At 35.9% G+C, this 144179-nt stretch overlaps 1 pseudogene; it reads left to right on the forward strand.

Moving 5' to 3' along the window:
* The first annotated feature begins 18857 nt into the window (after positions 1-18857).
* On the forward strand, positions 18858-77660 carry LOC125106930 (nucleosome assembly protein 1-like 1; annotated as a pseudogene).
* The last annotated feature ends 66519 nt before the right edge of the window (positions 77661-144179 follow it).

Consider the following 144179-nt stretch of genomic DNA (forward strand, 5'->3'; position numbering starts at 1 on the left):
CGTGTGATCTCTGTCTGTCAAATAAATAAATAAAATCTTAAAAAAAAAAAATAAGCTGGAAACATACAATCGCCAGCACCCCAGACATTTGCTCATGCTTTTTTTCCAGTGAACTCATCTGCCAGAGACATTAATTATTCAGACTTATTTTACCCCTTCATGAGTTTAATGGAAAGGGTACCATACAGTCTAACTGTTTTGTATCTTCCTTCTTTATTTTTACATGTATCAGTAGTTTGTTCTTTTCATTGCATTTTGTTATATAAATTCTATTTATCTTTTTTTACTGTAGACAGGCACTTGAATTGTTTTCAGGTTTTTGGATATTACGAATAAGGTTGCTCTGAATATTCTTGTATATATCTTTTGGTGGACATACAGACTCATTTCCTTGAAGACCAATTATTGGGTTATAGGCTAGATATTTGTTTAGGTTTAGTAAATATTGCATATAGTATTTAGTAAATATTGCATATAGTATTCTGGGGTGTAACTGTTTGCATGCCCAATAATTCTTGTTAAGATATATCCTTAAGAGGGGCGCCTGGGTGGCTCAGTGGGTTAAGCCGCTGCCTTCGGCTCAGGTCATGATCTCGGAGTCCTGGGATCGAGTCCCGCATCCGGCTCTCTGCTCAGCGGGGAGCCTGCTTCCTCCTGTCTCTCTGCCTGCCTCTCTGCCTGCTTGTGATCTCTCTCTATCAAATAAATAAATAAAATCTTTAAAAAAAAAAAAAGATATATCCTTAAGAGAACTTAAGAGAACTTGTTTTTATTTTGATGGTATTGATTCTTATGGTACACAGTTGTATCAAAATCTGTTTTTAATTTATATTTCCTGTTTAAGAGCATTGAATACATATTAATATGCTTATTGGCAACTTGGATAGCTTCTTTTGTGTGTTGCCTCTTAGAGTATATTGATATTTTAAAAATTGTGTTGTTTATATTTTTCATAATTTAAAGGTTTTATTGTGTTTATCAGTGGTTTGTTCATTTTTACACCTGAATAATATTCCACTGCACTAGTACATCAGACTTTATTCAATGATATATTTAACCATTGAATAAATAACAAATAAAATTCAACACTAACTTTATTTTTTTATTTCTATCTGTGGTTATTTCTCCATCTCACATCTAGTACAGTACATTCATGTTTTCTCCTTTTTATTCTTCACTTGATCTTAGCCAAAAGGCCGAGAAGCGATTCTCCTTTTTATTCTTGATATATAACTAATAATCTTTGTTTCCTTAATTTTAATAATTGATCCTTGAAATATATTTTAATTCTATTTGACTGTTTACTGATTTAGTGTTTTCTATTCCTATCTCAAACTTCTTTTTCCTTGAGTTTATTTTATTTCTAATTTTATAGTTTATTCATTCATTTATTTACTCACTCGTTACCATCTCCTCTTGACAGCTATATACTAGGCCCTTTTTTGGAAGCTGGAAATACAGCTTTGAACAAATAGACAAAACTCTATTTTTATGGAGTTCACATATTATTATTGAAAATATTTAAAAATTTACAAAATAAAATATTAAAAGTATTAAAAAATATTTTTAAGTAGAATGCTTATGGAATTTTTAAATAGGTTTGAAAAATATTGACAATATCAATTTTCCTCTGAACCCTGAACTAACACTCTAAAGTATCTGATACACAGTGTTGTTATTTATGATGCAGATATTTTTTGGATATGTTACAAATTTAATTTACATTTTTGTGTATTACCTTAGAAAAATGGAGGAGAGTTACCATGTTGTTTAATTTTCAGGAGATATGAGATTTTGTTTATGTACTTGCTCTTAGTACCTGTATGTTTAGCACAATAATCAGAACTTGTCTACACTTTTCCCACACCATGAAATTTAAATTTATTTGTGTTAAATTTTTAGAAATATTCTTTTGGCACATAAAATAGACATTCTTTATATTCAAGGAAATGTATATTATATGTCTCTATTAGGTTCTCAGGAATAATTGTATTTCTGTAGTCATTAATTACATTTTTTTTTGCTATTGTACCTAACTTTGCCCAAAAATATGTTCCAATTATTTATTCTTCATGTAGTGTAATGCCATTTTCCATGAAAATATCTGTGGTACATTGATCCTTCAAAAAATATTCAATTTAATTTTATTATTTAATGTGGTACTTTATTTATAAAATGTCTCTCTTGAATCCTTAACGTTTTAAGTCTTCAATTAAAATTTACTTAATGTTGAAGAGGAGGAGTCAAGATGGCGGAGAAGTAGCAGCTGAGACTACTTCAGGTAGCGGGAGATCAGCTAAATAGCTTATCTAAAGATTGCAAACACCTATAAATCCAACGGGAGATTGAAGAGAAGAAGAACAGCAATTCCAGAAACAGAAAATCAACCACTTTCTGCAAGGTAGGACTGGCGGAGAAGTGAATCCAAAGCGACGGGAAGATAGACCGCGGGGGGAGGGGCCGGCTCCCAGCGAGCGGCGGAGCAACGGAGCACAAAAGCAGGACTTTTAAAAGCCTGTTCCACTGAGGGACATTGCTCCAGAGGCTTAACTGGGGTGAAGCCCGGGTGGGGTCAGCGTGGCCTCAGGTCCCACAGGGTCACAGAAGGATCGGGGGTGTCTGAGTGTCGCAGAGCTTACCGGTATTAGAACGGGGAAGCCGGCTACAGAGACAGAGCCGAGGAGTGAGCTCTAAACTCGGGGTTACCTTGAACCGGTCGCAGGCTCGGTCAGCTCGGAGTGCGGCCGGAGGCCAGGGTGACGGGAGTCATTGGGCGCTGTTCTCTGAGGGCGCACTGAGGAGTGGGGCCCCGGGCTCTCGGCTCCTCCGGGCCGGAGACTGGGAGGCCGCCATCTTCACTCACGTCCTCCGGAACTCTACAGAAAGTGCTCAGGGAACAAAAGCTCCCGAAAGCAAACCCAGCAAACCCGAGCGGATTACTCAGCACGGCCCCAGGTATGGGTGGTGCAACTCCGCCTGGGGCAAAGACGCTTGAGAATCACTACAACAGGCCCCTCCCCCAGAAGATCAACGGGAAACCCAGCCAGGACCAAGTTCACCTACCAAGGAGCGCAGTTTCAATACCAAGGAGAGCGGCGGAATTCCAGAGGAGAAGAAAGCAAAGCACGGAACTCATGGCTTTCTCCCCATGATTCTTTAGCCTTGCAGTTAATTTAATTTTTTTTTCTCTTTTTCAATTTTTTTTCTCTTCTTCTGCTAAATTTTTTTAACTTTTACCGTTTTCTTTTTTAACGTTTTTTAAATAGTTTATCTAATATATATATATATATTTTTTTCCTTTTTATATTTTTTATCGGCTTTCTTTTTTTTAATAGTTTCTTTTTTTTTTTTTTCTTTCTGAGCCCCTTTTTATCCCCTTTCTCCCCCCCTCACGATTTGGGATCTCTTCTGATTTGGCTAAAGCATATTTTCCTGGGGTTGTTGCCACCCTTTTAGTATTTTACTTGCTCCTTCATATACTCTTATCTGGACAAAATGACAAGGCGGAAAAATTCACAACAAAAAAAAGAACAAGAAGCAGTACCAAAGGCTAGGGACCTAATCAATACAGACATTGGTAATATGTCAGATCTAGAGTTCAGAATGACGATTCTCAAGGTTCTAGCCGGGCTTGAAAAAGGCATGGAAGATATTAAAGCAACCCTCTCGGGAGATATAAAAGCCCTTTCTGGAGAAATAAAAGAACTAAAATCTAACCAAGTTGAAATCAAAAAAGCTATTAATGAGGTGCAATAAAAAATGGAGGCTCTCACTGCTAGGATAAATGAGGCAGAAGAAAGAATTAGCGATATAGAAGACCAAATGACAGAGAATAAAGAAGCTGAGCAAAAGAGGGACAAACAGCTACTGGACCACGAGGGGAGAATTCGAGAGATAAGTGACACCATAAGACGAAACAACATTAGAATAATTGGGATTCCAGAAGAAGAGGAAACAGAGAGGGGAGCAGAAGGTATGTTGGAGAGAATTATTGGAGAGAATTTTCCCAATATGGCAAAGGGAACAAGCATCAAAATTCAGGAGGTTCAGAGAACCCCCCTCAAAATCAATAAGAATAAGTCCACACCCCGTCACCTAATAGTAAAATTTACAAGTCTTAGTGACAAAGAAAAGATCCTAAAAGCAGCCCGGGAAAAGAAGTCTGTAACGTACAATGGTAAAAATATTAGATTGGCAGCAGACTTATCCACAGAGACCTGGCAGGCCAGAAAGAGCTGGCATGATATATTCAGAGTACTAAATGAGAAAAACATGCAGCCAAGAATACTATATCCAGCTAGGCTATCATTGAAAATAGACGGAGAGATTAAAAGCTTCCAGGACAAACAAAAACTGAAAGAATTTGCAAACACCAAACCAGCTCTACAGGAAATATTGAAAGGGGTCCTCTAAGCAAAGAGAGACCCTAAAAGTAGTAGATCAGAAAGAAACAGAGACAATATACAATAACAGTCACCTTACAGGCAATACAATGGCACTAAATTCATATCTCTCAATACTTACCCTGAATGCCCCAATCAAAAGACACAGGGTATCAGAATGGATAAAAAAACAAAACCCATCTATATGTTGCCTACAAGAAACTCATCTTAAACCCGAAGACACCTCTAGGTTTAAAGTGAGGGGGTGGAAAAGAATTTACCATGCTAATGGACATCAGAAGAAAGCAGGAGTGGCAATCCTTATAGCAGATCAATTAGATTTTAAGCCAAAGACTATAATAAGAGATGAGGAAGGACACTATATCATACTCAAAGGAACTGTCCAACAAGAAGATCTAACAATTTTAAATATCTATGCCCCTAACGTGGGAGCAGCCAACTATATAAACCAATTAATAACAAAATCAAAGAAACACATCGACAAGAATACAATAATAGTAGGGGATTTTAACACTCCCCTCACTGAAATGGACAGATCATCCAAGCAAAAGATCAACAAGGAAATCAAGGCCTTAAATGACACACTGGACCAGATGGACATCACAGATATATTCAGAACATTTCATCCCAAAGCAACAGAATACACATTCTTCTCTAGTGCACATGGAACATTCTCCAGAATAGATCACATTCTCGGTCCTAAATCAGGTCTCAACCGGTATCAAAAGATTGGGATCATTCCCTGCATATTTTCAGACCACAATGCTCTGAAGCTAGAACTCAATAACAAGAGGAAATTGGGAAAGAACCCAAATACATGGAGACTAAACAGCATCTTTCTAAAGAATGAATAGGTCAACCAGGAAATTAAAGAAGAATTGAAAAAATTTATGGAAACAAATGATAATGAAAACACAACGGTTCAGAATCTGTGGGACACAACAAAGGCAGTCCTGAGAGGAAAATATATAGCGGTACAAGCCTTTCTCAAGAAACAAGAAAGGTCTCAGGTACACAACCTAAGCCTACACTTAAAGAGCTGGAGAAAGAACAAGAAAGAAACCCTAAACCCAGCAGGAGAGGAGAAATCATAAAGATCAGAGCAGAAATCAATGAAATAGAAACCAAAAAAACAATGGAACAAATCAACGAAACTAGGAGCTGGTTCTTTGAAAGAATTAATAAGATTGATAAACCCCTGGCCAGACTTATCAAAAAGAAAAGAGAGAGGACCCAAGTAAATAAAATCATGAATGAAAGAGGAGAGATCACAACGAACACCAAAGAAATACAGACAATTATAAGAAAATACTATGAGCAACTCTACGCCAACAAATTTGACAATCTGGAAGAAATGGATGCATTCCTAGAGACATATAAACTACCACAACTGAACCAGGAAGAAATAGAAAGCCTGAACAGACCCATAACCAGTAAGGAGATTGAAACAGTCATCAAAAATCTCCAAACAAACAAAAGCCCAGGGCCAGACGGCTTCCCGGGGGAATTCTACCAAACATTTAAAGAAGAACTAATTCCTATTCTCCTGAAACTGTTCCAAAAAATAGAAATAGAAGGAAAACTTCCAAACTCATTTTATGAGGCCAGCATCACCTTGATCCCAAAACCAGACAAGGATCCCATCAAAAAAGAGAACTACAGACCAATATCCTTGATGAACACAGATGCAAAAATTCTCGCCAAAATACTAGCCAATAGGATTCAACAGTACATTAAAAGGATTATTCACCACGACCAAGTGGGATTTATTCCAGGGCTGCAAGGTTGGTTCAACATCCGCAAATCAATCAATGTGATACAACACATTAATAAAAGAAAGAACAAGAACCATATGATATTCTCCATAGATGCTGAAAAAGCATTTGACAAAGTACAGCATCCCTTCCTGATGAAAACTCTTCAAAGTATAGGGATAGACGGCACATACCTCAATATTATCAAAGCCATCTATGAAAAACCCACCACAAATATCATTCTCAATGGAGAAAAACTGAAAGCTTTTCCGCTAAGGTCAGGAACACGGCAGGGATGTCCGTTATCACCACTGTTATTCAACATAGTACTAGAAGTCCTAGCCTCAGCAATCAGAAAACAAAAGGAAATTAAAAGCATCCAAATCGGCAAAGAAGAAGTCAAACTATCACTCTTCGCAGATGATATGATACTATATGTGGAAAACCCAAAAGACTCCACTCCAAAACTGCTAGAACTTGTACAGGAATTCAGTAAAGTGTCAGGATATAAAATCAATGCACAGAAATCAGTTGCATTTCTCTACACCAACAACAAGACAGAAGAAAGTGAAATTAAGGAGTCCATCCCATTTACAATTGCACCCAAAACTATAAGATACCTGGGAATAAACCTAACCAAAGAGGCTAAGAATCTATACACAGAAAACTATAAAGTACTCATGAAAGAAATTGAGGAAGACACAAAGAAATGGAAAAATGTTCCATGCTCCTGGATTGGAAGAATAAATATTGTGAAAATGTCTATGCTACCTAAAGCAATCTACACATTTAATGCAATTCCTATCAAAGTACCATCCATTTTTTTCAAAGAAATGGAACAAATAATCCTAAAATTTATATGGAACCAGAAAAGACCTCGAATAGCCAAAGGAATATTGAAAAAGAAAGCCAAAGTTGGTGGCATCACAATTCCGGACTTCAAGCTCTATTACAAAGCTGTCATCATCAAGACAGCGAGGTACTGGCACAAAAACAGACACATAGATCAATGGAACAGAATAGAGAGCCCAGAAATAGACCCTCAACTCTATGGTCAACTCATCTTCGACAAAGCAGGAAAGAATGTCCAATGGGAAAAAGACAGCCTCTTCAATAAATGGTGTTGGGAAAATTGGACAGCCACATGCAGAAAATTGAAATTGGACTGTTTCCTTACACCACACACGAAAATAGACTCAAAATGGATGAAGGATCTCAATGTGAGAAAGGAATCCATCAAAATCCTTGAGGAGAACACAGGCAGCAACCTCTTCGACCTCAGCCGCAGCAATATCTTCCTAGGAACATCACCAAAGGCAAGGGAAGCAAGGGCAAAAATGAACTATTGGGATTTTATCAAGATCAAAAGCTTTTGCACAGCAAAGGAAACAGTGAACAAAACCAAAAGACAACTGACAGAATGGGAGAAGATATTTGCAAATGACATATCAGATAAAGGGCTAGTGTCCAAAATCTATAAAGAACTTAGCAAACTCAACACCCAAAGAACAAATAATCCAATCAAGAAATGGGCAGAGGACATGAACAGACATTTCTGCAAAGAAGACATCCAGATGGCCAACAGACACATGAAAAAGTGCTCCATATCACTCGGCATCAGGGAAATACAAATCAAAACCACCATGAGATATCACCTCACACCAGTCAGAATGGCTAAAATGAACAAGTCAGGAAATGACAGATGCTGGCGAGGATGCAGAGAAAAGGGAACCCTCCTACACTGTTGGTGGGAATGCAAGCTGGTGCAACCACTCTGGAAAACAGCATGGAGGTTCCTCAAAATGTTGAAAATAGAACTACCCTAGGACCCAGCAATTGCACTGCTGGGTATTTACCCTAAAGATACAAACGTAGTGATCCAAAGGGGCACGTGCACCCGAATGTTTATAGCAGCAATGTCTACAATAGCCAAACTATGGAAAGAACCTAGATGTTCATCAACAGATGAATGGATAAAGAAGATGTGGTATATATACACAATGGAATACTATGCAGCCATCAAAAGAAATGAAATCTTGCCATTTGTGACGACGTGGATGGAACTAGAGGGTATCATGCTTAGCGAAATAAGTCAATCGGAGAAAGACAACTATCATATGATCTCCCTGATATGAGGGAAAGGAGATGCAACATGGGGGATTAAGGGGGTAGGAGAAGAATAAATGTAACAAGATGGGATTGGGAGGGAGACAAACCATAAGTGACTCTTAATCTCACAAAACAAACTGAGGGTTGATGGGGGGAGGGGTTTTGGGAGGGGGGGTGGGGTTATGGATATTGGGGAGGGTATGTGCTATGGTGAGTGCTGTGAAGTGTGTAAACCTGGCGTTTCACAGACCTGTACCCCTGGGGATAAAAATATATGTTTATAAAAAATAAAATTTAATGAGAAAAAAATTTACTTAATGTTAATCATGGGATTCATGAAAACTAATTATTTATTTATACCTGATATTTTTAATATTTTTAACTTATTCATTTTTTTCTTGCCTATTTATTTTCAACCTGAGTCACTTGTTTGACACACATATTCTAATTATGCATTCTTAAAACATTTGTTTAAATTTAATCAAGATACTTTAACAGGGTAAATTTATTAACATTTATTCAACTGACGATCATATCTTAATGCTATATTTTTGTGTTATATTTGTATTTTAAGTGTTTTTTTGTTTTAATGTTTCTTTCACTGTATGGTTTATGGTATTTTTATGTCATTCTGTGTGTTTGTGATTTCTTTCAGGAATAATTAGTTGTTTCTATAATCTACTTTTAGTCCTATGGGTTCTTCCAATACCACTTTATTTAATTAGCTTGCAACTTGGCTTTTTTTTTTTTTTAGATTTAAACAAAATTTATTGTCCACCTGTAGTCCATTCTGAGATAAGAAAAAACATCATTCATAAACTTCTTACAAGCTCTTATCTTCATACTCTACATTGCAATTTTTGTTACCTATATTTTAAGTTTTACAATATCAAGAGTTATGGATACTCTGCTCAGTCACCATTTTCTAGTTAATTTTAGTCTTACATTTCAATAGACTCTATATTCATCACCAGTCCTTTACAATAACTTCTTCATTCATCTGTTTGTCAGTACAATTCCATCACTGGGTGGTTTTTCAAGAAGTCATGCATGTTCCAGATTACTTACATTTTTCTCATATTTGAAAAATGTAAGTCATTTAGGTCATGACCCCAAGGTATTGGAATCAAGTCTTTCATAGGGCTCCCTGCTCAGTGGGAAACCTGCTTCTCCCTCTCCCTCTGCTGTCCCTGCCGCTTGTGCTCTCTTGCTCACTCTCTCTCTCCTGCCCAAATAAATAAATAAATAAATAAAATCTTCAAAAAGAAAGAAAATAATTGTGTTATCACTTGAGCCATATCTTTGCAGGAAACTGTATGGAGTAAAGATTGGAGAGATGTATCTTAGAAGTAGGCACATTGGAATCAGTTCATAAACCACTTCTTAAACTTTATGCTGCATATATTGCACAGACTATATGTCTTTACTTATGATGACAAGGAAGCTGCTGGATTACAAGGGAGATCTTTTCTTTCATTGTCTTCTATGAGGTGATCTATCACCTGTCTACCTTTGTTCAGTGAAATAAGTAGGTGCAGTGCTTCCTGCAAAGGTGTCATTTTATGGCTCTCCTTAGTCTACCTTGCCTGGACTCTGTGCTGCTTTAGTTTCAAGCCATGAGTCACATTTGTGGCCTTCCACATGTGTCACCAACTTGTGAGAACCCTGAAGGCAGCTTGATTATCTTCTAGGGCATGTTGCTTTCATGCCCTCTCAATATTTGCTCTGAATTTTATTTCTTATATTGAGTACTGAAAGTGTAGATGTTTTCTATACTTTATCAAAAATTGAGTTGTCTATTTGTGGATCATTCTTTTTGTAGTTTTCAGTTGGTTTCAAGAGGAAGAGGGGTAGAAATGGCTTTCATTTGCCATTTTTATCTGAAAGTCTCCAGATTGTTTCTTAGCTGAGTCATACAACAAAAAGATAGTTGCTTGGGAACAATTTAATCACACACTTTATATAAACTAGTAACTGAATTTTCTTTGGAGTTTAGTTAAACATTATAATTAATTGAAAGTACAACATACCAATTTCAGGTTAGTGTTGATAACTTGTGCCTTTTCATACAGGGTAAGTTGTGTTCAGCCTAAGAAAACAAGGTCTGTTTCTCAGTTCAGCTGTCTTGATTCATTTTCAAATCCACTCGTGGCTGCAGTCAAGGAGCAGCTGAAGAATACTATCTTTGACAATCATCCATAGATAAAAGAGCCTTTGTGGAAGCTCAGGTTTCCAGTGGAGTAGTTCCAGCATGCTGCTGGGGCAAGAAAACATGAGTTTGGGTGTTTTGGGGAGGTTGAGAGGAACAGTTTGGCTCTGCCTGTATAACCCCACTTCCAAGGTAGCACAGTTCAGTGACAAGAGAGATCTCAGCTCCTGATTTCTCTCCTGGGGGAAAGTGAGAACATGTGAGTGAGTGCCCAGTTTCCCCACCTCTGTGGAATGTTGCCAAAGAGGCCTATTTCTTTATCACCCCATCCACAGTACTGAGTCATGAGCTGCATGACTGGAGGGTATGAAGGTGTTGGGAGAATGGCATACTGAACTCTTGGTAGGCAAAAAAAAAAAAAAAAAGGGATGTGGATCCTACTAACTCTCAAAGATTCCATCATGAAATCCAAAAGTGAGCCACTAGGGATGCCTCACCCACAGATTCCTCTAACTTTCCCAAGGACATCCCCAGCACAACCACCTCACTTGCCCACACTCCCATCCTACAACCAGTTCTCTGTGCATAATACTGATGATGACAAGAACAACTTCGACAGATATCTAGTGAATATTGCAGAAAGCTGTGTAGAATTTGCAAGCCAGGGATAAGCCACAGACTTGAGCTTCTGCTCCATCCTTGGGAAAGCTAAGAGAGGCTTTCAGCACCCAGTCTGGTGCATTACAGGATTAAGACAAAGCATATAAGTTAAAGAATTCTGCCTCAAAAGAAGAAGAGAGAGCAAGAAGCATGGAGTAGATGTGTCCCTAGACAATCGAAGAAAGCCTCAGACTCCTTAAAAGGGGTGACAGAAGGTGTTTCTCTCCAGACATAAGTTAGTAAAGACTACAGGAGGTGACTGCTACTTTAAAAGCAGACAGCAATGCACTACTTCAAGGAGCAAGAAAAAAATCAAGAAAATATGACACCACTAACGGATCTCAATAATCTTCCATTAACCAATCCCAAAGACATGGATGGAGATATCTGTTTGTTCATTTAACACATTTACATTCATTTTTTAATGGATAAAATAAAGTAATAATTTTATTTTTATTGTATATTTACTTATCCTTGTAACACTGGAATAAGTCTACAGGATATATTTATCCTTGTTATATTTAAGGATAAAGAATTTAAAATAGCTGTTTTAAGGAAGCTCAAAGAACAGGAAAACATCTAAAGGTAATTCAACAAAATCAGAAAAACAACACATAAATAAAATGAGAAGATTACCCAGGAGATATATCATAAAAAAGAACCAAAATAAGTTGTGGAGCTAAAGGATACACTGAATGAAATGAAAAATGCAATGGGGGACACCAATAACAGATTAAATGAAGCAGAAGAAAGAATCTGTGATATAGAAAGCAGGAGCTTTGAAATTAGTAAGAGGACTAGAAAGATAAAAGAATGAAAAATGGTGAAGAAAACCAATGAAAACAAGAAAATAAATAATATGTAAAGTATTGGAGTTCCAAAAAAGAGGGAAAGGGGGCAGAAAGCTTATTGTAAAAAATAATGGTTGAGAACATCCCAAATCTGGGAGAGATTTAGATATCCAAGTTCATGGAGCTCACAGTTCACAAAACAAACTCAACTTAGAGAGATCTTCTCTAAGATACATTATGGCAAAACTGTCAAAAGTCAAAGGAAAGGAGAGAATATTAAAAGTAACAAAAGAAAAGAAGCATGTAACTTACAGGGGAATTTCACAAGGCTATCAGAGGATTTTTCAGCAGCAACCTTATAGGTAGGAGAGTGGCAAGATATATTCAAAATGTTGGTCAGAAAAAAAAAAAAAAAAAAAACCCTGCCAACCAAGAGTACTCTATCTGGCAAAACTGTCCCTCAGAAATGAAGGAGATATAAAGACTTTTCCAGACAAACAAAAGCTGAAGATAGTCATCTCCATTTAACCTATCTTACAAGAAATGTTGAAAGAATTCTTTAGGCTAAAATGAAAGGAAGGTAATTAGTAACACAAAAACATAGGAAAATATACAACACAATGGTAAAGCTAAGCAAATGGCCATATTCAGAATACTCTAATATACTGTAATATGATGGTGTGTTAACCACTTAACTCTACCATAAAAGTGAAGAACAAAAGTATTAAAAATAACTTTAGCTACAATAATTTGTTAATGAACAGAGAATATTAAAAAAAAGGTAAATTGTGACATTAAAAACTAAATTGGGGGAGTAAAAGGGTAGAGTTTATCTCTACAATCAAAGTTATCAGCACAAAGTAGACCATTATATCTATAAGATTACATATCTGTAAGATATGTATGCCTCATGGTAACTACAAAGCAAAAGTATAATTAGATAATAAAAGATAAAGAGAAGGGAATCAAAGTACACAACTATGATAAATTATTAGTTCATAAAGGAAGGCAGCAAAAGACAGAAAAAAGAAAAGGGAATTATAAAATAACCAGAAAACAATAAGATGACATTAGTAAACCCAAATTTAGTAGAAGGAAGGAAGTAACAAAGATAGGAGCAGAAATAAATAAAATAAAGACCATGAAAGCAATAGAAAAGATCAATGAATGAAAAGCTGCTTTTTGAAAAGATAAAATTGACAAGACTTTAGCTAAACTAAGAAAAAAGAGAAGACTCAAATAAAATCAGAAACAAAAGAGGAGACATTAAAACTGATATAAGAAATACAAAGGATTATAAGAGTACTATGAATAATTATGTGCCAAAAATTAAATAAACTATAGGAACTGGGTAAATTTCTAGAAACTTACAACCTACTAAGACAGAATCACAAAGAAATAGAAAATTTGAACAGACCAATAAGGAGGAAGGAGATTGAATAAGTAATAAGAATCTCCCAACAAAGAATGGCCCAGGACAGATGGTTTCCCTGGTGAAGTCCATCAAACATTTAAAGAAGAATTAATGCTGATCCTTCTCTAACTCTTCCAAAAAATTGAAGAGAAGGGAGCATTCTACATTATACTTACAGCAAAGCCAGATAAGGAAACTAAAAAAAGAATACTATACACTAACATTCCTACTGAATATAGATGCAAAATTTTTCAATGAAATATTAACAAAATGAATTAAGTTGAATATTAAAAGGATCATACACCATGATCAAATGGGATTCATCTCTGGGATGCAATGTTGGTTTAACATATGCAAATTAATAAAGGTGATACACCACATTATGAAAGATAAAAATCACATGATCATCCCAAGAAATGCAGTAAAAGCATCTATATGACAAAATAGATTTCCATGATAAAACTTCTCAACAAGTTGGGTTAAAAGAAATGTACCTAAAACATAATAAAGGCTATATGTAACAAGCCCACAGCTAACACAACACTCAGTAATGAAAGTTTGAAAGCTATTCCTCTAAGATCAGGAAAAAGACAAGAATACGCATTCTCATCATTCCTATACAGTACAGTAGTCATAGTCAGAAGCAGCAGCAAGAGAAGAAGGAAAAGGAAGAGGAAGAGGGGGAAAAGAAGATGGAGTAGAAAAAGGAAAAGAAAGAGGAAAACCAGGAAGAAGAAGGAGAAGGAGGGATGAGGAGAAGAAAAAAGAGGAGGAGGTAGAGGTATGGGGAGGAAGGACAAAGAGAAAAGAAGAAAAGGCATCTACATCAGAAGGAAGAAGTAAATTTGTCTTCATTTGTAGATAACACTGTCTTATATATAGAAAATCCTAAAGACTCTTCCAAAAAACTGTTAGAACTATTTGGCAAATTCAGTAGAGCTGCAGGAAATAAAATCAGCATAAAGAAATCAATTGCTGGGCGCCTGGGTGGCTCAGTGGGTTAGGCCGCTGCCTTCGGCTCAGGTCATGATCTCGGGGTCCTGGGATCGAGTCCCGAATCGGGCTCTCTGCTCAGCGGGGAGCCTGCTTCCCTTCCTCTCTCTCTCTGCCTGCCTCTCTGCCTGCTTGTGATCTCTCTCTGTCAAATAAATAAATAAAACTTTAAAAAAAATATCAATTGCTTTTCTATGCACTAACAACAAAATATCCGAAAAAGAAATAAAGAAAACAATCTCATTCACAGTAGCCAAAAACAACAACAACAATAACAAGTACTACTTGGGAATAAATTTAAGCAAGAAGGTGAAAGACCTGTACACTGAAAACTATCAGACTTTGATGAAAGAAATTAAAGATACAAAGGGAAAGATATTCTGTGTTCATGGATTAGAAAAATTAATATTGTGAAAATGTCCATACTACCCAAAGCTATCTATTGGTTCAATGTAATCCCTATCAAAATTCAAATGGCATTTCTCATAGGAATAGAAAAAACAATCCTAAAATCTGTATGGGACCACAAAGACCCTGAATAGCCTAAACAATCCTGAGAAAGAACAAATCTGGTAGCATCTCATTTCCTAATTTCAAACTATACTACAAAGCTATAGTAATCAAAACAGTTTAAAATGCTATAAAGCACATAGATCAATAGAACAGAACTGAGACCCCAGAAATAAACCCTTGAACACATGGTCAGCTAGTATTTGACAAGGGAGCCAAGAATACTCTGGGGGAAAGACAGCCTCTTCATTAAGTGCTGACAGAAAACTAAATAACCACATGCAGAAGAATTAAATTGGATTCCTATTTTACAACACTCATAAAAATGAACTTGAAATGGGTTAAAAACTCAAAGGTAGAACCTGAAACCATAAAGCTCCTAGAAGAAAATATATGAATAAATCTCCTTGATATTGGTCATAGCAATGATTTTTTGGTTATGACACCAAAAAGACAAGCAACAAAAGCAAAACTGAATAAATGGAACCACATAAAACTAAAAAGCTTCTTCACAGCAAAAGAAACAATTGACAAACTGAACAGATAACAACTAATGGAATGGGTGAAAATATATGCAAATCATACAGCTGATAAGGAGTTAATATCCCAAACAAATAAGGAACTCATCCAATCAATAGTAAACAAACAATCTAATTTTAAAATGGGCAGAGGAACTGAACAGACGTTTCCCCAAAGAATATATACAAATGGCTAATAGGTCCATGAAAGGATACCCAACAACATTAATGAGGGAAATGCAAATTAAAACCATAGTAAGATACCACCTTAAACACGTTAGAATGGCTAGTATCAAAATGACAAGAGATAACAAGTGATGGTGAGGATGTGGAGAAAAGAGAACCCTTGTGCACTACTGGTAGGAATGTAAATTGGGGCAGTTATGTGAAACAGTACATAGGTTCCTTAAGAAATTAAAGACAGAACTACTATATGACCCAGCAATCCCACTTTTGGGTATATATCCAAAGGAAATGAAATCAGATCCTCAAAGAGATATCTGTACTGCCATGTATGTTATAATATTCATAATAGCCAAGATATCAAAACAATTGAAAAGTCTATCTGTAGATGAATGGATAATGAAGATACAATACATTTATACATATGATGGAATATTATTTAGCCATGAGAAAAAGGCATTCTTGCCATTTGTCATAATATGGATGGGTCTTGAGGGCATTATGCAAAGTGAAATAAGCCAGAGAGAGAAAGAAATACCGTATGATATCACTTATATGTGGAATCTAAAAAAACCAAACTCATAGAAACAGAGATCAGAATGGTGGCTGGAAGGGGCTGGGGGAGCAGAGTAAATAGGGAGATATAAGTCAAAGGATACAAACTTTCAATTATAAAATGAATAAATTCTGGGGATTAACATAGAGCATGGGGATTATGGTTAATAACACTTTGTATGCACTTGAATGTTGTTAGAGAGTAAATCTTAAATGTTCCCACCACAAAAAAGAAATGGTTATTATGGGAAGTGATAGAACAGTTAACTAATCCTACAGTGGTCATCATTTCACAATTTATAAATGTATCAAATCCTGACAACACATACCTTAAATTTACAAAATGTTACATGACAATTATATTAAAATAAGCTGGAACAAAATAAATGTTAGTTCAAATTATTTTGGGGGGCGCCTGGGTGGCTCAGTGGGTTAAGCCTCTGCCTTCTGCTTGGGTCATGGTCTCAGGGTCCTGGGATTGAGCCCCATATCAGGCTCTCTGCTCGGCGGGGAGCCTGCTTTCCCTCTCTCTCTGTCTGTCTCTCTGCCTACTTGTGATCTCTCTTTAAAAAAAAAAAAATTATTTTTGAACATTACATAGGAAATAAAGCACATTTGTGGACCAGAAAATTGGCCTGAGGGTTCCCATGTCTCCCTCTGATACAGTCATAGCTATTTTTGGCAAGTTTGTCTCCCCTTCTGGAATATATTTTTTCTTCACATTTCATCATCTCTTTTGTAAATGCTCTCTCTCTGGCTGTTCATATGGCTTCCTATGATAAATAACTTTTGCCCCTAAGCATTCAGAGATATCACACTATACACATTCTAAGAGCTGTTTTGTGGTTACTGCTCTTTGCTGAACTCATTATGCATGTATTCAGATGTTAGAGGACTCTCTCTGCTATTCCAGTAAAAACTGTATCCAAGTGAGAAGATTTCATCCTTCCCCACTCAGGTCATGAGGTACAAAGCTAGGTATTCCTACCAGGTAACACTGTCATTTTGCTTGAGACCTGACTAGTTTCTGTGAAATGCAACACTATGCAGATCATAGCACCAGGGGGACAGCAGGAATATTCTATCACTAATTCTTAGAGTTTCAGCTACAACTTCCTTTAAAAAAACAAAACAAAACTAAACTAAATGGTCTGAGCTCCAAATATATTTAAAATGGTTTTAAAATATCTAATGTTTGCAATATATGTTAAAATATATGTCACTTTCATTGTTAATTATTTATGTATTAGAAATGTCTTAATATGAGTTAGATTTCCATTTATCCTGCACAATCCTGGTTTTTACATGCTTTTCAACTTCATGAATTTTTTTTTAAATAACATATGCTACTGAGAAAAATATAAGCCATTTAAATTGGAAATCCAGTCAATTATTCATAGAGTTATATTTCAATTTGTGCTTACACAAATCTTCTGAACAACAACAACAACAAAATGACTATACCAAATGCTGACAAAGATATGGAATAACAGGAGTACTCATTCATTGCTGGTGGGAATGCAAAATAGTACAGCCACTTTGGAAGACAGTCTGGCAGTTTCTTACCAAGCTAAACATAGTCTTACTGTACAATTCAGCATTCACATTCCTAGGCATTTACCCAGTTGAACTGAAAACTTACATTCACACAAAAATCTGCACAAATGTTTATAAGATCTTAATTCATAATCACCCCAAACTGGAAGTAATCAAGATATCCTTCAGTAGATGAGTGAATAAACTGGTACAATCATACAATGTAACATTATTCTGTGATTAAAAAGAAATGAGAGTATAGTGTAATGGAACTATTATATATAATAGTGTAATGGCAAATATGTGACACTAGGCATTTGTCAAAACCCATAGAACTGTAAAACGCAGAGTGGACCTTGAAGTAAACTATGACTTTGCTTCATAATGTATCAGTTTTCATCCATTAACTGTGACAAATGTACCACACTAAAGGTATAATAATAGAAAAAAAAACTGTGTGTGAGCAAGAGGGAGTATGTGAGAATTCTCTGTACTGTCTGCTCAATTTTACTAGACATCTAAAACTGTTCTAAAAATTAAGTGGAAAAATACCTTGTTTCAAATTTGTCTCTCTTATAGTGCTTCTGATTTCAGGTAAATCTTATCACCTATTCAACTGGACAAGGTAGAAAATTAAGCTTATTCTTGACACCTGTCCCTCATGTTTTGATGCACTTCGCTTCCTAAATATCTTGTAAATCCACCTTCTTCTCTCCATGCCCAACTCCTGTGATATAATAACAACTTGTGGCCATGCTAGGATGCTAGGATAATTGAAATCAAGAGCCTCTACCTACATCTACCTTGCAGCTTCTATCCGCTCTTTTACATAATGCCTATGGAGTAATCTTTTCAAAATGCAAACCATGCCATTCTCTCCACTCAAAATCATTTAATGATGCTCCAGTTAACTGGGTGAATGCAAATATTACAGACAACTGTGCATCCACTGGCACCTACCTACAGCCCAGCCTCACCTCTTACTATACTATCTTGATTTTCAATTAGCCATATTGATTCTCTTGCAGGCTTGCACTCTTTATTCTACCTCCCAGTATAGGAATATTACATATGTTGTTGACTCCAATATGACTTCTTTTTTTCTGTCGGCTATTCCCCTTATTTCAGGTTTTTATTTAAATTCTAGTTTGTTGCTTTTTTTAGAGCCATCTGCTCATGACACCACCTCTTGCTCCTCCCCCCGCCGCCACCACCACCGTCATCCTGAGTCACTGCCTGCACAGCTCTGGCATCCTGGCTTCCCGTGCTAGCCACCAATATTTGGAGTTCTTACAATATGGCAGACATTGACAACAAAGAACAGTATGAATTTGATCAAGATTTGGATGATGTTGAAGAAGTAGCAGAAGAAGCTGGTAAAGAAACAGTAATCAAAGCATGTTCTCTACCTGTTCAGATGACACAAAATCCTCAGATTCTTCCAGCCCTTCAAGAGAGACTTGATATCAGGGTGCCTGAATGGCTCCGTGGGTTAAAGCCTCTGCCTTCCGCTCAGGTCATGATCCCAGGGTCCTGCGATCAAGCCCGGCATCAGGCTCTCTGCTGGCGGGGAGCCTGCTTCCCCCTCTCTCTCTGCCTGCCTCTCTGCCTACTGTGATCTCTGTCTGTCAAATAAATAAATAAAATATTAAAAAAAAAAGAGAGAGAGAGAGAGACTTGATATCTGGTAGAAAAATCAAGATACATTGAAAGTTTGCCTAGGGCAGTAAAAGGACGAGAAGCAAGTTAAATGTGCACAGATAGAAACCAAATTCTATGAGGAAGCTTGCAATCTTGAGAGAAAGTATGCTGTTCTCCATCAGCCTCTATTTGATAAGCAACTTGAGATCATTAAGGCAATTTATGAACCTACGGAAGAAGAATGTGAATGAAAAACAGATGAGGAGGATGAAATTTCAGGGGAACTAAAAGAAAAAGACAAGATTGAAAATGAGAAAAAGGATGAAGAAAAAGAAGACCCCAAGGGAATTCATGAATTCTGGTACACTGTTTTTAGAATGTTTACTTGTGGGGTGTCTGGGAGGCTCAATGTGTTAAGCACTGGGCTCTTGTTCTTGGCTCAGGTCATGGATCACAGGGTGATGGAGTCCTGCATGGGGCTTGCACTCAATGCAGAGTCTGCTTGTCCCTCTCCCTCTGCTCCTCCTCGCACACATAATCTCTCTCTAGGTCTCTCTCTCTCTCTCATAAATAAATAAATAAAATCTTAAAAAAAATAAAGAAGAATGTTGACTTGCTTAGTGATATGTTTCAGGAACAAGACAAATCTATTCCGAAGCACTTGAGAGTTTTTAAAGCGAAGTTCTCAGATACTGGCCAGTTCATGAATTTTGTCCTAGAATTTCCCCTTGAATCCACTAAATATTTCACAAATGAAACGTTGACAAAGACAAACAGGATGAGGTCAGAACCAGATGATTCTTACCCCTTTTCTTTTGATGGACCAGAAATTATGGGTTGTACAAGGTGTCAGACTGGAAAAAAGGAAAGAAAGTCACTTTGAAAACCATAAAGAAGAGTCAAGATGGCGGAGAAGTAGCAGGCTGAGACTACTTCAGGTAACGGGAGATCGGCCAAATAGCTTATCTAAAGATTGCAAATACCTACAAATCCAACGGGAGATTGAAGAGAAGAAGAACAGCAATTCTAGAAACAGAAAATCAACCACTATCAGAAAGGTAGGACTGGCGGAGAAGTGAATCCAAAGCGACGGGAAGATAGACCGCGGGGGGAGGGGCCGGCTCCCGGCAAGCGGCGGAGCAACGGAGCACAAAAGCAGGACTTTTAAAAGTCTGTTCCGCTGAGGGACATCGCTCCAGAGGCTTAACTGGGGTGAAGCCCAGGCGGGGTAAGCGCGGCCTCAGGTCCCACAGGGTCACAGAAGGATCGGGGGTGTCTGAGTGTCGCAGAGTTTACCGGTATTAGAACGGGGAAGCCGGCTACAGAGACAGAGCCGAGGAGTGAGCTCTAAACTCGGGGTTACCTTGAACCGGTCGCAGGCTCGGTCAGCTCGGAGCACGGCCGGAGGCCAGGATGATGGGAGTAATTGGGTGCTGTTCTCTGAGGGCGCACTGAGGAGTGGGGCCCCGGGCTCTCGGCTCCTCCGGGCCGGAGACTGGGAGGCCGCCATCTTCATTCCCGTCCTCCAGAACTCTACAGAAAGCGCTCAGGGAACAAAAGCTCCCAAAAGCAAACCCAGCAAAACCGAGCAGATTACTCAGCACGGCCCCCGGTAAGGGCGGTGCAACTCCACCTGGGGCAAAGACGCTTGCGAATCACTACAACAGGCCCCTCCCCCAGAAGATCAACGAGAAACACAGCCAGGACCAAGTTCACCTACCAAGGAGTGCAGTTTCAATACCAAAGAGAGCGGCGGAATTCCAGAGGAGAAGAAAGCAAAGCACGGAACTCATGGCTTTCTCCCCATGATTCTTTAGCCTTGCAGTTAATTTAATTTTTTTTTCTCTTTTTCAATTTTTTTTCTCTTCTTCTGCTAAATTTTTTTAACTTTTACCGTTTTCTTTTTTAACGTTTTTTAAATAGTTTATCTAATATATATATATTTTTTTTTCCTTTTTATATTTTTTCTTTATTGGCTTTCTTTTTTTAATAGTTTCTTTTTTTTTTTTTCTTTCTGAGCCCCTTTTTATCCCCTTTCTCCCCCCTCACGATTTGGGATCTCTTCTGATTTGGCTAAAGCATATTTTCCTGGGGTTGTTGCCACCCTTTTAGTATTTTACTTGCTCCTTCATATACTCTTATCTGGACAAAATGACAAGGCGGAAAAATTCACACCAAAAAAAAAGAACAAGAAGCAGTACCAAAGGCTAGGGACCTAATCAATACAGACATTGGTAATATGTCAGATCTAGAGTTCAGAATGACAATTCTCAAGGTTCTAGCCGGGCTTGAAAAAGGCATGGAAGATATTAAAGCAACCCTCTCGGGAGATATAAAAGCCCTTTCTGGAGAAATAAAAGAACTAAAATCTAACCAAGTTGAAATCAAAAAAGCTATTAATGAGGTGCAATAAAAAATGGAGGCTCTCACTGCTAGGATAAATGAGGCAGAAGAAAGAATTAGCGATATAGAAGACCAAATGACAGAGAATAAAGAAGCTGAGCAAAAGAGGGACAAACAGCTACTGGACCACGAGGGGAGAATTCGAGAGATAAGTGACACCATAAGACGAAACAACATTAGAATAATTGGGATTCCAGAAGAAGAGGAAACAGAGAGGGGAGCAGAAGGTATGTTGGAGAGAATTATTGGAGAGAATTTTCCCAATATGGCAAAGGGAACAAGCATCAAAATTCAGGAGGTTCAGAGAACCCCCCTCAAAATCAATAAGAATAAGTCCACACCCCGTCACCTAATAGTAAAATTTACAAGTCTTAGTGACAAAGAAAAGATCCTAAAAGCAGCCCGGGAAAAGAAGTCTGTAACGTACAATGGTAAAAATATTAGATTGGCAGCAGACTTATCCACAGAGACCTGGCAGGCCAGAAAGAGCTGGCATGATATATTCAGAGTACTAAATGAGAAAAACATGCAGCCAAGAATACTATATCCAGCTAGGCTATCATTGAAAATAGACGGAGAGATTAAAAGCTTCCAGGACAAACAAAAACTGAAAGAATTTGCAAACACCAAACCAGCTCTACAGGAAATATTGAAAGGGGTCCTCTAAGCAAAGAGAGACCCTAAAAGTAGTAGATCAGAAAGAAACAGAGACAATATACAATAACAGTCACCTTACAGGCAATACAATGGCACTAAATTCATATCTCTCAATACTTACCCTGAATGCCCCAATCAAAAGACACAGGGTATCAGAATGGATAAAAAAACAAAACCCATCTATATGTTGCCTACAAGAAACTCATCTTAAACCCGAAGACACCTCTAGGTTTAAAGTGAGGGGGTGGAAAAGAATTTACCATGCTAATGGACATCAGAAGAAAGCAGGAGTGGCAATCCTTATAGCAGATCAATTAGATTTTAAGCCAAAGACTATAATAAGAGATGAGGAAGGACACTATATCATACTCAAAGGAACTGTCCAACAAGAAGATCTAACAATTTTAAATATCTATGCCCCTAACGTGGGAGCAGCCAACTATATAAACCAATTAATAACAAAATCAAAGAAACACATCGACAAGAATACAATAATAGTAGGGGATTTTAACACTCCCCTCACTGAAATGGACAGATCATCCAAGCAAAAGATCAACAAGGAAATCAAGGCCTTAAATGACACACTGGACCAGATGGACATCACAGATATATTCAGAACATTTCATCCCAAAGCAACAGAATACACATTCTTCTCTAGTGCACATGGAACATTCTCCAGAATAGATCACATTCTCGGTCCTAAATCAGGTCTCAACCGGTATCAAAAGATTGGGATCATTCCCTGCATATTTTCAGACCACAATGCTCTGAAGCTAGAACTCAATAACAAGAGGAAATTGGGAAAGAACCCAAATACATGGAGACTAAACAGCATCTTTCTAAAGAATGAATGGGTCAACCAGGAAATTAAAGAAGAATTGAAAAAATTTATGGAAACAAATGATAATGAAAACACAACGGTTCAGAATCTGTGGGACACAACAAAGGCAGTCCTGAGAGGAAAATATATAGCGGTACAAGCCTCTCTCAAGAAACAAGAAAGGTCTCAGGTAAACAACCTAAACCTACACCTAAAGGAGCTGGAGAAAGAACAAGAAAGAAACCCTAAACCCAGCAGGAGAGGACAAATCATAAAGATCAGAGCAGAAATCAATGAAATAGAAACAAAAAAAAAAAACAATGGAACAAATCAACGAAACTAGGAGCTGGTTCTTTGAAAGAATTAATAAGATTGATAAACCCCTGGCCAGACTTATCAAAAGAAAAGAGAAAGGACCCAAATAAATAAAATCATGAATGAAAGAGGAGAGATCACAACGAACACCAAAGAAATACAGACAATTATAAGAACATACTATGAGCAACTCTACGCCAACAAATTTGACAATCTGGAAGAAATGGATGCATTCCTAGAGACATATAAACTACCACAACTGAACCAGGAAGAAATAGAAAGCCTGAACAGACCCATAACCAGTAAGGAGATTGAAACAGTCATCAAAAATCTCCAAACAGGGGCGCCTGGGTGGCTCAGTGGGTTAAGCCGCTGCCTTCGGCTCAGGTCATGATCCCAGGTCCTGGGTTCGGGCCCCGCATCGGGCTTTCTGCTCGGCAGAGAGCCTGCTTCCTCCTCTCTCTCTGCCTGCCTCTCTGCCTGCTTGTGATTTCTCTCTGTCAAATAAATAGATAAAATCTTAAAAAAAAAAAAAAAAAAAAAAATCTCCAAACAAACAAAAGCCCAGGGCCAGATGGCTTCCCGGGGGAATTCTACCAAACAGGTAAAGACAGGTAAAGAATGTAGGGCCTAGATAGAACTAGGAGGGGGGGTGATCATCATGTGATACAGAGAAGTAGCATACAAAGTGACAACACATGACTAGTCCCCAGATAAGACCCCTTTCTCTCAAAACTACTAAAAGAAGGTGAACAGTATGGGAGTGGTCAAGTCTGGCTAATGCAAGTTAAAGTCTTCAATAATTTTTGTTGAAAATAAATACCTTTCTTTTTCTCATTCTCAGCTAATCATCTTTCTCTTTAGTTTACTCAGAAAACAGAAGCAAGAGTGCCTGGGTGGCTCAGTGGGTTAGGTCTCTGCCTTTGGCTTGGGTCATGATCTCAGGGTCCTGGGATCAGCCCCACATCAGACTCTCTGCTCAGCAGGGAGCCTGCTTCCCCTCTCTCTCTGCCTGCCTCTCTGCCTACTTGTGATCTCTGTCAAATAAATAAATAACATCTTAAAAAGAAAAAAAAAAAGGAAAGAAAGAAAACAGAAGCACAATTTTGTGGGTTTTGAGAGGTATAAAGTCTTTAATGATTGAGGTCAGTGGGTAACAAAGGAAATTATAGGTGGGGTGGATTTGAAATAGTTAGAAATAAAGGCTAAGCAGTCCTGTAATTATGTGTAGAGAGTTGTTTGAGCACTCTTGCTGCCTGATGCCGCCTCCCTGTTGCCATTATTGTATGATGCAAATCTACACCTATTTATTTACTGTTTTCAAAGTATGCAATAAGCCCTTCTAGCAGCATGGCATTTTTTAAAAACAGGTAAATTCTTAGTAACAAATTAAACACTGAATTTTTGTGCATCAAGAAGGTTAATGATAAGTGTGTAAATTACATTAAATGGTTATCTTTACTATTCACCTGGAGGGCCATAGTTAATCACTGACCATATTAAAGAACAGAACACAAAATTCAGCTAATGTAGCAAGTGTATCTACTTCAAACTCTATTTTTACATTAAACAGATACTTAATATGATAATTTAAATACATGCAATGTCTAAAGTTGTGTTTAGGGGCACCTGGGTGGCTCAGTGGGTTAAAGCCTCTGCCTTTGGCTCAGGTCATGGTCCCAGGGTCCTGGGATCGAGTTCCACAACAGGCTCTCTGCTCTGCGGGGAGCCTGCTTCCTCCTCTCTCTCTGCCTCTCTGCCTACTTGTGATCTCTGTCAAATAAATAAATAAAATATTATTTTTTTAAAAAGTTATGCTTATGTACTGCTCTTTGAAGTAAGGCTTTTTTTTCCAAACAAATGAACAAGACTAATTCTATTCTAAGTTTTTTTAGTGCATGAAAGAAATGAAGTGATAGCTATTACTGTGTTGGTGCTATTCGTAGATTTTTCTCAAGTAGTTAAATGGTATCAGTTTTACAAATGTTTCGAATAATAAATTCATTAAGCTATAAAAAACAGTTGGATTTATCTCATATGGTTTGGAAGCCCATTCTGTCAAAGCTGAAATAGCTAACATTAACATTATTATAAATGTATATATCCAGTTAGAAAAAAAAATGACCCTGAAAATATTTTAGTTTCTGAAGGAACTAAATAAAAGAGGGTGCTCAAACTGTGAAAAACGCATGCAAACACGCATGCATACATGCATACACACACAATAACACTCCATACAAATACAGTAAGATTAAAGAATTTATAAGCAAATATTGATCATTGAGCTCCTTCCACAAATGACTTAAAAACTAGTCTAGAAATAAAATAGCAAGTAATTAAAGAAAAATGTACAGAAGCTTATAATATGTGGTAGAAAAACAGCAGGAATCTTATTAAAAGAATAGACCAGGGAATTGAACTAAGAATGGGATTTACAGATATTGAAAACTATTGATTTATTTTTTACTTCCCCTAAAGAATTCTTGACAGAGCATGTCTATATAACCAAAAACAGGTACTATCTATTTAGTTGAATGTCTATATATAACAATTTATCTTCTGTCTGTATCTACTTAACGAGCTGACATGACGGCATCAGCTATCAAAAGAGCCCAGAGTTTAAAGTACTTTTTTTGGTACAACTCCTAACTCTTGGAATGACTTGACTAGAATAACTAAAATAATATTTGTCTCAAAATGTAGCCTTGGGGCAGCTGGGTGGCTCAGAGGGTTAAGCCTCTGCCTTCAGCTCGGGTCATGATCTCAGGGTCCTGGGATGGAGCCCCGTGTCAGGCTCTCTGCTCAGTGGGGAGCCTTCTTCCCGCCCTCTCCCTGCCAGCCTCTCTGCCTACTTGTGATCTTTGTCTGTCAAATAAACAAATAAAATCTTTAAAAAAAAGTGTAGCCTTAATGCTCTGAGCCTTTCCTAAATTACTACTAAAGTAGCACTGAAAGACAATATTATGTGATATAAAATATCCTGTACACATAATTAAATTTGGGGAGGACTACTAAAAATACAGTAAAGAATTTCTAGTAAGTTGCTCTGAATGGAATGTTTTTTTAATTGTTCTATATCATATTTATACATATATGTAATTAAATATTCCCTTTAAAAGCTAAATCAGAAATGAAGTGTGATTTACAGTGAAAACCCGCATGAGTCCAAATGGGTGAGGTTATTTTGTGTTAACACAAATCCTCAAATTTCAGAAGTCTAACACAACAGAAGTTCATTTTTTGCTCCTATTACCTGTCTAAATCAGGAGAGTGGGGGGAGCCTGTGTACATACTCTTTTAATTACTCGGGCTGATAAAAATTTTTCCTTGACTCATGTATCCTGTAAGGGGGAAAACTGGCAAATCATCCACTGACTCAAAGATGTCAAAGCTAAAACTTTTACCATTTTCAGTCTTTTTTTTTTTTTTTTTTGGCCAGAACAAGTCAAATAGGACTATCTAAATTCAGAGGAGTAAAGGGGTGTCTGGCTGGCTCAGTCATATAATAGAGTATGCAACTCTTGATTTCCTGGGGTCATGAGTTTGAGTCCCATGTTGGCCACAGAGATTCCTTAAAAAAATAAAAAATAAAAAATAATCTAAAAAAAAAAAAGGAGTAGAAAGCACAATCACATCACATATTCATAAAGGAGAACAAATAAATGGTGGTGATAATTCAACTTTCTAACCACTAAATATTCACTTCACTTCCCTTTACCTGTGAAATACATTCACAAACTTCCCAAGAAAGAAAATCAAAATTCCATTTAGTTACAGCATCAAGCTCAAAGTTCAGGATCTCTGTGTAATATATATAATAGTCTTTATATTAGGTCTCATTATGTCTCCTATTGCTCATTTATGAAATACAAGGGCAAGTTATATATGTACCCCCAAACTCAATATACACTAGCATATTAGGGATGAGATAATGCAATAAACACCTGTTTTCAGAAAAGGAAAGATGACTGCTGTGGATGACCTCGTGAAATCAGCTGGGCAGAGAGCCAGCATGTTCTCTAGTTAAGCCTCTCTTCTGTGAGTGGGTCCTCTACTCCATGGACTCTGCTCTTTGTGGGGTTCTTTCTTTCCCTTATGGTGCGTGGCTACATCTCTAATGAGCATTGGAGAAAGTGCCGTCTTTAAGATCCTAGAGAATGATGGACCTCAAAGAAATGCACTCACTTTCAGTGATAGATATCATTCCTAAATCTGAGAAACTTCCCCAAATCTTCCTTAAGATCTTCTTTAAAAACTCAATGACCTCCATATCTGTTTGCCTCCAGTGAGTTCTGGTACTAATTATTCTCCTTGGATTTCTTACCTCCCACTCCCTCTTTTTATTTTAACTTAAATGTGAATATTTTAATAAAATTTAAACCTTAAATCTCTTTTTATTGAGCCACTTTGTCCAGTTAAAATACTTTACTAGAAGGGTGCCTGGGTGGCTCAATGGGTTAAAGCCTCTGCCTTCAGCTCAGGTCATGATCCCAGGGTTCTGGAATCAAGCCCTGCATCAGGCTCTCTGCTCAGCAGGGAGCCTACTTCCTCCTCTCTCTCTCTCTCTCTCTCTCTCTGCCTGTCTCTCTGCCTACTTGTGATCTCTGTCTGTCGAATAAATAAATAAAATCTTTTTAAAAAAATACTTTACTAGATGTCACACCCTTAGATGGCTCTTTACCACGAGACTTTTTATTTTTATTTTTTTTAAGATTTTATTTATTTATTTGACAGAGATATCACAAGTAGGCAGAGTGGCAGCCAGAGAGAGAGGGAGAAGGAAGCAGGCTCCCTGCCAAGCAGAGAGCCCAATGCAGGACTCGATCCCAGGACCCTGAGATCATGACCTGAGCCGAAGTCAGAGGCTTAACCCACTGAGCCACACAGGCACCCTCCCACTACAAGATTTTTTAAAAAAAATTTTTATGTTCAGTTAGCCACTATATAGTACATCATTAGTTATTGATCTGGTGTTCAATGATTCATTAGTTGCGTATAACACCCAGTGCTCATCACGTGTGAGACATTTTAATACTTTCAGAGATTTTAACAATGACTGTGACAGCCATACTACTCCAATTGTCTTTGATGTGAAATAAATCATCCCTAAATCAGTGGTGTAAAACAAAAACTATTTGATTATAATCATGGGTTCTATGGGTCAGGAAGTTGGAAAAGGCACAGCAGGGAAGACCATTTTCTAAAGTCTCTGGGGCCTCAGCTGGAACAACTGGAGCTGAAGGATGGATGCACTTACAAGATAACTTCCCTATGTAGATGGCTGATGATAGAAAGTAGAATGGTGGCTGCCAAGGGCTGGTAGGAGGGGAAAAATGGAAAGTTACTGTTTCACGGAAACAGTTTCCATTTGAAAGGATGACAAAGTTCTGGGGATGGATGGCAGGCTGGTTGCACACAGTATGAATATATATAATGCCATAGAACTACACACTTAAAAACAGTTTAGGTGAACTTCATTTTATGTATATTTTAACACATTTAAAAAAAAAAAAAGGCTAGTGCTTGGGCTAAGATGACTGAAAAGCTGGCTCAGGTGGAAATGTTTACTGGAGCACTAACACCCAACCTATGTGGCTTGGGCTTCTCGTACTATGTTGGCTGTGATCTGCAGGGGCCATTCCAAACAGGAGCCTCCAGACAGTGAGAGTTCTGACCTGGTCTTGCAAGTCATTGAGCATACCTTCTGACACAATGTATTGGTTAAAATGATCACAAACTCATGCAAATTGAAGAGGTTGGGTAGTAGCCCCTACCTTTCAACAGGAAGAGTGTCAAGGAATTTGAGACTATGTTTTAAGAGTGCTGCCCTCATGACAAAGCTCAGTTTAAATTAGCCTTTGTCATTAAAGGCCTTCTCTATGTCATTTTCTACTTAGATTTGTGAAGGAGTTCTGTATTCTAGAACTGCAATTCACCAAATTTCTGAAAGTCGCTTTTCTTCTTTGCTTGCAATCCAGTCATTCTTCTTATCCTTTTTAAAAAAAGATTTTACTTAAAATATTTTTGTTTACTTACTTATTAGAGGGGAGAGAGAGAGAAACAGAGAGAGGGAGCCAGCAAGAGAGAACATGAGCAGGGGTGGAGGAAGTGGGATGGGTGCAGGGAGAGGGAGAAGCCAGCTCCCAGTTGAGCAGGGAGTCCCATGTGGGGCTCCATCCCAGGACCCAGGATCATAAGACCTGGGCTGAAGGCAGACGCTTAACTGACTGAACCACTCAGTCACCCCCATTCTTTTTATCCTAAGCTACTATCTCCCATAGTCCCTTGCCCAAATTCTACCAACTAAAACACAATACCAACATTTCCTTTTTTTTTTTTTTTTAAGATTTTATTTGTTTATTTGACAGAGATCACAAGTAGGTAGAGGCAGGCAGATAGAGAGAGGGAGGGAAGCAGGCTCCCCGCCGAGCAGAGAGCCTGACGTGGGGCTCGATCCCAGGACCCTGGGATCATGACCTGAGCCGAAGGCAGAGGCTTTAACCCACTGAGCCACCCAGGTGCCCCCAACATTTCTTTTTCCAACATCTTCTCATAGGAGTTATCCTTCCCAAACAAATAATTGTGAGAATTTTGTTAAATATGTTGCCACTACATAATAGATTGTAATGTTTTTTCTAGACTACCAATATCCGTTTCCTCAATGCTCTTTCCACCCACTTATTAAGGCGACTTCCCATATGTTAAGCCACTTTGTATATTACGATAGTTATTATGTGTTATAGAAAATAACTTTAAAAATTCAGTAAATTAGCTTACATGAAATTTTATTTCCTATACACATGTCCTGTCCAACTCAGGTCCTCAGGGAAGCTCTGCTAATGTTAAGTCACTCAGGAGCTAGGTTGATGGAGAACTCATTTCAATACATGTGGTGAATCAAGAACTGACATTTAAAGCTTCTGCCTAAAAGAGATCTATCCCTCACTTCTGCTCATATTCAATTGGCTAAAGCAATTAATTTAGGCACACCTACCTTCACAGAGCAAAGATGTTCAATGTTACTATGTGTCCCATAAAGAGGAGAACTGAAACATTTATGGAATAGCACTAATGACTACTGAAGTGTTCTAAATGATAAGGTCTACAATATCTAATTTGGTAATTTGTATTTTGATGTCCTGTTCAGTAGATTCAATGGCACTGTAGTACTGGAAATAATTACAATTTTTATTCAAATGTAATACACTTATGTAGATTTTCTTAACTGGGGATATATAATTTTAAAAAGAAAGTTAGGAAATAAATATTAGAATTCCTAACAAACAAACAAACAAACAAACAAAAAAAGCATTTCTTGCAAATAGGATTCTTAAATGCCAGAAATTTTTTCAAAGAAATTTATGTTTTTATCTTTAGTATTTATTAGAGAATGGGATGATTATGCACATTTAGTTTTCTGAAATAGTTTGCATGTAACATTACGACTAAACTGGCATAGTTGACTGCTTAACCCTCTGGGAAACTGCTGGTTGGACAGTAAATTGGTACAGTCTTTCTTGAAACTAATTTGCCAATATTTATCAGTAGACTTAAAATATTTATTTTGCGGAACACCCGGGTGGCTCAGTTGGTTTAGCGGCTGCTTTTGGCTCAGGTCATGATCTCAGGGTCCTGGGATCGAGTCCCACATCGGGCTCCTTGCTCAGCAGGGAGCCTGCTTCTCCCTCTGCCTCTGCCTGCCACTCTATCTGCCTGTGCTCACTCTCGCGCTCTCTCTCTCTGACAAATAAATAAATAAAATCTTTAAAAATATATATATATTTATTTTGCTTGATCTAGTTATTTCACTTAAATCTATATGAAAGAAATTATCAGAGGTAAAATCATAATTTTGAAGATTTCTTATATTTTTATGCTTGTGTGCATATATATATATACCTCATATAAGTATGTGATATAATTTTGTATATATATGAATATTCTACAGATACTCATGTGAAGAGAAAATACATAAAAATATCACTAGTACTTATATGTGTGTTTTAGATTCATGTTAACTTTTGGGTGTTTTTTTATATTTTTGATGCTATAAATTTTCTACTATTTCTCTTTTATTTCTTTTACTTATTATTTCTTTTATAATTTCTTTTATAATTAATTTCTAATATAAATTTATGATTTATATAATTACAATTTTATAACCTACAATAATTTCTTTTATAATTTTATAATTTAGAAAATCAATCCCTAGGGCCTCTGAGATGGCTCAGTTGGTTAAATGTCTGCCTTCAGCTCAGATCATGATCCCAGTCCTGGGAATCAAACCATGTCAGTCTCCCCTGCTCAGTGGGGAGCCTGCTTCTCCCTCTCCTCCAGGCTTGTGCTCTCTCTCACTATCTATGTCACTATCTAACTCTGTCTCTCTCTCTCAAATAAATAAATAAGATCTTTAAAAGAATTGATCCCTAGTTAAATTAGTAGTATTCTATTGAACTATCCCTTTGAACCCATTATCTTTAATTGGTCTTTCCATATTTTTTAGCACTAAGTATGCAAATAAACTATTTGCCATTGTATCATCTGTCCAGGATGCAGGAAAAATAAAAATATTTATTATTATATAATATCTTTTATCAGGATTATGTGTCATCATATTTATTAGAAACAAGAAAAAGATAAATTGACTAACATTATTTTTGTTTGTTGCAGGAAAAACCCTAGATAAAAACAATGGAGTCTAGGGCAACTTGATTTAAGAGGTTCCCCCCTGCCCCCATTAATGAAAATTCTGGGTTTTTAGGCTTTAGCTTCAGTCTGTATAAAGTCCCATTTTAACACTTTTTCATGATTTTTCATTTTTATGAAAGCTATCTTCTAATAGAATTGGTTAGGAAATATTCATTGTTTTGTCAGATTTTAGTCACCTGGTATTAAAAGTTGCTGTTATATAATTACAAGGCAGGGGGGGAATGGTGGTTCTGTTTTAACCAATGAGTGACAAAACAAAAGAGAAAAATCAGCATCCAGGCCTCTTTTAATTTCAACAAAGTACCACAAGGATATTATTTTCCCGTTAATAAATAATTCTATTTTTTGAAGTCTGTAAAAGCTGAGATTGACATATATATTTTTGCATAAGAACAGTAAGTTATAAAACTTAGAAATTAGTAAAAATTACATTAATTTTTATCAGAATTGCTCTCTGCATGACGTGTTGCTTTTTACACAAAGAACCTTTAAATCAGTTACAATTATTCACATTAAGTGGACAAAGGATAGCCCTTTTGCCATTTTGTCCTTTTTGGAAAAATACATTACAGTAAATAATACATTTTAGCATGCACACAATAAAGAAAAACAGGAAAAGTTTGGAATATCTATCCCTTCATACGGCAGATAGCCATTACCCACAAAATAATTCTATTTTGTCCAGCATCAAATACGATTTGAGAGTAATAACATAATTGTATAATCATGATATAAAACTATTAGTATGTTACTTCTCTGAAAGCATCATTGCTTATTTAATTTCTTTCTCCGGCTTTTACTTTTAAAAAATTTTATGTCCCTAATTGAAACGTAAATCTAGAAGCAGCTGTCAGCAATTTCTTTAATAGGTAAATTTATTTTTGGCATCTGCCACCTGAACTCTGGGTTCTATCACACCATCTCCTTCAGCCTGTCTTCCCCTCCACTTCTCACCCCCACTCTCTGTTGATACCTTTGCCTTTACCATAAATTACCAGTGATATCATTTTTCCCTTTTAATCCTTTCATAAAACCTGTTCTTTAAACATGAGCCCCTGCAATATAGATTTCTGGCTGTAGCCAGATATGAGAATGACTGGAGTGACAAAATCAAATACTTACAGAGGCCAAAGCAGGGAAGTAAATTGGGGGGTGGGGGGAGGCCATACGGAACCTGATAGAATAATAAAGAATGAAGTAGAAAATTAGCTAACTTCACAACCAAGGAACGTTTAATACCATCTTTTCCAAATCAGGAAATAAAAAGTTGGAACAGGATAAAAATTGGATAATGGTGAAATTCTTAAAAATGCCCAGATAGAGCTTGATTAACTGGTGTTATGATGTAAGAAACTTACTTTACAATTCCACTGTGGCCTAGAGGCAGCAGTTGCCCAAATTAAGAATTCACACTCTGGGGGTGATCTGCTCTCCAGTAATCTAAAAGGCCAACTCGGAAGGCAGCTCTCACAGGTGTTTCCACTATCTTGATCTTCCATCAACACCTGAAGCTACACTTATTAACATAACAAAAGTTAGAATGCTTACGCATTGCTTTATCCACCAGCCTTAGAAAGGAACTTTGATTGGCAAAATTGCTGTGCTTTTATTTAACTAGATTAGTGTACCCATTGCTGATTAAGAGGCTCCAACTCCAATAAGTGGCTACCAGAATATTATTACCAGACCATTGTCATATTTGCCCAGATAAACCTTTCATGCAAGGCTTTCCAATAATCCAGAAATGGTGGAAAACTTGGTCGTCACTCAGTTTACTGCAATTGTTGTTTGAAACTGTTTGTTTCTGGCTACCTAATAAATACTTACTGTGTGTTCCAGTGTATTCTGAGGCTTGTTCTCATTAGAAGGTAGTAGTGACAGTGTAAGGGAGAATAAAAAGGAAGAGGAAAGAGGAGGGAGAAAAGGAGAAGGAGAAGAGGTGGGAAAAGGGAAAAAAGAGTCCTCAACAGTTATATATTTCCTAACTGAATTGGGCTGGTTCACAAAAACTAGTTTGCAAAAGTAAAAGCGAAATAAGCATGAATTTAAGCAGCCCCCATGGACATGGCAGAATGTTCAATACAAACAAAAGACTCAATAAACTTGTCACATTTTTTATGACAAGTTATCGTTTTGTAGCAATGCTCCTAAAGTTAGGGGCTTACTCTAGGCACAGAAACTGAAAGACAGGATGTTATCTTCCTTGAGGATTACATTTCAAAGACGATAGCTCCAGGAAAGACATTCCTGATCTTAAAGTTAGCAAGATGTTTATTCAGCTTTTTAAAAAGATCGTGTATATATATTTAAAAGAAAATAGAGAAAGAACTTACAAGTTTTCTAAAATAAATACTCTTAGAGAAGGGTGGGGGAGAGAAGTCTCTTCCCTTATTTTGAACAAGGAGAATTAAGCCCCTTATTTTTATTTGTATATACATCTCAACAATTCTCAAGCACACTAACATTTGAGACACTGATTTAAGCCACTGTTTAAATATTTTATTTCTGAGAATAAATTTTGAGTTCATGGGGTAATCTCTGTGTTTATATAGGTAGCTAGTAAAAAGATGATTTTCAAAACAGATAAAACCAGGACTCTCATAGAAATACAAAAATGCACACATATTAAAAATTTTACCCTAATTCTTAATCATGAGGGAACCAGACAGATGTTATATTTAGTTTATAGATAAGAAATATATAAAAACTGTTCACCCCCCCCAAGAAGGGCACACAATTGAACCTCTATAGAGCAGAACATAATTTGCATGTCTATAGACAATTATCTGTCATTGCAATCAGTTACTGTTTAGTCTATTAGGGCTTCTTTAACAAGTATACCAAAAACTGGGTAGCTTCTAAACAATGGAAATTTATTTTTCATGGTACTGGAGTCCAGGAAATCCAATATCGAGGCACCAGCTTCCTAGATCACCATTTTTTCTTTGTAACTTCACATCATGGAAAAGGCAAAGACTTTTTCAGGCTGCTTTTGTAAGGACACTAATTCCATTCATGAGGACTCTGCCCTCACCACCTAATCACCTCTTAAAGTTCCCACCTCATAATACCATAACCTTGGGGGTTAGATTTCAACACATGAATTTGGGGGCAGGGGACACAGGTCAGGATACCACACACACACCTTCAGAATATGGCAGTCACCTGCAATGTACAGCCTTACAAAATAGATCAAAGGCAATGAAGGAGTTGATGATTCAGGTAATCTGGAAGGGTATCCTCCAGAGGTACGTAATTGAAGTATGTATTTTTTTTCCTACAAGATGAGTGATCTCAATTTGAAATATATAATTGATTTGAGGCACGATATCTTAATTTGTAAGGTATTAGATAATTTGATTATTGGTATGCAGTATTGCAGTATTTAAAACAAGCTGATTTATTCCATGTATATATTTGATTTATTAGATTTGGAATAATTGCTCTGACAGCTCTAATGTACACATCTTACAACTCTCAGAGCTGGAATTATAACTGAATCCCTTTCCACATTACCATTCAGGGCCTCCAAATCATGCATAAGAATTAGAATGGTACTGTCTTGTCAGTTTACACAGAGGTAACCTGGAGGATGACCACAAATTAGATAGAGAGCTGCCAGTAGTCCAGACATGTAGAATAGTGTTTCTCAGTCTTTATTCTCCTACAATTTATATCATTTTGCTGTCATAAATACTACTTGTACTATTATTTATGTAGAATTATGTCATATTTATGTATTATTTATGAAGTTTAATTTAATATTAAAGTTACTAATTTACGGAGGCCAAGAAAAACAAGGCTGTACCCACCTCGAGTCTAGCCCTGACATAAGTACAGCCATCTTGACAAAGAAAAGCCGGCACCTTGCACCCCCTCTCCACCCGCTCCCCTCCCCTCGGTAGTATGTGTGACATTCCTCACCCATCCCTGGCTGCCCTAAAAGAAATACAAATAGTTAACTTGCAGAGATCACAATCCTGCAAGACAGGAGTCTCCCTTGGTTTACAAATGTCCCAGTGATTTACAACAAAGAAACTATCTTATCAATAGCCCAATTTCCAGAGGCAAATAACTCAGTTCCTCAAGCCCTAATTTCACCCACCCCTCCATAAAACTGAAGGAGGTTGAGGCGGAAGGAAATGGAAATAAAGTTAAATTTCTTCTAAACCTAAATCTCACTAAGAAGAATGCTTGATAGGAGGAATGTGACATTCCACCAGGAAACTCCCAATTGTCTTCATGTTAGTGTTTCATTAGAGGAAAAAACAGCCTTGGCTTGATAATAACCAGGCCTCCAATATCCTGACAGTCTTCTTTACCCTGATAGCCCTTCTGAATATCCCCTTTGTCCTCACCCACCCCGAGTCCACCCCTACTCTGCCTTTAAAAACTCTGACTGTAATCTGGTTCAGGGTCCAAGTCCCTACTCCGCTGTGTCAGGTATACTTGGGCCCAAGCTTAAGCTTGTCAAATAAACCCTCGTGTGATTGCATTGGTGTTGGCTCCTTGGTGGACTCTCAGATGCAAAAACTTTGGTGTAACAATTTTTTTTTAAAATCTTAAGTTATGATGTCTTTAAAACTGTGGACTCAATATACTTATTTTTTTCTAAAATTATCTTTTAAATATATACTCCTTAGAAATATAAGTGATTATCAATGGATTGCCTGCCATTACCTTTTATATAACTGCATGTGTACATAATACATTCTGAGAAACAGAGAGGGAGAGGGAAGGTCTTCTATGGTGGGTAAAAATACATTAAAAAAAGCACAGAGTTTTCATATAATTGTCAGGTTCAGGGTCATTACTTTTTCAGTTCCATTTTCAAACTGAGGATCCAATGCAAGAAGGTTATAGCTCTAATGACCCCTGAAATTGAACAACCAACATGTAAAAACATTATCAAAATGAATTAACTTATCTGAATGCACTTTATAAATTACGAAATATAAACAAAGTAATTTAGAACACTGAAAAGTTTCAGAACTTCACAGCAAGTCCTGCCATGGCTATGGGATAAGCAAAGATTTCTACAAATTTATAAATTAAGGAAGAATATATAATTTTTTAAAGTTTAGATGACGTGCAAAAATAAGTCCTAAAATTTAATGCATGCTTTGAATTAATGTCAAAGGTCTTTACTTTTTTAATATAAACTTGGTATTTACAAACATAATCCATTAAATATCATAGCCCTTTTCAAAAATGCATGAGTGTTGGGCCATCTCTCAGTTCCTCACTTGGGATAAGGCTGCCAATCACCAGGTCTGTGTGTCTGTGATGTCCCATTACCATATTGTAGTCACAGGCCCAGAATTACTCCTCTGCATCCATGGAATAAGTCTGGAAAGTTCATTCATAATTCAGGGCTGGCATTTTTCTCAAGAATGAATTTGAAGAAGACGTGTAAGGTTGTCTCATATGGTCTCTAATTGTTGAGATTCTTCACCTAAGTGATCTGCTTTGTATAAGATACTATAAGTTTAGGGTTTTGTTGTTTTAAGTTTCAAGGATCAAATGTTGTGCCAACTACCTAAGATTAAAAATATTAATGTATCTGGATATTCTCCCAATTATAATCTTGAGACAAAGGTGAGTATTAAAATTATGCCTTCACTCATCCATTTTATGCAACCTGGTGGACCTTGAATTGATAAGGACAAAACAGACTGACATAACAGTGAGACAAAGAGAACATTTTCTAAAGTAGGTAGTACTAAAATAAGTAGTATTATGACTATATGAAGTTTATGACAAGTGAAACAACTATAAATGTTGGAAAAGTTGAGCATCTATTTTCAAATTCAGTTTTGTATTACTGCCAAAAACTTTAGATTCCTTTACTTTCTGGATTTGGACTCCTGGCTCTTTCTTAGTTTGCTTCCATCTTTCTCTCCTGGGAAAACTGGCTTTGCTTTATTGACTTTCCTCCTGTGATAGTTCCCGTTACTGAATCCTCATTCTATCACTTACCTAGAATTCAGTTTCCAGAAAATGCTTAGTCTCCAGAGACAGAACAAGTTGACAGTTTGTTGTCTCCTACTAAAATGCACTTTGTGTCATTTCATTTAGGTATGACTTGCCCCTTAACTCCATAAATATTATATAACCAAATATATGATTCAAAATCAAAAGTGAAACTCCTGCTAAAATTCCTTCAGTTTCTACTCCAAGCTATTTCCATACTTGGAGAATTGCTTTACTTGCATATTTAAAAAACAGGAAAAGATAACAAGGAAAACTTTTACTTAGCCAAAGCAATTTTTTCACTGTACAGACAGTCATTATATATATGTTTATGAGCTGTTCCATTATACAGCATATCATTTTATCATTTTTTGCTACACAATTACTTTTGGGGGTTTATAAATGAGGCAAATTTTAAAGTATAATTGGCATTTATAATAACCCAATGCAATTCAAACAATCTCTTTAATTCATTTATTTGTATTATTATTTTCATGCTATTCCATATTAAGTTTAAATACAGTGAATTCAACAAACTGCTCAGTAGACATGTATACTTATGACATTAGTGGGTGTCATATCACTTTGTATCAGGAAAGTATTTATTCATTATTCAGATGCTTAAGGCTAGAATCAAATGCTTTCCATGCAAATAATATCAACATTAAACTTCAGGAAAAAATCTAAAATTTAATAGTATAAGTTGTTTAAATAAGAGTCAATGAGGGGGCACCTAGGTAGCTCAGTTAGTTAAGTGTCTGCCTTTGGCTCAGCATTGGTTTTAAAGTTGATAGACTGAAATCTTAGAGAATTCATAGTTTATTTAAAGAAAGTAATGATATTTTATTCCTGGCATGAATTGGTACCATATGCAGTCTATAATAACTCACATTATTAGGACCAAAATGCTGCCTCTTCTCTAGGGCAAAATATTTACCTACTTGTTAAAACACTTAAAAAAAAAATGAAAAACCTGCTGCTCTAATATTGGAAAAAATTAGAAAATAAGGAAAGTTTAGAAAAGTAGTCTGTGAGTTAGAATATTTTTAAATTAAAATCTTTACTCAAAAGATCCTAAATGTTTTACCCATACTCAAAAATCAAAAGTTACTTGAGAAACCATATAATTTATTATTAAAAAGAAGATTTCTAAAATATCACTCTTTCTACTCATGACTGGGGCTGCATTCACAAGGACATTTGAATTGAGATGCATAGAACAGTTAGCTATAAATATTTTTGGCCAATGAGTCACATCGCAGAGGCAGAAAAGTGTCCCACTTATATTTTTCCTTTGCTTATTGTTGTAAGAAAGAAAACTATCTTCCCTAGACTGGCTCATTTTGAATGACTGAGTCAACTTTTGGAGTCAGGCAGGTGTAAGCCTTCTTCTTTAACCATAAATAAAAAATAGTAAGATAATGAAAATCAAAATAGATAATACAGTTAAGAGAGCCAATATGAAGAAATAACAATAATAATTAAACTACTGAGGTAAGTTACCTCTATACCTACTTTGTTGAGAGTTTTTTTTAATGAATGGAAGTTGTACTTTATCAAATCCTTTTTCCACATCTATTGAAACAATCATGTGGTTTTTATCCTTTCTTTTATTAATGTTGTGTACCACATTCATTGATTTTGCAAATATTAAACCACCCATGAACCCAGGAATAAATCCCACTGGATTGTGGTGAATGATTTTTTTTAATGTATTGTTGAATTCAATTTGCTAATATTCTATTGAGAATTTTTTTGCATCCATATTCATCAAGATATTGGCCTATAGTTCTCCTTTTAAGTAGAGTCTTTATCTGGTTTTGGTATCAGGGTAATGCTGTCTCTAGAATAAATTTGGAAGTTTTCCTTCTTTTTCTCTTATTTGGAGTTAGTTTGAGAAGAATAGGTATTAACTCTTTAAATGTTTGGTAGAATTTGCCTGTGAAGCCATCTGGCCCTGGACATTTGTTTGTTGGGAGTTTTTGATTACTGATTCAATTTATTTGCTGGTTATCAGTCTGTTCAAATTTTTATTTCTTCCTGATTCAGTTTTGGTAGTTTATATGTTTGTAGGAATTTATCCATTTCTTCCAGGTGGTGCAATTTGTTGGCATATAGTTTTTCATAATATTCTCTTGCAATTGTTTGTATTTCTGTGGTGTTGGTTGTTACTTCTTCTCTTTCATTCATGATTCTTTTTATTTGGATCTTTTTTCTTTTGGTAAGTCTGGCAAGAGGTTTATCAATTTTATTAAATCTTTCAAAGAACTAGTTCCTGGTTTCACTGATCTGTTCTATTGTTTTTTTCATTTCTATATCATTTATTTCTGCTCTTATCTTTATTATTTCCTTCCTTTTGCTGGCTTTAGGCATTGTTTGTTGTCCTTTTTCTAGCACCATTTGTTATAAGGGTAGGTTCTTTATTAGAGATTTTTCTTGACTTTTTTTTTTTTTTAATTTATTTATTTGACAGAGAGAGAGATCACAAGTAGGCAGAGAGGCAGGCAGAGAGAGGAAGGGAAGCAGGCTCCCTGTTGAGCAGAGAGCCCGACGCAGGGCTTGATCCCAGAACCCTGGGATCATGACCTGAGCTGAAGGCAGAGGCTTTAATCCACTGAGCCACCCAGGTGCCCCAAGATTTTTCTTGACTCTTAAGTTGGGCCTGTATTACTATATACTTCCCTCTTAAGACCACTTTTGCTGCACCCAAAGATTTTGGACCACTTTGTTTTCATTTTCATTTGTTTCTGTGTATTTTTTAAAACTTCTTCTTTGATTTCCTGGTTGACCCATTCATTGTTTAGTAGCATGTTGTTTAAACCCCATGTATTTGTGTCTTTCCAAATTTTTTCTTGTGGTTAACTTCTAGTTTCTTTCTTTTTCTTTTTTCCTTTTTTTTTTTTTAAGATTTTATTTACTTATTTGAGAGAGAGAAAAAGCACAGAGGGAGAGTACGAGGGAGAAAGAGACTCCCTGATGAGCAGAGAGCCTGATGTGGGGCTCTATCCCAGGATCCTGAGATCGTGACCTGAGCCAAAGGTAGATGCCTGACCAAATGATCCATCCAGGGGCCCTGGCTTCTTGTTTCACAGCATGGTCAGAACAAGTACACGGCATGATTTCAATCTTTTTGTATTTGTTAAGGACTGTTTTATGCCTAATACGTGATCTCTTTTGGAGAATGTCCCATGTACAATTGAAAAGAATGTGTATTCTGCTTTTTAAGGAGTGAATGTTCTGAATATGTCTGTTAAGTCAATATAGTCTAGTGCGTCATTCAAAGCCATCATTTCTTTGTTTATTTTCTGTTTAGATGATTTGTTCATTGATGTAAATGGGATGTTAAAGCCCCCTACTATTATTGTCTTATTATGAATGGGTTCCTTTATGCCTGCTGTTAATCATTTTATATATTTGGGTGCTACCATGTTGGGTGTATATATATTTACCATTGTTATATTTCTTGTTGGATTGTCCCTTTTATGTTTATAAAAGGCCATATATGAAAAACCTGTAGGTAATACCATCCTCAGTGGGGAAAAACTGAGCTTTCCCCCTATGGTCAGGAACAAGAAGGGGATGTCCACTCTCACTGCTATTATTTAACATAGTACTGGAAGTCCTAGCCACAGCAGTCAGACCACACATAGAAATAAAGGCATCCAAATCAGCAAGGAAGAAGTAAAATTTTCATTATTTGCAGATGACATAATACTTCATATAGAAAACCCAAAAACTTCACCAAGAAACAGCTAGAAATGATAAATAAATTTAGTAAAGTTGCAGGATACAAAATCAACATACAGAAATTTATTGCATTTCATACACCAATAATGAAGCAACAGAAAGAGAAATTAAGGAATCAACCACATTTATAATTGTAGCAAACACAATAAAATACCTCCAAATAAACCTAACCAAAGAGGTGAGGGGCTTGTACTCTAAGGAAGATGTGGTCCATATACACTATGGAGTATTATGCCTCCATCAGAAAGGATGAATACCCAACTTTTGTAGCAACATGGATGAGACTGGAAGAGATTATGCTGAGTGAAATAAGTCAAGCAGAGAGAGTCAATTATCATGTGGTTTCACTTATTTGTGGAGCATAACAAATAGCATGGAGGACAAGGGGAGTTAGAGAGGAGAAGGGAGTTGGGGGAAATTGGAAGGGGAGGTGAACCATGAGAGACTATGGACTCTGAAAAACAATCTGAGGAGTTTGAAGGGACGGAGGGTGGGAGGTTGGGGGAACCAGGTGGTGGGTATTAGAGAGGGCACGGATTGCATGGAGCACTGGGTGTGGTGCAAAAACAAGGAATACTGTTATGCTGAAAAAAAAAATAAAAAATAAAAAAAATAAAAAGAATGCTAAAGAAAAAAAAACTACAAAACACAGATGAAACAAATTGAAGATGACACAAAGAAATGAAAGACATTCCATGCTCATGGATAAGAAGAACAAATATTGTTAAAATGTCTATGCTACCCAAAGCATCTACACATTCAAAGCAACCCTTATCAAAATACCAACAGCATTTTTCACAGAGCTAGAACAAACAACGTTAAAATTTGTATGAAACTGCAAGAGACCCTAAATAGCCAAAACAACCTTGAAAAAGAAAAGCATAGCTGGAACCATTAAAATTCCAGATCTCAAATTATATTACAATGCTGTAGTGATCAAGACAGTCTGGTATTGGCACAAAAATAGGCACATAGTCCAATAGAACAGAATAAAAAACCTAAAAATGAACTCCCTGACTGTATGGTCAATGAATTATTGACAAAGAAGTTAAAAATATCCAATAGAAAAAAAGACAGTCTCTTCAACAAATGGTGGGAAAATTGGACAACCACATGCAAAAGAATGAAACTGGATGACTTTCTTATACCTCATACACAAATAAATCCAAAATGGTTTAAAGACCTAAATGTAAGACCTGAAACCATAAAAATTCTAGAGAAAAGAGACAGTAACCTCTTTGACAATAGCCATAACAACATTTGTCTAGTTATGTCTCCTGAAGCAAGGCAAAAATAAACTCCTGGGATTTCAAAGGGATACATGCACCCCAAACTTTATAGCAGCATTATTTACAATATCCAAATTATAGAAACAGTTCAAGTGTCTATCAGCTGATGAATGAATAAAGAAGAGGTGAAATTAGATAGATGATAGATAGATAGATAGATAGATAGATATAATGTAGCATTACTCAGCCACAAAAAGGAATGAAATCTTGCCATTTGCAGTGACTTGGATGGAACTAGACAGTATTATCTGAGTGAAATAAGTCAGAGAAAGACAAATGTCATATGATTTCAATCATATTTGGGATTTAAGAAACAAGACAAAGGAGCAAAGAGAAAAAAAAAAAAAAAAGAGGGAGAGGCAAACCAAAAAACAGACTCTAAACTCTAGAGAACAAACTGATAGGGGATGGGTTAAATAGGTGATGGGGATATAGGAGTCCATTTGTTGTGATGAGTACAGGGTGATGTGTGGAAGTTTTGAATCACTATATTGTACACCTGAAATTAATATTATACCATTATGTTACCTAATTGGATCTTAAATAAATACTTCAAAAAAAACACTATATGCTATCATTGACTCCTTAAAAAGAGGTGAAAACAGAAGAGAAATAAGAGGGGGAAAAGGAGAGAAGTTTAAATAATACTTAATTCACTTACTTAAAATTCAAGAAAACATTCCACTAACAAATCAAGGGTAGGCAATAATGAGGAGAGGAGAGGAAAATGCAAAATGCAAACAAAACCCATATAGACTAAAACCTTGATTTTAATAATTACAAGTGAAGTATATAAAAAATTGATCTATTTGGCAGGAAATTGACTAAAGGAGAACACAAGCTTATGTAATTTTATAAAACTTATAAATGCTTGTGTAATTTACAGAAAAGAAATAAAGAAAAAAAAAGTAAAAGAACCATGAAACATAGTCATAAGAGAATCTATTTACAATCGGAGTTGAAAGACAGAGAGAGTGTGTGTGTGTATAAATGAAGAATAAAAATAGGGGCACCTGGGTGGCTCAGTAGGTTAAGCCTCTGCCTTTGGGTCAGGTCATGATCTCAAGGTCCTGAGATCAATCCCTGCGTAGGGCTGTCTCTCAGCGGGGAGCCTGCTTCCCCCCTCTCTCTCTCTGCATGCTTGTAATCTCTCTCTCCGTGTCAAATAAATAAATCTAAAAAAAAAAAGAATAAAAATAAATTCACTGAGACAGTTATTCAAGAAATATAATATTTCATTCAAATACATGTTAGACACAGGAAATAAAATAGGGATAAAAAAAATTCCATGGCCACTGTCTTCATTTAGCTTAATGACTACTGACAGAAAAAGACACTGATTTAATAATTGTTCAAAAGAAGCTGCAAGCGCATATGAAGTCAGTGCCATGGAAGATTTCTACATGCTAACACTAGCATGTCATGGGGGGACTCACCTATACGGAGGGCAGGGAGGAAGCTGCATTGCTATCTGAATGGTCTTCATGAGCAGAATTTTCTAGATGAGTAGTGGAGGATCGAGTGGGTGGAGAGTAACTGTCACACACAGAGGAAAAGGCAGAAGCAATACCTGAACTAAGGAAAGGACTGAGTTGCAAATATGGAAGGTTCAATGAGAACAAGAGATAATTCATGAAAATAAGTTAATACCCAGACAAATGCCTGAATATCAAAGCAGATGAAGATGGGTTACCAACATCCAGGCTTCCAAAGCAGTTCATATTTAAAAAAAAAAAAAAATCAGTATTTTGCTAGCCTCAGACATCTCCACACCTCCATATTGTTAAATGATAGTGTAATATTTATAAATATTTGTGGGAGAGCACACTATAATCCAGTCTCTCGTTTACATCACCCCTAATCCTATCCTGTGTTTCTTCAACAAAAGTAACCACACTCCTGGATCACCTATTCTAAATTTTCTCTTGGGTTTCTTTGTGTTTTACTTACTATATAAGTATGAACTTCTAATGAATACATTTTTAGTTTTCTTCTTGTTTTTGGTCTTTATTATAAAAAATAGTACTGTGGCTGCCCGTGGACGCCGCCGAGTAAGCATCGTTAAAGTCTCCCCTCCCACTGCCGTCATGTCTAAGTCAGAGTCTCCCAAAGAGCCTGAACAGCTGCGGAAGCTCTTCATCGGAGGTCTGAGCTTTGAAACAACCGATGAGAGTCTGAGGAGCCATTTTGAGCAATGGGGAACACTTACGGACTGTGTGGTAATGAGAGACCCAAACACCAAGCGCTCCAGAGGCTTTGGGTTTGTCACATATGCCACTGTGGAGGAGGTGGATGCAGCCATGAATGCAAGGCCACACAAGGTGGATGGAAGAGTTGTGGAACCAAAGAGGGCTGTCTCAAGAGAAGATTCTCAAAGACCTGGTGCCCACTTAACTGTGAAAAAGATTTTTGTTGGTGGCATTAAAGAAGACACTGAAGAACATCATCTAAGAGATTATTTCGAACAGTATCGGAAAATCGAAGTGATTGAGATCATGACTGACCGAGGCAATGGCAAAAAGAGGGGTTTTGCTTTTGTAATATTTGATGACCATGATTCTGTAGACAAGATTGTCATTCAAAAATACCATACTGTGAATGGCCACAACTGTGAAGTAAGGAAAGCGCTCTCTAAGCAAGAGATGGCTAGTGCTTCATCCAGCCAAAGAGGTCGAAGTGGTTCTGGAAACTTTGGTGGTGGTCGTGGAGGTGGTTTTGGTGGGAATGACAACTTTGGTCGCAGAGGAAACTTCAGTGGTCGAGATGGCTTTGGTGGCAGTCGAGGTGGTGGTGGATATGGTGGCAGTGGGGATGGCTATAAAGGATTTGGTAATGATGGAAGCAACTTTGGAGGTGGCGGAAGCTATAATGATTTTGGCAATTACAACAATCAATCCTCAAATTTTGGACCCATGAAAGGAGGCAATTTTGGAGGCAGAAGCTCTGGCCCTTATGGTGGTGGAGGCCAATACTTCACCAAACCATGAAACCAAGGTGGCTATGGTGGTTCCAGCAGCAGCAGCAGCTACGGCAGTGGCAGAAGGTTTTAATTACTGCCAGGAAACAAAGCTTAGCAGGAGAGGAGAGCCAGAGAAGTGACAGGGAAGCTACAGGTTACAACAGATTTGTGAACTCAGCCAAGCACAGTGGTGGCAGGGCCTAGCTGCTACAAAGAAGACATGTTTTAGACAATACTCATGTGTATGGGCAAAAAAACTCGAGGACTGTATTTATGACTAATTGTATAACAGGTTATTTTCGTTTCTGTTCTGTGGAAAGTGTAAAGCATTCCAACAAAGGGTTTTAATGTAGATTTTTTTTTTTTGCACCCATGCTGTTGATTGATTGCTAAATGTAATAGTCTGATCATGACGCTGAATAAATGTGTCTTTAAAAAAAAAAAAATAGTACTGTGCCATGTAGGTTTTTTTGCAACTTTTATTCAAAATTCATTTCTAATATTCACCTGTGTTCACATGTGTAGCTGCAATTTATACATTTCTAATGATACCAAGTAGTCTATTATGTAATAGTTCACAAGATATTTATATCTTTTCCTGACAATATGTATCTTGGCTGTTTCCAGCTTGGAGTTACAAGCAAAGCTGCTATAAATATTCTTGTACATGTATTCCAGGGCACAGTGTAAGAACTTCATAATATCACAGCTGATGCTGAGCAAATGTTACTTATTCCATCCAGTGTTTTCACTAAAAGATGAAGATGTTTTTGCTGAAATTGAAATAACATCATTACCTGATCTTCCTGGGTGTTTGCTTGTGTTAGAGCTTTTAGAACACGTTGTCTTGCATTATGGTTCTTAACATTTGTGTAATTTCTCCTACAATATTGCAAGCGACTTGTTAGCATGCATTTTCATTCTTTTATTCCCACAGTGCAGCATCTTGCATATCACACCATAATGTTCAAAATTTCTTGAAATAAATTGAACATTTAACACTGCACTAAATATATCAAGATTAATCATTTTTAGCTGAAAAATGTTTACTTTCCTACCAGAGGCAGAAGAGATGGCTATGTTGCTTTTTAATTTTTTTTCGCTGGCTTTTTAATGTAGCTTTAAACTCTAAGTCCCTTTGCCTGAGAAATCCATTTCAGAGGACTCTTTTGCTACCCTCAGCATCACTGCTAGTATAAATCTGTCTAATTGACACGCTTTGCTTTAGAGTTGAGGGGGAAATATAGCTTAGGATCGTGTTTTTAACACACATATTTAATATAGTGAATGATTTTTAATGCACTTATTTTTAGTCTGATTGTCCTCTTTGCCCTTTTCTTGGGCATCAAGAAGCTTTCTTCTTCTAATTTCTCATTAAAATGTAAACCTACACTCTGGCCTAAGAGGAAATATGTCTAGTTCCTGACTTTCTACATAAATTTAAGAGGTTTTAATGTGTATTTGCATGTTTATGAGGGCCAAGAAAAAAAAATCCAATAGATGGCTGATATTTTCAGGGAAAATTCTTGGATAGATTTATGATCCTTCTCTTAAAGGGTTATGGAACATCAGGGATATCTGAGGACACACCATCTAAATAATCTCATGGAAACTTTCCCAACATAATGTGTTACATCTCCTCATTCTTTGAAATACAAATTGAATCATCACAAATTATTTAATATCAGTTTTCTTAACATGTGAAGTGAAACTTACTTGAGAACTATGTGGTCTTTAAATTATATCACTTTGCCTAAGATTTATCTACCTGAGCCCATGCTCTAGTTAAATTAACAAAATATTTAGTCAACTTATCATTATTTTGCTTGAAATAGAAAACACAGATTAAATAGAAATGACTTGAATTTTTTCCCAGTTGCTTCAATTTACAAATAAAAGTCAAAGATACAAAGAAATGAAGTTATATAGCTAGTGGCAGAGTTAAAGCTAGATCACCATCTATTCAGTGATTTTTATACTGGTAAATAATTTCATCTTTGCTTCCCAGTCAGCCATCACCTCCCCCCGCCCCCACATACACATATCACACACACATTAATATCACTACCAGCTTCAGACTTAATTCCAAATAATGTATCCGGTTAAATTATGGCCTGAATTATCTGGGTCCCTAATAATCAGCTTTATAGTAAGAAATAGAGAAGACTTTCTGATTGCTTGTAATTCATTTTGGCTTAATACAAATTGCACAGAGAGTTGGTGACTACACAGAGTTTGAAACCCATTTGTAGACTGGTAAGATAAATATTATATGCTTCTAAAATGTGAATAAAAGAAAGGAGTTTCAAGAATTGCGTTATATTTTGTTTTCTTTGTGCTGAACATATTTAAACATACTTTTTCTTATCCAAATACCCAGAGTTATTTTGACTGCCTTTATCACACTCAAACAACTCCCCTAATGTATCACAGAAGTAGTTAGCACTATTTGATGACTTCCTCAGACTACACCAATCTATTACAGTATTGGGAGATCATGTCATTAAAAATCACTTTTACCGGTTAGATTGCAGCTCACTGATACAGCTAAGCATTTGCAATTCAGGTCTATTATGTGAACATTTTTCCTTGACATTTCCAAAAGGGAGACAGTGGAGTACTGATAGTCATGAACACAGACCTCATGAATGAAAGTAATTGTGTATTTCCAAGGACCTAGCTTTTCTGACAACACAGATAATATGACTTCAAGTCTCGATTTCTTATGGCACTTTTTGAAAAAGTCTATTTCTTTCCAGGCAAATGAAAGAGAAAGTGTAGATCTTCAAAAATTGTTTGAAGTTTTGTTGGTTTTATGTTATTGTTATTGTTATTTTACTTTAGGGAAGGAGAATCAAAATTAAGGTGATCATCATTGAGATGGATGCCAGTAATCCAGTTTCAATTGCTTTTACCTGTTTTGAATAATGTCTTCACAAGGGATGATCAAGAAAAGCAGCCCTATTATCTTGCTACTCTAGGTAGAGCAAGGAATAACATTCATCTCTCCTAGAAGCAGTTTTTCTGCCCTTTTCCCCTAAATCTTATATACATGCTGAAGGATAAGCAAGGATTGAATCCCAAAGGGTGTATAGAACACCAAGGAAAGAGGAGATGCAACTTATGACCATATTTGCCTTAGATTTAGTCCCATTTATGAGGGACCCTTTGGGAAGTTCTGGAAAGCCAGAAACTCTGGGAAAATGCATGGGTTCTCACCAAGCTCATAGTGACAGAGCAAGGAGATACCTATCTTCAAGCCAAAGATCCAGCCCTGCTTGACACCCTGACCTTGGACTTGTGAGAAAGCAAATGTCTGTAATTTAAACCACCCAGTCTATTGTATTTTGTTATGGCAGCCCTAGCAAATTAATATAGGGCAGCTCTCAAAGATGGCAGCTGGTTTCCTTCCTTCAGAATTAGGGAACAAGTGAGTACACCCAAAAGGAAAGCCACAGTCTTTTTGTAATTCAGTCTCAAAAGTAACAGCTAAATACTTCTGTTGTATCCTATTCACTGGCAGTCAATAAGTTGAGCTCAAATACAAAGGGAGGGGATAGTATGAGGGCATGAAAACAATGAGGTAGGGACTATCTAAGAGGCTGCCTGCCACAGACCAAAACATCTGTAACTTAGGGATTCTAAATGAGGTGAAGAATAAAAAGTCATAGAGAATATTATATGATGAGTGGATTATGTGGGAACTGTAATAAACAACCCTTAAGAGTGTTTGAACAGGGTTTAAGCTGAAGGAGAACTCTCCAACCTAGCACCATGTAACTGTTTTCATCCCATGGAGTTACATGAAAAGAAACTTAGGAGACCCCTAGTAATCATCACAGCTGATATGAGCACTCAATCCAATTTTGTTTTCTTTATCATCACCTATATTTACTCTCTTGTATGACAAGGAAGAATAGGAAGTAGAAGGGATTTTAATTAGGTAAGTGTCATCAACTACCCTCGTACTGCTGCTTTGCATTTAGTTTTCCCTCCACCCCTTGCCAGTTTTCATGCTTGGCTTAGAAACACCTCTTCATGAGTAAAGCTTGCAGTCAATTATTATGTGACAGTACCAACTATTGTCCTAAATATATATTCAAATTAAGGGTTACATAGCGGGCATTTCTAAAGCAGAACATTCCTGTAAAACAAAGAAAAACCAAGCCAGCTGGAATGTTATTTTGGATACACCGTCCAACCTCAGGACCATTATTAGTTTCTCAGGACTTATCTCCAAAAATTCACTCAGAGGGGAAAAAAAAAAAAAAGGTAGACTAGGTTATAAGCAAACACTAGTTAAATACATGCTATTAAAGGTGAGAAAGAGGGGCGCCTGGGTGGCTCAGTGGGTTAAAGCCTCTGCTTTGGCTCAAGTCATGATCCCAGGGTTCTGGGATAGAGCCCTGCATAGGGCTCTCTGCTCAGCAGGAAGCCTGCTTCCTTCTCTCTCTCTGCCTGCCTCTCTGCCTCCTTGTGATCTCTGTCTGTCAAATAAATAAATAAAATCTTTAAAAAAAAATAATGGTGAGAAAGAAGTGTTAAGAATCCCAAAAATCTTTCTCTGAAGGAAAAAGAAGCTCCATATATTTTAAGAGGTAAAAAGACCATCAGAGGCATATTTGTGCTTATTTCTTTCCGTGGCCATTGTAACAGGATAAAGAGGAAGAAGGTCAATTTGGAAAATTTTGGAGAGGACTTCAATTTTTGGTCTATGCTCCCCATTTATTAAGTCAGTAGAACAAATCCATAACTTTAAGTTCTGAATCACCTGGCCATTAAAAAATACACTCACATAAAAAAAGTATCTGTACTCTTGGCATAGGGCATACTTGGAATTATGATCTCTGGTGTTTAAAATTGGCCTTGGGGAATTTAAAACTCCATTACCATGCCTTCCAAGTCTTCCACTCTCCACCTCCATCTTTTCCTGTGCCATTAAGTGGCACATGACAATGAGGAGTATGGGGCTTGAACTTAAACCGGCTGAGTCTGAATCCCAGCTCTATCCTTGGCTAGCTATAAGACAATTCTGAGACTCAATTTCTTAATCTGTAGTGTGGAAATAATCACAGTAATATAGGGGAAGAAAGGCCACTTCTTTAAAAAAATTTTATTTATCTGGGAGAAAGAGAGAGAGAGAGAGAGAGCATGAGAGGGGTAGGGTCAGAAGGAGAAGCAGACTCCCTATTGAGCAGGGAACCCAATGCAGGACTCGATCCTGGAACTGCTGGATCATAACCTGAGCTGCTGAAAGCAGTCAAGTAAACTGACTGAGCCACACAGGAACCCAAATGTCACTTTCTATCCAGTTTGGCTGATGGTAAGCATTCAAACCACATCTATCCATTATTAAGTTGATTATTCTGTCATAAATGTCCTTTAATTTGTGGACTGGCCAAATGTATTTTCCTTCTTCAAGATACAACTCAAATATCTCCTTTTCTAGGGCATCTCTGATAAGTCCTCCAAATTCCTTCTTCTGGGCTTTCATTCTGTTTTATTTTATCTCTGTTTGTACACTTGTTACTTTCATCATGACTTTTCCCCCCCTTTTTTACCCAACCCTCCATTGACCAGAGCTCCTTGAGAGTATTGGTCATAACTTATTCTTTTGTTCCCACATGGTGGATGCTCAAGAAATGTTTATGAAATAAATGAATGGTCGTTCAGACATTGATATAATGTCCTGTGAATAAGTGGATGTCAGGGTAGAGTAAATTATATTAACAAGCATCTTTGAAAGGAGGATTAAGAAAAATACTTCATTCTAAAAATGTCTTGAATCAATATATTCTATACAAAACAAAAACTACTCATTAACAATTTGGCATGATGGACATTTTGAACAGGGAATATGTGTAGAATACATGATGTTCATGCTACTGAGATCACTTATAAAAAAATGTGGGCATAAGGGTTCATTGCAACTTGTCAGGTAGCATTTGCATTTGACATTTCAAGCCATTTACTGGAATAGTATATCATGGATTCAGATTAAAATGGTATATATTAAGAACATTAGTCAGTGATTAAAAGATTTTGAAAACTGATATTTGAGGCACTAGTCAAAGCAACTTTTCAGCCTCTATATTTAATGACAACCAGTACTTAACATTCCAGTTATTGGTATCCGTCTTGATGCTTGATAATAGAGCAATTTCCATTCATTCATATCCTAGTTCAAATAAATCATTATTCTGTACTTCCACATGTTTCATCTAAATATCAAAATGTTAAAGCCTTACTTTCTAACCTGGCCTTTAATGATATGTTTTTCTAGTTAACTTTGTGTATCATTATCAATTCTTCAGTACTCATTTTGAAATCCCACGTAATTAAGCACATTTTCAAATCAGCATTATTTCACAATGTAAACAAGATCTGCATTTGAATGAAAATTTTAAATTTTAAAAATATTGTAAATTAAGGCTCTGGAAGTATTTTTGTTAGCGTTGCAAGTATCAGTGTATATCACAGTATAAATATTCACTTTCATTTATTAGTGCAGCTAAAAAACTCTTTAGTGGTTAATATTATCAAAAAATAGTCTTCTTACGTTTCATTCACATAACTGGATATCAAAAGATTTGGGGTTTAATTATACTGAATACAATGAAATAATACATTTTGAATTAGCTCTCCAAACTTATTTCAGATATCCTTAAGATTGTTTGTAGTTCCTTTAGTGGGGCTTACAAGAGAAAATCAGAGTACACTCAAAAAGAACCTAAATTCTTAAATCTCCTGCCTCAAATAAGGATTCATTTCATATTTCTCAATTTCCTCACTCACTTGGCCTTTAGTTTTCATGCATTATAAAATGCTGTCTCTGCCATATCCACATTATACTAACACTATCCATTTCTTAATCACTGCCACCATCACAGACTAAATAGTATCATTTTTTGACTGACTACTGGCAATCACTTGCTAACAGATACCACTAATGCTTGCCCCCTTCTATGGTTTTTCAAAGGTGAATATATTTTGACATTCAGTCAAATGTCTCATCAGACATTTTTTGAATATTCAAGAAGCAGTACTAACATTCCCTGGTTTAGAGGAATGGTGCTGGTATAAGTGTGCTGGTATCTGAGCACATTGAAAGACTCTCTCACCTGATGCCTCTCTTCCTATCTTAGATCAGTAGGCCACCAAAGCTGAAGGGATGAAGCTATAAAGGCTTAATCTCAGCCTGGCACCTATATCATTAAGTATTTATTTTTTCATCTGATGGAGAAAAAAAATTGATAGATAAAAAGAGAAATAGGCAAATCCTCAAATATACTTGGAAACTCTAATATAAGCAGATATAAAAGTCAGTAAACATAAAGATTTCTGTAGCACAATTTAACCAACTTAATCTAATTTATACCAACAACTGTGGAATACATAATTTTTCAAGTTTTTGTGGAACATTTACTAAGGTTTCTACTATTTATTTATTCAATACATGTTTAGTTGTAGTAGATACATTTATTGAATAAAAACATGTATTTATTCAATACATTTATTCAATAATGTTTTGGAAGTCCTAACTGTTACAATAAAGCAAAAATGGAGAAACAAAAATTGAAAACATTGGAAAGGAAGAATAATGACTTTGCATCTTAAAAATCAAAATGAATCCTTAAACAGGCTCCTAGGAGTAATGATTATAGCAAGATCCTAGACTAGAATATTGATGTACAAAATCTAATTGTATTTATATATAAAAGAAAAGATAGAAAAGGAAAACTAAAATATAAACGTTTACAATAGTATAAAAAAGCATAGCATAATTCTGTGGTTAAGAATAAATCTAAAAACATATGCAATACTTCTGCATTTAAAACTATAAAAGATGAAATACTTTCTAAAAGAACCTAAATAAATAGAGAAGTATAACATTCCAATAGCTTAGAAGACTCAGTAATGTTATCAGTTTTCCCCAATTTGTCTGTAGATACACATATGCAATTCTACTCAAAAGCCAAGTTGGATTTTGTTTTATTACCGTGTTAACTTATTTGGTTTCTAAATTTAATATTTATTTGTCTGTTTATTTATGAAATTGCCAAGCTGATAACAAAAGAATTACGAAGTAGTTAAGAATAGTAGAGAAAATCTTGAGGAGCATGTTGGAGAACCATGCTACCAAATACCAAAACTTACTGTGAAATTGCAGTGGTTAAGCCAGTGTGATATTACTGTAAGATTATTACAGTACACTAATGGATGGGGCGTCTGGGTGGCTCAGTGGGTTAAGCCTCTGCCTTCAGTTCAGGTCATGGTCTCAGGGTCCTGGGATCAAGCCCCACATCGGGCTCTCTGCTCAGCGGGGAGCCTGCTTTCCCCTCTCTCTCTGTCTGTCTCTCTGCCTCTCTCTTTCTGTGTCAAATAAATAAATAAAATCTTTAAAAAAAATACACTAATGGAAAGGAATAGTGTTGGAAAAGACCAATACAAATCCATTTTCTTTCTTTCTTTCTTTCTTTTTAATATTTATTTGAAAGAGAGAGCAAGAGAGTGAGAGAGAGCATGAACAGGGAGGTGGGGTAGAGGGAGAGGGAGAAGCAGACTCATCTGTTGAGCAAGGAGTCTGATCCAGGGCTCGATCCCAGGATCCTGGGATGATGACCTGAGCCAAAGGCAGACACTTAACCAACTGAGCCACCCAGGCGCCCCAAATACATTTTCCTAATTTACAGGAAGATGCCACTACAGTTCAGTTCCATTTTTTGCTTGTTTGTTTCTTTGTTTGTTTTTAAATAAATGGTGCAGGAACAACTGGATAACCATATGAAAAAACCAATACTAGGCCTCCTCCTTATACTACACATTAAAAATTAACTCAAGACATGATATACTCAAACATAATTGATAAAATATTAAAAGTTCTAGAAGAAAACATAGGAACATATCTTCACAAACATAAGGTTTTCTTAAATAGAATATGAAATAGGATATGATATTTTTACTAACCCTTAAAAAAAAGACTGGTAAACTACATTTCATGAAAACCAAGATAGCAAAAAGATAAGCAACAAAATGAGAGAAAAGATTCACAACACAAATCAACCCAGTTTAAAATTGGGCAGAAGACTTGAACAGGCATTTCATGAAAAACTCTACCAAAATGGCCAGTCAATATATACACAGATAGTATACAACATTAGTCATCAGAAAAAATGAAAATCAAACCACAGTGTAAATATCCCATGCACCCATCAGAATTACTGAAATTAAAAAAAGACATAATATCAAGTAATGGCAAAGAGTTGGAAAAATTAGAAGTCTTTGTCAATGGTAGTGCAAACTGAGTTAACCCATATTAAAAGCTCTTTGGTATTATCTAATACAACTAAACATACATATGCCCTCTACTCAGCAACTGCACTGCTGAGTTTATAATCCTCAAAGTAAGTAATGATATTGACCAGAAGGCATGGTCAATACATTCATAGCAATTTTGTTTGCGATGGCCTCATAATGTAATAAACCCAAGTTCCCTCAACATGGAAAAGTTAAATAAACTACAGGGTAATATCCATACAGTAAAATACCACACAGCATAAAAATGGGCTACCATGTATACTACAAGAGAATGAGTTTAGCAACAATGTTTAATCTCACAGACATAAGGTTTAGGCACAAAAAAAAAGGCTTCAGGCACAAAAGAGTACGTACTCTAGGATTCCAATAATATAAAGTTCAAAAATGGGCAAAATCATTCTTTAGTGATAGAAATCAGAATAATCATGGTGCTTACTGGGTTAATTTGGTATTGACTGGTTGGGACCATGGCACAATAAATCCTTCAAGGTAATGACATTTTCTCTATTTTAAATGTAAAAAACATGTATTTAATATAACTCCATGTGAGTTGAATTTCAATAAAATATCACCAAAAACAAGAACAAAAACAAAGTAAATTCTGGGTGCATAACAGTAACTACCCCATGAGACTGTTTTGGGAGCTCAATGGAAATTCATTAATAAAAGTGCATTTACTATAATACCTGCCACACAGTAAAAATCAATGAATACTGGATGAGCAATACCAAGTTTTGTTGATGATATGCAGCAAATAGAAATCTGATATACTGCTGCTGGGAGCATATATTGGTACAGCCATTTGGGAAACCCTTTGGCAATATCTACCAAAGTGAAACATACTTCTAGCCTATGATAGTAGTTCTTCTCTTAGGTATAGAACTAAGAGATATGAGTATATGTGCTCCTCCCAAAAAACATGCATAGTAGTAGTATTCTCAGCTTTATTCATAGTAGCCAAACACTGAAAATAATTCAAATACCTATCAACTCTAGAGTAGATTAATAAATTGTATATTATATAAATAAAATAACTGTTAGTAATGTAACAGAACAAATTATGACCAAAGGTGACAACAAAGGTAAATGTTGAACAAAGGAAGGAAGGCCAAAATAAAAAGACTACATAGAATGCAATTTAGAGGGGCGCCTGGGTGGCTCAGTGGGTTAAGCCGCTGCCTTCAGCTCAGGTTAGGGTCCTGGGATCGAGTCCCGCATCGGGCTCGCTGCTCAGCAGGAAGCCTGCTTCCCTTCCTCTCTCTCTGCCTGCCTCTCTGCCTACTTGTGATCTCTCTCTGTCAAATAAATAAGTAAAATCTTTAAAAAAAAAAAAAAGAATGCAATTTAGATTTTAATAAGAAGATGCTGTATAATTCTTTTTATAAGAAGCTCAAGAGTAGGCTAAATTAAACTACAGTAACAGAAATCAGAGTGGGCTACTTCTTTGCAGGAGAGGTGGTAGTTATTGTCTGGAAAGGGACATGAAAAACCTTCTGGGATACTAAGTATTTTCTATATGCTGATATGGAGGATGGTTACATATTATGTGCATATTTAAAAATTGTATAAAGCTGTATGCTCATAATTTATGTACTCCATACATTATGTCTCAATATAAACATTTTAATAAGTATTTTTAAATTGAAGATATAAATAAAGAAACCAAGAAGTTTACCTAGTTGTACCATGACTTTTTTAAAAATCAGAAATAGTACTGTCAATTTATTTTATAATACATTACCATAACATTTAGATCAGCAAAGGTCATTTTTGGGTAAAGAAGAACAGTAACATTAATATGTTCACAATACTTAGAAAGGACATAAGTCCATCAGCATATTACATTTATTAATTTATGAGATGTAGGGATTGCTGAAAGATAAAAACTTATAATTACTATATAAAAACAAGCTAACATAAACTATGAGATTATAAAAAAAGAACATCAGTCTTCTTCCTCAATCTCAAATAAAAACATAGGAAACAGAAGGAACAAATAAACATGAAAAATTTATGAACTAGAAAAATCCAAAAATTGATTTAGACAAATCTAAGAACTGCTACCTTGAATATATCAATAAAAGAGATTGTTTACTTCTAGCTTCATCTAGAAAAAATAGGAAAAGAGACAATTAAATTAAGAATAGAGTATTATATTAGCAAAGATATAAAAGATTACTTTAAATTTGTTATTTCCAGGATAATCAGGAATCTAGAGGACAGGGCTGATTTTTAAGTAAAATATAAATTAACATAGTTAAGAACAAAATGGATTATCAAAAAGTCAACGAGAACAATTTTAAAAATTGAGAATGCTGCCAATAACTACTCCTCAAAAAAGGAAACACCATCCTCTGCCAATTTTCTTCATTTGATTCAGCAATGATTTCATATCTTCAAAGAGCATACATAACTTGGCATAATTTTGCAAAATTAGAGACTCATGATAAAATAACCTCTATTCTATTTATAAAATTAGCATATATTGATAATAAAACCTGAAAAAAAGGCCCTTCTAAGATCACACACGAATATCTTTTTTCTTTTTTAAAGATTTTATTTATTAATTTGACAGACAGAAGTCACAAGTAGGCAGAGAGTCAGGCAGAGAGAGAGGAGAAAGCAGGCTCCCCACTGAGCAGAGAGCCCAATGCGGGGCTCGATCGCAGGACCCTGGGATCATGACCTGAGCTGAAGGCAGAGGCTTTAACCCACTGAGCCACCCAGGCGCCCCAATCACACACAAATATTACTGCCAAATATAAATTAAAATCTATTAAGTAAAACATTTGTATGTGTATTTTTCAAGCTAATTGGACTTGTGGTGGTTTTGTACTATTAATTTGATTAAATGGAAACTACATTTCCCATAATTCACTTCCATGTATGGTTCTGGGCCAGCACTACATATGAAAAATCTGCATGAAATTTGTGAAGCAGAAGTAAAGCAGCAATCATTACCCTCTAAAAGTCAGAGTAGGGCTCTAGGTGCTGCTGCCTCCCACATATCATCTGCTGGTTTATTTTTCTGCCAAGAAGCCACAACTGGGCCTGCTGCCACCGAGCTCCAGCTAGATCTCCTGCAGATTCTGCATCCTGGGTCAGATGCAGACTTTTACCAAGTCACTTCATAATCAAGGTTAAAGATGGCGAATGAAAGATTTGGCTTGTACTCATGGATTGCAATTTGTCCCAACTCTTGCCTATTTTTCTTTCAGACTGTCAGCATGTCAATATACAGAGATTTCTGGCCCTTCGCCAGTCACAGAAAAATAGCCTCCCATGGACTCCTTTACTGGCTCTCTCTTTAAAGATTCCTGATTAGTAACTTTTATCTGATCCTTCCACACCTCTAGTTCCTCAGTTCTTCCTTATGTATTCCTTAATAACCATTCCCTTATTCTATGTCATTCATAATTGTTCTGTTTCCCTGCTCAAACACAGACTGGATAAGTGGTATTAATTCCAAGAATGTAAGGATTCTTTCCATAAGAAAATCTATCAATATAGTTCAAGTATTTCCTCATATTAATATGTCCAAATATCACCTTTCAAAAACAAACAAAAAAAAAACAAAAAAAAAAAAACCTTCCAATGTCAGAAAGCTTCCAGTAAATTCTATAAAACATTCAGTCTTGGGGCACAGGAGTGGCTCAGTCGGTTAAGTGGTTAAGTATCTGCCTTCGGCTCAGGTCATGATCTCCAGGTCGTGGGATCTCCCCATGTCAGTCTCCCAGCTCAGTGGGGAGTCTGCTTCTCCCTCTCCCCTGCCATGGCCACTCCCCCTGCTTGTGCCCTCTCTCTCTCGCAAATGAATAAATAAAATCTTTAAAAAAAAAATCATCCTTTTCTTACAACATCTCTCTCAGAGAGTTTTTTAAAAAATGGGAAAGAGTCTCCAATTTATTATGTGATTTAGCTTAACCTTAATATTATAATTCAGCAAGGACAATATGAGAGTGAAAATATATTTTCCTTACTAACATAAACATAAAAATCTTTTTTTTTAAGGTTTTATTTACTTGAGAGAGAGAGAGAGAATGAATGAGAAAGAGAGTGAGCGTGAGCAGGAATGGACAGTGGGGTGTGGGGAGGAACAGAGGGAGAGGGAGAAGCAGACTCCCCACTGAGCAGGCAGCCTGATGTGGAACTCAATCCCAGGACTCCAGGATCATGACCTAAGCCAAAGGCAGATGCTTAACTGACTGAGCCACCCAGGTGCCCCCACACAAGTCTTAAACAGAATTTTAGCACACCAAATCCATTAATTTGTGTGGATATGAGTAAATATAGACAAGTTAGATTTTAGTTCAGAGAGACAAAGTGGGTGTAATTTAGAAAATCAAATAATATAATTTCCCACATTAACCAATAGGAAAACCATTTGACAACTTCAATAAATGTAGAAAAAGGATACAATAAAATATATAGGTATTCACTTAGAAAAACAAAAATAAAAATGAAGGAAAGTCTCTTGAAAAGCGTTCAGTAAATACCATATACATGTTGAAATATGTTCTTTTGAGTATAGGAATGAAGCAATGAAGGAGCTTCTGGGTTGTGAACACATAGAGGTTCTGGGAGCGTGGCTCACCTGGAAAGAACAAAAATTCTCTGTACCCCTTCCCACAAACCTTGCCCTATGTATCTTTTCCATCTTGCTGTTTCTGGGTTACCGTCTTACAGACTGTTAATCAGGTAGTGTAGTGTCTTCCTGAGTTTTGTGAACATCTCTAGAAACAAAAAAAATCTAAGGATCATGATGGGCTTTGGTCTTTCTGATAAAACTTATTTTGAACTCCAAAAAGGAAAGAAAGAAAGCCCTCTATTACCACTACTATTTAATATTGGATATGCAATGAAGTTAGAAAAACTGTACGTATTATAAGGATAGAAAAGGAATAAATAAGCTGCCATTATTTGAAGATAATTGTATAGGAATATCTTAAATTGTCTATAGATAAATTAATAGAATTAATAAAAGAGCTAACAAGCAAAATATTAAAGAATCTACAAATCAATCTATGACTATATAGTATTGACAATTTTAGAGAGTGAAATTTATAAGTTACAAATAATGTGAAGACATATAAAAATCTCAAAAATTATAAAAGTTTAAGAATTATTAAAAGAGGAAGTATTTACATGGAGAGATATATTATGACCATAGTTTCAAAGATCCAATATTCTAAAATGTTAATTCTTCATAAATTAATATATGCAAGCACCTTTTTAAAATTGTAATTCAAAATTTACATGGAAATGCCAAGGGCCAAGAATAATCAAGATACAATAAACAAAAAGAACATGTGGAAAGAGTTACTCTACCAGATATCAAAACCAATCATAAGCCTCTAATAATCAAGACTGTGTGTACTAGTACAGGGATAAATAGAGAGACCAGGGGAACCCACAAAGGGAGACCCAGGGAAAAAACCAAACTCAGGTATATATGAGCAGTTGTTACATGTCAGAGTTAATAAAGCAGAGAGGGAGGAGAAAGTTTTCAAGAAATGATGTTGAAATCTTTGGATATTTATATATATAAAAAAGGAAAGAAAGAAATTAGATTGCCACTTTATAGAAAAATCAATTAAAATGAATCAGAGATCAAAAATGAGAGGCAAAAGTATACAGGTTTTAGAAGAAAACAAAGAACTTGAGGTTAGGAATATATCTTTAACAAAATACAAAACTTATCTCTTCCTCCCATAAAGCAAATGACTGATAAATTGAATTATGTTGAAATTAAAAATTTTTCTTCAATATGACATAAATAAAAGAGAAGGAAGTTAAAGCATACAGTAGGACAAGATATTTGCAATTCATCTTATTGAAAAAGTCTTAGTATAAGAATACTAAAAGGATCCCTACTAACTAATATGAAAAGAAAACTAATAAAAATGGACTAAATTTTTTGAATAAGTACTTCCTGGAAACAAAAATCCTAAATGGCCAATAAAAATATGGTACACTGTTCAACCTCACTAATAATAATGAACATACAAACCAAAATGAAGTATCATTGCATACCCCCAATAGACAGAAATTTAGAAGGCTGATATCAAATCTTGGCAAGGATATACAGCAAAGGAAATTCATGGTAAGAACAAAAGCCCACCAACTGTAGAATTCATAAATAGTTGGTTATAATCTTTTAATGAGCCTCCACATAATATAAAAATTAATAGACTATAATTACTTGCAATATGGGATAAATCTCAGAAACATAAGGCTGAATGAAAATACAATTAGATAGTTAAGGTATAAAGTAGAGTATAAAATTAACATCCCAAAATCAATGTATTTCTTATATAAGAATAATAGAAACTTGGGAAAATATAATTGAGATAAATTGATGATTACAATAAAAATAGAAAATATATAATAATAAATCTATCATGACATGCTCGTGATCTATGTCTGAAACATTACCCTCTAATCCTTTAAGTTTAAAATACCTGAATAAATGTAAAGACTTCTTATCATTGGAAGAAAAAACTGGAGTAATAGAAAAATAAGTTTTAAACAAGCACTAATGAGTGATTAATTAATGAATAAGTTCATTAAATGAACTTATGTTCAACGAGTAAGTTTTAATGTTATTCCAATCTGTACCCCACCGGTATTTGAAAATAATCCTAAATTAATCTATAAAAATTAACATAGGACAATAACTAGGATAAATATAATCAAGTAAAGTAAACAGAAGTGACTCACCATATAAGACTTTTAAATTAAAGCAATACTTCTGGAAGGCTGACACCACCCTCAGAATAAATAACGTATTGCTGAATGCAGCTACTGAGAGACTTTCCTATGAGACATTAGTATATGATATATAGTAGCATTTCAAACAAATGCAGAAACATGAAATAATAAAAAACTGTGTTAGGACAATGATTAACAAGAAGGGAAAGTAAAAGTTAGGTCCCCATTTCACTTTTTAAATCAAGTACCCATGATTCAAACTAAAGAACATTATTAAGATGCAGTGTAAACACTACGGTAAACTTAGGTGGTGAAGCATCCATTTCATCCTCTTTGAGGAGAGCCATCTCCAATGAACACATTGCCAGCCAGAGGAGTAGATAAAGAGCAGACCATCTACTTCCCCTAAGGTTCCTTTGTTGATTTCAGTAACTGACCCTTTGGACCACCACCTTTTCCCTTCTCTGCACTTTACAAATTGCTGCTCTAATGTTATAAATTCATCAGTAAAGAATGAGCTCAAGAAATCCTCCACTAAAAGCAGAATCTCCAGAGCATGTGTGCAGTTCCCCACCCACCAACCTTGTTCTGTGGCTCCAGGTAAACTGTGTGATTTCCTGGTCTTGTGAGTTATAAACGTTTATATTTTCAGTTTTCTGATTGTTGCTGAAGGGTGTCGTGCAATCATAATAAGAACCCCAAGGGATGGTCCAGTCGTAGCATTGGTTTGGAAAGGGGAGATTGTTGGGGAGCTCACTGAGGCCAGGTGAGTGCCCCCAGGCATTTATAGAAAACAGCATTTTTAGGCATAAGCTGGGACCTGGACAAAACTGGCACTCTGACTTTCCCCCTCTGCTTACTTGCTTTTACTAAATGATGCTCTCTTTCATTCTTCAGAAAATATCTTTCCTCCATCACAAAATATACTCAAAACTCCATTTTGCTTTCTTCTTTCTATCCACTTCTCAGAATCTTTGTTAATAAAAAATTTCCCACCTCACTGTCAAATTTGTGAGAAATTTTCAAAGGAGTTCACATTTTCAGTTTGTTTGGTTACACATTGCAGTATTTTTTGTTTATCTTCTCATTTCTCCCTGCAACTCCTGCTGTTAATACTTGAATCTGTTTTCATTTACACACTGTCTGTGTCAGGTACACAGTGAGCACTAAAGTCGTCTGTGTTGACGAGAATAAATGGAGAAATAAAGAATGCTTCAACATTAGAGAGGAAACCAAGCCACTCCTCTGGTATCATGACTTGCTTTCTTCCAGCCTAGAGCAATGACACAAAGATTTCACCAACTGGGAACATTCCCTCCAATTAACTTAATTTGTGTCAAAATATCCCTTTTGCAACAGTGTAGTAATGTTAGTTTAACTATAACCTTGCAAAGGCAAAAAGCCTAGTTACTTTAATGTTCAATGAATTGTTTTCCCTAGATAACAAGTATTGAAAGAATTTTAGCAGAGCCATTTTCAAGTTTTGACAGAGTCTATTTCAAGGGCTATGAAAACTGCAGATTATCCAGCCCTACCCACAGAGATTCTGCTTTAGAAATTCATAGATGAGGCTCAGTGATCAATATTTTTGACAAGCAGCACACTTATTCAACAAATATTTTTGAGTGCCTGTCATTAATATTTTGTTTTGTATATAGCTGTGAACAAAACAGACCAAAATTCTTGCTTCTGCAGAGCTTACAGTTCAATGAGTAATCCTGGGATAAGGATTTTTAGTATTTAACGGCAGTCTTTAATATTAAACAAACTTTCTTAATATTGTTGCTTTATATTAAGGGGTTAATACCTCACTGTGTTTGGTGTGACATTTTGATAAGGAAATATTTTGAGAAAGTACAGCATGTAATGTTGATGATACCATGACTCCATATCTATATGCTATTTCCTAAATTTCTCTCTAATTTTCAAAGCCAAGTACCTGATATGTATTTTTTTTTTTGCTATAGAATCAGTTAAAACCGTTGATGAGATATGTGATGAAATACAATGGGAGAGGCTTTCAAATTTATAAAAGAGCATTTAAAACTCTCAACTATAAATAACACTGTAATTTTTAAAGTGAAGTGATGGGCACTGGTGTCAATTAGAAAAAGAACATTCAACTTGGCCTTAGAATCAGTATATTAGAGAAATGTTTTTTGAAATTCTGAACACCTTCATGAGGTGCTTCTTCTCCCCCTCCCCCAACTCCTTCCTACAGAAAAAGACCTGTTACACAAACTATAGAATTTTAGCAAGTGTTAGCACATCATTAGTCCTATCAGGACTCACCCCAGGAAAATTCACACTTTTAAGCAGAAGAATGAGATGGTGCTCTCCACAGCAGGGAAAGTACCCAAAGCCAAGAAACTAGAGTTGGTCCCAGTACATATGACAGAGCAAAGTGAAGGTGTACACTATTTAAAATGTTTAATTCAAATACAAACAACCACAGCATCTGCCAGTAGAAGCTTACTTAGACTCACTGAAAGGAAACAAATTGGGGAGAGGCTGCCAAAAAGACTTGAGGCTATAACGAAAGACATGAACTGCTGTGTAGCACCAATTTATAAAGAAACCACAGCCATCACTACTGAGCATAGACACTGCGGTTTTCACTAATATTGACTTTCTGCCAGGAGCTCAAGTCAGCACACTTTCTTTTTGTGCCCCTAGCTCCTGAGAATAACTCTGATGAGGGTGCCCTGGATTGGTAGAATCTGTTATACTCTTCTGCCTTTGCTGCAAGAAATCCTAGAAAAGAATTTGACACTGAGAGCTTCAAAAGAGGAGACTGTCCCCTATGAACACTAATAAAACAAGCAGTTCTTGATTGTGAGTTCAAATGGACTAACTGAATGATAAAGGACAATTAAAGGCTCATCTTGTTAATTTATTTTTATTTTCTGTATCTTTCCACTTTTGAGAAATGTGCTATGAGCCCTCAGAGAACTCTGCTTTGGAGGTCAGGTCTCCATACTCTGCAATAATTTCTAGAAGAAATGAGTGCATTTTTTTTTCTTTTAGGGATGAAAGAGAGAGTTGATGATTTCCTTCCCAGTGAATCACTAGCTAAATGGATGGATCCTGAGTTACATCTGAATGGAATGAAATGTGGCCACTTACATGTAGTTCTTCCTGAAGGATCAACACAAATCATTCAGCTGATTCTAAATTTGATGGAAGAGAAGGAAGTTTTTCAGTAGGTTTTAATACTGCTTGAGTGTTCTTCCCTTGGTAATTGTTAGTTTTACAAGAATTCTTGTATACATCTCTTCAGCCTGTTTCCTCAGCTAAAGTACAAATTTTTAAAATAATTTTTAAAAATCGTATCATACCCCTCTAATAGATTTAAATGTACCTCTGGCTAGAGAGCAAATTAAAATCAGAGACTGAAATCTCAAATTTTAAGATGCATGCCAATTGCCTGAGTTTAAAAAAAAGACAGAATCTGCTTTCAAATGTGTGGGTGGGGACGGAGACGCATCTCTAATAAGCTCCCACCCAGGTGATACCAGCCGCTGGCCCAAAGATCACACTTAGAATAACAAGGATTTCATGCTTTTTAAAGCAATGGTTAATGAAGAATCCTGCACACCTGTTGTTACAGGGGCTTTGAAGAGTTAAGGCCCTGAGCTAGCCATTCCTATCTAATTAAATTTGGACAACAGGTTTGGGGCTCTTTTGAATAAAATTGCTTTAAAAAGACAAAGAACAGAAATCTTAATTTCTGTTGGGGTGAAGAATTCTTCCTGTTCAATTTACACTTATTTTGTGTCTTATGACCATGAAACGATCATGTTTCCTGATAGTTCTCTTGAACTTACGTTTTGTAAATGATAACCCACTATCTCTCTTTTTTTTTTTTTAAGATTTTATTTATTTATTCAGAGAGAGACAGAGAGAGAAAACGAGAGAACATGCAAGTGGGGGTAGGGAGTAGAGGGAGGAGAGAGAGCGTCTTAAGGAGACTCTGCCCTGAGCGCAGCGCCCAATGTGGGGCTTGATTTCATGGCCCCGAGATCACGACCTGAGCTGAAACCAAGAGATGAATGCTTAACCAACTGAGCCACCTAGACACCCCACTACCTCTGACTTCTTAAAGCTCATTCTAAAATATCTCTGGGAGACAGGAGGCTTAAATCCTTATATTAAAGAAAATTCAAACACTTTTTTCTCAATTTTGTCATCAAGACTGGCTATAATAAAAGTTATGACTAACAGATATTTTTTCCTCTTGCAATAAAATAAATGTTCAGTTTTCCCCTGGCAAATGATTTTCTGAGTTTTGATGTTACTAAAATACAGCTAATGTACAAAACAATTTTACCAGGGGATAGGTAGAAACAATTAGCCACCCAAGTTTCCCACTGTGTAGTTGATTTCTACAATTAGGGAGGGAGCATAATCCAATGATGAAAGCTCAGGCCCTGGAGCCCACAGAACCAAGCTTGTATCCTAGCTCTTATTTTCCTCAGCCATGTGGTCTTAGACAAGTCACTTCCCTCCCTCCAAACCTCAGTTTCCTCATCTATCAAATGAAGTTATTAACAGCAAGTTTGACACAATGCCTGCCAAGTATCCACTATTTTTACTATTAATTATATAATCTTTTGAAGAAAGAAAAATAGTTACATTAAAGTAATGGATGCTTGATAAAATTTCATTAAGCTGACTGGAGGAAGAATGGTGATGTTTGTAAAATGAGAAGCATTTTCTCTTACACATTATAAAGAACACATGTTTGTGACATAGGGGTGGCATATTGTTAGAAAATTGATGTAGATGACATCATATTTGTAGCTATATCTTGGTCTTGTTCTTCCCAAGCATGAAAACGTAATATTTTCTATTCATGTCTCTTAGGCATGAACCAAATTAGCCAATTACCTAAAGGTCAATTCTATTTAAAATACTACAAATGCAATAGTCAATAATGATAAATTTAGTGGCTGGGAAGAAGACATACTCAAATCCTCTAGTCAGTATATATTTTACCTATAGAGAAATCTACTTTGGATGAGGGTAGTTTAGGAGTCATAGAATCAAGAAGGTTGAACAGTGAATACCAGCCTAATAACAGTTATTAGATAGAAATAAAAACTGGATTTCAGAGAAGCTGGTATAGGTATTAAAAGATTAAGACAAGGGCCTGGGTGGCTCAGTGGGTTAAAGCCTCTGCCTTCAGCTCAGGTCATGAGCCTAGGGTCCTGGGATCGAGCCCTGCATGGGGCTCTCTGCTCAGCAGGGAGCCTGCTTCCCCCCTCTCTCTGCCTGCTTGTGATCTCTATCTGTCAAATGAATAAATAAAATCTTAAAAAAAAAAAGGATTAAGACAAGATTCAAATCTAGTTAGCATGTTTCTCAAAAGTCTTATCTTCTAGCTTCAGTTTAGTCTCATTGGAATAGTAAAATCCTTGCCATATGTGGTACTTGGCTGCACTTTTATTGTCTTCCTGACTTTCTTATGCTGTAAGTATGACCAACTATACTGTAACCTGAGAGCCATTTTAGCTATGTTTACTTGTCTTTTGACCCACCGTGGCATTCTTTGTAATTTAAGTTGTACAGAGAATATTAGTTTCCCATTCCTTCTGTAACAAATCACCACAAACTTAATAACTTAAATGACATAAGCTTATTCTCTTTCAGTGCTGGAGGTCAGAGTCTAACTTCAAGTTTTAGCAGTTCTGTGTTCCTTTTAGAGACTCTACGGAAGAATCTGTTTTCTGATCTTTTCCAAATTCTAGAGGGCATCTACTTCCTTGGCTCATGACCCTTTTCTCCAGCTTGAAGCCAGCTTGAAGCTCCAGAAGAAGCAAGGTGTAGCTTCTTCTCTCCTCTCTGACATCTGCTTCTAACCTTACGTCTTCTATGTATATAACAACTCTTCCTCTGGCCCCATCTTATAAGAAACCTTGTGATTACACTGGCTCTACCTGGATATTCCATGTTAGTCTCCCAATTCCAAGATCCTTTCCTGAAACATGTATATAAATGTCCTTTTACTATGAGGTAACATATTTACAGGTTCCTGAAATGAGGTCATGGTCACCATTGGGAGGCTATGATTCAGTCTAGCTTTGAGAGCAAATGAAATTCCAAATTATTAGGGAGGAGTTGCCTAATGGTTTCACTAATGTATTGTTTACAAGCGAAGAAAAATAAGTTAAAGAAGTTGAACAGATTGTTTATCCACTATAAACTTTATAATGAAATTATAATGAAGTTTATAATGAAATTCAACTCCAAATGAAAAGAATAAGTGAAAGACATTTAAGAATAAAAGTATGAAGAGATTATAGAATCTATGCCATGGGAAATGTATTAATTTTGTGTCTATGGAGGATACTATGCTATACTATTTGATTACACAAACTTATATAACAGTACATTCACCTTGATATAATAATAAATAAAGAGCAAGAATGTTATCTGTTATGTACTAAATCAGTACTTTTATGAGAACTGCAGCAACAAAGCAAAAACAAAACAACAGAAATGTCTTACCTGAGGGAATACGCAGTTCCTCCCACAAATAAGTTATACTAGACATTGTTAAATTGTTAAGAAAAAATTAAATGGAGCACATATTTCTTTAATAAGGTGTTTACATTGGTTATTTACATTGGTTAGTGTTTACCCATTAGGTTAGGGGCACCCGTGGCTCAGTCAGTTAAGTGTCTACCTTCAGCTCTGGTCATGATCCCTGAGTCCCTGCTCTGTGGGGGAGTCTGCTTCTCCCGCTCCCTCTGCCTGCCATTCCCCTCTGCTTGCGCTCCCTCTCTCTCTGTCTCTGTCTCTCTCTCTAATAAATAAATAAAATCTTTAAGAAAGGAGCCCATTAGGTTAAGTTTTAAAATCTGCAGTGCTCTAAAAAGCACTGAGGCTTGAGGCCTCCTCAATGCATATGGTCTTGAGGTTCAAAGTAGAACAGAAAAATAATTCTAGGAATTCACCTAATTTATTTCTGGAATGGCCACAAAATTGAAAGTGTTGAAGTTTTTGGAAATATTATTAGGAGGAAAAGTAAAACCTATTTGAGTTGGATGAGGCCCTTGCACCTCTTTTCAATTTTATTGAATTTTTTGTTTTTAATTTTTATTTCTACTTTAAATTAATAATTGTATCATTTCCCAAAGAATTCAAGATGCTCACACAAGCTTAGCTCTACATATTATTTTCATATATATTATTCTCACATTATATAAATCATAAAAGAATTAGTACTATTGTTTTGTTTTAAATAATCAGTTTAAGTCTATATTTATTACACTCTTTATTGCTATGTGCAGTCTTGTGTTTTCATCTGAGATTACTTTGCTTTAGTATGAAGAAATTTACTGTTTCTTTTACTGCAAGTCTGCTTACAGTGAATTAAACAGAGATTTTGTTTGCTTCATACAAAGAGGTTGTTATCATACCTTCATATTTGAAAAATACTTTCACTGGGTCTAAAATTCTTAGATGGCAGGTTTTCTTTCAGCTCACTCTATTGTATTCCATCTACTATATTTGCTATTAAAAAAAGTTAACTGTAACTCTATTAATCCTCCTTCAAAAGCAATATATAATTTTTTTACTGCTTTTAAGATTTTTCTCATTGCTTATTTCTATCAGAGGTTTTACCATTATAATGTGCCAAGGTGTAGATTCCTTCATCTTTATCTTGCTAAGTGTTTACTGACTATTTGAATTTGTGGGTTATCCTCTTTCATTAAATCTGGAAAATTCTTGGCCATTATTTCTTCAAAGAGTGTTATTGTCCTAGTTTTCTCCTACTTTTCTGGTTCTCCAGTAATATGTATGATAGACATTTTGAATAGTTTCTTGATGTCTCTCATTCATGGTTCGTGTGTTTCCTGTGTTCCATTTTGAAAACTTTCTACTGATCTGCCTTTGCCTTTACTATTTCCCTTTTCTGTTATATCCATTTTGCTATGAACCTTGTTCAATAGGTTGTTAACTGCAGATATTTTATTTTACAGTTCTAGAATAACCATTCAAGTATTTTATTAATTCCAAACCTCTGTTGACATTTTCCATTTCTTTATTCATTATGCCCACTTTATTATCTGATTTATTTAACTGATTAATCATAGGAATTGTGAAATCCTTATCTGGTAATAATAATATTTGGATCATCTTTCTTTCTGTTTCTATTGACCACTTTTATCTCTTTGCCATTGGTCACTCTTTCTCCTGATTATTCACATTTCTAGCAATTTGCTTTATTCTCTGCCTTATATTGTTGAAGATACTTTGTGGAAGCTCTGGTGTTTAACTTCTTTCACTAAAAAGTGTTGAATATGTTTTTGCAGGCAGTTGATTTATCAGCAAATTGCCTTGATCATTTTGAAGCTTGAATTTTATGGTGGGCATATTCTATCTGGTCTTGCCTAAAAGGCTGGGATATTTACCAAGACACTGTCACTCAAACTGGCTCTATTTCCAGTATTTCCATAGTACTGTGTGGCATTAAAAACCTCATCTCTTCAGCCTCCCAGCATCTTACAGGCTGCCTGGCGTCTACCTGTGCATGTACATCATAAAAGACATTCAAAGATATTTGTTACTATCCTAGAACTCCAACTTCATTTGCAATTTCCAGCAAGATCTTTGTTCTCTACTTGGACTCTATTCTAACATTCTAATGTGTTACAGTTTGGAAAATAACCAGAGGAGAACCAGGATGGGTATGGAGCTCTCTTCTTTGTGAATTCCTTTCAAGAATTTAATCCCTGAATTGGTTTCCATTCAACAATGGGAAACAAATGTTTTATAAATATTTTAAGTTTAATATCAAGGAGTCTGATTGCAAAACTCGATTTAATTGTAACTCACTTTAACTGATCAGTAGTTTGAACACTCAATAAACCCTACTTTTCTCGGTAAACCATCAAACCAGCCAACAGTGAAAGAGACATCTTTCTACTTAGTATTGCCTTTATAAGGTAACCTTTTATTTTATGGGGATATATATGTAGTAACTTTATTACATTTATATTTTGATGGAACTAAAGGATTGGTGAGGACATGTAACTGATATCCATTTGATAGCAGTTTTATAAAGCAGTTACTAAAGAAAATCTGAGCAAATATTTAACTTCAGTTTTTTTTTTTAAGATTTTATTTATTTATTTGAGAGAGAAACAGTGAGAGAGAGCATGAGCGAGGAGAAGGTCAGAGAGAGAAGCGGACTCCCCGCGGAGCCGGGAGCCCGACGTGGGACTCGATCCTGGGACTCCAGGATCATGACCTGAGCTGAAGGCAGTCGTCCAACCAACTGAGCCACCCAGGCGTCCCTTAACTTCAGTTTTTAAAAGATGATGGCAGATATAGAAATAAGTTTCCTTGGAATTCATATTAGAATTTCAATGAGCCTCCTGTCATGTGCATGAATAGTACATATATCCAGGGTTAATAAATTATTTTCCCACCCAAAATTGTTACTGCTTATTTTACATTGGCTCTGATAGTCTGAAACCTGCCAGTTAGAACAAGATATCACAAAATGATCAACAAATATTGTCTGCCAAAAGTTGAGACGTGAAATTATGTTTCCTATTCCATTTGTTTAATGTAACTAAAATCTAATTGTTTCCAAAGTGGATATTAAAAAACACAACCCCCCTCTGAACTGATATTGTTCATGTTCCCACATAATGATCAAAACACAAAATAATATTTCTTGTCAGTTCCACTGTCATAACTTTCAATTATTCTATTATTATTTACCAGTAATTTTAAGTAATACACTGATTTTTTATTGGCCCATATAATTCATATTCTCAAATTAATGTAAAGATCATTAAAATAATTTGAAAATTATTATTGTTTTATTATATGCTCTAAATTGGAAAAATATTATGATAGAAATTCATTGAATAATGAATGGTTCATGTTTACAATATTAAATTTTGAGAGAACGGATAATAACACAGATTTCTAGAAAAGATACTTGTTTAACATCAGAAAATGGCACAACTAAAACATAGCTTCAAAAGTTATTGGATATTGGGACGCCTGGGTGGCTCAGTTGGTTAAGCGGCTGCCTTCGGCTCAGGTCATGATCCCAGCGTCCTGGGATCGAGTCCCACATCGGGCTCCTTGCTTGGCAGGGAGCCTTCTTCTCCCTCTGCCTCTGCCTGCCATTCTGTCTGCCCGTGCTCGCTCGCTCTCCTCTCTCTCTGACAAATAAATAAAATCTTGAAAAAAAAAAAAAGTTATTGGATATTTAGTTATTGGATATCCAACTTTCATTGGATATTTTGTGTGTACTAAACACTCAAGAGTAGAACCTCACATCGTTTAACCTTTATAACAACCCTATAGTGGTTATGTGAGCCTTCTATTATAGTTGAAGATATAAGGCTCAAAGTAGCCACTTAACCTGCTCAACATCATATAGTTTAACAATAGTGGCAGAGATGGGAAGCAAATGAAAGTCAGCCAAAGTCTGTGCTTTGGGCAAACAGAGTGAACTGGAATCTGTACTCTGGAGTAGAAAGAAGAGAATAACCATTTCTTGCTTATAAAGTATCTGAGTCTCCTAATTTACAGCTGCAGTAAACAATATTGTTTGCCTTCGCTGGCACCTTGTGTTCTCCACTTACTATTCATTCAGGCTAAATGTACTCATGATTCACTTCACTGCTTCTATTTTTTTCCCTCCAGCAACGAGGCATCAGCTAGTTTGTCATCTGTATAGTGTCACGTGTGGCAGGTTTACTGTGCCCTCTATGACACAAACTATTCTGCTGAAAATGTACCATTAGCCCAATACAAAAAAGTAAATAGCTTTAAAATGAGTAAGTTCTGGGGAGCTAATGAACAACATGGTGCCTAAAGTTCATAATACTGTATTTTATAGTGAAAATTTGCTAAGAGAGCCGATCTTCTTATTCTTTTAAATATTTATTTATTTATTTATTTGAGAGAGAATGAGAACATGCACAAGCAGATAGAAGAGCAGAGGGATGGGGAGAAGCAGGCTTCCCGCTAAGCAGGAAGCCCGTGCCAGGCTTGCTCCCAGGACCCTGGGATCATGACCTGAGGTGAAGGCAGACGTTTAACCAACTGAGCCACCCAGGCACCCCGAGAGCTGATCTTAAATGTTCTTACCACACCTACACACACACAAACAAAAGTAACTGTATGAGGAAATTAATGTCTTAGTTAACTTGATTGTGGAAGTCATTGCACAATGTATGTATAAATCAAATCATCACATTGTATACTTTAAATATATCATTTTTATTTGTTAATTATAGCTTAAGAAGTCTGGAAAAAATAAGTAAATAGTGTTTCATTTTACTTTTACCCATTGTGTATATAATAAATTTTTTTTAATTAGAAAAAAATTATGCTTAATTCCTTTTAAAAAGTGGTTCATATCTTGCAACAATAATTTTTAATAGTGTGACTCACCAATTTTACCTTCACAAAATAACAAAACACGGATGGCCAGTACACAATAGCAAGAGAAAAAAAGATATTTTGGGGGAAAATCTTATCACTTCCCATTGTATGTTAGGCATGTTCTTGTTACCATAGTCTCCATAAACCTCATTGGTAATGGCTTGAGATTCCACTGAATCAAAATTTGCCATAGATTACATAGCATTTCTCTATCTTTGGATGTTTAGATTGTTCAAAATTTTCCCTATCAAAAATCAAAATCATGCTAGACAACAGAAGTAAAAAGAAACCAAGTGCGACTACATCAAACTAAAAACTTCTGCACACCAAAAAAAAAAAAAAAAAAAAAAAAAAAAAAAAAAACCATCAACAAAATGAAAAAGCAACCTACTGAATGGGAGAAAATATTTGCAAATCATATACCTGATAAGGGGCTAATACCCAAAATATATAAAGAACTCATACAACTCAATAGCAAAACAAATAAACAAACAAACAATGTGATTTGAAAATGGGCCAAGCATATAAATAGACATGTTTACAAAGAAAACATACTGATGGCCACAAGGTACATGAAAAAGTGGTCGACAACACTAATAACAGGGAAGTGCAAATCAAAACCACAATGAATATCACCTGACACCAGTTAGAATAGCTATTATCAAAAAGACAAGAGATAATAAGGCAAGGATGTAGAGAAAAGGAAACCCTCATCCCCTGTTGATGGGAATATAAATTGGTGCACCCGCTATAAAAAAGAGTATGAAGTACATAAAAAATATAACTATATATAAATATATGTAAATTATATATATATATATACATATATATATATATAAAATGTAACTATATATAAAAATATAACTAGCATAAGACCCAGCAATTTTATTTCTCGGTATTTATCTGAAAAAAAATGAAAACACTAACTTGAAAAGATATATGCACCTCCATTTTCATTGCAGAACTATTTACAATAGCCAAGATATAAAAACAGATTAACCTAAGTGTCCACTGATGGATGAATCAATAAAGAAAATGTGTTTCCATATATACATTGGAATATTATTCAGCCATAAAAAGAAGGAAATCTTGTGACAACATGAAAGAAACTTGAGAACATTATGTTAAGTGAAATAATTCAGACAGAGAAAGACAATACCATATGATGATCTCACTTATACGTGGAATCCTGGAGGAGGTGGATGAGGAGGAGGAGAGGAAAAACTCATAGAAACAGAAAACAGATTAGTGGTTACCAGAAGTCAGGGGTAAAGAGTGGGCAAGCTTCCTACTATTCCTCTAATTCATGGAAATAAGAGGAAAGTTCTCCATACTTTGTTCTTGGATCAATGTCTTGCCATTGGCACTAAGTGATCTTTTACTTATTATTCTTTTGAAAGCTCTAATTATCTGCTTATTTTTCTATTATTTTCATCTTTCTATTATAACCCTCCTGTTTCCTTTATATAAACTTCTAGGAACTCTGCTTCCTTTCTCCCTGACTTTAGCAACTTTTTACTTTATCCTTTGACATCATCTCTGATTATTTCTGTATCTAAAGGAGAGATGGACAAAACCACAATTACAGTTAGAGATTTCAACGCTCTTTTCTCCACAATTAATAGAACAAGTACAGATTTTCATTGACTTAAAATAGTGATAAGTTCCTATGAACTCATCGTAAGTTGAAATTATCCTAAGTCAAAAAGCATTTAATACACCTAATCTACTAAATATCCTAGCTTAGCCTAGTCTATGTTAAACATGCTTAGAAATATTTACATTAGCCTAGAGCTGAACAAAATCATTTAACACAGAGCCCATTTTATAATACAGTTTTGAATATCTCACTGTTGAATACAGACTGAAAGTGAAAAACAAAATAGTTGTTGGGGCGCCTGGGTGGCTCAGGTTAAAGCCTCTGCCTTCGGCTCAGGTCATGATCCCAGGGTCCTGGGATTGAGCCCCATGTCGGGCTCTCTGCTCCATGGGGAGCCTGCTTCTTCCTTCTCTCTCTCTCTCTCTCTGCCTGCCTCTCTGCCTACTTGTGATCTCTGTCTGTCAAATAAATAAATAAAATCTTAAAAAAAATAGTTGTATGGGTACAGAGTGGTTGTATAAGTGTATCAGTCGTCTACCCTCATGATCACATGGCTGAATGGAAGCTGTGGCTGCTGCTGACCAGTATCATGAGAAAGTATTATAATGTATATCACTAGCCCAGAAGAGATCAAAATTTAAAACTTGAAGTATAAGGGCGCCTGGATGGGTCAGTTGTTAAGTTTGGCTCAAGTCATGATCCCAGGGTCCTGGGATGGAGCCCTGCATCAGACTCTCTGCTCTCTGGGGAGCCTGCTTCTCCTTCCCCCATTCCCTCTGCTGTGTTCCCGCTCTCACTGTGTCTCTGTCAAATAAATAAATAAAATCTTTAAAAAAAAAAAAAAAACCTTGAAGTATGGTTTCTACTGGATACGTTAGTGCTTTTGCACCACCATAAAATTAAAAAAAAAAAAATCACAAGTTGAAACATCATAAATCAGGGACCACCTATAATAGAAATTCATTAGGATATAGGAGACTTGAACAACATTATCAAACAACTTAACCTAACATATGAAACTTTGGGATCAACAATAGCAGACTACATATTCCTTTAGATACACACCGAAAAATTACCAAAATGTACCATATTCTGGGCCATAAAACAAGACTCAATTGAAGAGCATTAAAACAATACAAAGTATTTTCCCTGACCACAATAGTACTGAACTATAAATGAATATCAGAAAGTTATCTGGAAAATTCCAAAAATGTTTGAAACATTAGCAATACCCTCTAAATAAACCATAGATCAAAGATAAATCATAGATCAAAGTGAAATTATTTTGAATTGTGTAAAAATAAACACAACCCACCAAAATATTTGGGAACCTGCTAAAACAGTTCTTAGAGGGAAATTTATAGCATTAAAGTCTTATATAAGAACAAAGAAAGTTCTCAAATTTATGATCAAACTTTTACCTTAAGATGCTAAAGAAAGGCCAATTAAACCAAATGTAAAATATAGAAAAAAACACAATAAGGTTAAACACAGAAACTAATGAAATAGAAAATAAAACAGAGAAAAAGAAAATAAAACCAAAATTATTTGTTTTGAAAGATTAATAAAATTAGTAAACTTCTAGACAGATTGATAAAAAGAAAAAAGACACAAATGTATTAAAAACATGCGGAAAACTTAGTTTTTTAGCAACTAAAATAGGTTAGTTTATGAACAACTTCCCTAAAGATGTAAAATACCAGAACAAAATATATATGAAAACAAACCATTACTTGCTTCACATTTAACTACTTTCTTGACAACACCTTTACTCAGTATGGCAAAATGAAATTTCACATGACAAAATTTCACCCAGCATATTGAGACTTAGTTGTGTTAGAAGTTTGCAATGTGCCAATGGCATTTCTGGGCCATTTTTCACCTCCTTCGAAAATAATTTAAGGATTAAACACAATACTAAATGTCTGTGGAAAATGCCTCAGCTCAGAAAGTTCCATTAATGTTAGTTGACTACATACTCCTTTCAAGAAGGTTGAGGGACCTAGGGTGCCTGGGTGGCTCAGTGGGTTAAGCCTCTGCTTTCAGCTCAGGTTGTAGTCTCAGGGTCCTGGGATCAAGGCCCACGTCAAGCTCCATGCCCAGCAGGGAGCCTGCTTTCCCCCTCTCTCTGCCTGCCTTGTTAGGGTCCGTGATCAAAGGAATGAGACTGATACAAAGCGAAGGTCAAGCAAAGCTTTATTTTGCGCCAAGCATCAAGAATCAAACTGACCGGTCAGGGCTGTCTCTCACGAAAGGACGACTACAATGATCCCGACAAGGTCACTCCCAAGAAGGCTGCCCCGGACGGACGAGGCTGCTCCATAGATGAGGCTGCTCCCAAGAAGAGGCCACTCCCAAGAAGGCCGCTGCTGATGAGGTCGCTACCCAGACAGGGCCACTCCCAAGAAGAGGCCACTCTGGAGGAAGCCGCTCCCAAAAACGAAGAGGCGATGACGACAGCGACGATGACAAGGAGGACAACACCAATGACACAGACTCTGCTCCTCATGACGTCACTCTGACAAGGCTGCTCCCCAGAGGAGGCCACCGCTCCAGATGAGGCCGCTGCTAATGAGGTTGCTCCCCGGACAGGGCTGCTCCCTGGACAGGGCTGCTCCAGCGAGGCCGCTCTGGAGGAAGCCTCTTCTCTGATGATGCTGCTCCCGCAGGGCCGCTCACCGAGGAGGCCTCTTCCCAGACGAAGCTGCTGCTGGGAATGACGCAGTGCCGGCGAGGCAGCGGCTCAGGGTTCGAGGCGAGGTTGCTGGTGTCTAGGCCGTTCCCCAAGGCGCCGCTGCCAAGGGTCGCGGTGTGTGGGCGGGGCCGCTGGTGTCTCGGTAGTGGTGAGGCCGCTGGCGTCTCGGGACCGCTGGCATCTTGGGGCCGCTGGGACCGCTGGCGGCTCAGGGACACTGGCAGCGCTTATAGCTCTGACAAGAGCTGTTACAGCTCCTACAGCTCTTAACAGCTCTTCTTCCCTCTCCGACGACTCTCCTTCTTCTGCTCCCGTGGACTCTTCTTCTTTCGACAGCTCTCCTTCTTCCTCTCCGACAGCCTCACAGACCAACCTTTATAGGGGTGGTTGAGCCCCGCCCCTACACAGGCAGCCAATTGAATCCCAATTCACCCAGTGGATATACGCGCACCCCACCAATTGGACATCTCCACCCAGCCTGCCCCGCCCCTACATCCGGGGTCCACAAGCCAGTTCCTGGGGAGGGGCAGGCCCTTACATGCCTCTCTGCCTAATTGTGATCCCTCTCTCTGTCAAATGAATAAATATATATTTGGAAAAAAAAAAAAAAAGAATGTTGAGGGACCTCTCATGCTGAGGCATTTCTTTACTTCTGGATAAGAAGTTGCTTAAAATAAAGTTAAATGCCAAAATAACAGATCAAAAAAACAGATCATAAATTTATATAACTAAAATTTAACTTAATTTAATTTAACTTATGCTCAAAACCATGTATTACTTATGCAGTAATTTCAATAGGTAAACCATTATATCTAATAATTAAGATAAAAGCTAACGTTTATATTACATTTATTATGTACCAGGCACTGTTCTACATGTATCAGCCCATTTGATCTTCATATCTACCTTGTGCAGTAAACACTAGTACCCTTATTTTTCAGATGGGGAAACGGAGTCACTGAGAGATTAAGTAACAAACCCAAGGTAACACAAATAGTAAGTGATAGGGTAGGGTTCCTAACCACTATAGAGTCTCTCATGAAGTCTACATCATTGCATGTAGTATTCCTGGATTACTTAAACATATTTTATTGCCTTTCTTTTCTTATTCCAGAGTGGAATTTGCCCTGTTTCTATGTTTGTCTCCACTTAGTGCTGTCTTTATCTTGCTCCCCCCGAAAAGGTGTGCCTTTGTTGGTTTGCATTCAATGTCAAGGTGTTCTTCTACTGCTTACATTTACTGCTATTCATATCTTCAAGTCAACTTAACTTTATTTAAACTTAAAATTTTAAAGGATTACAATTTAAAATACTGTACCAAGTTCTGTTCATGCAGTTAATAAACGTCTTATGATGACAAAAATAAATAAATAAATAAAGTGCCATATGCTGCTTAATTTAACTTTTTTGAATAAGGAGTAAGCTAAAGCAATTATAAACCTTTCAAAATCAAGGCCTATCTGAGTTGACAACAAAAGGCACAAATTATCTACTGTGGCAAAACAATGCAAAAACAAAACAAAAGAAAAACAGCAACCAGGAAAATGTTACAATGGCACCAAGGGGATGAAAATCCAAGTAAAGAACATCTCATCTTTGTTACCATGACAAATTTCCCTTATTACTTCCTTTCTAAAACTGGCTCCTGTTATTGTACAAAATCTCAATAGAAAAATTATGATATAGAGATTTTGATGAAATGTGTGAAAAGCATAGTATTGTTTTGAGTAAAAGATCCTGATTTATTATATTACTTTTAGTCCAAATATTTTAAATTAAAGAGAAAACGTCCAAACACATCTACCTCTGTGTTTATTACAGTACCTTGTGCATAGTCGGTCCTCCATTAATAATAATTGAATGACTGGTATGTAGAAAGATATTTACCTTTTCTTTCATTATATATCCCTGTCATTATATATCCCTGTAATTGGCCTTGGTATCAGATATTAGAAAAACTGTACTTTAGCCTTGAGAGGTCATATTTCAATAAGACTTTTACCAATATTCATTAATACAAACACTGAAAGTATGATATAAAGTGTGATATTATATACAAATTGAACCAGTAGAAACTAGACATTTTCCTCAAATAACTTTTATTTTCAAATATCTTTTTTTTTAAGATTTATTTATTTATTTATTTATTTGACAGAGAGAAAGAGAGAGCACAAGTAGGCAGAAAGACAGGTAGATAGAAGGGGAAGAAGGCTCCCTGCTGAGCAGAGAGCCGGATGCGGGGCCCAATCCCAGGACCTTGAGACCATGACCTGAGCTGAAGGCAGAGGCTTAACCTGCTGAGCCACCCAGGTGCCCCTCAAACATCTTTTTCTTAAAAGAGTAGTTAGTAGACACCAAATCACTAAAATTTGGAAAGTTAAGTTTTAAAATTGAAAATATTTCTGAATATATACAAATCACTGCTAAACAAAATACTGAAAGCAACCTGGAAAGGTAAACATATAAAACAAATGGGATCAAATGATCATTAAATTGAATACCATTAAGTTTTGATTTAATATGCAATAGTGTTTTATTTTTGTTTTATTTTTAGGAATAAGGTTTCATTAAGCCAAATATATTGTAAACACCTATCAGGGCAGAAGACACTGGAATAATGTTCTCCTCCTAGAAGCAGATAACTGAACCAGAAAAAGACAGACGGACTTTTAACGATGAACTGAGGAGTCATAAAGGCTAAGAGAGAAGGTCTAAAATGATCAGATCTCAACTTGGAGCTGAATTAAGCTCCTGGTAGATTGCTCAAAGCCTAGTGATAGACTTTGGTTTACTCCAATCTACTAAGAGTGCAGTCTTCTAAAATCGCTACTCTGACCTGGGTCATTCCTTCCATCAGTTTCTCCACAGCTTCTGAATTAAGGAATCATTTTGAAGTAGAAGGAAAAAAAATAAAGGAAATATAAGGCCATTAAATTATGTTCTCTGGAGCAATGGTTAAAAAAAGAAAACAAAAACTAATAGTCACAGATAAAAAATGTTTTAATAAATGAATTACACTGACCAAGCTCTTAAAACCTGATTTTCAACTTCCACAACCGCTGTTAACCCAGAGACGGAAAGAATGTAATAACGTAACTTTATTGCAATTCAATGGACTCCAGCAAGTTATTTCCTCAAATAATAGTTCTCTCATGATGGTTATCATTTTTTCTTGTTTGCTTTGTTTCTGAATGGGAAAAACTTCAAAGCTTCTTTTTGAAGAAAGTGTTGAAAGAGATCACCATTCTTCTAAGAACCACTTTGAAAAATTAACATTGTATTTTTTCCTGATTTAAAAAAATAAATCTTTTTTTAAATTATTGTTTTTATTTATAAAAGAAATGAATATAAACTGAGAACTTGTTCACTCTTGAGTGTTCTGACTTTTAAAATTACAATTAATTGAAAATCCTGCTCCTTAAATTTTCACTTAAAAAAATACATCACATTTATTTACCCATTATACTAGGCATCACAGAAAGGAGACGAATATGACACTGGTAAGAGTAAAAAATACAGTCATGTAAAATATTTACTCAAATGATATTAATCCAAAGTTAGGAAAGTCTTATAAAGCTTTTTAGAATTATTAACTAATTGTGAATATCTAAGAGGTTCTCCCATGTAACAGACACTGTATGAATCTATGTTACATTAAATTAAAGAAAATTCTGGTAAGCAAGATCACATCTTGTCTTTCTTTATTCAAATGCTGACTTAGGTTTGTAATTTAATACTTCTAACTACACTTTACTTTCTATATGATTATAGCTTCATCTCTAAAATTCAGTGTATTTCTATGATCTTCATCAGAAAAAGTTTCTACAAAATTTAGCCTGGACTCAAATTTAGATTCTTTCATCCACCAACTGCCAACTTCTTTAAATTTTCATTTTCTCATCTGTAAATGAGGATTATTACAAAAGGACTGAGCATTAATGAAAATGGTTTGTGCATAAGAAAGTGATATATGGGGGCGCCTGGGTGGCTCAGTGGGTTAAAGCCTCTGCCTTTGGCTCAGGTCATGATCCCAGGGTCCTGGGATCGAGCCCCGCATCGGGCTCTCTGCTTGGCAGGGAGCCTGCTTCCTCCTCTCTCTCTCTGCCTGCCTCTCTGCTTACTTGTAATCTCTCTCTCTGTCAAATAAATAAATAAAATCTTAAAAAAAAAAAAAAAAGAAAGTGATATATGTTTTAGCTAAACTAAATGTATTTTAGTAACATTTTATACTCTGCAATTATTTTTTAAGCATGCATTATGCTATATCCTGAAGTTTTTTTTCCACAAGCTAACAAAATAACCAGGAAATATACTTAATAAATAATTATATAAATCAATTATTTCACTGTTGATTGTTTCATCGTTTGATAAAAGTTCAGCAAATTATTTAAATTACATAGGTTGTAGTTCAATGGCTCATTCTTTTAGAGGAATTATTTGATTTAGGAGTTCACTTACTTTTAGAACAAAGTGGAAGGATCATGACTATGGCTTCTTGTACTAAGTTTGGAAGAAAAGAAACAGTTATTTAGTACTTACTATATTAGGGACTGTTCTAAACATTTCTCAAGAATTACTTCATTGACTCTGGTCAGTTTCCTGAGGAAGGTATTATTGTCACTAAATTACAGATGGGGAAACTGAGGCTCAGGGAGGTTAAATAAACTGCCAATGTATACATTTAGTAAGTGGTAGACATGAACAGGAAGAAGATTCTGGTTTATAGTTTATTATTTAATATTTTAGAGGTCCTCAAATGTCACTTCTTTTTTATTATTGAAGTATAGCTGACACACATAATATATTAGTTTCATGTGTGCAACATAGTTATTCAAGAATTCTATACATTACTCAAGGCTCACCATGTAACTGTATTTACCATCAGTCATTTTTACATGTTGATCTATATTTCCATTCTTAATTCAATCTATTTATTTTTGTATGATAATGATAATTATGTGTGTGAAAGTCATTTCTATGCCTTGTACACTATATATTTTAAACAGTTTTCATATCTTATACTTTCACAAATACTCTTAATGATAAAATAATATTCCATCAAGTATAATAAATTCCACACATTCATAAATCATTGTCTTCTTCCTAGATTTTCATTTCTAATTTTTCAAAATTATAAATAATATAAAAGGTAATGTTTCACAGGCATAATTTTGCATTAAAGCATACTTCCAGCAAAAATATTATTGATGAAGGGCATGAATTCCTACTGTCATCCAATTCAGTGGCCAAGTTGTCAGCACCATTATTTTTCTTCTTGAAAACACAAAGTGTATGAGAGTGCCCACTACATCACTTGGCATCATAATTAAATTTTATTAACTTTGTCAATTTGATAGGCAATAGGAAGAGGAAATAATGACAGAGAAGTCAAAAAGGTAGAAAGAAGTCCAAAAGTGCATTGTATGAAAACCAAGGAGGAAGGATTGGGTATGTGAAGTATGGTCTTTAAAGACCAGGGCTGCAAAGAAGCAATTAGCTCTATTAACTAAAATGTCCTTCTGACTTTCAAAGAGTAATTAAAGTGACATGTGAGGGCAGAGATTAGGCTAGTGGAGGTTAACAAAATTATCTGGGATTAGAAATTGGAGGAAATGTATGTATATATAATATTCTTCCAAGGCTTGAGAGAGGATAGAGAGTGGAAGTTTAGGGAGAAATAAGGGAAGCATATTTTTGAGATTTGGAACTTGAGCTTATTTTTCATTGAATAAACAAGGGGCAGACCAGAGGGAATGAGAATGAGAAAGAACAGACTTTAACAAAAGCTTCTGTGAATAGCTAGATGGAACTCTGCAAATAACAACTAAACCATTCATTTATCTTTTAAAAAATATAGAAAATCTATATAAAAATATGTTTTGAACAAAACTGTTTCTCCTGTGCTTTCACGTTTGTTTATATCTTGAGTGTTCTTAATTTTAGCACTTTTGTGTTTCCACAGTTAATTGCCCTGTCATCCTTGATAGATTATATTTTCAACTATACACATTTGGGGAAGATACTGAGCTATTCACTACATTTCACCACCTTAAAAATTGGATTTTTCTAAAGCACTGTATTTTAATAAAAGTTCTAGGAATATTTTGGTTGTTGACATATGATGTAGTATTATATGATATTTCAAAAGTCAACAGTCATTTCCCAGCATACACTGAAAAGAAATATAAAATGGGATTTTGAGTTTTACCTAAGTGATTTAAGAGCTGCAAACATGACCATTCAGGCCTAAAGTCATTTTGTCTTCAATAAAAATGTGTTTGAAACTAGTTATTTGAACAGTTGTTTAAGTTCATCATCTGATTTTTCTAGTGGAAGACAGGAACTTTGACAATTTCTAAATTAGTCAAGTTAAAAACCATGTATTGAATCTGATTCCCTCCTGTGCCGAACAGTACAAAGAAAAACCATTAAGTGAAATAAATCAGACAGAGAAAGACAACTATCATCTGATTTCACTTATACGTGGAATCTTAAAAACAAAACAAAACAAACAAACATAAACAGACTCACAAATATATAGAATAAACCAGTGGTTACCAGAGGAGAGATGTGTGGTGGGATAGGTGAAATAGGTGACGGGGATAAAGAAGTACAAACTTCCAGTTATGAAATACGTAAGTCACAAGAGACAAAATGTGCTGAATAGGAATGACAGTCAATAATATTGTAGTAATGTTGTATGAGTGACAAATGGTGACTTCACTTGTGGTCAGCACTGAAATCTAATATAATGTTGTATGTCAACAATACTTCAATAATAATAATAAATATATTAAGTCACTGTGCCTGAATAAAATGTGAAAAACATCTAGTTTGATTATAGAATTCTTTACCAATCAATATATTGCTTGACAGGTAAGAAGAACATTTTCCCTTATCACAGATAATCATGAATTTGTTTAATTAAATTACAGTTTTACTTAAAATTATGAACAAAATAAAACACGAAAACAGGAAGGAGGTTTCTCTGAAATGTAAATTATATGAAATTCTATGATAGTTAAATGTTGTGCATTAACACTGTTGTTGTGATATAGACAGGCAACTGGTTATAAGAGAATCTGATTAGTAAGAGAAACTGATCAATAGGAGAAAATAGTAGTCTGATTCATTTACTAGCATCTTTCTGAAAGTTAATTTGAACCTTTGTTTAGGACAAAGGCATACTCAAATGTCTCTATTGAAAGCAGTTAAGTGCCTAGATGGATGGATGCATTCTCTCCCTTCTAAGTCATAAAGAAACCAAGCATGGCCTTACTCTTCCTACTCACTGGACAGTACATTTCGCTTCAAATAATTGGAAGTATCCTTGACAAATCTTTTGTAAATTCAATCCCATTTTAAATTAATGTGTGCAATTTCCTATTTAAAGGTTTCCATAATGGGGCCATTTTGCAATATAAAAATTCTATAACCACTTTTTAATCTGTTCATATTGATATTGAAACAAATCTAGATTTTTCACAAGCTTTAACAAAAGCACATTATTACAATTTCACTACTCTTGTGCACAAATATGAAAATGTCATGCCAGTTCCTGCAAAGAGCTACACTTATATATAAAATTTATATACAAAATATATTGTTTACATATATGTGTGCATATACATATATACACACACACACACACACACACACGGGAATGTTTCACTAATTCTTCTGATAATGGAATCCTCTATGCCCAAAATACATATTGGTTGGTAGAAAGCTTTCTGGGTCTTTAACTCTTTGGTATAAAATTCTCTAGTGTCTTCAATTCCTAAACAGAGGTAAAGTTCTGGGAATAAATCTGATGCTTCAAACTAATTCAATTAAACATTATTTAAATATAGTTCTATTTGCATGTGTAAATATTTTGGGATAATCAAGATCTTCCTATTAGATTTAAGAGAAATTTTATTGTTATGAAATTTGCTTATTGAATAAGGTGAACTCTAAAATATGATCAACATTTTTTCCCACATCTGCTTTCAAATATACTATGTCAAATCTCCATTTCTTGATTATCTCTAGGTGATACCTCTTCCAAATCCATATCTTTCTGATCATTTTCAGATACTAGAACTATTACATTTTCAGTTATTAAAAAGTCAAGTCCAGTTTAAATCATAACTTCAATGTCTTAGTCTGTTCAAAAATTTTCCACAACCCTTTTCTCAAGTTAACTTTTACTTATCGTTCAGATCTTGGCTTAAACATCTCTGAAACAGAAAGAGTTCCTTCACATTTTTTATTAGATCATACCAAAAGAAACCTCAGAGATTAATATGAATATTAAGAAAAGCATTTTGGGGGTGCCTGGGTGGCTCAGTGGGTTAAGCCGCTGCCTTCGGCTCAGGTCATGATCTCAGGGTCCTGGGATCGAGCCCCGCATCATCGGGCTCTTTGCTCAGCAGGGAGCCTGCTTCCTCCTCTCTCCCTGCCTGCCTCTTTGCCTGCTTGTGATCTCTCTCTGTCAAATAAATAAATAAAATCTTAAAAAAAAAAAAAAGAAAAGAAAAGCATTTTGACTTGTAATGCTTATAAGAGAGTCTAACCATTAGGAGAACCAGACTTCATAAAAAATAATATAGCAAATACTTAGAGGAAAAAAGTCTAGTTTATTAATTATTCTCATTGTTCCCCAAAGATGTTTCCTTAAATAATAATACCTGCAAGGGGCAACACTTCCATATATGTTAATAATGAAAAGGACAGTGATTAAGTTGTTTTTATTAAGGAGTAAGCAACTTACTGCAAAGGGGACCAAGGCTTTGTTTACTTGGGGAACTGGTATTAAATAGGCATCCTGTGTGTACGTGTGCATGTGTGTGTGTGCATGTGTGTGTGTGTGTGTGTGTGTGTGTGATTTATCTTGAAATGCAAAGTGATCTATCTTGAAATACATTTGTCATTTGTTGTAATGGTGTAAGGAAGGCTCAGTTTTGCTTTCTACACCATAGCTCTCACCAACATTCACTTTCCTATGACTATGTGCCTCTCCTTCAAAGCACAGCTATGTCTACACATTGTGTTGGGTTATTCTTTAGTTAATGGTTATTCCAAGCTCAATGAGTCCAGGGCTCTTGACCTGTTTTGTGCAACACTGCATTGTAGTGTCTGGAAAACCAATGCTATCTCAAAAGTAAAACAACCTTAATTGTGTTAAAAAAAAATCTTTTCCACTTGTTGAATACAGTATAATATCTTATATACTAAATACCCAAAGACAGAATGTCAACCTAGAGTTGGTATCTTAGTTTAGCATATGGAAATATGAATAACTGGTTTAACAATCTTCCAATTCTAAAATTTATGTGATTTGGGGTCTTAAGCAATTTAGTTATTTATTTTTTTCACCATTTTGTTCATTCATTCACTTATCTACTCTACATCTGATTACTATGACTCAGTCTCCAGAGAAAATGCAGGTAGACACATGGCAGTATTGGAAGTGAGGAGATCAACAGTAACACAAAGAGGATGCAAGCCTGGGTGAGCAAAGATCACAATTTTTTCTTCCTCACACAATTAATCCTGGATCATTCTTATGCCAGCTGCAGGACTCCTGTTTAAAATCTAATTTTGACTTAAGACAAATACAAATTCCAGTCATATTATTTTCTTAAGATTTCTTTTCTTATCAAAGTAAAAATGTAATGTTTATTCACTCATCCAACCAATAGTCATTGACTACAGTCATATGCCAAGTACTTTTAGTTAAAAATATTAACAATGAAAGATCCCTGTCCCTAAACAGATTTTTCTTCAAATCTTTCTCCTAAATTTCAGACTCAACTAACTACTTAATTTCCGCTCAGTTGTCATTTACAAATCTCAAACTAACATGTCCAAAACTAAACTTACTAGCTTTTCCTTCAAATCTGTTCATTCCTCAGTATCTTATACCTCAGCAGTTGGCATCCGCGCCTACTTTCACCAGCACCTATAAAACAAGATGGGAATCTAGATATCCTACCATATTCTTGTTTTCCATCAACCTCCAAATTCAGTCATTCCCCAAAGATTATAATTAGTAAATCATTCTTTATATCTGTCAGATCTGACCATTCAACCCATCCCTAATGTAACCCCCCTTGACTTAGGGCATCATCAGCACCTCCTGGTTCACTATAATGGCCTCCTAACACGTCCCCTTCATGGTAATCTAGAATACACCCCAAACGATTCCCAATCAATTCCTGATGTACATAGAATGGTCTTTCCAAAGTGCAAATGTGATCAAATCATTCCCTTTCTACATGTCTCCTACTTTCCACATAGCCTCATCTGCTCCAACTTTCCAACTTGCACTCACTGTTTCAACTCGACTTACCTACCAGCAGTTCCACAAAACTCCCTGCTTTGTCTCATCTCTCAGCCATCAGACAGGTATAGCTGCCCCATATGTCCTTTCACCTCTTGGTTGTCCTTCACCAGCTATCTCCGACACATTCTTCAAAACAGTTTTGGCATGAGTTTCCTCAGAAAGCTTTACTGCACTCTCCACACAATGCTACTTCTGTGAGCCTCTTCCTAATTCCAGACCAGACATGTGTTTCCTAGAGCACTCCTCCTACTACCTATACTTCATATGTGCTTCCTTTACCACTTGGTGAGTTATACGAGTGCAAATTTTTCTTTTCTACTTTATTCCCACTGCTTGGCACTGATGAGCACTCAGTAACTAAATGAATAAACTAAAGCCTCACAGTATGGCTAGAGTGAACAGCTTTACAAAGGGAAAACTGGCATATCATAAACTATATGTTTTACATTGAAAATTTAATGTTTGACATACATACATACATACATATGAAACATCACCAAAATCAAGATAATTAATGCCTCCGTTACCCAAAAGTTCCAGTTATCTCATTGTTGATCATATATTCTTTGCATGAGAAGGAAAAATAATAATATAATCGGGTCAGAAATTTTCAGGTCCAAGATGGAATTTCCCAGAAGGTCTCCCTTGGTTATACACTTGTTTATATGGTTTTTCCTCAATTTTTGAAGTTGCTCCCTCCAGATATTCTTATCTTCAAATTCTCTTATGGACCCTCTAAATTAAAACTTAACTCCACAATCCACCATCCTTCTTGGAGTTTCCAATAACTGATGCAATTCACACTGACTTCTCATTCTCTTGAATTTAACCAGTACTAAACATTTCCCTGCTGATTTTTGTCATTCCGCTAGAAATATATCAATGCATCTTGTTATTTACCATCTCTTTCATTTTTAGGAATGGGGTAGTGCTCTCTATTTCTGTGTTTTTCACAATAATTAACATAGCTTATGCTGAATTGATTCAAAACATAACAAATAACTTTTAAGTTATCTTTAGATAAATATTTGTTATTCAATGGAAAATATTAAAGATATTTAGACATGGGACACATATTTTTGACACAGTTTAAAAGACTTTAAATCTCTAAACACTAACATTAAATTCCTTTGGTGATTCTCAATATTTAAGGTCCATGAGAATCATCTAGACACCTTTAAAATTTCAGATTTGCAGGTGTTACTATTAGTTTGTGATTCATTTGCTCACTTTCCTACATTAAGAAATACTGACCTAGATTTTACCTTAGCTTAAGATAAACTAGGAAATTTGCCCTCATGTGACAAAGTATAAAAATGTATCACCAGCCGATTGCCAAAATAAAACTGATTTCAATTTAGAATCATCATAGTAAGTTATATTTCTAAATGAAAAGGATGATGAGTAAGTTTGTTTATTGCACACAATCCTTGGTGAATAAAATAAAAATATGGAATAAATTGCTCTGTCTTAATATAAGTTATTTGTAAACCTTTACCTGGAGGTTTTTTCTTTTTCTTTTTGAAGATTTCTTTTGTATTTATTTATTTGACAGAGAGAGAGAGAGACAGCAAGAGAAGGAACACAAGCAGAGGGAGTGGGAGAAGCAGGTTCCCCACCAAGCAGGGAGCCCAATGCCAGGCTCAATCTCAGGACCCCGGGATCATGACCTGAGCTGAAGGCAGACGCTTAATGACTGAGCCACACAGGTGCCCAGGTTTTTAAGTAGATGCCAAGACACAAATCAATTTTTTCTTTAAAGAAAAAAATACTATATCTACAAAAGGCATATTTTATTCTTTCAAACTGAGTTTCAAACTCAGAAATTTGAGAAAAACAATTTTAAGACTCAGTATAATAAATAGGCAAGAAATAAAGTAATATAATTTAAACAGCCAAAATGTCACAAACTGGAGTTGGTCCTCTGATCTGTCCTGGTTGGTGGCAAAATAAAAGAAGCAAAAATTATTAACAACACTTTGCACTGTAGTTTTGCTGACCTGACAGTGCAGATCTGAGCTTCTGTCATACTCATGGCATAAAGTGATAAACTGAACAATTATTTGGTTAATTTGAACTTGACACAGAATTACTATAATTCTAACCGAACAAATGACTTTCTATAGAACATTAGATTTTTAAGTCCCCAGACTTAAGTGCAACTGTTACGACAGAATGACGCTTGGTACATATCAATGTACTTCACAGAGGAGATTAAAACAATTAGTCTATAAATTAATTAAGGTTAAGAATATTTTTAAAAATATACCTTGTGCCTAGCATGTTGCTTGAATTATTTTATTTCATTATTATTTTTTGAAGTAGGCTCCAGGCCCAGCATGGAGCCCAGTGTGAGGCCTGAACTCACAACCCTAAAATTGAGACCTCAGCTGAAATCAAGAGTCAGAGACTTAACCAACTGAGCCACCCAGGCACCGTTGCTTGAATTATTCTTAACCTGAATATATGAATGAACGATTTCAAATCTTTTTTTCTCAAAGATTGTATTTTACTATGTCAATGGTAATTATGGATATTTCTAATCAAATAAGATCCAAAAGATTGTTAATAAAGACCAAAAATTTTATAATATATGTAATTATTTCTGAATAGATAGAAACCATCTTGGGAGTGTCTAAATTGGGTCTTTTAAGGTACTCTTAATATTTATTTCGAGGATTTTCTTAATTGCTTTTTTCAATCACATGTTTAATAAAGAGAAAAGATGAAAGGATACTAAGGATACAAATAGAGAACTATAGGGGAACCCAGGTGATTCAGTCAGTTAAGTGTCTGCCTTTGGCTCAGGTCATGATCCTAGAGTTCTGGGATCGAGTCCCACATCAGGCTCCCTGCTCAGGAGGGAGTCTGCTTCTACTTCTGCCTCTCACCCTGCTCATGCTCTCTCTCTCATTCTCTCTCTCTCTCTCCTTTCCCTCTCAAATAAAATCTTAAAAAAATAGGGAAGTGTAAATTAATAAGATTATAAACCAAGCCAGTGGAAGGTGATTTATAGAAAATTACTTTTCAGATTTAAACAATACAACTTTTCGTCAAGAAGAACTAGATACCACCTCCCAACCATTCAAAGCACTGGGTTCGTGATTTTTTAAGCTAAGCCCTATTCCCTTTAGTGATCTAAATGATGTTTTATGTTTTAACTCTGACTAATTACTTCATATTAAATTTTTATATATTTTGTCACATTTTCTACATCTCTCACTACATAGTTTTTGCTCTGTGGGTCTGATTTGCACCAGTATTTAGAAGGTTTTGCATTTTCTTTCTACTGGTTGTGTTTATATTATATAACACTTCTCATTTCCCTTCTCTTACATGAGCCTCGTTCACTTGGTTTGTGACCCTTAAATGATAGCCTTACTCCCAAATATAACTATATTGTGATCCAAGACTTTATTCTATTTTCCTTTCTCTTGCTTTATTTGCCTACTGTACTTAAACAATGTTAGATTATATCTAATTTATTAGGACATCCAATGTTTTAATAATCATTCTTTCCCTGTTATATCCAACATACTATTAGCCTTAAATTTATGTTAAAATGTCTTCAATTCTTACCAACTTTTTGGTAATTGTCTTTTTGCCTTTATTTCCTTCATCTGATCTTAGTTGGAAGAAGTTTACCATTTATAGTATATTCCGGTGAAATGAGTTGTGAGGACTATATCCTCTGATTTCCTGCATAGTCAATATGGTTTTGCTATAACCTTGATATTTAAAGATAGCTTGGCTAGGTAAAAAAAAAAAAAAATTCCATGGCTCACACTTTGTTTCAGAGAGTTTCTTGGAAATTTTGTTCTGCTTATAACCTCCTTTGTATTTGTTGTTGAGGTAACTAACACCAACTTCATTTTCTTTCCTTCTTCAACTTCTACTGCTCTCATTGATATTCATTCAGCTCTAGCCACACTGGCCTTTTGTGCTTCCAGTAGCCCTTCCTATCTCAGGACCTTTCCATTCCCCCTTCTCTCTAGAGTACTCTCGTCCTGAATCTTTGCAATTATTCTCACATCATTTGGGTTTCTGCTCAAACGTCATCCCTCAAAGAAACCTGCTCTGTGAACCTTATTTGCCTTCCTCCCCATTGTTCTATATTTCTTATCTTGATTAATTTTATTAGCTTAGCACTTATTATAACCTGAGCCTAGCATTATATTGTATATTTGGCCCTAGATCAATGTGGGTGTTAGAGGTGCCAACCCTCACACAGTAGAAAATCCACGTATAACTTTTGATTCCCTCCAAACTTAGCCACTAATAGCCTACTATGACCAGAAGCCTTACAGATAACATAAACAGTCAATTAACAAAATTTTGTGTGCTATATGTATTATACACTGTATTCTTATAATAAAGTTAGCTAGAGAAAATATTATTAGGAAAATCATAGGGAAGAGAAAATACGTTTATAATACTGTACAGTATCCAACAAAATTGTGTATAAATGAACACATGTTTATATGGTAGTTTTAGACCTACTAAATCATTAGTGTCTGGGACACTATAAGGCATATAATGGGTTCTCAACAAATATTACTTGAATAGATAATTAAGAATTATAAGATAGACAAAGTAGAGAAATATTCCTTTCAGGAAAAGCACATTCACCAAGATCATGGTGTGTGTTGGGTCGGGGGTTGGATGAGAGGAAGAGGGAGGCAGCTGGATCATAGTTGCCATAGGAATTACAGTGTTTTCCTAGGACTAAAACACAAGATAGAAGACAGAGTTTCCTCATCAATGAAAAGAAAGAAAGAAAGAAAAGAGAGAGGGAGGGAGGAAGGGAGGAAGGAAGGAGGAAAGAAAGAAAGAAAGAAAAGGAAAGGAAAGAAAAGAAGGAAGGAGGGAGGGAGAGATGGAAGGAAGAAAGAAAGGAAAGAAGACAGACCAGGCCACCAAGGGCTCTTTGTTTCCTGATAAAGACTCTGTCCTGGAGAGGCACTGTAAAAGTAACACACTCGGATTTGCCTTTGAGAAATCTCACTGTGCTACTTGTATGGGAGACAAATTACAGACAGGCAAACCTAGAGGCTGCGAGACGAGTTAGAAGAATATTCAAGTAGTCAGAAGAGAACCTAAATTTAACCAGTAGGAAACATGCACAAAAATAAAAACAGAAAGCAAACAAAAAGGAAGATTACTACAAGAACTTTCCCAATTCATGTTCTCATATAATAGTACTGTTTCTACATTACAGAAAGGTCATGTCCTGTCACATTTTTATTCTAGCTGATAAGTTGTAAGGAATCCCTTATAAAGGAAAAAGAAGTATAAATGTCAAACTGTCTTCTCACCAGTTTGAATAGAATACAGTGCACTTAAGGATGATATTGTGTCCTGAAATGATGAAGAGATTATTCTGTGAATAATGTACAAGTTATCCTTACTAACCTGCTTTGCTTAGAAATCTTATAGGACTGCATACATATTTAATAATAGTATAATATATCATAGGAGAGTTGAATGACCTTTAAGTAACTTGAGATGAACATTTCACAAAAGAACAATATCCCACCACAGGTCAATGTTTCAGATGTGTAGTTGCATATATTTATTTTTGTTAAATGCTTAGCATGAGTGCTTAGGTAAAAGAAAGTCATTTCTGAATAAACAATTTGCAAGCATGGACAGTTTGTCTTGAGTATAAACTCCTGCTGTTACTGGAGGAAAAACTTTGTATATAATTTGAAATTTCTTCTACAGACATTGAGAACCTTTCTTCTCAAAAAGCACAGAAAACAGATACTTCTTAAACCTTCTGCTACTCACCACCTGTCACTTCCCCCCACCACAACCCCTGACATACTCACACTGGTTTGCGAGGCTGGAAACCTGAAAGGCTGTTTGCTACTCTTTGATCTTGGCAGGTTCAGGTTGCTCTCTCTGACTATTGTATGCAGCGGTTCTGCACTCAGAGACCTAATGTAATATTTGCAAAATTAGAAACAACTTAGCAAATATTAGTGAAATTTATGAGTATGGAAAATCTATAATGGGTGAGAGACTGGGAATATAGTTACTCTCTGAAAAAAAAAATTAACAGAGAGGTTCACAGAGGTAACTGTGCAAATGTATAAAACAACTGTAACATGCTTTAATACAGGTATTTCCAAAATGTGGTGAATTTGAGAAAAGGCTTCACCTAGCCCTGACTTCAGCAAGACCATTTCAAGGTTTGTATAGGCCAGGGTACTCTCCATTTTTGGAAGCCCCAGTTCAAATCCAATCAAATACGTTTAAAATGTAACCACAGCCCACTATGTTTTGAGTAGGCCTTTGGAAACCTCTATGTCTTTGGCATTGTACCCAAAAAGCTTAATAAACAAAGAAAACCAACCTAGAGGGGAATGAGAAGGCTGCATGTAGAAAAGCATAGCTGAGCCAATATTTTAAAAGCCATAAATTTCTGTAGAGCTTGGGGAAGATCAAGGTACAGTTTAGAAAATGGGGCAGCATTTGCAAAGGCCTAGAGGTAAGAGAACTAGTGCTGAGTACAGATAGAGTGGTAGGGTAGCAAGAGCTGAAAAGTTCTGAGATGATTCCTGAAGGCCTCTAATTTATCTAGTGATTGATGAAGCATCATTAAAGTATTGGTAAATAGCTAAAGAATATAGTCATCTTTTTTTTTTTCCTTAGAAAGTCCACTTGGGAACAATGAAAAGAATGGTTTTAATTGGGATGTAGGACAAAACTAGAGATAAGGAGTCTAGTGACATGTAAGAAATACTGCCCCAAAGACCCTTAGTGCTGGAATCTCACATGCCATTATTGGAACCATCTGGAATTTGTAAGTCTGGTTCAAAGTAGGTAGTAGAGCATTCCCTACATGATCCTGTGAAGGGAACAGATATCTGGATTGTGCCTCATACCATAGAGAATTGGTACAGACAGGTCTTCCCTTCCATTTTCCTCTAGAAGTTCACCTCACACCAGCTCTGACCCTGAAAATTTCCACTGGACCATTATCCTGAAGACCACAAAATCCCAGTCTCTACTTCTTAATGAAGCAACTCTTCTACTTATTTTCCGCCATCATTTGTAGTGAAAAACTTTTCTCCCTGCTGTTTCACGAAGCCAGCAAAAAGCCCATGTGGCTGATTTTCTGCAGAGGGATAATTCTGATGTTGGGGAAGTATCCCCGTGAGCAACAACTCTGGGTCTCTCTGTCACCTGAGGTTGCAGCATTTGCTGTTTGTTCTGATTAGCTTATGGCTCTGTGAAATGCATGTGGGGGTACTTCATAACTCAAACTGCAGCAGCAATCAGTATTTCTAATCAAAATAGCTCTCCACCCAGGGCTTCCTGCTGCTCGTTACCTTGAGCTTGCTGCACTATCCCTGTTCTGCAGTCAATGTGTGCAAAGCTAAAACTCACTGGCTTGAAAGTCTGCCTTGAATTTGAGTTCTGACTTTGACACCAGTTGAGTGTGTGAATTGTTTTTTAGGCCTCAGTTTTTTCTTCTGCAAAATGGCAAGAAAATAGATTAAGTGATGCCCAGGTTTATTACTGTAGTAGGAACATTTTGCTCAATGTTGAATCTAACAGGTATACCCCTTGCAAAAAAGAGATCCATTGTTGAGATTGCTTTTAGAAAATAAATATGGTAAATTTGTGGGACCAACAATAACCATTTATGGTTTCTTAAAATGCTGTGGATGGGATTCTTGCTTGTACAATTCTAGTTATCTCCCAAAAGATGTGCAAGTGTTTTGTATTGTATTAGCAACTGCTCTTATTCTTGCCTTGTATACGAACGATGTTATTCACCAAATAACCCTTGCTGACATATCTGGGAGGAAATATCTCCCTTCACATCTTTTTTTTTTTTGCCACTTCTCTCTGCTATAAGTTTGTGATTCAGCCAACTCAAATATGACCTTGACTGCAGCTGTGCCTCTGGTTGCCCAATGACTGGGAAAGAGGTCCAAAGAAGTCCAAACAGCCTGAGCTTTGAGAAGTTTCTATCTGCATGGTTCAAAAATTTGTCCAATCTTTTATTTATAAGAAATTTAAAAAACAGTCCCCTAAAACAGAGTATAAGTAAATATGGTAGTTCATCTTTATGCTAACCAAAACATCACTTATTTGTGATAGTAATACTAGGAGATTTTGTTTTGGGTGATACAGTTCACAAAGCAGGACTCACTTCACAGTCACTGTCAATTCATAAATCTCATAGTACAAGTTAGAACAACCATTCAGGGGCTAAAAGATCTCCAAGTAAAATAAAATATAGAGGAGATGAGTTAAACAAATGTTTAGATTTCATGTTAATTTTCTTTACAAACTATCTTTTGAAGCTTGAAAACAACAGAAGAAGGTTCTTTTTTTTTTTTTTTAAAGGTTTTATTTATTTATTTGAGAGAGAGAGAGAGAGAAAGTGAGAGAGCACAAGCAGGAGGAGTGGCTGGGAAAGGCAGAGGGAGAAGCAGGCTCCCCTACCAAGCAGGGAGCCCAATGCCAGGATTGATCCCAGGACCCCGGGATCATGACACAAGCCGAAGGCAGACGCTTAACCATCTGAGCCACCCAGGCACCCCAGAAGAAGGTTCTTGATATAAGCTAATTCCAAAAACATTTCTACTTAACTTTGTTTATGCTCGAAACTGTTATTTTAAGTAATCAGATTTTGTGATTTTAATTATAATCACATAATAGTGCAACTGCTGAAGGTGCACCTTTTTCACTTTGCATATTTACCCTGTGAGAATTTTATTTCTGAAGATTTAAAGATACTTGTTGATTCACCAAATTGCAAAGCTTTGCCTAAAAAGCAGATAGAATGGGAGGATGGAAGACTACCTCTAGGACATATCACATGTTATAAGGACCACCACAAAGGGGCCATTCTTCTCAGTCTCCCTCCTACCATTTTTTAGTGACCACATCATTTCCACTGTATATTGTCCTGGTCTTGAGATTTGCTTTGTGATGTATAATGTATAAATGTATGGCTTACTCTACTCTAAATGTGAATGAATCTGGTATGATGGAAGATGAAGAAGGGCAAGAAGGCTGAGATCCCAGAAAATGGAGCAGAAGATGGGAGGCAGAGCAACACTGAAGTCACATAAGACAGAAAGAAGGACAAATATATTAGGGGATGCTTTCTAAGGAGGAAGAGTCCTTTACTACTTGGCACCTACAGGACATGAGCTTTTATTGAGTTTTTCCTGAAAGGTTAAACAAGGAGGGCAAAACTCTTTTCCTCATCAAATTCAATGATTCAATGATTCAATGGGCACAGGCAGAGTGAAAGAAACTGTTGCAGACATTTAAAAGAGATTAATGGGGAGAAAGATGAGAGCTATGTGAGTAGCTGCTATGGACACTTTGTGAAAATAGATATATAGACAGTTTTACAGTATTTTAATGTCTGCAATAATATAGACTTCCTAATTTTGCCTCTTTAAGAGACTCCAATGAATACTGTTTCTTTGATTAATAAGAAGCATGAAATAGCCTAGTTGTTATTTAATGCATTTTACCAGCTTTTAGTTTTTCTAGTGTCCTTCCTGTTAGACTACTGACATATAGTTGTTGGTTTCCTTCCACAGAACAGAATAAAGTTCACATGTAAAAATGGAAACACTACTTCAAAATTTTTGCCATTTGAACAGGAAAACTGATTAAGAGCAGGAAATGGGGTTAAAAATGCCTTCTATTTCAGTGCAAATCAATTACTGAGATATAAACTATAGCAGGTAAAGCATGTGAAGGACTTTTTAAAGAGGACAAAGGAAAAGACAAAAGGAAGAATTATAAAGTCATATGTATCTTTAAATATATACATTTTTAAAACTAATGAACATCTAATGCCCATGCTACCTCCAAAATAAAATCCACTTAGAGTTTCATAAAACACAGAATGAATCTTTATCAAAACCAAAACAAACAAAACAACTGAACTGGGAAGAACTCACTTATGAGTAATAATTAATGTAAAATTGAGAGAAAAGTGAAAACAAGGTGAGTATGATTTTAAGATAAATGTTAATTAGTTCATAACACAAACCTCACAAGATGAAACTCAACTTTCCCCATAATACACTTTTAAATGACAAACTCTTCTGTTCTGGTTTTAATTTCTTTTATATTCAAAGTAGAATGGAGATTAACAAGTACAGACTTCTAGTTATAAAAATAAATAAGTTATGAGGATGAAAAGTACAGCAAAAAATGAAGAGGGAGGAGGAGTGGGAGCAGGAGGAGGAGGAGAAGAAGTAGAAGAAAAAGGAGGGGGGGTGGAGGGGGGTGGAGGAGAAGAAGAAGGAAGGCAGGAAGAGGAGGAGGAAGAGGATGGGAGGGAGAAGGGGGAGAGAAAGATGGGGAGGAAAAGGAGAAGAAGAGGGAGGAGAAGGAAGAGGAAGAGGGGAAGGAGAAGAAGCGGAGGAGAAGAAAAATGGAAGATGGCTAAGTTAGTTGGCATTTCTGACATGACGAATATCTGGGAAACAAAGTAGTAGTCTAGAAACATTTTAAGTTATCACAGATTCTAAGGTATGGCAACTTTCTCCTTTGGCTTTAAACATACAGAAAGGGAAAGCTGAATATATGAATATATATATTCATTCAGTTCAGCTTTCCCTTGTGTGTGTGTGTGTGTGTGTGTGTATGTATGTATGTATGTATGTATGTGTATATATATATATATATATATATATATATACTGGGGAAAATCAAAGAATCCCATAAAAATATCATATAAGGAATATTTCAATCAAAGTAAATAGAATTGCTATTTCCTCATGATTTGAATGTACTTGGTATGTTCTATGAATGACAAAAAGGCATGTGTGGATATATAACAGCAGATAAAGTGAGAGAATGGCAGGAATTAAGGTTTGCAGATATTCAAGACAAGGACTTATAGGGCCTCATAGGAAGACAATGATAAGGTCTTTGAAGTTCATCCTTAATGTGGTGGGAAATGATTAGTAGTATTCTGAACTATTAACTAATGTTAGTACCTTTAGATATGGCATCAACATTTCCATTGAAAGACCGACTCCCCCAGAAAATATCAAAGACAGGCCACTTTATTAGCTATATTAAGTATGAGGTCCAAAATAAATATGTGACCCTGAGATACCCTTGGAAAAACAAATCAAATTACTTTATCTTGAATAAGATTCTTGTGCTATGAGGTTAGGGATAGAAGGCGTTTTGTTGTTGCTCTTGCTGTTATTCTTTTGCCTATCAATAGAAAGGAAATTTCAACTCCACGCTTTGCCATCTCCACTTGTGCTACATTCTTCCTTCCGTCCTTCCTTCAGCTATTCAAAAGCATTTAGCCTGTGCCAGATACTGAGCAATGGACTAGGTATACGGTGCCGATCAAAATAAGTTTGGTGTCTGATGCCAATAAACAAGTCTAATAGTGGTCCTTAAAGTCTAGGAACTATTTGCAAGCTTCACAATGGTCAGTATCTGCCACCATCTGCTAGGAGACAATCCTGAGCATGAAGTTTATTTCAATAGTTCATGGTTTTACTGACCAAGATAATCACATTTTCAGATGTCAAAGTAAAATGTTATGAATGGAGAAATGCTAAGCTCATGAAAATAAAAATTACGTCAGAGCTGGAAGACTTTATATTCAGAAACAAAGTTTTGAGGAATAGAATATATGATAAATCCATAGCAGACTAACCTATATTTGAATTGCTAACTTGCCTCATTAAGAACCTTATTTTTACAACATAAGGTGGGATTTATACTGTCAGAAGACTTGTGCTATGTCTTTTCTCTCAAGAGTAATGGCCATGCCATTTTATTCTGTTACTATCATTGCTTTTATCGTTATTTATTTATTTTAAAAGGTTTGTTAGAGATATAATTGATATAATAAACTACAAGTATTTAACATGTACAAATTGTTAAGTTTTAACATATATGTGTATTCATGAAATCATCTACATATTCATATACATATACATATACATACATAAGGATGTCCTCCATGTTCCCTCCCAGAAAGGTCTCCTCTATCATCCATGCTTTCTGTCCACTTCTGCCCCATCCCTTCTCACATGGAAACCACTGACCTGTTTTCTGTCACCAGGTTAATGTTTTGCCTTTTCTAGAGATTTACATGAGTAGAATCATAGAATCTATACTAATTTTTGTCTGGCTTGTTTTATTTAGCACAATTATTTTGAGATTTACACATATGCATAGCAGTAGTTCATTCTTATTTATTTATTTATTTATATTTATTTTATTTATTTTTGAATCGCATTTCGGTTTATGGATATTCTACAACTTGTTTATCCATTCAGCCTCTAAATATCCCACAATACTTAATGTTTTGGTTTTTATTTTTATTCAGTTCAAATTATTTTTACAGTTCCCTTTAGATTTATTTTTTGACCTATGGGTTATTTAGAAGTATATCATTTAATTTTCAAATATTTGGGGCTTTTCTAGATACCTTTTTGTTATTGATTTCAAATTTAATTGCACTGTTATGACAGCATACATTATATGACTTGAATCCATTTAAATTTATTGAACCTGGTTGTATGGCTTACATATAGTCTATATTGGTAAATGCTTTATGCAAACTTGAGAAAAAGAATGTGTATGCTGCTGTTGTCAAGGAAGGGTTTTATAAATGTCAGCTAGTCAATTCGGTTGCTATGTTCTTTAGGGCTCCAATATACTTACTGATGTTTTTGTCTACTTATTTTGTCAAATACTGAAACTCAGTCTCTTTCTCCTACAGTTGTTTTTGTTTCATGTGTTATAAAGCTCTGGTTTCAGGGGCACAAACATTTAATATTGAATATTTTCTCAATGAATGAACTCCTTTATCATTATTGTAAAGTTTTTCCCGCGAGATAAACACACCAGGCGAGGTAGGCACAAGGCAAGATTTATTAAAGGCACTCTCCGGCGCAGTTTCAGGGCTCAGGAGAAGGGGAGCCAGGAAAACTGCTACCGGAGGAGGGCACCCTTGGGCGAGGTTCCGCAACTCTGGAAAGCAGAGTGGGGGAAGTCGCGCCCGAGGCAGGGAAAAGGGGGCTTTTAAGGGGTCTGGAGGGGAGTTCAGGGGTCTTTTGGCAAGTTTCCCTTATTTGGATATTTCGCCCGCTTGTCGGGGTCCCATTGGTCCACGGGAGCCCGGAGCAGGGGTCTCAGATTCCTGCTTGGGTCTTTGTTCTCCTGTCGGAGTTCAGGTTTTGTGGTGGGAACTTTGGCCATCTTAAGTAGCCCTTTCTTTCTGCCAGCCCAACAATTATGAAATGAAATGATGCTGTACATTCCTTGGAATATCCTTTGCTCTGAAATCTATTTTGTCCGATTTTAATATAGACATGATAGTTTTGTTTTGGTTAGTGTTAGCATGCCTTATCTCTTTCTATCATTTTACTTTTAATCTTAACACATGTACTTGGCGGTCTCCATGTCAACTCATACCCAACATAGAGCCAAATACCTGGTATAATCAGTATAATCCTAAAACTTGATCCTATCAAATGATAAGCAGTTCTATCCACTCCGTTTTAGAAGCTGGTCAGCTGGGAGTCATTTTTTACTCTAGTTTGTCTTTCAACCTCCACCAGCCTACCATGGTGATAATTAATATCACCAAGTCATCAAATTGACTTTGGCAATACCTGTTATCTCTTTTCATTTCTATGACCTCATGTTATCCATGCTTATGTTATCACAATCCTTGTTTTCTCAAGTATATTCTTTATCTCCAGTCTGCCTCCACACCTTAGAGCAATCTTTCCGAAACAGAATCTAATGTGTTGCAGGCCCACATTCACTGTTTGATTAAAACAGTTCAGCCTCTGTTGATTTTTGGATAAAAACAAAATACTTGTCATGGCCTTCAAAACCTGGCTAAGACTCTGCTGCTAACATTCTACTTTTATTTTTGTATTTTTTAAAAGATTTATTCATATGTTTTTAGAGAAAGAGAGAGGGAGGGGAGAGCAAGTAGAGAGTGGGGAGGGGTGGAGAGTCTCAGGCAGACTCCTTGCTAATTTAGGGCTCAATCTCACAACTTGAGCCCAAAATCAATAGTTGATACTTGGCCCACGGAGCCAACCAAGCCCCGCCTAACATTTTACTTTTAGTATGTTCAAGCCACAATGAAGTTGCCTTAATTTGCCAAATTGATCTTCATTCAGAGACCTTTGAATGTGCTATTCTTTCTCCCACAACCTTTTCTTCCAATGACTAATCTCCCTTCCATGTTATTAATTTTAATTCCTACTCATTCTCAGACCTCAATTCAATGTCATTTCCTCAAAAAAGCATTCCTTTCTCTTCTAAATTGGTCTAGGCCCTGGTATTTTTTTTTTTTCATAGCAGCTTATATTTTTTCTTCTCTTTATTTAAAACAGTTATAAATTTTACAACTATCTGCATTATTATTTAGGTTCTCTTATTTCCCAAATGAGCATGTAAGTAAACTCCAAGGGGAAGGAGATTATGCAGGTAGTGGGAATAAAAAACAATCCAGCAACAACTTTCATGGTCTGATGAATGAGAACCAGAGGGAATGAAGAAACATCACTGGATACTCTATAGACATACACCCTAGGGAACAGATAGTCCCCCACAAGCACTCACTGGTGCTATTCCTGAGGCTGCTCCCTGAACCCAGACAATAGTCCTGGGGAATTGCCAAGAAAGTTCTGCACTGACTGAGATGAAGTTTTTTGTACCTAGAGAAACAGGGCTTTTGTAAAGAAATTAAGTTGATTTATGGAAAAAGTTGAGAAATTTTTTTTACAAACTTTATAAACTCTTAAATGTCCTTCTATTGTTCCTTCATTATAAACAGTAATAGAAACAGAAACAACAATGAAACTTTCAATCATTCAAGTTACAAAGAAAATATAAAGTAAGTTACCAAGTTTTACATTTCTTCTCCTTCTACCCCATTTTTTCAGTCCTTCCCTTTTAAATCCCTGGCGGGGAAGGGAGAGAATGGTGGTCTCTTTAGTCATGAAAGCTTACTAGAGTTCACAAATAATACCTTATCATCTTGTAACTGGGGTTTCACTAATTCCTGGTTAGGTAAATGGCAAACACAGACATTCAGCTCTGAATCCCTCTTATGCTCGTTAATGAGGTCCCTGCTGTATTTAGTTATGTAAATACTGTTATTGCAAAGTCTTTTGAAGACTGTGACTGTGTTTTCATAAATGCAAACACAATATCTTTATCCCAACAAATGTCCTCAGGGTACCGCAGTTTATTCCTTGTTGGTGTGTTCATGTTATTTACGTAAAACAAAATTAAAGGAAGGAGGAAGGGAATCTTTTAAAATATCAAATTTGCAGGGCACCTGGATGGCTCAGTAGGTTAAGCATCTGCCTTCAGCTCAGGTCATGATCTCAGGGTACTGGGATCAAGCCCTGATCAGGGCTCCCTGCTCAGCAGGGAGTCTGCTTCTCTCTCTCTCTCTCTTTCTGTGCCCCTCTACCACCCCATTTGTGCTCTCTCTCTCTCTAAAATAAATAAATAAATCTTTTTAAAAAATTTTAAATAAAAAATATATCAAATGCACAGTAGTTTTTGCACTCTCAAGTCAAGGAAAGCACATATAAATAAATTCAGAACTCTTTCCAGAGCTACTAGATACAGGTAAGATTAACTGGGGTCATTTATTCCTCCAGTGACATTTTAGGGAAGGACAGTACTGTTCTAAATATTCCCCTACTACCATTACGTTTGCCTATTAGAAATATAGGGAAAGTTGTAGCTACCGTATTTAGATCAATTTTGTTGACTAGTATTTCAGGTATGGTCATTCTTAGCATTCATTAGTTTAATAAGTATTTACAGAACATGTTTTCTGCATCAGACATTGGACTATATCCTGAGACTACAATAGTGAGAAAAATGAAGCTCACAATAGAAAAGAAATTTTATATAAGGGAAACTTCCATGTCTTGCATATCTGTATTACTGGCCTGATGTTTTATTTCTCCTACAAAGTATATATGAATTTGAGATTGCAAGGAACTCTTTGCTCTCTATATCTGCAACTGAACTGTTTAAAACTCTAGACTCAAATCAAGTGATCTTTAGGAAACAACTAAAATCTGTGGAAGAAATGATGACAAGTACAGAGATAATAAGGATAATAAGGAGCTTTAAAAGTTACCGATGATTTTGGAGTAGCATCTGTAACATCTCAGTAGCCTGAGATGAAACTGACTTTAAAAGAGTAGTACAGAATATTCCTTATTCCCTCAAGCAAATGGCCTTTTTAGATCTTGAGGGCTAGATTTAAATTCTAATTTCCAGGGGAATAGTCAAAAACAGAACAACACGGAAGGTGGTTTTTAAGGCCTCTGTCTTGGATTTTCAATTTCTGGGGGAAAAAAATGCCTTATACTTAAAAAGGAGTAAGTAATTATAGTAATTCTTATATTAGCTCTAGGCCCCAAGGAAGAGAAAAATCTTGACAATCATCAAATGGGCCCAACTCCTATCTGTGAAAAATGCAGTGGCTTGAGCACTTTTGAGCTTGGAGGTGGATGAAAGCTATTTTCTAGGGTGAGACAGAAAAAAGCCTTGCCAACTTTGGCATTGTAATGTTCTAATTTACCCTGACAGAGTTTAAAGGTGCAAATGGTCTTAGGTTGGCTTTGCTTATCATGAAATGAGGAAGCTGGAGATTACATATTAGACTATATCTTCAAAAAGAACTTATAGCCAGTCATGTAGAAGTTAAGAAAGTTTTGGTATATTTTTGGCAACCAGAAAGGGGCCCAAAAATAAAATTATGATTGTCATAATACCATAAAAGATCTTTTTTACATCCATTTCCCTCTTCGCTAATAGTTATAAAGGCTACATTGTAATTATATAGAGGAAGAAGTTATGGCAAGAGTTTAAGATGGGAAAGTGCCACTTGCTTCCTTTAAACAAAGACACTCATTCAAACACACACACAACTAGAATCTTATTCAGGGTCTACAGACATCCATCTCAGTTCTCTGATCCTGAGGTCCAGGGAGAAAAATAGAGGGAAAGTATGAGTGAGAAAGCCTTTTTGTGGGAAATGGAAACTTATCTATTTTCCACAATCCTTTTCCTCCTTCTTCATGGACATTTATTTAGCTGGTCAGGTTACAATCCCAGCTTCCCTTTGCTCATTCCAGCCAGCTAAGTGTGAGTTGAATGGCATGAGTAAAATTTCTTCACCAGCTAATTAGGAAATTGTTGCCTATAATCCCTTTCTATATCCCACTCCCCTGACCTTAAATATTATGAGCCCACAATGCAGCTTTAGTCAGGAAAGTAAGAGAATACAAAGGATGGTACACATTAAGCAGAAAGGCACTTGAATCTGTGAATGACCAGTCGAAGGAGAACAACCTCTTAACCCCACCCCCCAAACCTGAAATTTTCAATTTAAGACTATTATTGGAGAGACAGAGAATTTCTATTTTTTTTTTTTTGAGCTACTATATTTGGGAGGATTATTTATTTTAGTTATTTAGTGTTTACCCTAATTCATTTATGTATTTGGCCTTTGGGAGTCTGGGAAGTAAACTATTTACTTAGCCACATGCTTTCTGTCATGAATTTTATAGTTTTGGCTGAGATCTAAGACTCTTAAAGTTGAGGGAGAAGGCACAGATAACAATTATGATTTTGTTGTTACCAGTTGCTGTGTTATGCCCGAGTTTTCACGTCTGAGAGACCACCAAGGAGCCAAGCACCGATGCAATCACACAAGGGTTTATTTGTCAAGCTTAAGCTTGGGCCCAAGTATACCCGACCCAGCGGAGTAGGGACTTGGACCCCGAGCCAGATTACAGTCAGAGTTTTTAAAGGCAGAGTAGGGGTGGACTTGGTGGTGGGTGAGGACAAGGGGTTATGGATGATATAAGTCTCTAAGAAATTCTGGAAGGGAGGTTTCCAGGACCCTGAGGGGCTAGCTGTTGTCTGGGGAAAAGGTTATTCATTACCAATAACAAAAATCTTCTTATGAGACCCTTTAGATGTATATCAGTGGGTCATATGCTTGGGAATGATCACTGACACAATCTTGGAGGTTTAGAGATGAAGTTTCACATTTCTCCTATCAAGTGTCCTTGTTAGTGAGATTTAGGTTTAGAAGAAATTTAACTTTATTTACATTTCCTTCTGCCTCAGCCTCCTTCAGTTTTATGGTGGGGAGGGCGACATTAGGGCTTAAGGAACTGAGTTAATTGCCTCTGGAAATTGTGCTATTGTTAAGATAGCTTCTTTGTTATAAATCTCTAGGACATTGGTAAACCAAGGGAGACTCCTGTCTTGCAGGATGGTGATCTCTGCAAGTTAACTATTTGTTTTTCTTTTAGGGTAGCCAGGGGTGGCTGAGGCATGTCACACATACTACCAAGGGGAGGGGAGCGGGTGGAGAGGGGGTGCAAGGTGCCAGCCTCCGCTTTGCCAAGATGGCTGTACTTATGTCAGGGCTAGACTCGAGGTGGGTACAGCCTTGTTTTTCTTGGCCTCCACAGCTGCTGCTGTTCTTTTCAAAAATAAAAGATTTACTAGCATATTAATTAGTAAGATACTGTCTTACCAGTCCAAGCCCACCCTTTTACACTCTCATTTTCTTGTTGGCTCTCTGCAAGGCACGTTTCTCTTTTGCCAGCTGGCTCAAACATCAGACCTCACAAAAGAGTCACAGGAAGACTGGATGGCCAGAGAAGGGACCAGACATTGACCTTTCCTTTTTCTGTTTGGCTTCCTGTTATTATACCACCCTAGAAATTCTTCTTTTTCATTTGGCAGTATTTGTTTGTTCCATTGGCAACTGCTATATTTAGTATGCAGATTTTCCAAAACTTGTAACCAAATTTGTCCCTCCCCAATCAGAGACATCAGCACAGAGACCTGGCAGCCCCTCCTCCGAGGTCTGTTCCCAGTCCCAGAGGACCTCTCCTCTGAGCTCACAGACCAGCACCAGCTGAGGAGCCTCTCCTCCTCAGAGGCTTGGGTTTCAGAGACTTTCTTTTACACTTCTAAGAATTAATAATTCTAGATCATCCCAACCTTTTCTTTTTTCCCCCCAGCATAGAACAATTAACTACTTCCTGAAGCTGCTAAGTTCATGATATTTTAGTGTACACTCTAAGCCTTTATAATTTTGCAACACTTGATTAACAATTCTTCACATTAAATTCTCGCTGATGTAATTTGTCTCCTAATTATAGCCTAACTGATATAACTAGAAGAAAAGGAAGATCTTATAACAGTATTGATATCTTATGCCATGACTTTCCCTCTTAGTTCTTCTTCCCCCTTGACTCTTCTTCTAATTCAGCAATTTATTATAGCCAATATTTATTGGTTTAGAAAGTAGATTTCATAACAGAAACCAGAGAAGAGCAAATAATCTAATCAGCATTTATGAGACAAACAGAAATACATATATGACTCTTTTAGAGAATACCTTGTCAATAATAGTTAGTCTACTAGTCGAAACAAAACACAGGAGTAAAATGGGATCACAATCTCAAATGTCTACACAGGTCTGGCAGTTAAGATAAATGAGTGAAATAGACCAGCTGTAAGGGAAAAAAAAAAAAAAACAGCAGGAAAAAGACAAGTGAAGGCAACTAGCATATACGCTTAGCATCAGGGAGCCAATAGAAAGTGGAAACAACTATGAATAACAGGACAATCTCAACTCATCAAAAAAAAAACAGCAACTGCTTGCATCTGGGCGATTATTACCATGCAGGAACAAAGACCACCCAATACCGAACTTTAGATATTGCAAAAGAAGCAAAAATTTTAAATGTTATCTAAAACCTTATTTGTTAATGTTGTGACTTATGCAACATTTGGGAAAGCACTCTGAACAAAACATAAATTTGGGGCCTAGAAATATCTAGAATCTGACCTAGAAATCTCAGCGTGGGACTAAAGGAGAAGAGATTTGTATTCCTCTGAAATGGAGATCTTATCAAGCCCTCTCAAGGGGAGGTAAACAACAGAAATTCTTGGGAAACTTGTTGAGCTGAGGGCAGAGATTCCTATTCCTTACTTGCTGAGAAAATTTAAAGGAGCTTTCAAGACTCCAGAGTAGAAATGTCTGGGTAGTGTGCTTAGGTCGAAGAAACTGAGGAAGAATCAGAAAGCTTCCTATAGGAAAACAGAGCATCTTCTGTACCCCCTGAAAGTAACTCAATCACTAACTCAAGTAACAAGTAAGAAAGAACTTTAGGGAATTCCAGCTTTTGAGTCTTTCTGTGGCAGGAAACAGAAAAATCATCTGTATCCAAGTAAACTTAAGAATTTGAGGGAGGGGCGCCTGGGTGGCTCAGTGGGTTGAAGCCTCTGCCTTCAGCTCGGGTCATGGTCCCAGGGTCCTGGGATCGAGCCCCGCGTCGGGCTCTCGGCTTGGCAGGGAGCCTGCTTCCTCCTCTCTCTGCCTGACTCTCTGCCTGCTTGTGATCTCTGTCTGTCCAATAAATAAATAAAATCTTTAAAAAAAAAAAAGAATCTGAGGGAAATTCAGAAAATCCAGTAGACCTCAATATCATGAATGATGAACATATAACAGTAAACATGGACAAAAGAATAAAAACAGAACAGGAATGGAGATGCATTATTGGATACCACATAGATGACTGAAAACACCAGGTCTGAAAGCTTTCCACCCATTACAGCCTGATTACCTAAAACCTCAGAAAATCTGATACTACTCCATGGAAGATAAGGTCTCTGAACTGACTGAGATAAAGTTTCTGCTACTGTAAAAAGTTAATTGTTTAAAATTCAATGCAGGTAGAAAACTAAAGGTAATTATAATATTGCATACCTGAGTTTGCAGAGTCATATCTGCTACAAACTGATTAAAAGTAAAAGCTTGGCTTTCTAAATAGGTACTGAAAAGAAAGGAGATATATTTTTAGAAAATTTTTATGCTGCTGATTTTCAAATTTGTATCTCTAGCCCTGACCTCTCCTTGGACTCCTGATTGTTAACTCTAATCACTTTATTTGATATCTTGACTTGTTTGTCAAAGAGCTCAGTCCCTATGTGACCAAAACCAAACTCCATTCTGCAACCTATCCCAAACTGATTCCTCCCTCTGTACTTTCTCCTTCAGAATTGGAACAAACATATAATAGGTGTTCGAGTCAAAAAATTTGGAGACATTCTTTGTATTTTCTTTTTTCCCCCATGTAATCCTCGCCAATTCTGTCCAATGATGATTACTATGGATTTTACCTCCAAATATATCCTGCATCCATCCATACTTCCCTCTGTCTCCACTGTGATCACCCTAATTCAACCTCTGTCATTTCTTGATTGGATGTCTGCATTAGCTCCTTAATCAGTGGTGTGCTGAGCCAGTCTGTACCAATTCATGAGAACAAATGAAATTTTCAGCCTCTTGCAAACCAATATGTATCATATTGATACCTTAAAATCAGTTGATTGCAAGTATTTACACATAGAAAATCAGCAAACAAATCAGGGCTTTTTCTCCCCTCTGGAAAGCAAGTCATTAACATTAATCAGTATCTGTCACTGTTCCTAATTCCACATTTGCACACCTACAATCCATGTAACTCCCAACAACCTACAAAATTTTTTAAACAAATAAAGCATATCTTATATCTTCCCTGGTTAAGATCCTCTAACAGTTTCCCACTGGATCTCCAATTATCCAAAATTCTTACTAAGGCTCAAGAAACTCTACATAATCTCCTCTCTATATGTCTCTGATTCCAACTCCTACTGCTCCCTGCCTCCTTTCAGACATGTTGGTTTCATTTTTGTCTCTCTGAAACATCAAAGTGTTTCTAATTTGGGGTCTGTACACTTGTTCTCCCTTCCTGGAACAGGCTTCACTTATATCTTCATGGGGTTGGTTCCTTCTGGTCACTCAGGTTTTAGTTAAAATGTCATTTATTCAGCAAGGACAGTCTGAATGGTCCAGCCTATCTCTACTTAAATCAAGCTTTATCACACCTTTCTGTCTTTTCTTCATAGCTTTCATCACTAGTTGGAGTTATTCACTGGTTTGCTATTTGTTTTTCTCATTAGACCATAAGTTCTAATAGAGCAGGTGACATTTTTCCCCACTGTTCTCTCCTCAGGATCTAACAAACAATTGGAAGTCAATGAAATTTTTGAACATCATGAAAATATTCTATTCTTAGCCAGAATTCCACTATTGATTGAAAGGTATTTTTGCTGTTTTGGTTTTGTTGTATGTCCGTAACCCCATCAAAGTTAATTTGGGGAAATCAATTAACAATGTTTTTCCTCCACATGTATAAAAACTAACTGAAAAGTACTCTATTAGTAAAATCCCAAGTCCTAGAAAATCAGAGCTATGCCATACTGAGTCAGTCCCTCCACAAATCCAAAATAGGTTAAAAGGCTGATAGAAGCTGTGAAACATGAACTTGGCATTTGCTACTTTGGATGATAATCTGTTTATTTTTCCTGTTGTTTAATTAGACCCAACTTCCTCCAGGGCAGGGTCATGTTTTTATGCATTTTGTATTCCCAATACCTATACAATGTATTTGCATAATAGAGCTCCACACATGTTTGTGGAATTAGATTGTGTTTGATGATTAAAGAAGTTTGTGGGATATATTAGAGGCAAAAATAATAGAGCATTTTGTCTTATTTTGGAAATAAATCTGCAACTGAGAAACAGAAGAAACAATGCATAAAATCAAATAAGTAGAAGAGGAATGATTTGATTTAAGAGATAGTTACATAACACAAATTGAATGTATTTATTACAACTGACATGGAAAAAATAAATTTACAAAAGTCCCTTTTAGGAGGTATTCCATTTTTTTTCTGGAATCAGAGACCTATGATTATAATCAGTAATGTAAGATGTTCACAAAAATGTCTTCTAAGGTGGTAGGACTGACAGGAAGACCTTCTTATTTGCAGACTACTGATGTGCTCATTGAGTCTAGGGGCTGGGCATGAGTTGAAGGATGTAGGAGGCAGCCAGTTCTGGTATTTTGCAGGGGAAAAGAAGAAAAGAAAACAAAGATTTTGGAAACAGGGAGTCTGAGGAGGGACTGATAAAAGATCTAAGGAGAATTTCTAGTTGCTTGCTGTGCAAAATGAGAGGAAAATCCTGCCCTTCAGCAATCTCATAGAATTTTCAATATATTCCCATTTTTTCATTAATGCTTTTGAGATCATAGATTCTTTAGGGAAGGTACTATCTACATTTTATTGGTTTTTATTTATATATTTTTATATTTTTTAATTTTATTTTTTATTTTTATTTATTTTTTAATATTTTATTTTTATTTATATTTCATTATTTTTTTTATATTTATATTGATTCAGTAACTAGAAAGTTTTCTTTACATAAAGTCAAGGCAGTAACTGGTAATATTTTCCCTCCACTCCTACTCACTTTCTATCCTTTTCTATTATACCACTGACATAGATTTGTGAAGGACAGCAATAACCTTATGTCTCCAAATCCACAGGTATTTTTCAGGACTCTTTCATTTGATGCTGTTGATTGCTCTTATCAGCCTTACATTATCTTCTCCCAGTTTATCTTACACATGCCCATGCATATATGCATTTCTTCCTACAATTCTAGGTCTCTATTTTTCAGTTTCTTTTGCAAAAAGCTTCCTGTTTAAAGAACATACATATTTTCCATTGCTCTTAGAGTAAAGATCAAAATCCTTAATAGAGCCTATTAAGCCCTTGCTGATCTGACCTGTGACTATCCCTGAAGGCTCACCTTGCCCTACTTTCCACTTGCTTTATGCCCTCTGCCATCCTGGCCTTTCAAATCCTTCCACTATCCCCATGTTACTTCTTGTAGTGAAGGTCTTTACCTACACAAATTCTTCTTCTTGGAATTCTCTTCCATTCACCCTTCACCTCTACCTACTTGTCCTCTATTCGTTCTTCAATCTCAGCTCAAGAATTGATTCAGCATGGAAGCCTTCCCTGACCCTACAGTCTAGAGCAACTTCCTCTGATATAAGACTATATTTATCTCTTCAGAGCATATGCCTCCATTTATAATTGTTTATTTATTAGTATACAATTTATTTAATATCTGCCTACTCCACTAGGTTGTAAACTTCCTGAAAGAGGCTCTCTTCACCTCAATAAGTGACTGGCACATAGGAGGTGCCAAGTAACATGAAATGTCTAATTCTTCTCCTACATCCTTAACCTCTCATTCTTTTTCTCTTTAGCAGGTTCATTTTCCTCTCCCTGATCATTAAATGTTTCAGTTCCTCAAGGTCTGGTCCTTGGTTTTCTTTTCTTCTCATCCCTTAACTCTTCCTAAAAGGATTTCATTCAGTTTAATGGATTCAATTATCACTGATAGAAAAATTATGCTCAAATGTATCTGTTTTCTTCTGTAAGCCATGAATCTGTTTAGTCAACAACTAACTTGACCTTCCAGGTTGAATATCATAATGATAAATCAAACTTCACATGTCTAAGACTGACCTCATGGTTTTTCCACTGTAAACCCGTCATTTCTCCAGAATTTCTAATTGTGCTAGCTAAAAATATGGTAGCTATGCTTGTGGAATAACTATAAATATCTTTAGTTCTTCCTTGATTGAAATTATAGCTGATAACAGTAGTCAGAGAATGGGATGGAAATTGTTGACACAATTATTTTTGAGTGCACAGAGCACAAGCTGGCCATTATGCAATGATTTAGCTGGGTAAGGAAGATCAGTAAGTATTAATGTTTCAGTTGTAGTTCTTATTGATTACACATATTTTTAATATATTTTTATATGAATCATTTGTCAGTTGTATATATTATACATAAGACTTGTTACTTGTCAGATTCACTGAACAATAACTTGTCAGTTTATAAGATAGCTTATGATAGTTCCATTTAAATATTAAATAAGGGTTAATTATAATCAGTAGGTATATTTACATATATTCCTCAGGTAGTTTTATATGTAGCACAATTACCCTCAATTTCTGGATAATAAAGCATTAGATGACTAAAAACAGTCATTTATCCAAGATGAATATTTATGGTAGATGAATTACATATTTGTTTTTAGTTTACAACTTGGATTCCTCTTAGGAGAAAGTGGGTGGGAAATACACCCCCACACATACCTTGTAATAATGAGATCATCATGCTTGATCAGACCCCTCAAAGAGAACAAGGGAAATGAGAAGCAGAAAAAGATGGTAGTTCAAAGAGACCTTGGTCCCTTGGCCACATGCCACCTCATTCTTATTGCAAAGTGGAAAAGGGAAGGCTTATGTATATGTCTAGGTGTATTTCCTGCCCTTTTCAATAAATCAAGAGGAATAAGACTACTTGATTACAAATTTGTGAGCTCTTGAACTTTCCTCTGTTTAGCTTATTGTTCTTTGAGAAAAAGGGCGCATTCTGCCCTTTGCCAGGTCCATGTAAGTGCCATGGAGTTCTTGTTAATCATCATTACAAAGTTTGCCCTGCCTTGTGGAAAAAAATATTGAATTGAAAAACCTCAAACGTGTCAAAAATAAATTATAAATGTGATCATGGTTGCTTCAAAGTTTCTGAACATTTTCAAGACTTTAGTATAAAAGCACCCTAAGGCCTCAGGTTAAAATTAATCAAAGGCTTTACAAAGCTTAGTGTTCTATGGACACAAGGAGAAGCAGTTTCCAAAGTTAATCCACAGGCTTCTAGGAGTGTGACAGGAAAAAATGGAGCCTAATATAACCAGGTCTGCCTCCTGACATTCTTTGGCAGAGAAGGAGCAGATGGTCTTTGTGTGGATCCTTTGTAGGGAGGGCCCATTAGTGATGGCAAAAATGAACATGGCTGGTATAAGCTGATACATGAAAAACAGGACCTACAAAAATTTTCACAGTTCCAAATGGGATCTATTTAAAAAAAAAAAAAAACCTCCCTTATCTGAATGCTCATTTTACTCTACTGAATCATTATACCATTTAATCAGTATTATCACTCACTTTGTTTGCCTCCTACTTCACATATTGTTCCTTGCCCATTTCCTTTCCTGGTTCATCCTTTTCTCCCTGACTTTGTAATATTGAAGTAGGCCAGAGCTCTGTCTTTGACTTTTTTTATTTTATTTTTTTTAAAGATTTTATTTATTTCTTTGACAGACAGAGATCACAAGTAGGCACAGAGGCAGGCGGGGGGTGGGGGGAGCAGGTTCCCTGTTGAGCAGAGAGCCCTATGTGGGGCTCGATCCCAGGACCCTGGGATTATGACCTGAGCCAAAGGCAGAGGCTTTAACCCACTGAGCCACCCAGGTGTCCCTGTCCTGATTTTTCTTTAAAAAGATTTATTTATTTGTTTGAGAAAGAGAGAGTATAGGGATGGTGGGGCAGAGGGAAAGAATCTTTAAGCAGACTCAGTGTTGAGCATGGAGCCAAATGCAGGGCTCAATCTCATGACCCTGAGATTATGACCTGGTCCCAAACCAAGAGTAAGACCACCCAGGTGCCCCCTGACTTTTTTTCTCTTCTCTGTGGTCAATCTCTGGGTAACTTCATTCAGTCTTATGGGTTTAAATACCATCTCCTTGAATCGCCTGCCCAGAACTCTCCCCAACACTTGAGATTTGTTTACTAAACTGCCCACTAGAATCTCCACTTGGGTGTTTAAATGTAACTCAAACTCAGCAAAATTAAATTGAACTCCTGATGCTTCCCCACCCCTTTCTCCTCTGTCACAACCAGGCCTCTCACAGGATTCTTGATCCCTAACTGATGGCCACTCCATTCTTCCATTTGTTCAGGACAAAAATGTTGAGTTCTCTTTTTCTAATGACCTACATCCAGTCTTCTAGAAAATCCTGGGATTTTTCTCTTTAAAATTTATTCAAAATTAGACAATTTCTCATAATTTCCATTGTTATACACAGCTCCAATCCAATGAATGATTACCATATGTATCCTAAGAGACCTTGTTTATATCCCTAATCCTACTAAGTCAAGTCAGAGCACAGCAGACAGAAGGTCTTCTTACTTTGTAGGTCAGATTACAGCACTCATATGTTTTCTATTCACTCAAAACTCTCCAGTGGCTCCCCATATACAGCCTACTACATCTGTCCCCACTTCACCTCTCTGGCATTCTTTGACCCTCACTTCACCTTAGATGAGCAATATCCCCTTGTTTATCCTACTCCAACACAGTAACCTCTTTGCTGTTTCTCAAATATTCAAGCAAACACCCGCGATACAGCTTTTGCACTGTTTGCTCTGTTTGGAATGTTCTTCCTCCAGATAGCCACATAACTAACTCCTTACATCTTTCTCAAATATCATTTTCCCAGTAAGGTATACTATGATCTTATTGAAGAGTATCCCACCCCCCGCTAGCCCACCACTCTCACTCATTCCCTATCCCTCTCACCTTGCTTTAGTTTTTCTTCTCCCATAGCATATACCAATTTCTAGCATATAGTACATTTTATTTTTTTCATTTTCTACCCCCACCCCCATAATAGAGTAGAACCTTTATGAAGGAAAAAGTCTTTGTCTTTGTCATTTTTTTTTAGATGATATAGTCCAAGCACACAGAATGACCTTGACTCAGCGCACGTGCTCAACAAATATCTGCTGAACTACTGAGTTAAAATTTTTACACATCGGGGTGCCTGGGTGGCTCAGTGGGTTAAAGCCTCTGCCTTCGGATCAGGTGATGGTCTCAGGGTCCTGGGATCGAGCCCCACATCGGGGTCTCTGCTCTACGGGGAGCCTGCTTCCTCCTCTCTCTCTGCCTGCTTCTCTGCCTACTTGTGATCTCTGTCTGTCAAATAAATAAATAAATCCTTTAAAAAAAAATTTTTACACATTTACATAAATTATTTAGATTCAGTTATACCACTTACCATTTAATTCTCACCTAAACTGAAGACTCAATAAAAGCAAGTATTATGCCTATCCTGTTCACCATTATGCCCTAATAATAAGTATACTACTCAGCATATAATAGACACTCGCATAGTAAATACTTGTATGAATGAAACAAATCAAGCCATGGCAGATCCTTTATAAATGAGTCAAAAACTACAAAAGAAAAAAAAAAAAGTCTGCATGTGTTTTAGTCATGACTGATTCTCAATTTTGAACTCTCTCATCAAGTACTCTTTTTCCATGGCATGTTATATTATTTCCCAAAGGATCATAAAAGAAGCCCTGTTATATGTCCACCCGATAGCTTACATATTAATCAAATAGTCCATCAACCATCCTTACTGAGAAGCTTGGACAGACCTTATTAACTTTCAGAGCTCCTGGTCTTGATTCATGGAAATATCAAAAGCCTGATCCTTAAGCCTAATGTCTATACCACTAATTTGGTAATTAACCTGGGATATTATTGTAATAATTCTGTTTTTTAAAATTTTTTGTTGTAATTCAATTTGTGTTCTTTTTTAACTTATGTGTTCATGTATCTGTTACATTTCTCACTGACCAGTTCACAAGCAACTTGAGTTCAAGACCTACATCATATTTCCTTGAATCCTAATTATATAATATTTTTGCTCCTTGGGTTAGGACAGCATGGCAATAGATTCAGCAGTAACTTAGATGTCTAAAAATCCTATCCTAAGATGAGCCTAAATATCCTGAAAAAATATTATGTTACTACTAGAGTTATAAAATATTCCAACTACTGCAGAGGGCTCTAGAAAGAAGTAGATAAAAATTGCTCTATATCACTATTACCATAGATATGAAATAGCCCAAGAGTAGGAAACATTCCCAAAGACCTGAATATAGAGGTATAGCCTTGGATAAGTTTAGAAGGACTACATATATAGAGGCCAAAGGAAACAAAAGTCCATCAAAATGACCTGTGGTTTTAGCAAAATACAGAAATTAGGCAAAAACAGTGGGGAAACAACAGAACTTAGCTATGTTAAGCTTAAGAACTTCCTTGAAAATTTGAGTTTCAAATGATAGAACTCCTGAGGATGTAATTCTAAAATGTTTTGTGTTAAATTTAAATCTCCAAGAATGTTGGCCAATAAGGCTTAAATTCATTAAGGAAAAGGTGATATGTTTTAAAATTCAACCATGAGCATCATTCATTCTCATTTTTTTTTTCTTTCTGAAGAAACTAAGAAAAAACATTGGCTTTGAGAGAAAACTGAAGCCTTGAAGGGATAGTGCATGGGAGACTCATTTTACAAAGACCTGAACTGCCTGCAGGTTACTGCTGATCTAATTTGAAGTAATAATTTAAGGGTGAAAAGCTATTTGTCTCATTATCTGTAACTTTTCATCAAATTATTCTTGAAGATGCTGTAATTATTTTCTATTATGTGCTTTGTAAATTAATGTTTAGTTACCACCAAGAAAAGGGTGATATTTCAGGATGAAATTTTACTGGATTTGTTCATCTTCAATTATTGAACTTGTGTGATAGAAATGATAATAGAATGTTCTCTTCTTCCAACTCTGGAGTAGTATTAATGGAGCCATTTACTGTCTCCTTTGAAACAGGAAGCTGTCTCCTTCTGTGCCCTGCTCAGATTGAGTCTGTCTTCTTTCTAGTTCCAGCAGAGAACAACTCTTACACAGTCAAAGTACAGAAAAAAGGACCACAAAAAACTTCAGGGTAAGATTGCTATAGGATTCTAAAATGCTCCATAACATTTAAAAATGGCAATACCTGCCCCTTCCTTCTTCCAGGTCATTATCTAGGACTTAAGGTAATATAAGGTCAAACAGCTATATTTTGGAAGGGATATTTAGCTGGAGAGATATTCATTCTGTTTGCTGGGATGGTGGTGGGGGATAGAAATGATAGTCTGTTTTAATCTAGAAAAGCAAAGGGTATCCCACATAGGTCTCAGAATTTTTACTATATGAAACCTCTTACTTTCTATCTTATTTCTATGTGATATACATACCCACCTCAAATACAAACTTTGTCCCACAGAGACCCTTATATGTCATGACAGTCTTATTGCTAACACAGAAAAATCATAAACCACAGGTTGGTTGACTGAATCATAAAAGGCAGCCGTTATCATTAAAAAAAGGGGGGGGGCTATAGATTCAAGTTATTTTTCCATTCTGAAACAACAGGTAAAATATGACAGTGTATAAAGGCATAGGTTCAACCACCCTTACAAGACAAGTAGCTATTCATTCACCTGTGCTACACTTACTTACAATTATAGACTAGCCACAATTATATTACTAATTACTAGCTTAAGTTGATAGAGCTTGCAATGTCCGCAAAAGTCACTTACTAAAGGCTTGAGTTAAATGCAAGCAATTCTGGAAAATGGCAAACCACGACTTTAATACCAATACATTTTTATAAAAGATATCAAATCAACCAACAGAGCATCTTATAGTATACTTTGTGAGGATGAGAAAATGAACTAGGTAAGCAAGTTTTTCAGGAGAGCCAGGTCAAAATATGCCCAGTCATTAAGTCTGAAATCTGAGAAGACAAGGAAGTAGCATGAATGCACGTGGATACATGGTGTTGAAAGAAGAAGTCATCAAAACAGGAGAATTGTCTTAAACAGGTAATGGAACCATACCTAAGATAGATTTCACTGTTTTATTCACCATTTGTCTAATACCTTGGAGTTTGTAATGTGCTCTTATATACAATGTATCTTATTATATTCATAGCCATATTGTAAGAAATGTAGGCAATATCATTATCCCAAACAGAAGAGGTAAGCATTCCCAATTATTAATGAAGAGATTAAGAGGGTTTTTTTCCTTGTATATTCATTGAAAAATCATTTTTTTGAAAACATGGTACTATGAGAATAGAGGACTGAGCAAGATAGCTATGATTTATTCTCCCATGGAAATGATGTCCTAGTGGAAGATTCAGATAATAATTAGACGAATAAATATAATTGCTCTCAACTACAATAAGTGCTACATAGAAACAAACAATATACAATAGCAAGCAAGTTTAGATATGGTGGTCAGGAAATACCTCTCTAAAGAGATTATAAATTATTTAGACCAGAAGGATGACAAATCATTAATGATGCAAACTATGGGAAAAGATTGTTATAGGAAGGTGGAAAAGCATATGCAAAGGCGCTGTGGCAAGAAAGAGGTTAAGCTGTTTAGGAAACAGAAACTATGCAATTACATGAGTTAATCCCAGGCCCTTTCTTTCTTTCTTTCTTTTTTTTTTAAGATGTTATTTATTTATTTCATAGACAGAGATCACAAGTAGACAGAGAGGCAGGCAGAGAGAGAGAGGGAAGCAGGCTCCCCGCTGAACAGAGAGCCCAATACGGGACTCAATCCCAGGACCCCGGGATCATGACCTGAGCTGAAAGCAGAGGCCTTAACCCACTAAGCCACCCAGGCACCCCACCCAGGCCCTTTCTAACCAGGCCTCCCAACGTTGTTTTATTTTAATTCTGCAACAACCAACTCTGAGGTAAATGTAATATAATCCAAATATTTCCCAGTGGAGTGATTACTTACTTACAAGAGACCTTACTCATACTTGGAGATCACCAGTGGTTATCATGGATCATGTTAATGATCAGTTTCTAACCTAACAAGCCATTAAACTGGCTAACCTAACTTTACTGAAAATGCCACAGTCAGATTTTATAGTCAAAGGGGATTGCTAATGGGATTTTTTGGAACCCAGAAAAGTTAAGATAATACAGTGATCAAGAGAAGACAGAGACCAAGATTTGAATGCCAGTTCTATTACTTACTGGCTACATAATCTGAGGAAAGTTACCTGGTCTTACTGAGTTTTACTTTCCATAAAATATTTCTCTACTACTATCATGCAGGATTGAAGTAAGGATTGAGTGAGAGAAGGCATGTAACATACCTTAATATAGAACTTTGTGAGAGGAAAAAATCTCTAACAAGAATTTTTTCTCTTTCACTGAATGCATCTGTTTCTCTCCTAAATTTCCTAGACCATTCTTGCCCCAACATGGCTGCTTCTGAGAAATCATTTTCTTCCAACATGAATCTTATTCTCAGTCTTTGGATACATACTTGTTGAGCTTAATTTTCTAACTGTTCTATGCAGAACCACATAGGGAATTGGGTTGGTTGGGTAGCTGCCTGCATAAGCAATTGTAATTAGTCTTTATCCTAGGGAGTACATATCTCCACCAATTTAGTTTATTATCACATGAAAACTTATGTTTTGATAGGATTTTAAGTAAGGATTTTTGAAGAGGAGTGTCCTTGTTGAGAATGCTTCATAAGCAAAGCAAAATATGTCATTACTCTTAAGGTTTATATATATAATGTACATTTTAAATGATTAAAGGTAATTTTAATACATTTAATAGCAAAGAAATAATTATAAATTTTAGTGATGAAAGAAAGAATGATAGAAAAGCACAATGAATAGGATTCTTATTACACTTGTATAGGATTCTTGTTATATCTTGTATAAATGGCATCAAGCCTGTCAGTAATTTACTTCTATTTTGTTGATCCACAGTATTCTCAAATTTGGGAACATTTAACATTCCAAATATGATATTAGTTCCCCACTAGATAAATTCAAGATTATATGAAAAACACAAAATTTCTATAATACTTAAAGTATAACTACATTTTGAGTAGCTCTCACTAAACCATAATGTTATGTAAATCAAGTTGGTAAGTCTGAGAAAGAAACTATGTAGCCCATAATCCATAATTCACACATAATTTCAAACATATTAAATCAAGTATATATCACTGCAGGTACCAAATTTAAAGTTGTTTTCCATTGATGCAATGAAAAGCTTAGTGCTGTTCAAAAGCTATACGATACAGTTTATCATATAGGAGAATTTATAAATTATGTTAACTTTGGACTTCAGTTCCTTAAGATGCAATAGGTCACCTAGCATTTGTTTTGTTTTCCACATTGGTAAAACTAATTTAGTAATAACAAAACTTTTTTGGGGTGCCTAGGTGGTTCGGTTGGTTAGGTTAAGTATCTGCCTTTAGGTCAGGTCATGATCCCAGGGTCTGGGATTGAGCCTCATGTCCAGGTCCCTACTAAGGGGAAGCCCTTTGCCTCTCCTCTCCCTTTGCCTCTCCCCCTGCTTGTGCTGCCTTACTTGCTCTCTCTTTCTCTCTCTCAAATAAATAAATTAATTAATAAAATCTTTAAAAAAAAATTCCCTTCAATTTGCAATGTATAGAGACTTTTGGTCGTACCTGGCATGAAGCACTTAAATAAAAATACCTTTGATCTACCATTAGGGGTGATGGAAGATTTGTTTCATGATGTTACATAGGAAATGTTTTGGTGTCTATATTTCTGTTCAATCAGAAAAGAATCTTGGGGCTAAAAGGAGTATAATAGACCACTTCTATAACCACAACATGTCTAACACCCAACATAGGATCCAGAGTACCCAGATTAAAACAAGAGCTGGACACAGTCATTTCAAGACAATAGCGAAAGCAGACAGTAAGCATTTTACAGAGTATTGTAGCAGGTTTTCTTTTCTTTTTTTTTTTTTAAGATTTTATTTATTTATTTGACAGAGATAGATCACAAGTAGGCAGAGAGGCAGGCAGAGAGAGAGAGAGAGAGGGAAGCAGGCTCCCCGCTGAGCAGAGAGCCCGATTCGGGACTTGATCCCAGGACTCCGAGATCATGACCTGAGCCGAAGGCAGGTGGCACCTGAGCCACCCAGGTGCCCTGTAGCAGGTTTTCTTAGCTGGACAGAGACTTATAATTGCCCTGCATGTTCTAATCAGTTGGTCCAACCAACTATTTACACATTCAATTTTCATTGATTAGGTAAGTGGGGGAAAAATAAATTTCTGTTAATAAAATTTGTACTTAATGTTCAAAATAAGAACAGACATAACTGTTATATAATATTTTACCTTTAATTTTTTCTTAAGATTTTAGAGTTATAGTATTATTCACAAATGAAGAGTTTTTAATCACTCCAGAATTCACCAATATACCTAGATGTTTTCCTTATCTCAATTTGCATAGCCCTTGCTGATCATTTGAGGGTTGGGCAAATGCCACCCATGTAGTGGGATAAATAAATAGAATAAGTTACACCACTTGCTCTCAGAATATCCAAAAACCAGAAGCCACACCAATTATTCAAACTGAATTAGGAATCTTAAGGTCAGGAGGCCACAGTGGAGACATTGTTAAATTCTGTTCTTACTAATATAGCTCCCATTGGGGGGTGCCCAACAATTATAAACAAAAGTTTCTTTCCAGGGGCACTATCCTTACCGTTGGGACTTACTTCCTGTATGGAAGTCAGGCATTAATTTCCTTTCAAAAACACTGTGAATTGTACCCAAGGAGTGGTCATAAGAAACCTTCAAGTGGGGGCGCCTGGGTGGCTCAGTGTGTTAAAGCCTCTGCCTTCAGCTCAGGTCATGATCCCAGGATTCTGGGATCGAGCCCCACATCAGGCTCGGCGGGGAGCCTGCTTCCCCATCTCTCTCTCTCTACCTGCCTCTCTGCCTACCTGTGATCTCTCTGTCAAATAAATAAACAAACGAAATCTAAAAAAAAAAAAAAGAAAGAAAGAAAGAAAAGAAAAGAAAAGAAACATCCAAGTCTTTGAGAAAACAACACTAATAGATTGTGTAATTCTCAGATGTGTGGGAACTTCTCATAAATGAGCTATAATTGGTTAATTGCAGAAGTAACCTGGAGGGATAACAGACTTATTTATGCAAACTGTACGGGCAGTTATCCCTACATTTGGTCACCTAAGTAGAGAAGGTGGTATGAAATTTGTTCTTGACTGTAGCTGAGGTTAGCAATGACACAATTCAGTCCTGGAGGTCATCAGATAGACAGATGCAGACCAAGGCAAGGTCTTGTGCAGTCATTTATATACCCTTCTTTACCTGTATTAATGCCTCAGGCCAACTAAAGAGGTCATTACAGAAAATGAATGAGAAAGATACCTAATTTCCCAAGATAGACTCCAGTGGTTTACGAGTTGTTCTGTTCTACTGGTTGGATCTGGGACCTTGGGAGGCATGGTTGAGCTCAACAAAGAAAGCTGAAATCTTCTGTTTGCAATCCTTGGTAGTAGCCTTAATTAAATGTTTTAGGAGAGTAATTAACAGATTTGATCCTAGCTTTTTTCAGATTACTCACAGTTACCAAACAAAGTGGCATACTCAGGAAATTTCCCAGAAGCCAAGATAGTGTAGAAAAAGAAAGGTGTATATTTTGGGGAAACAATTCCCTACTTGTCTCTCACATTGCCACATAGCTTGCTAGTGATGTACTACCTTTCCATTTTCCTGGTCTATCTTTTTAGTTCGTAACATGAACAGCTTTGGAAGCTAGTGCCACCCTACATAGCAAAAAACAGGTTTGCTTACAGCCTTGGAAGATAGTGTCTCTTACTAGAGCAAAGAGTAAGCATGCTTATTCTCAAGCAAAATAAAGAGAATTTTCCCCTCTCAGGTATAAAATGATAGACTTTCTTACTGCTCATTATAAAGATTTGGTTTTCCTGAGTTTTGAGTCCTCCTCCTACAATGATAACCACTGTTTGTCCAGAATCCAGTTGGGTCCATGTGTGTTGGTCCTCTGAAACTTGGGGGCATAGAGAACTGATGAGACTATGCAAATCTAACACTATCCACTGTGTGATAGTAATAAACTCTTTTCCCTCTGACTCAGGAATCTCATATATTCTGCCAACACCCATGAAATTATGGTGGGCTAATGAGTAAACATGGATGTAGGGTGATGTATCAGACACTTTACAGTTCTTGACATCTAGCAGAGACAATCCTCCAAAGAGAGGGTCTTACCATACTATATAACATCATCCATCTTTTTATCTAATTTAGAAACCTTATTTCAGCATCAACCATCTGTTATTCTGCTGGTTATTGCCTTAATTGTTACAATAAAAATGTGACATGTACTCATTATGCATATAAGAATATTTTTAACAATTTGAAGATTTTGTTTTTACAATAGCATAAGCTCACTAAGGATAGGTCCCATGACTCCTACTTCTTTTCTATTTCCCCCAGAATAATTTGCAAAAACTGATATTTCATAATTGAATTTTAAATGAATGAACATGACATTTTATATTTTACTTGTTTTTTTTAATGTCCTAAGTCTTTTCAAAGAAATTTCGTGTTTCAAACCAAAGAATAAATTTATATAGATAAAACACCCAAGACATAGAAAGAAAAAGAAAAAGAGATCTGGTCAGCTTACATAATTATTGTTATTATTCTTGAAATGGATAAATGAATGTCCAATTTTATGAATGAATGATTTAGCTTTGTAACATAACTAACTAGAATTAGAGATTTAATCACTGTTTATTCACCATCTTCATATAACTGTAGTTTTTCTGAGAGTTAAAATCATGACCTTGTTGTTTATGCATCAAGTGGTTTTTTTTATAGTAAAACTAACCAAACTCCAAGATATATAGACTGCATGATAAGATATTATTGTATTAAATATAACTGATGTTTTCTAGGTGATCCTAGATCATAATGATATGCTCTTCTAAACATAGGAAAGTATCTATTTATCTACATATTTATTTCTGAATATAGGGGTATATACACTTATTTTTGCACATACACATGTGCAAAGAACAAAATGCATACATGATTTAATTCTTCCTTTATGTACTAAAAGCCCATAGTGACTTCATTTGTATATCACAGGATTTTTCAGAATCCCAGTATCATTCTCAATCTATTCCAGAAGAAATTCAGTAAACAGACAAGCAAAGACGCTATGTTCTTCTAAACCCAATTACCCAAATCTTCATTAATACAAGTAAAGTAACACAAAGGAGCTGCAATATTCAATTAAAATAATTACGAAGCTACAGCTCCCCGATAGAGCACAAACAATTATGTTTACAGGTTTTCTGTCCCATATAAACTAATATCCCTATAGCAAATATGAGTCATAATACAAACTACATAAAGCTAAAGAACTGTAGGCATAATATCTAACCAGAACTGATGTAAGGTGTTTTGAAGCTCTGTACATTTTAGAATGTTTCTTTTCAGGGGTGGCTCTGTGTCATCTACTTTTCAATAGCAAGACTATGAGATTGTATTTGCATAACAGTTTAAGTAACACTGAAAAACTAAGGCTCTCATAAAGAATGGGGAATAAAGCTGATTGAGAAAGCAGCACTTTGAGCCGCTGGTACCCACTTTGGTACCCACTATTTCTTTCTTTCCTTTTTTTCAAAACCACAATTGGAGAACCCTAAAGCAGCTGATGCAAATCTGGATTTCACTGGGTTCAACAGTAATTTCAGAAAGATTTGTTTTCCAATAAAGTTTATGATTTAACAAATAATACACCTGACTCTCCTCTCTCCTACTTTTCAGAAAGTAGAATAAAAGACTTTAAATGGAAATAGAACAAAGAAAAAATAAAAGTGTCACTTCTTTCCTCCATAATTTCTACCTCGGGAAGCATTAGTGCATAATGTATGTCTTTCATCTCCATTGTAAGAGGGAAGGACATTGAGCATCTTGGAGAGACTTTCCTCTGTTTCAGCAGATAGAAACAGATATTCAAGTAAAAATGTTTCAAGTAGTCTTCTCTCCTTTTTGGACATAATTATAGTAAGCTATGGAAACGATGACTTTTCCTTTGGCTACAGCTCTCATATACCTCCAAACTATGGATTGTAAAAAAGAAAGCAGTAAGGAATAAGCCAAGATGGTGCTGATATTTGCAGAGCTCCAGTCATTGTTATAAATGACTTATGAGTGTCATCCCATTTATTATCCAAATAATTATGAGACTCAGTAATACTTTTTAGAACAAAGTAGAAGATTTTCTGATAAGAAACTGAGTCTCACCAATTATAAACAACTTGTTCAAAGTCACATAAACAGAAAATGGCTGAGTTCAAATTTGCACACAGTTCTATCTCATTCTAAATTTTAGATTTTGTTAATCGCAAAAGTGTACCATAAAAACTTTAAATTAATATCATGCAAGAGTAACTACCAATAGACTTGTCCTCTTGCTGAAAACAACTATAAAATTGGACATCACATATGAGGCAACCATTTTGAGGCACTGGACAATCAGCAACATAGGAAAAGAAAGAAAAGAAAGCTTATGATGAAGCCGAACATCTCTCTAGTTCTTCTAGAAGACATTAGCACTGAATCTGTAGACTGAGTAAATAAGATCACCCTCGCCAATGTGGGTGGACATCATCAAAATCCATTACGGACCTGAACTGAACAAAAAGGCGGTGGGAGATAAATTAATGGCCAATGTACTCTTTTTGCTTGATGGGCAGCACCCAAATTCTCTTACCCTAGGATCAATGTTGCTACTTCTCAGACCTTCAGAGTGACCTTATGGAAAAGACACATAGTTTAAAGCAGAAGGATGGTAAAAATATATCATGCAAACTCTAACTTTAAGGAAGTTTTTGGCTATATTAATATGAGGCAGAGTAGACTTACAGACTAGGAATACTAACAGAGAAAAAGAGGCATCAGGCTCAATATTGGCAAAATACAAAAATATTAATACATGTTGGGGTTAATGTACAGCATGAAATCAGCCACAATACCTGGCTTGCTAAAATGTAACACAGAGGCCCCTGGGGCAAGGGAGGGTTCCAGAGAAGGGTTTGGGCCTTTGAATGCTGAGGCCTATGGGACCACTCTGCCATTGAACTGCCTCCAGGACTTGCCTTGCCCAAGGCTTTCTTAGCCCAAACAGCTGCCCTGAGATCTAAGAGGCACTGTGATCTAAGAGATGTATGCATTGTTCCTTAGGCTATCTTTAGCAGAACACAAAGATTAGCATATCTTATCTTTCCTATAATAGATCCTCTTGTCACACATCAAGTGCTTGAGAAACAGTGATAAGGATTTGTGATTATCTGGAAGGACCAATAAACTGCAGCAGCAAAGAACAAAGGGTCTTGGTCTCCAAGCCTTGACCCCCTTACCTTCTCCTCTCTTCCACAAAGAGTCATCTTTCATCCATTCATACGGGGATTGCTGGCCATTCCCAGCTAATACATGTAATGCGTACACAGTAATAACTGAGTTTCAAAATACATGAAGCAAAAACTCACAGAATTAAAGGAGAAAAAGGACACATACAGAAAACTTATTGGTGATTTTAAAATCGTCTCTTAGTAACAGAGAAAAAGGACAAATCAGTAGGAATATAAAAAATCTAAATGACACTTTCAATCAACTTAATCAATCCATATTTTTAGAGCATTGTACTCACTAACTGCTGAATGCACAGTCTGTTTACATGCATATAAAAATGTCTGTAAGATAGATTTTCATGTTTTAAATTTGATAACCATCTAAACAAAATTTGAAAATTTGAAATAAATAGTGAGTGAAGTCACCTATGATTCCCTTTAAATTAACCAGTGATAGTAATATTACTGCAGGACAGGAAAACTGAGTTTTACATCTTAAAAAAAAACAAATATAAAGTTTCGATAAGTTGTGTCAAATATGTATGTATTTTAACTATAATACCAAACAAGTCATTTTGGCAGGGAAATGGAAGCTTGGAAAAAAAAAAAAGTTTTAAAAGCATTATTTAAAATTTTTCCATTACTAAAGCAACAAAAATACACTTTAAAATTTTAAATATTTAAAAAAAAATAATTTTTCCTACCATACCGACAAAACTGTACATAGCTGATTGATTCACTTCTTTTCAGCATTTAAAAATTAATAATTTAAATAATGGTTACTACACTACTATACAGAAACTATTTCATATTTTTATTACACCATAAATGCAGAAGAAATTATGTAAAAACCTTTAAAAAGAAACAATTTAAAGAAGCATATGAATGTACAAAAAAATATATTAACTTGTTCATTGGTTCATTTAAGCAATCACAGCACACTTGGAAAAGGAAACGTCATAAGAAAACATACTATGAGTAATGACCAAATATGTAAACTATTTTAAAATACAATAGGTGTTTTAACTAAATCTGAGATTTAATCTATCCAGAGGTTGTCTTTTATGTCTTTGTTAAATTTCAGTTAACTAAAACCATAGAGACTGCTTTTGCTACCTGATGAGCTACAGAATTAGTATTTGAACAGCCTTCAGATTTCATTAAACTTAGTTTAAAATCCTTAATTACTTCAGTAGGAAAAATAATTCTATATACTTTTACTTTTGACAATCAAGAGCCACTTTTGCTCCAGGCTGACAGTCAGCAAGAAAACAGAGACCTCAGGCATTCATTTCTGCCTATAACCACTGAACTTTGGAGAGGATCTCAAGCTCCAAATGAGAACACAGTATACCCAACACTGATTTCAACTTTGTGGAACTTAGAACAGAAAACCAAGCCACACCATGCCTGGACTTCTGCCATATGTGAGCTAATAAAATGTGTGTGTTTTTTTAAGATGTTAGGTTTGTAGTAATTTATTGAGCAGTAATAGGACGCTAATGTGCATCAAATACAGGTTATTATTTTAAAAGATTAAAAGTCAAATATACAAAAATTACAATTTTTCTTGAACCTACCAAATTTTGTGCAAATTTTGTGCAAATTTTGACAAAGACACCCTTGTCATGCTTCTTTTCTTCCAGTGATTCAATGTCATACATGTAAAGCACCTGGCAACCTCCAAGTGATCAGGAAGTATTAACTGTGACAGTAAACTGTGTCTGGTACTGTCTTGGGTTTTCAAAACAAATCTGAATAAAATACATCTTCTCTTCACCTATCACCATACACAAGTCCCAACTTTTTTTTTTTTTTTGGATATTTTTTGAACATTTTTATATTTGCCCTTACTTATGTGGCTCTCCTCAGGCTGCTAAAATCCTGGAATGCCATTTATCATTCATTTCATTTCACTTATAAAGAATTTGTATTATTCCTTCCTAGCTATAAAATTACATGAGGCATCTACAAATGTAAAGTTAGGTGAGATGATTTTCATGTCATTTCTAATTCTGAATTCTGAGTAAAAAATCTATTTTAAAAATCACTTCATTTAAAAAAAAAACCAGTTGGCTGTTCATCTGATTGGATTGTTTTAAGGAATGGGCACAATTCACTTATTTTTCTATGAAAAATTCCCAGGTGAATGCACGATTTCCTTTTTGAATTTTTATTCCCTAGATGGTTAACAGAGAAAGGAGAAATTGACATATAATTTTGCCACCACTTGCCACCATTTATAGAAGTTACTCTGTAACTATTGTGCAAGTGATAAGTAGAAGTAGTCTTAGTATATAACAAGTATATGGCTTGAAATGATACACATCTATAAACGTTTCCCAAACCAAAGTAAGGGGAAAAGAGTGAACAGTCATAACTGTTTGCATTCTCATAAAATGTAGAGGTTAGTTAAGAGTTAAGGATATAGTTAGAAAACCTGCATTAAGTTCTTCATTTTAACTTTCCCTAGCTGAGTTACTTTTGACAAGTAACTTACCTTCACAAAACCTGTTTCTTGGTCTATAAAACACACATTCTAGTACCTATTTCATCACTTGGTGACCAAAATAAAGAAAAAAAAAATTGAACCTTGGATCCATCCAAAAACAATATAAGATACATTTTTTCAAGAGCACATGGAACGTATTCCAGAATAGATCACATATTAAGCCATAAAACAAGACCTCAATAATTTTAAGAAGACTGAAATCATACCATGCATCTTTTCTGACCACAGTTGTATGAAACTAGAAATAAATGACAAGAAAAACCTGGAAAAGGTACAAACATGTGGCTACAAAACAACATGAAACTACTAAACCAATGGGTCAATGAAGCAATCAAAGGAGAAATTAGGGGCGCCTGGGTGGCTCAGTGGGTTAAGCCGCTGCCTTCGGCTCAGGTCATGATCTCAGGGTCCTGGGATCGAGCCCCGCATCGGGCTCTCTGCTCAGCAGGGAGCCTGCTTCCTCCTCTCTCTCTGCCTGCCTCTCTGCCTGCTTGTGATCTCTGTCTGTCAAATAAATAAATAAAAAATCTTTAAAAAAAAAAAAAAGGAGAAATTAAAAAAAAAAATACATGGAGACAAATAAAAATGAAAGAACAATTGTCCAAAATATCTGGGATACAGCAAAAGCAGTTCTAAGGATGGAAGTATAAAATCATAGAGGCCTACCTTAAGAAACAAGAAAAAACTCAAGTACATATTCTAACCTTAGACCTAAAGGAACTAGAAAAGGAAGAAAAAAGTCCAAGGTGAGTAGAAGGAAGGATATACTAAAGATCAGAGTAAAATTAAATAATACAGAATCAAAAAAAGAAAAAAAAATCAGTGAAACCAAGAGCTGGTTTATTGACAAGATAAATAAAACTGATAAACAGCCAGACTCATCAAGAAAAAAAGAGAGAAATGACCCAAAAAAATAAAATCAGAAACAAAAGAAGAAGTAACAACTGGCACCACAGAAATACAAAAGATTATGAGATTACTATGAAAAATCATATGCCAAAAAAATGAAAAACCTGGAAAAAAATGGATAAATTCCTAGAAATATACAATCTTCCAAAACTGAATCAAGAAGAACTAGAAAATCTGAACAGACCAATTGCTAGTAACAAAATTAAATTAATAATAATAAAAAACTACCAGAAAATAGAAGTCCAGCATCAGATGGATCCACAGGTGAATTTTACCAAATATTTAAGGAACTTTACTACCTATTCTCCTCAAACAATTCCAAAAAAAAAAAAAAAAAAAAAAAGAAAAGGAAGGAAAACCTCCAAATACATTCTACAAGGACAAAAATTACCCTAATATCAAAACTAAACAAAGACACCACAAAAAAAGAAAACTATAGGCCAATATACCTGATAAACTTAGATGAACAATTCTCAATAAACTATTAGCAATTCAAATTCAACAATACATTAAATGGATTACTAACCAAGGTGATCAAGTGATATTTATTCCACGGATGCAAAGATGATTCAATATTTGCAAATCAGTCAACATGATACAACACATCGACAGAACCAAAGATTAAAAAAAAAAAAATGCTATGATTATCTTAATAGATGTAGAAAAGGCATTTGACAAAATTCAGCACCCATTCATGAAAAAAAATTCTAAACAAAGTGGGTTTAGAGGGAACAAATCTTACCACAATAAAGGCCATATGTGAAAAACCCATAGCTAATGTTATATTCAATGGTGAAAAACTGAGAGCTTTTCCTTTAAGATCAGGAACAAGACAAGGATATCCACTCTCACCACATTTATTCACATAGTATTAGAAGTCTTAGCCATAGCAATCAGACAGGAAAAAGAAATAAATGGCATCCAAATTGGTAAGAAGAAGTAAAACTTTCATTATTTGCAGACAACATGATACTATATATAAAATTTCCTAAAGACCCCACCAAAAAACTAAAAGCAGTAGTAAACCAATTCAGTAATGTTACAGATACAAAAATTAATGCACAAAAATAGGCAGTGTTTCTATAGACTAATAACAAAGTACAGAAAGAGAAATTTAGAAAACAATTTTATTTTACCATTGCACCAAAAGAACTAAATATGTACAAATAATTTAACCAAAGAAGTGAAAGAATACTGATGAAAATAATTAAAGATGACAAGAATAAAAAAATATTCCATGTCCATGGATTGCAAGAATTAATATTGTTAAAATGTTCAGACTACCCAAAGAATTCTACAGATTCAGTGCAATCCCTATCAAAATATCAACAGCATTTTTTCACAAAACCAGAACAAACAATAAGATCCCAAATAGCCAAAGCAATCTTGAGAAAGAAGAACAAAGCTGGAGGTATCATAATTTCAGATATCAAATTATAATACAAAGCTACAGTAATCAAAACAGTATGGTATTGAGACCAAAACAGACACACATCAATGGAACAGAATAGAGAGCACAAAAATAAATCCTAGCTTATATGTTCAATTAATTTATGAGGATAGGAGGCAAGAGTATACAGTAGGGAAAGACAATCTTTTCAATAAATGGTGTTGGGAAAACTGGGCAGCTACTTGTAAAAGAATGAAATTGGACCACTTTCTCACACGATATACCAAAATAAATTCAAAATGGATTAAAGACCTAAATGTGGGGCCTGAAGGCAAAAATTCATAGAAGAGAGCACAGACAGTAATTTCTCTGACATCAGGTGTAGCAATATTTAAGTAAACTTTATAACTACATCAAATTAAAAAGTTTTATATGTGGAAGGAAACCATCCACAAAACAAAAAGGCAATCTATTGAATGGTAGAATATATTTGCAAATCGTATAACTTATAAGGAGTTAATATCCAAAATATAAAAAGAACTGCTATTACCCAACACTAAAAAAAAGAAAAGAAAAAAAAATCCAACTAAAAAATGGGCAGAAGACCTGAATAAACATTTTTTCCAAAAAAGATATACAAATGGCCAAAAGACACACGAAAAGATGCTCAACATCGCTAATCATCAGGGAAATCCAAGTCAAAACCACAATGAGGTATCACCTTACACCTGTCAGAATCTCTAAAATCAAAAACACAAGAAATAAGTTTTGACAAGGATGTGGAGAAAACAACACGCTCATAAACTATAGGTGGGAATGTAAATTGGCACAGCCACTGTGGAAAACAGTATGGAGGTTTCTCAAAAAATTAAAATAGAATTATCATATGATCCAGTAATTTCATTACTGGGTATTTACTTAAAAAAAATTAAAACACTAGGAGTATCTGTCTGGGTAGAGCATGGGACTCTTGATCTCAGGGTCTTCAGTTCAAGTCCCATATTGGGAGTAGAATTTACTTTAAAAAAGATTTTAAAAAATTTAAAAATGTGGGCCACCTGGGTGGCTCAGTGGGTTAAAGCCTCTGCCTTTGGCTCAGGTCAGGATCCCAGGGCCCTGGGATTGAGCCCCGCATCAGGCTCCCTGCTCAGTTGGGAGCCTGCTTCCCCCTCACTCTCTCTCTGCCTGCCTCTCTGCTTACTTGTGATCTCTGTCAAATAAATAAATAAAATCTAAAAAAAAAAAAAAAAAAAAGAAAACATTAATTCAAAAAGATATATGCACCCTGAAGTTTTTTACAGCAGCCAAGATATGGAAGCAACCCAAGTGTTCATTGATAGGCAAATAGATAAGGAAGATGCAGTATATATTTATATACTTATATATATAAAATATATATTTATATTTTTATTTTATTTATTTATTTTATATATTATTTATTTATTATATTATTATTATTATTTATTATATATTATTTATTTATTATATATAATATATTATTTATTTATTTATAATATATATTTATATTTATATACTTATAAATATATAATATATATATATTTATGTATATAAATATATATACTTGAATATTACTCAGTCATAAAAAGAAAGAAATCTTGCCATCCATGACACCATGGATGGACCTAAAGAGTATTATACTATGTAAAGTTAAGTCAGACTGAGAAAATACCATATGATTTCACTCATATGCAGAATGTAAAATAACCAAATGAATAAACAAAAAATAAACAATCATCTGAGAACTGATGGTTGCCAGAGGAGATGAGGGTGGACAGGATAGGCAAAATGGGTGAAGGTTAATGGGAGGCACAGGTTTCCATTTATGGAATGAGTAAGTCACAAGGATAGAAGTTACAGCATAGGGAATATAGTCAATGATACTGTAACAACGTTGTATGGTAACAGATGATAGCTACACTTGTGGTGAATATAGTATAATAGATAATCTTATTGAATCACTATGTTGTATGCCTGAAACTAATGTAAATTTGTATGTCAACTATAATCAAATAAAAAAATTAAAAAAGCAAAACAAAACTGAGGCTTGGAGAAGTGTAGGGGATAAAAAATTATGTAACTAAAAAGTAGAAGAACTGGTATTAATACTCGTCTTTTTTTCCTATTATAATAAACAATTCATTTACTTTTATATTCATAATACATAATTATTAAATTAATTAAAACAATAAATTTTTAATGCCTATTAACATCATATAAGCTCTAGGGTCACGACTGAAGTGTTAGGAATTTGCATTATTTCTTCCTAGGGTAGCCAGTTATTTGACCACTGAGGAGCTATAGAGGAGTAGAGATGACCTTACTCCTTGATCCTAGGGTCAAGTCTAGGTAAAGACCAGGACAAATAAATTATATCTATGTCTCTACTAGTGAAGAGACATGGAGCTTTAAACATTGTAGGATTCCAGAAATGCACCTTGCATAGGTAACTTCAATAAATGGGGTTTTCTCGGGGGGGGGGGGGAGTTTTAATAGAATGTGTTTTATGTTCGTTAATCAGAAGAAATTGCCTAAAAGATCAGAAAATGGCTGTGAAAATCATGTATGTAATAAATGGGAAAAATACTTTAAAGAAATTTAGATAAGCAGTAGGTAAGATTTTTAATATTGTTTGGATCAAAATTCCCTCTAGAGATCCTTTTGAAAATTTTCCATGAAAAGAAACATTACCTGAGGAAAGGAAACAATTCATTCATCATTCATAATATTCTAAGCATTTTACATACATTATTTCACTCAGTATTCACAGAAACCATATAGACTTGCCTTATTTTCCTCAAGTTTTCAGATAAGGGTCTAGGAGATGCAATAGTATGGGAAATGTTACACAACTGGGTAAGCATCAGAATAGAGTTTTCAATCCAGTTCAGTCTGACTTCAAAGTCCGTGCTCTTTCCACTTCACTAAGTTTTCAAAATAACCATGCCCTTTCAGATACAAAACAGTGCAGCCCTGAAGTAAACTTAGCACAGTGACAACTAAAGCCTATTTTCTGAGGAATGTTTTATTTTTTACTTTTTTAAAAAGATTTTATTTATTTATTTGACAGAGAGAGATCACAAGTAGGCAGAGAGGCAGGCCGAGAGTGAGGGGGAAACAGGCTCCCTGCTGAGCAGAGAGCCCGATCTTGGGGCTAGATCCCAGGACCCTGAGATCATGACCTGAGCAGAACGCAGAGGCTTAACCCACTGAGCCACCCAGGCGCCCCCTAAGGAATGTTTTAAATAGAAGGACATCTAAGAGGAAAATTGAATTTCAATAAAATATGATATATTCCTCCTGAGTTTACTTCCCAGTTTTCAAGTTTTGATCTCAAACACAGACACAAACCAAGGCAGTCTCTGACCATCAAATGTCATAGGAAACATAAAAAAGAATTAACATTTGACTCAGCCACAAGACTAGTATATGTATGCTATTTTTTTATAAAACCATATAAATATAATTGTGAACTTATATTTCACATATGGAAGTAAGCAATTTACAGGCTTTAATTTTGCCAGTAATTTTGCCATAATTTTACCTACTAAAAGCCAAAATTATTCCACTTACCTACGATGCAATTTTTCCTTTCCTACCATTACAGATCAGAGAAAATGGGTCTTTTTTTTTTTTTTTTTTTGGTTCTCTCTACTAATCCGTAACTCCTTCACTCCTGTTACATATTAATCCCTTAAATGAGCCATAAATTCCTATAGTAGTATTACATTTCTCAAAAAGAACATTACCTAAATATCCCTCCCTCACCCATGGTAAAAAACTTAATTATTCCTAACTCCTTTGGTTAACTAAGTTAACTCCTTGGGCTAACTACATTTAGTATCTAATTCATCCTGGCAGGCTCCTCAGTAGGCTGTTGAGAATCAGGCACTCTACAAGTGCATTACTTAGGCTTCTATCTTCATGGTGATGGCAAGTTACATGCAGCACCTTCCCTGATCATTATTCTAAAACATTATGAAATCTGATGTATTCTGTGGGTTGTAATTTTAAGGTCTCAGTCAATCAACGTCCAGGTACTGAAGTAGGTCCAGAGCTCCTTCATGAAAAGAATCTCAATTTCTGCCTACCTTACCAAGGAAGCACACGGCCATATGCAGGTGAAATCCATCAGAAAACATGAGCTAGGCTACCTAGTCCTCATATCGGAGAACCAGCACTGACCATGGTCATGTGGTCCCCACCAAATAACAATATTTCCTAAGTCAGTAACATAGAATGTAAATAGCCAGAAAATAAGATCCCATGTCTGTTTTTTAATGTCTAACAAAAGCCTAGCTAAAAGTAAACATATTTGGAAATAAAATTTAGGAAAGCTGTATTTCCAAGAGGAGTTGATTCTCAGTCCCATCTGACAAGCTTTTAAAAAGACAGATTTCTGGGACGCCTGGGTGGCTCAGTTGGTTAAGCGGCTGCCTTGGGCTCAGGTCATGATCCCAGCGTCCTGGGATCGAGTCCCACATCGGGCTCCTTGCTTGGCGGGGAGCCTGCTTCTTCCTCTGCCTCTGCCTGCCACTCTGTCTGCCTGTGCTCATGATCGCTCTCTCTCTCTCTCTCTCTCTAACAAATAAATAAATAAAATCTTTAAAAAAAAGAAAAAAAAAAAAAAGACAGATTTCTGGGAGCACCTGGGTGGCTCAGTGCGTTGAGCCTCTGCCTTCAGCTCAGGTCATGATCCCGGAGTCCTGCGATGGAGCCACACATCGGGATCTCTGCTCGTCAGGGAGCCTGATTTCCCCTCTCTCTCTCCCTGCCTCTCTGCCTACTTGTGATCTCCCTCTCTTTCAAATAAATAAATAAAATCTTAAAAAAAAAAAAAAGATTTCTGGGCCTCACTCACCATGTACAGCATTACAATCTCTCAGTGATGGACCTGAGCATCTCTTCTCTTTAATGTTCCCCCAGGTGATGCTGATGATGAGTCACATTTGAGAGCTTCCCTTTTAGAAACTCCAGAAGATATCAATCTCTAGGTATACCAAACTTTATATTGAGTTAGTCTTTGCACGTGCAATACATCATCCTCGCTCTTACATTCTCTTTTCTGTCATATCATGCCTTCAACTTTAATAAAATTATCCCTTCAGAACAATCATGAAATCAGCTTCTACACTCCCAGGAAAACAACCCATTACACCATTCAGTGTCCATAGTAGAAAGCTTCAAGTGAGAGTTTTTTAAGAATATGATATGGAAAATAATGATCTTTCTTCTGATAAAGTGGCATATTTCTACCTTTTGTATAATGAGGATGAATGATTTATAACACATCTTGGTTCCTTTTTGTTTGAGTTGTTAGGAATCTCAGAGTTAATATTTATTCTGAGACACAGCATTTTGTTCTTAGTATTTTGCTTCCTCCTTTTTCTACATTACTGAATTCCTCACCTACATCTTCATTCATTAACCTTTTTATACAAACACCTATTTAACAACTCTAATCCTTTAAAGTCCCTATTATATATCATCAGTAACTATGCTACATGCTTTATATGAAATATTTCATTCCCATAATATCTTCATCTGTTTGGGCTGCTAAAACTAAATTCCATAGCCTGGTTAGCTTATAAACAATACAAATTTATTTCTCATAGTTCTGGAGGCATAGAAATCCAAAATCAAAGTGTCAGCAGCTTTAGTGTCTGATCAGAGCCCATTTCCTGGTTCATAGATGGTCTTCTTAATGTCCTCGTAGAATAAAAGAGGGTAAGGAGGTTCTCTGGTCTTTTAGAGCATTAAAGTTATTCATGACACTCATGACTTATTCACCTCCCAAAGACCCACCTCCAAATATATCACACTGGAGATCAAATTTCAGCCTATGAGTTTTGGGAGGATTCAAACATTGCCTATAGCATGTCATAAACCAGAAAGATGAGTATTATCACCAACCCATTTTCAAATGAGAAAACTGGCTTAAAGAAAGAAATTAAGTATCTTTCCCAGTGCCATCCTCTTCAAAACGGCACATAACAGTTTGAATACAGAACCAGTTATTTTGTCTGCTGTGGTATCCGCCCTTTAAGACGATTCTTTTTTGTGTTTTAAATAATTTTGGGAGAAAGAAGAGAAAGGAAAAGACAAAGGAGAGAAAAGAAAGAGCTACTTAACAAGAGATGCTCTCTATGTATGTGATTGGTAATAATTTTATGGTGTTTATTAGGCTCTAACTTAACCTATTCTCAATATCTGACATACCTAAATGTAGAAAATAAGCAGCAAAAAGGGATGCCTGGGTGGTTCAGTGGTTTAAGCCTCTGCCTTTGGCTCAGGTCATGATCTCAGGGTCATGGGATCCAGCCAGGCATCTGGCTCTCTGCTCAGCGGGGAGCCTGTTTCCTCTTCTCTCTCTGCCTGCCTCTCTGCCTACTTGTGATCTCTCTTTCTGTCAAATAAATAAATAAAACCTTTAAAAAAAATAAGCAGCAAAAAAATTCAGAATTCTCACCTTCTTTAGGCAACAATTCCCATAGTAGACACGAATATTCTCTCATTCAAGACAGTAAACAAATGAGACTATTTGCACATTATGCAATTCAGTGCATCCTTCATTATCATTTCCAAATACCATCTTTCTATTAAAGTAGAGAAACTAGATTTTCTACAATAAAGCCTGAAATGCATAAGAAATATAAATAATACTTATTAAATGATGCAAAAATATATTGAAATGTTTACTGAAAGCCCCAGTGGTTTATAATCTAAACATCGCTCATTATAAATTTATACCTAATGTAATGTTATTTTTGTATTGATTCAATTATTTCTCAACACATATTAAAGATAAGCTAAGCTGTTTAAATCTTGTTCCAAATATGGGGGAATTATGAAACTATATGACCAATATGATGGCTTCAAATTATTGGGATAGGCCAGGGACATTCCAGACTGTCCTTAGAGATTTTTTTGGTTTTGGCTTCATAGTGGCTCAGACATCTGTACTTAGTACTGAACAGGAAACTGCAAAAAGAAATGCATCCAGCATCAGCACAGAAAGTGAATCAAAAGAGAAAATTTTCCAAAACTAAAAGCAACTCACATTTTTAATTTTTTATTCTGTGACTTTAAAAAAAATAAAGAAAATCCCTTATAGTGTCGTTTTATGCTCCACTCTCCATTTCTAGGACAAACTACCCTGTTCTTGATTTCTGAAGGGAATTCCCTGTGAAGATGTCCTACTCTAGTGTCTCATAGTGCTTTGTCGGATGCATTTCATTTAGCATCACTTTGGGCTTGAGGTAGTGGCTCATACAGTATTCCATATTTGAATGTGAAAAAGCAGTAATATTAAATCAAGGAAAATGAAATCAAGGAAATTAAATAATCACAGACATTAAGACCAGACCATCTATTAGGTAACAATCTGTTTCCTTACAAAACAGTATTGGTTCTGACTATAAAAAACACTCATTGTAAATACCTCATACAGGTCTAGTGTGAAAAAAACTTCACACAAAATTACACCTGTTTGAAAAATCCTGAAAATTATGATAGACTAAAACAATCTCTTGTTAATCATCATTTAACCAGCATCTTTGTCACATAGAGAAACACTCGAGTTCCTGTTATAATAATAACACAAAATTTAGCTGCTCTTTTCTCTGAAAACTCATGGAATCCCAGGTCTTTGAGCTATAAGGCATCATCTAGTTCAATTTAAGATTTGCAATCATCAGAAAACATTGAAGTACTGGCATTATTTACACACTTAAGTTCTCCCTATCATACTGCCAGAGATTTGACATCATGCATGTATTCGTCCATAAAACAGAGGTCTACCTTTAAATCCTTTCCTTGAATATTCACTATTCCATATTTAAATCCTTTCCTTGAATATTCACTATTCCATATTGCTTGTATTCAAAGGTCCCTTAAATTTATTTTATTACTCTTTTGAGATAAGGCATACTGAAAGGAAAGGCAGTTTCTCCACTCCTAAACATATTGCAACAGATAACTATATTTGAACCACTTTTAATATATTTCAGAAAATCAATCTAAAATTATAGTAAAAGGTAATAAGACTAACTGGAGTATATTCCAGAAATGCCATGTTAAATTTTCAAATTGATTTATAAAATTCACTCAATTAACAGAGTAAAAAGAAACAACATATAAACAGGAGAAGAATTCAAACTCCATTTCTATAAAATTCAACCTTCATTTACAAAACTCCAAATTCATTTCTGATAAAAACTCTTAGTAAACAGGGAATAGAATGAAAGGTCTTACACCTGATAAAGGATGCCTATGAAAAATCTACAGCAAACATCATATTTTATGATGAAAAACTGACAGCTTTCCCTCTATATTTGGAAACAAGGCAAGAATGATATCACCACTTCTATTTAACATTATATTGGAGATTCTAGCTAGTGTGATAAGGCACTAAAATGAAATAAAAGACATAAGAATGGAAAGCAAGGAATAAAACCATCTTTATTTGTTCTAAGTATGATTATCTATATAGAAGACTTCGAGAATCTACAAAAAGCTATTAAGACCAAGAGGTGAGTTTAGCAAATTTGTAGGTCAATATAGAAAAGAAGTGGTATTTCTGTGTATGTACAATTAAGAATTATAATTTGCAACTCCTGAAAAAGATTTCCAATATCATAAACTACACAAAAATATTTAGTGACAAATTTAATGTGCAAGACCTCGATATGAAAACTACAAACCACCACTGAGAAAAATTAAAAAAGGTTAAATAAATGGAGAGATATATCATATTCATTGATCAGAAGACTCGATATCTTTAAGACTGTCAGTTATGCCCAAATTTTCTGCAGATTCAGTGTAATCTAAGTAGAAACCCAATGGGGTTATATGTCATTTTTAAATTTTTTTATTTAAATTCAATTTAGTTAATATATATTATTATATATATTATATATATTATTATTATATATTATTATTATATATAATATAATATAATATATATTATATATTATATAATATATTATTATATATTATTATATATTATATATATTATTATATATTTAGTTAATAATATATATATTAGGTTCAGGGGTAGATTTAGTGATTCATCAGTTGCATATAACACCCAGTGCTCATGACATCACGTGCCCTCCTTAATACCCATCACATAGTTACCCCATTCCCCCTCCCCTCCAGCAACCTTCAGTTTATTTCCTATAGTTAAGCCTCTTATGGTTTGCCTTCCTCCCCGTTCTTATCTTATTTTATTTTTCCTTCCTTTCCCCATGTTTATCTGTATTTTTAATTGGCATACTGATTTTAAAATATATATGAAAACACAAGGTACCTGGTATAGCTAAGACAACTTTGAAAACAAAGAAATAATTTTTGACAACTTACACTATCTAATTTCAAGAATGATTGTAAAACTTCAACAATATAGCAGAGGCAGAGTTAAGATGGCAGAGAAGTAGGTGGGCCCTGGGCTTTTGTCCCTCAAACAGAACTGTATTGAGGTCAGATCACTTGGAACACCTAGGAAACTGATTTGAGAATTGGAAGAAGAAGCTCCACAATTGGAGGGAGACAGTGTGGTAGGTGAAGGTGTGTGGAAGTAAACTGAGGGAGAGAAAAACTGCCATGCCATGGAAGGGAGAGAGTCCTTTCCATGGGAAAAGGGAGAGAAAGAGAGAGGGGTTAAGAAGGTGAAGATTGGGTCCACACAAGAAGAAAATCTCTGGACCATGAACTGGGAAGTGAGGTGAACTGAGTGTCATAGGTTTTTTGTAAACAGTGTGTGGAGCTCAAACTCTGAGGTTTCAGGAAGGTCATGACTTTCCCTAAAGCAGAGCTTTGGGGTGCTCTTCTGGGGAGAAGGAGGTCTCACTGGTCAGAAAGTGCACAGAGTGGTATAGGGATCTCCTGGGTTGCATTGTGAGAGAAAGTTCCCCTTCCTGTAAAACATTTGGAAAAGAGTATATTGCCTCTCTAAGGACAAAACCTTGTAGGCCCCAGCAAATGGCCTTTCACTGGCAGGGGACAGAGGCACACACATAGGATGGATAATGTGGTCACTGCTTTTCTGGGTGCTAACCCATAGATTATGCACACTATTTCTTTCTTTCTTGTTTTTTTTTTTTTTACAAGTTTTTTTTTCTTTCTTTTTTTCCCCCCAGTCTTATTTTAAGACAAATCAAAGCACACCTAGCTAAAGGTCCAAACACTTTCCACTGCAAGCAAGGAGGAACTCTGCAGAGGACTGACCAATGGGAAAAGGTGGCCAAAAACACAATAGCATACACCACAGCATACGCCAGAAACACTTCCTGAAGTGCCAGGTGCTCGGCAGGAAATGACCCCTTTTAAATACATCCCAGGTGCAGGAAACATAACAAGCTTTCATAACACACAAAAACCAGAAACTTAGCCAAAATGACCAAATGGAAGAACTCCCCAAAAGAAAGTTCAAGAAGAAATCATAGCCAGCGACCAGCTCAATAGAGATATAAGCAATATATCCTAACAAGAATTTTTTAAAGATTTTATTTATTTATTTATTTATTTATTTGAGAGAGAGAGCACAAGCAGGGGGAGGGCAGAGGGAGAGGGGAAGCTGACTCCACCCTGAGCAGGGAGCCCAACATAGGGCTTGATCCCAGGACCCCGGGATCATGACCTAAGCTGAAGACAGACACTTAACAAATTGAGCCACCCAGATGCCCCTAAATAAGAACAGCAGTCATAAGACTACCAGCTGGACTTGAAGAAAGCATAGAAGACACCAGAGAAACCCTTACTTTAGAGATAAAAGACTTAAAACTAGTCAGGCTAAAATAAAAAAATGCTTACAACTGAGATGCAAAACTGACTAGATGTAATCACAATGAGGACTGAAGAAGCAGAGGACAGAATAGGTGATATAGGAGGTAAAATTATGGAAAATAATGAAGCTAAAAAGAAGAGGGAAAGAAAACTATTAGATCACAAAAGCAGACTTAGGGAACTCAGTGATGCCATAAAGTGAAATAATCTCAATATCATAGAAATCCCAGAAGAAAAAAAGTAGGAAAAGGGGGCAGAAGGTTTATTTGAACAAATTATAGCTGAAAACTTCCCCAGTATGGGAAAGGAAATAGGCATTCAATCCAAGAGGTACAGAGAACTTCGGTCAAAATCAACAACAACAGGTCACCACCACAACATATCATAGTGAAACTTGCAAAGTACAAAGATAGAGAATTCTGAAAGGGTATACACATAACATTAGCACCAGACCTGTCCACAAAGACTTGGCCAACCAAAAAGGAGTAGAAGGAAATACTGTATGTGCTAAATGGGAAAAATATGCAACCAAGAATACTTTATCTAGCAAAGGCTGTCATTCAGGATAGAAGGAGAAATAAAAAGTTTCCAAGACAAGCAAAAACTAGAGGAGTTCATGACCACTAAACCAGCTCTGCAAGAATATTAAGAGGGATACTTTGAGCAGGAAAGAAAGACCAAAGGTAACAAAGACTAGAAAGGCACAAAGTCAATCTACAGGAATAGCAAATTTACAGGTAAAGTAGTGGCACTAAATTCATATCTTTCAATAATTACTCAGAATGAAAATGGACTAAATGCTTCAATCAGAAGATATAAGGTATCAGAATGGGTAAAAAAACAAGACTGATATATATGCTGCTTACAAGAGAATCATTTTAGATTCAAAGACACCTTCAGATTGAAAGTGAGGAGGTGGAGAAAAATCTATCATGTTAATGGACATCAGAAGAAACGTGGAGGAGCCATCCTTATATCAGACAAACTGGATTTTAAACCAAAGACTGTAACAAGACATGAAGAACGACACCATATCAGACACCATATCATAAGAAAGGGGTTTATCTAATAAGAGATCTAACAATTATAAATATGTATGCCCTTAACTTGGGGCGTATATTATGTATATAAACATATATACACACATACATATATATAAATTAATAATAAACTTAAAGAAACTCATTGATAATAATACAATAATAGTAGGGGACATTAACGACCCACTCATAGAAATGGACAGAACATCTAAGCAGAAGATCAACAAGGAAACAGGTCTTTGAATGACACAATGGACCAGATGGACTTCACAGATATATTCAGAGCATTTCATCCTAAAGCAGCAAAATACACATTCTTTGCAAGTGCACATGGAACATTCTCCAGAATAGATCACATACTGGGTCACAAATCAGGACTCAACCATTACAAAAAGATTGAGATCACACCATGCATATTTTCTGACCATGAATCTATTAAACTTG

Source organism: Lutra lutra, chromosome 8, assembly GCF_902655055.1.
Source record: "Lutra lutra chromosome 8, mLutLut1.2, whole genome shotgun sequence".
In the NCBI taxonomy this organism is placed as follows: Eukaryota; Metazoa; Chordata; class Mammalia; order Carnivora; family Mustelidae; genus Lutra; species Lutra lutra.